This window comes from Salvelinus alpinus, chromosome 9 (assembly GCF_045679555.1).
Source record: "Salvelinus alpinus chromosome 9, SLU_Salpinus.1, whole genome shotgun sequence".
In the NCBI taxonomy this organism is placed as follows: Eukaryota; Metazoa; Chordata; class Actinopteri; order Salmoniformes; family Salmonidae; genus Salvelinus; species Salvelinus alpinus.
This window is the reverse complement of record NC_092094.1, coordinates 21,938,786-22,082,964: the sequence shown is the minus strand read 5'-3', so window position 1 is coordinate 22,082,964 and position 144,179 is coordinate 21,938,786. Positions and strand designations below refer to the sequence as shown.

The 144,179-nt window shown below is 44.4% G+C and overlaps 1 protein-coding gene across 1 annotated transcript; it reads left to right on the top strand.

The window, feature by feature from the left end:
• Positions 1-22,950: 22,950 nt before the first annotated feature.
• LOC139584495 (neural-cadherin-like) lies at positions 22,951-143,625 on the top strand. Its single transcript, XM_071416435.1, has 33 exons — positions 22,951-24,184; positions 44,622-44,819; positions 46,156-46,381; positions 46,958-47,162; positions 48,509-48,620; positions 52,652-52,901; positions 61,917-62,059; positions 64,112-64,284; positions 65,408-65,576; positions 69,866-70,036; positions 70,402-70,574; positions 70,883-71,050; positions 71,389-71,638; positions 74,076-74,203; positions 74,610-74,796; positions 82,106-82,249; positions 89,387-89,670; positions 90,249-91,857; positions 92,655-92,748; positions 93,828-94,012; positions 95,409-95,635; positions 96,399-96,676; positions 105,159-105,373; positions 106,087-106,214; positions 106,480-106,607; positions 108,672-108,795; positions 109,354-109,534; positions 111,572-111,738; positions 124,233-124,497; positions 125,923-126,112; positions 128,843-129,093; positions 134,954-135,108; positions 142,299-143,625. Exons 1-33 carry the CDS (start codon positions 23,173-23,175, stop codon positions 142,899-142,901), a joined length of 8,793 nt encoding a protein of 2,930 aa, XP_071272536.1. The 5' UTR covers positions 22,951-23,172; the 3' UTR covers positions 142,902-143,625.
• Positions 143,626-144,179: the final 554 nt, after the last annotated feature.

Genomic DNA, 144,179 nt, shown 5'->3' with positions numbered 1-144,179 from the left:
AAAACAGCATTGGCATTAATAAAACAATATTTCCCACGAATTAAGTCGCAGGTAAATGTGCGTCTTTTCTCAAAAATTCTGTTCAGCAAGTCTAAAACAGTACATATAGGCATACAACGACACATTTTAAAACATGGTTAAACAAAGACAACATTTCTGTATATTCATGACGTTGAATTAGCCATTAAGAAGAACAAAAATGAAATATAAATTATCGCGTCTATATGGTTGTTGCAAAGGCTTGTGTGGCCTACTGGTTAAATTCGTGTCTTTTCGCACGAATTAAGTAGCACAGAAATTCGTGTATTTTCAAACGAATTTAACCACCCCAAAAATGCACAAAAACGCACGAAATCTGCTGAAATACATTTTGTACATATATGCGCGAATTGAATGTGAGACTGTGTTGAACTTACATATAACGTGAAGAACGCATGAACAGGAAACAGACTACATACAAAACGAACGAACGAACGAACGATACCGAAACAGTCCCGTGTGGCGTAACATACAGACACTGACACAGGAGACAACCACCCACAACAAACAGTGTGAAACCACCTACCTTAATATGACTCTCAGAGGAAATGACAACCACCTGCCTCTAATTGAGAGCCATATCAGGTCACCCTTTAAACCAACATAGAAACAGAAAACATAGACTGCCCACCCAAACTCACGTCCTGACCAACTAACACATACAAAACTAACAGAAAACAGGTCAGGAACGTGACACACATAATGATATAAAATGTCACTTCTTTACATCAAGTTTAACAATACAACTAAGATAACTTTTGAATGCTAAAAGTATCTTATAGAAAATATATACATGTTGACTATTCCGTTTTAGGTCAATATGACATGCTTAAAAGATCAAGTGAAAATATTTCTGTCAATTTTGTGTATTTTCAACTCACTTATCAGTTTCAAATCAGAGTAGTTTTTAATTACCCCAAATTCTTTACCTTTGAAGACCTTGTTTCAATTAGACTTTGAGAAATACAGGGGGGGTTATGTCCTAGAAACATTGTTACAGTGAGTAATAGTTAGAGCCAGGGCTGAGTTATTTTTGTGTGTGCATACCATGATCATTTAACTTAATTATACAATTAGTTCCAAATAAATTCCCAACCATGTGGATTGACTTCCAATGAAAAGTTTTCAGTCGATTATTCTCATCAGCAGCCTATGCTTTAGCCTAATGCACCAAATGATGCCCCTATTTTAAGGACATTATCAACATAAATATTTAACTAATTCATGATCTGTTATCAACATTATTTGGGGTATGTGGACATTTTCATTCGCTATAGAAATACATGTAAAAACGTAAATACTGAGGATATGGCTTTTGCAAGCGCCAACATCCCTCTCGAAAAAGTTGCCAATCCCAAAACGCGTGCTTTCATTAATACACATGTAATGAACAGAGGTGCAGTCTGTCAGTAGCGTAGCTTAATCATGACGGGCCAAGGTGGGCAAAAGAATTACGCGCCCCTATCACCACCCATATTTCCCTTAAAATTAAAATAATTTGATTGGTAAGGCTGTTGCATTGTAAGAGCAGAGCAGAACCTATTCTAAGGGCACATTTGAAGCTGTTACCAGAGAAGCCGCAATATAGCCAATACTTTCAGCCCCATGGACGGCCGTCAGAAATTAACCCGTATAAATCGATCAGCACCACGGAAACCACAAAGCGGTCAAAAAACACCCTATTTTATATGCAAATAATAGGCAATAGCCTATATTATAAAACATAAATATATAGATCAATTTCTTGACAGAAACACCGAACGCAGCTAATGACCCAGTACATGCTCGCTGATGTTATGCACGCCGGCAAAACTGACATACCGGTATTTCAAATGATCTGCCTCCCGCAGAGGCCTATAGCAGAAACACCAGCAAATCAATCAAGTGGACTATTCAAACAGATTGCTTAAATGGCAGCATGCCTTTTAACAGTATATGATGCGTATGTGCTTACTATTCTTCTTATAGCCTAGTTAAATGTATAGGCTATGATGACAATGAAATGGCTCAGCGGTCGTGCACCAGAACGTGGTTTCCAAAGACAGATCGACCATAGTCGTAGATTGACAAGCAATGTCAATTAATCTTAATAAAGCTTGATTCATATAGGCTGTCTGGGTAGCCTGCCCTGTAAAAATATAAGCTTGCTTACTCAATTGATTGGCATTTGACGGGCCTTGCGCTCTGCGAAGTCCTTGACTATGGCATTCAAATTCATGGTCCTGGTCCTGGTGTTATCAATGGACAGAACGGCCAGCCCACTCAGTCTCTCCTGTCCCATGCTGCTCCCCAGGTATGATTTAATTCTCTTCAGTTTGGAAAAGGAGCGCTCCGCACTGGCTACCGTTACAGGCAAAGTGATAAAAAGGAGCATCGCTGTAATACTTCCCCAAATGTAGCAGTGACTGAATTGTAATCCACAATGAGCATATTTCCTTCTTAAAACAGGCCCTGAAAGAGAGTAATTGTCCAGGGAAGCTTGCTGATATATCGTTGCTGTAATGTTCAGCCAGCCGGCTGACGGTCTCGTAGAGCGCATCATCATCTGCGTTGGCCAGGGTAGTGGGATGGATGGAGTCAAACAGACTCGATGTTGCCCGCAGACTTTTAACTCTGTTTGACAGCTGGTGGATAACGATGTCAAGGTTTGCATTAAAGACGTTGACTCTAAAACTCCTCTCCCCATCAGACAGTCGCTGGTCCTCGCATAGCTAATCAAAATGACGCCTCGCCTTCCTTCTCCAAGTGTCTTCAAATGCGTTCTGAGCTCCCCATTTGTCGGCAAGGGTCTTTGCAGTAACTTTGGCCTTCTCAAAATCCGGTCCGAATCCGGACAGGACCTCAGTCATGTCCTTGAGTAGGCTGACTGCCCTGTGCAGGTCTGCGTCTTTGGTCTGTAGCATTTTGGAGACGACGTTCACATTTTCTAAAACTTTAGTCTGCAGAACGACTAAAAAAATGAAACTACAATTTTCCATTTTATTTTTCAGTGCTGCTGCATCCTCCCTCTCGTACTTCTTGTCACTTAAAGCACAATCTCGGTGAGGGCCTTCATTACGTCCACATATCTGTATTTCAGGGCGGCAAGGGATTCGTTTTAGAGTTACATTTTATTTTTCTGATGCAAAATCAAATATACCACTCAACATTGACCATCTCTTTATGCTATGCCCGAAGAAGGTGTATAACAGTTCAACAGTATCATAAAACTGTTTAATCTCTGGCACATTTTTGACAGGGTCGTTGAGAGCCAGCAAGCGGCTCTTTTTTACATATTCTGGCCTGCACACCCGAAAAGACCCCGCTCATGTTAGCAGCTCCATCATACCCTTGCCCACGACATTTTGAAATATCCAGCCCATTATCCTCTATGCTGCCCAGGATTATATATTGAAGCTCAGCTGCTGATGTATCAGTCTCCAGAAATCCCCAATACGACTCTGTGATGGTCAGATCTGTTGCGATATTATTTGCATCCCTTATCACTCTCACATAGCGGTAAACTTGGCTTAACTGGTCTACTTTGGATACATCCGGTGTGGTGTCCATAATAATATAAAAAAATGGGTCTTCCTGCATCTCTCCCTGAATGTCACACCTCACTCGCTCAGCTAAGATATAAATCAGATCATTCAGATCTAGCCTCTGGCTTCCTGTTAAGGCAAGGGCTGATTTCAAGGTTTTACTGCTAACCTACACAGCATTACATGGGCTTGCTCCTACCTATCTTTCCGTTTTGGTCCTGCCGTACATACCTACACGTACGCTACGTCACAAGACGCAGGCCTCCTAACTGTCCCTAGAATTTCTAAGCAAACAGCTGGAGGCAGGGCTTTCTCCTATAGAGCTCTATTTTTATGGAATGGTCTGCCTACCCATGTGAGAGACGCAGACTCGGTTTCAACCTTTAAGTCTTTATTGAAGACTCTTCTCTTCAGTGGGTCATATGATTGAGTGTAGTCTGGCCCAGGAGTGTGAAGGTGAATGGAAAGGCTCTGGAGCAACGAACCACCCTTGCTGTCTCTGCCTGGCCGGTTCCCCTCTCTCCACTGGGATTCTCTGCCTCTAACCCTATTGTCACTGGCTTACTGGTGCTCTTCCATGCCATCCCTAGGAGCGGTGCGTCACTTGAGTGGGTTGGCGCCCCCTTTGGGTTGTGCCGTGGCAGAGATCTTTGTGGGCTATACTCAGCCTTGTCTCAGGATGGTAAGTTGGTGGTTGAAGATATCCCTCTAGTGGTGTGGGGGCTGTGCTTTGGCAAAGTGGGTGGGGTTATATCCTGCCTGTTTGGCCCTGTCTGGGGGTATCGTCGGATGGGGCCACAGTGTCTCCCGACCCCTCCTGTCTCAGGCTCCAGTATTTATGCTGCAGTGGTTTATGTGTCGGGGGGCTAGGGTCGGTCTGTTATATCTGGAGTATTTCTCCTGTCTTATCCGGTGTCCTGTGTGAATTTAAGTATGCTCTCCCTAATTCTCTTTCTCTCTTTCTTTCTTTCTCTCTCTCTCTCGGAGGACCTGAGACCTAGGACTATGCCTCAGGACTACCTTGCCTGATGACTCCTTGCTGTCCCCAGTCCACCTGGCCGTGCTGCTGCTCCAGTTTCAACTGTTCTGCCTATGAAACCCTGACCTGTTCACCGGACGTGCTACCTGTCCCAGACCTGCTGTTTTCAACTCTCTAGAGTCAGCAGGATCGGTAGAGATACTCTGAATGATTGGCTATGAAAAGCCAACTGACATTTACTACTGAGGTGCTGACCTGTTGCACCCTCGACATCCACTGTGATTATTAGTATTTGACCCTGCTGGTCATCAATGAACATTTGAACATCTTGGCCATGTTCTGTTATAATCTCCAGCCGGCACAGCCAGAAGAGGACTGGCCACCCCTCATAGCCTGGTTCCTCTCTAGGTTTCTTCCTAGGTTTTGGCCTTTCTAGGGAGTTTTTCCTAGCCACTGTGCTTCTACACCTGCATTGCTTGCTGTTTGGGGTTTTAGGCTGGGTTTCTGTACAGCACTTTGAGATATCAGCTGATGTAAACAGGGCTTTATAAATAAATTGGATTTGATTTGATTTTGGATTTGTTATTTCAGAACTGGGTCGTAAAATGACAGCAGTTCATTGATACTGAGAAAATCTCCACTGTTGGCCTGACAGCTTTTCACGGTGCCCGCCAAATTACACGATCCAAGTGTGAGAGTTACATTAACTATGCGCTCCAACACCTGTCGCCAGAAATGTGCTGCGTTACGCACGCCTCTCTCAATTTCTGCGTCAATTGTGCCATTGAGCTTCCATTGCTCATATACCAAACAGGCACCCATGTGAATCTCATGACATGCTATTTTGGATGTTAGATGGTGTCAATCTCGAACCCCATTCACCCACGCATCAGAGAAGAAAGGTGCACTCCTATCTACGAACAGCCAGTGAGGCTCACAACACGTGCAATCTAGCTTGGCCGAATAACATAGCCATCCATGTACGTGGTAATTTGATTCCAGCCTTGGTTGTAGTGGTGTAATACGACTCTGAAAAACACCGCCTTTCGTCATATCTTGGGAATGGGCCAGTAGGCTTACACGAGCCTAATGCAATAGCGTGCCGTTTAACGTTCAAATGGTACCAAAAATATGCATAACCTTGCTTCAGCGCCTGAGCTACAGGCAGTTAGATTTGGGTATGTAATTTTAGACAAAAAAAAAAAAAAAGGGGCCGATCCTTAAGAGGTTTTTAAAGAAAGATTTACTCATCAAATCGTAGATGTGACGGCCCCACGTCAACAATTAATACTTGGTCATGGTGGGGCAGTATTCAAATTACATAGGGGGCCCGCTACGTACATGGACCTGGTGACGAGCCCGGAGCCACATCCCCCTATGTAATTTGAATACCGGGCCCTGTTGCGGCTGCACCGGCAGAAGCTACGCCACTGAGTCTGTTGATTGATATCCTCCACAACCTTCTACGGGAGAAGCATTTTTCTGAGACATCATTCGTTTTTTCATTCATTTCAGATGGCTTTATATCCTGTCTTTCCGTTTATAATCTAATGCTAAATTGCAGGTTTTGCAGAATATAATATTGTCTGCAAAGAGCGTCCCAGTGGGGTATTGGAGCGCTCTTTTTTCAAGCAATATTATGATTTGAATTTTGTGTCTTTTTTGTACCCAGGTAAAGACAGTTTCAGGTTGGATATTCAACGGATATTCGAGCTTTCAAACCTCAAACCTTTTCAACCACTTGAGCCACAGACTCCAAATAAGTGTCATGATGTTGGAAAATTGCGCACAACATTGCACAGGTCTTATTTTCACAATTTGGACATTAATTTGTTTTGCAAAGCTAATAAACATGTGGAAACGTGAGCAGCATTTTGTATTCCTAGTTGAATTAGTTAACTTTTTTACATTCAAATATCAATAGCTCCTTGGCTATGTGACCTACTGACCTCAAACAAGGTTCAGAATGTACACTCTGTGGGCCTTTACATTGCACACCCTTTAGTTTGTCCCTTTTCATCTCAAGCGATTTTACATTTAATCTTCACTTTCTAATTTCAATAGCTCCTTGGTAATGTGACCTACTGGACTCAAACAAGGTGCAGAATGTCCACTGACTACCCTTCTATATTGCACACCCTTTAATTTGTCCCTTTTCATCTCAAACAATTTTACATGAATTTTTCAAACTTTAAAATTTCAATATCTCCTCAGTCATGTGACCTACTGACGTCAAACAAGGTTCAGAATGTATACTCAGCGGGCCTGCACATTGCACACCCTTTAGCTTGTCAATTTTCCTCTCCCGCAATTTTACATTCATTTTTCAAACTTTCACATTTCAATAGCTCCTCAGTCATGTGACCTACTGACTTCAAACAAGGTTCAGAATGTACAATCGGTGGGCCTACACATTGCACACTCCTTTGAATTTCATCAAGTTGACATTCAGTGATCCGTGCCCAGTGGGAACCTAGGCTTCTTCTGTCCGTTTTATGGTTCCCGCAGCAAATCAATGGGCGTGGATGGTACCACCCACATCAGATGTAGGCCTCCCTCCCCAGACAAGCTGGAGATGCCTCTCCCCACTTCTTTGGGCATGAGCCAGATCCATGCAATGCCCTATCACTGCGGGGCCAATGGGTTTAGTGTCCGCCTCATGTCTGGTGAGCATAGAGGAGACCTCCCCACCTACAATGTGTGGGGCCGGCGAGCGCCATAGCTGGAACGATCCGCGAGAAGGGCCTGGCACATGTCCAGAGTTGCCGCTGCCAACTGCCGGACCCAAACCCCCACCGGTCCACCTTCGGTCCGCCAACAGACACCACCCCGACGAACCCCCGCATGCAGCCCCTTGCGAGACCACGCACGAGAGACAGCGAGATGTGCCACACAACAAACTTCCAGTAGTGGCGAGAGGAGGGCGACGGAGCGACTGCTGCCCCAGCCGCGGCTCGAGCCCAGCCCCGCTTCGCACCCCAGCCCGACCGACCCAGCCCTTAGAGCCAATCCTTATCCCGAAGTTACGGATCTTTTTTGCCAACTTCCCTTAACTACATTGTTATAACATGCCAGAGGCGGTTCACCTTGGAGACCTGCTCAAGATATGGGTACGGCCCGGTGTGAGATTTACATCCTCTCCTCCGGATTTTCAAGGGCCAGGGAAAGCTCACCGGACGCCCCCGAAACCGCATTCCAGGTCTTGGGCCCCTCTCTCGGGGCCGACCCATTCCAGGGCGCCCTGCCCCTCACAAAGAAAAGAGAACTCTCCCCGGGGCTCCCGCCAGCTTCTCCGGGATCGGTCGCGTTACCTCACTGAATGCCTCACAATGCCCGTCTCCGCCGGTCACATGACCAAGGACCTATTGAAATTAGAATAATTGAAAATGTATGTAAATTTGAGTGATATGAAAATGGACAAACTAAAGGGTGTGCAATGTGTAGGCCCACTGAGTGTACATTCTGAACCTTGTTTGAGGGCAATAGGTCACATGACCAAGGAGCTATTGAAATTAGAATGTTTGAAACATTTATGTAACAACGTGTGAGATGAAAATGGAAAAACTAAAGCGTGTGCAATGTGTAAGCACACTGAGTGTACAGTCTGAACCTTGTTTGAATTCAGTAGGTCACATGACCAAGGAGCTATTTAAATGAAACATTAAAAATAAATCATAAAAAATAGTGTAAGATGTAAATCGACAAAAAAAAGTGTGTGCAGTGTGTGTCCATGCCATCGGGTTAGCTAGAACCAGTTTTGAAAGTTTTATGAGTAATGGTTAAAGAGATATTGAAATGTGTTCCCTAACTGCTGTTGGTGGACTTAAGGAAAACTAAAGGCCATGGAATATCCAACCTGAATCTGTCTTTACCTCTGTCTTTTTTGTTTGGATTCATAGTCTATCCCTTTAACTGTCTTAATTGCCCAGTTTTTACAACCTCCAAGGATCAGGGATTGTTGGAGAGGATCAGCTTAGGAAAAAATAGTATTCCCTACCAAATAATAGGTGATGCGTAATTAACATTTATATGCTACGCCTCCCCTGGTTAAGGCGACCCCCCCAACAAAACACACACAAAACCAGACATTGAATGATTGATTGGAGACAAAGATTATGGATATACTGCAAAGATAGGGTACTTTGTAATTTTCACAAAAAAACACAAGATGTCACCATTTCTTTTCAACAGTTCCTCTGGCTGCCACTAGTCTTGATCAACGACAGATTTCCTCTGCTACATCAACATTTTTTAAGTAATTCCATCAAAACAATTTTGAGGTAAATTTAAGCACTGGCAAGCCCAGATAACTAACTAGCAACTTCACTGGCAGAAAGTCTGAGGTGAAAGAAATCCCAGCCCGCTTGTTAGCATAAGCTAACGTCTTTTGCATAGCTAGCTAGCAACCTCACTAGCAGAACGTTTGAGGTGATATACAGTGTCTTCGGAAAGTATTCAGACCCCTTGACTTTTTCCACATTTTGTTACGTTACAGCATTATTCTAAAATGTATTAAATAAAAAAAATCCTCAGCAATCTACATACAATACCCCATAAGCACATAGTGAAAACAGGCTTTTAGAAATGTTTGCAAATGTATTCAAAATATAAACAGAAATACATTATTTACATAAGTATTCAGACCCTTTGCTATGAGACTCGAAATTGAGCTCAGGTGCATCGTGTTTCCATTGATCATCATTGAGATGTTTATACAACTTGATTGGAGTCCACCTGTAGTAAATGTAATTGATTGGACATGATTTGGAAAGGCACACACCTGTCTATATAAGGTCCCTAAGTTGACAGTGCATGGCAGAGCAAGAACCAAGCCATGATGTCAAAGGAATTGTCCGTAGAGCTCCGAGACAGGATTGTGTCGAGGCACAGATCCGGGGAAGGGTACCAAAACATTTCTGCAGCATTGAAGGTCCCCAAGAACACAGTGGCCTCCATCAATCTTAAATGGAAGAAGAACCACCAAGACTCTTTCTAGAGCTGGCTGCCCGGCCAAACTGAGCAATGAGGGGAGAAGGGCCTTGGTCAGGGAGGTGACCAAGAACCAGATGGTCACTCTGACAGAGCTCTAGAGTTCCTCTGTGAAGATGGGAGAACCTTCCAGAAGGACAACCATCTCTCCAACACTCCAGCACTCCACCAATCAGGCCTTCATGGCAGAGTGGCCAGACGGAAGCCATTCCTCAGTAAAGGCACATGACAGCCTGCTTGGAGTTTGCCAAAAGGCACCTAAAGACTCTCAGACTATGAGAAACAAGATGCAGACTGGGGCGAAGGTTCACCTTCCAACAGGACAACGACCCTAATCACACAGCCAAGACAACGCAGGAGTTGCTTCGGGACAAGTCTCTGAATGTCCTTAAGTGTCCCAGCCAGAGCCCAGACTTGAACCCGATCGAACATCTCTGGAGAAACCTGAAAATATCTGTGCAGCAATGTTCCCCATCCAACCTGACAGAGCTTGAAGGGATCTGCAGAGAAGAATGGGAGAAACTCCCCAAATACAGGTGTGCCATGCTTGTAGTGTTTGATCATACCCAAGAAGAGTCGAGGCTCTAATTGCTGCCAAAGGTGCTTTAACAAAGAACTGAGTACTTGAACATGTGAATGTGATATTTTGAATGTTTATATTTTGAATAAATTAGCAACAATTTCAAAAAATCTATTTTTGCTTTGTCATTATGGGATGTTGTGTGTAGATTGATGAGGGGGGAAAACTATTTTATCAATTTTAGAATAAGGCTATACCTAACTAAATGTGGAAAAAGTCAAGCGGTTTGAATACTTTCCGAAGCCACTGTATAATGTCAAGCAAATAACTGCCTAATTGACCATTAATTAGCATAAACATGTTTAGCATCTCCTGGCTTCCACGCATAGCCTACAAGCCACTGAACATCTACATTTCAAAAAGTCTAATAAATCCATTTAATATAGCCTACCCCATCACAATACATCCATTATTTATTTTAGATAGGTCTAAAGAAACATGATATGAAGAAAATGTAGTCTATTTCAAAAGAACAGAATAGCGTATTCTGAGTTGTCCTTATGTTAGGCCCTGATATGGCTATGCCAAGCATTTCGCTACACCACAAGCATTTTGCTACGCCCACAATAACATCTGCTAAATATGTGTACAGTATGTGACCAATAACATTTGATTTGATATGACTGTGGGCTACACTAGTTAATTAAGCAGACAAGATTTGCTTAAAATTCCTTGGCATTATTTTTAAAGTATTTTATAGTATGAAGAATACAATTGAACATAGCTTAATAAAAGAGAAAGGATATTTTCTCCAAACGATTTCAAAGGAAGTGCGCACATGCGGCTATTCTGTGTTGAGCATTAACAAAGAAACAGGTCCTCCTATTTACTTAATTTAGTGTTATTTATGTAACTTCAGTTGTGATACAAATGTTGGGCTGTATGTTTAGATTTTTAATACATTATAAGGCTGCATGATGGTACTCCAATGATGATTTGAAAAAAGTTGCTGTCACGAATACCACCGAAGGTGGCTCCCCTTCCTGTTCGGGTGGCGCTCGGCGGTCGTCGTCGCCGGTCTACTAGCTGCCACCGATCCCTTTTTCCTTTTCGTTTATTTCTGTCTAATTGTTTTCACCTGTTCCTTGTTGGGGTTTTGGGATGGGTGCTATTTATGTTCGTTTTGCCCGCTGGTGTTTGTGCGGGCTTGTTGGTTGTTACGCTTGGTGATGTATCGTGTCTTGTTTTGGGTTTTCGCTGTCCAGTGTTTGTAACGAGGTTCGGGGTTTGTTTAAGCCAGTGTTTTGGGCATTCACCCATGTTTTGGACCTGTTACGTTTTGGAAGGACATTAACCTTTCAGTGATACCCATCCTGGATCCGGGATCCTCCTCATCAAAAAAGCTGACTAGCATAGCCTAGCCTAGCCTAACGGGACAGGGATATCATATAATATAATTTTCATGAAATCACAAGTCCAATACAGCAAATGAAAGATAAACATCTTGTGAATCCAGCCATCATTTCCGATTTTTAAAATGTTTTACAGCGAAAACACAATATGTATTTATATTAGCTAACCACAATAGCCAAACACACAACCGCATATTTTCACCATGTTTCCACCGCATAGGTAGCTTTCACAAAACCGACAAAATAGAGATATAATTAGTCACTAACCAAGAAACAACTTCATCAGATGACAGTCTTATAACATGTTATACAATACATTTGTTTTGTTCGAAAATGTGCATATTTGAGGTATAAATCATAGTTTTACATTGCAGCCACCATCAAAAATAGCATCAAAGCAGCCAGAATAAGTACAGAGAGCAACGTGAAAAACATAAATACTCATCATAAAACATTTATGAAAAATACATGGTGTACAGCAAATGAAAGATAAACATCTTGTGAATCCAGCCAATATTTCCGATTTTTTAAGTGTTTTACAGCGAAAACACAATATAGAATTATATTAGCTTACCACAATAGCCAAACACACAAACGCATTTATTCACCGCAAAAGGTAGCTATCGCAAAAACCAGCAAAATATATAAAATTAATCACTAACCTTGAACAAATTCATCAGATGACAGTCTTATAACATCAAGTTATACAATACATTTATGTTTTGTTCGAAAATGTGCATATTTAGAGCTGCAAATCGTGGTTATACATTGTGAATACGTAGCAACATTTTCCCAGAATGTCCGGAGATATTTTGGACACTCACCTAATCTGACCAAAGAACTCATCATAAACTTTACATAAAAATACTTGTTGTATGGCAAATGAAAGATACACTGGTTCTTAATGCAACCGCTGTGTTAGATTTTTTAAAATAACTTTACTACAACATACAAAATACATTATTGTGAGACAGCGCTCACATATTCTCCGCCCTGTTGGATTCTACATATTCCACAGAAATACGAAATAACATCATAAATGTTTTCTTACTTTTGCTGAGCTTCCATCAGAATGTTGTACAAGGAGTCCTTGGTCCAGAATAAATCGTTGTTTGGTTTTAGAATGTCCATTTCTTCTGTCGAATTCGCGCCACAATGCTAGCCAAGGTTGCTAACATTCCCATCCTCTCTTCGCGCAAAGAACGGAAAACTCCAAGAGTCCAAATAAACGTTGAATAAAGTGATAAAACTCGGTTGAAAAAACCTACTTTATGATGTTTTTCTAATATGTATCAAATAAAATCAGAGCCGGAGATATTCGCCGTGTATACCGAACGCTTTTCAGAAGACAATGTGGAGCTCCTTCGCCCGCCTTGGAAAACTGACAAAATGGCAGACCTGTCACTCCAAAAGCTCTTGTTCGACCTCAGATCAAGCTAGACACCCCATTCCACCTTCCACTGCCTGTTGACATCTAGTGGAAGGCGTATGAAGTGCATGTATATCGATAAATAAAAGCCAGTTGAATAGGCAGGCCCTGAAACAGAGCCTCGTTTTCAGATTTTTCACTTCCTATGTGGAAGTTTGGTGCCAAATGAGTTCTGTTTTACTCACAGATATAATTCAAACAGTTTTAGAAACTTGAGAGTGTTTTCTATCCAATAGTAATAATAATATGCATATTGTATGATCTAGAATAGAGTACGAGGCCGTTTAAATTGGGCACGATTTTTTCCAAAGTGAAAACAAAGATTTGATTTAACTGTCATGTGACATAAGTATAAAAAAATAAATTAAAATGATCATATCTCACACATGACAGACGGACACTCATGACAGTTGTGGTTTTCAATTGTACAGTTCTGACTCAGTGGCAGAGAGGTGTGAGTGGAACCTCAAGCCTATTGACAAGAAGTTTTTAAAGCGTTTTCCCGTTCATTTCACTCTCTGCATTTGACTCCTCGGAAATTAACGGAAATGCCAATGTCATAAGTTATTGTTATGAAATGGTTAATGTGTGTATGTGTGTGTTTAATCAATATTTAATCAGTTTTATTCCAATGAATTTGTTCAAAAAATATGTAAATATTACAAACTATTGAAAACCGTTTGCTGTTGAATTTTATTTTAAAGAAAGCTGGGATTCAAAATATTGCCTTATTGAAATGATAATTCGTTTAGTTTAACTGTACATAATGGAGTGTAAGGAAAAGGTAAATGAACGAGAATGTATGTGCAAGTGAGGTAAAAAATAGGGACACTTTGTAAGGGGTGCATACTGGCGGCAGAGAAGTCAGGCGCAGGAGAGCAGAAACTGTGTTACAACGGCACAGTTTAATAATAAAAATCACTGTAAACAGAACAATCAATACAATGGGTACAAAACCCGTCGCACACCAGAAATAACGTGCACTTACAATAAACAATTCCGGACAAGGACATGGGGGGGAACAGAGGATTAAATACACAACATGTAATGATGTTACATGAGACCGAGTCAGCCTCGGTCTGACTCTGATGCCAAGGTGCCAGAACCGGCTGGTACCCCAGTACACACTGGAAGGGAGAGAGGTTAGTGGAGGAGTGGCGAAGCGAGTTCTGTGCCATCTCGGCCCAGGGCACGAACGCCGCCCACTCCCCCGGCCGGTCCTGGCAATAAGACCGCAGAAACCTGCCCACATCCTGGTTTACTCTCTCCACCTGCCCATTACTCTCGGGGTGAAACTCCGAAGTAAGGCTGATCGAGACCCCCAGATGTTCCATGAACGCCTTCCAGACCCTAGACGTGAATTGGGGACCTCGATCAAACACTATATCCTCAGGCACCCCGTAGCGCGGGAAGACGTGCGTAAACAAGGCCTCCGCAGTCTGTAGGGCCGTAGGGAGACCGGGCAGAGGGAGGAGACGACAGGAATTAGAGAACCGATCCACAACAACCAGGATTGCGGTGTTACCCTGTGAGGGGGGAGATCGGTAAGAAAATCCACCGACAGGTGCGACCAAGGCCGTTGTGGAACGGGTAAGGGGTGTAGCTTCCCTCTGGGCAGGTGCCTAGGAGCCTTGCACTGGGCGCACACCGAGCAGGAGGAAACATAAACCCTCACGTCCTAAGCCAAGGTAGGCCACCAGTACCTCCCGCTCAAACAGCGCACTGTCCGACCGATCCCAGAATGGCCAGAGGAGGGTGACATGTGGACCCAATAGATCAACCAGTCACGAACAGCAGACGGGACGTACAGACGCCCAGCGGGACACTGGACGGGAGCGGGCTCTGCACGTAACGCCTGCTCAATGTCTGTGTCCAGCTCCCACACACCGGCGCCACAAGGCAGGAGGCGGGGATTATGGGAGTGGGATCCATGGGCCGCTCCTCTGTGTCATACAGCCGAGACAATGCCTCTGCCTTCACGTTCTGGGAGCCTGGTCTGTAGGAAAGGGTGAACACAAAACGGGTAAAAAGCATGGCCCACCTTGCCTGGTTCAGTCTCCTCGCTGCCCGGATGTACTCCAGATTGCGGTGGTCAGTCCAGATGAGAAAAGGGTGTTTAGCCCCCTCAAGCCAATGTCTCCACGCCTTCAAGGCCTTGACGACAGCCAACAGCTCATGGTCCCCCACATCATAGTTTCGCTCCGCCGGGCTGAGCTTCTTCGAGAAGAAGGCACAGGGGCGGAGCTTCGGTGGCGTACCCGAGCGCTGAGAGAGCACAGCTCCTATCCCAGCCTCGGACGCCTCCACCTCCACTATGAACGCCAAAGAGGGATCCGGATGGGCCAGCACGGGAGCCGAGGTAAACAGAGCCCTCAGGTGACCAAAAGCCCTGTCCACCTCAGCCGACCACTGCAAACGTACCGGGCCCCCCTTCAGCAGTGAGGTAATGGGAGCCGCTACCTGACCAAAACCCCGGATAAACCTCCGGTAGTAGGCAAACCCTAAGAACCGCTGCACCTCCTTTACCATGGTGGGAGTCGGCCAATTACGCACGGCTGAAATGCGGTCACTCTCCATCTCCACCCCTGAGGTGGAAATGCGGTACCCTAGGAAGGAGACCGACTGCTGGAAGAACAGGCATTTCTCAGCCTTGACGTACAGGTCATGCTCCAACAGGCGACCAAGCACCCTGCACACCAGGGACACATGTTCGGCGTGTGTAGCGGAGTATATCAGAATGCCATCAATATACACCACTACACCCTGCCCGTGCAGGTCCCTGAAAATCACGTCTACAAAGGCTTGGAAGACTGATGGCGCATTCATCAACCCGTACGGCATGACGAGGTACTCATAGTGCCCTGAGGGGGTACTGAAAGCCGTATTCCACTCGTCTCCCTCCCGGATACGCACCAGGTTGTAAGCTCTCCTGAGATCTAGTTTGGTGAAGAAGCGTACCCCGTGCATTGACTCAATCGCTGTGGCTATGAGCGGAAGCGGGTAACTATACCTCACAGTGATCTGGTTCAGACCTCGATAGTCAATACACGGGCGCAGACCTCCCTCCTTCTTCTTCACTAAAAATAAACTTGAGGAGGCGGGTGAAGTGGAGGACCGAATGTACCCCTGACGCAGGGATTCGGAGACATATGTTTCCATAGTCACCTTCTCCGCCTGTGAGAGGGGATACACGTGACTCCTGGGAAGTGCAGCGTCTACCAGGAGATCTATCGCACAATCGCCCCGTCGATGGGGTGGTAATTGAGTCGCCTTCTTTTTGGAGAAGGCGAGAGCCAAATCGGCATATTCAGGGGGAATGCGCATGGTGGAGACCTGGTCTGGACTTTCCACCGTAGTAGCACCGACGGAAACCCCTAAACACCTCCCCAAGCACTCTCGCGACCACCCCGTGAGAGCCCTCTGTTGCCAAGAAACAGTGGGGTCATGACAAGCTAACTAGGGTAGGCCTAGCACCACGGGAAATGCAGGAGAGTCAATAAGGAAGAGACTAATTCTCTTCTTGTGTCCTCCCTGCGTCACCATGCCCAGAGGAGCGGTGGCCTCCCTAATCAGCCCTGACCCGAATGGTCGACTATCTAAGGCATGAACGGGGAAAGGCACAGCCACGGGAACAATGGGGATCCCTAAACTATGGGCGAACGATCTATCTATAAAATTCCCAGCCGCGCCTGAATCGACGAGCGCCTTATGATGGGAATGCGGGGAAAACTCAAGAAATGTGACATACAAAAACATATGTGCAACAGAGGGCTCTGGGTGAGAATGGTGCCGACTCACCTGGGGGGACGCCAGAGCGCCCTGCCTGCTGCCTCGATACCCAGAGGAACCAACCCGGCACCGACCGGCAGTGTGACCTCTGCGGCCACAGATGGTGCACGAGCTGGAACCCACTCCGGTCTCTCTGCGCACCGCCCCTCCCAGCTCCATGGGTATCGGAGAGGGGGTGCGAGGGGATGGAACCAACAGACCCCGATCTGAACGTCCGCGGGAGCCAGCAGGTTATCCAGCCGGATGGACAGGTCCACCAGCTGGTCAAATGTGAGGGTGGTGTCTCTGCAGGCCAACTCCCGACGGAGTTCCTCGAGCAGACTGCAGCGATAATGGTCGATCAGGGCCCTGTCGTTCCATCCTGCACCGGCAGCCAGGGTCCGAAACTCCAGGGCGAACTCCTGGGCGCTCCTAGTCCCCTGCCTCAGATTGAAGAGGTGTTCACCCGCCGCTCTACCCTCGGGCGGGTGGTCGAAGACTGCCCAGAAACGGCGGGTGAACTCCTCAAACTGGTCCAACGCCACATCTCCCTCTCTCCACACGGCGTTGGCCCATTCCAGGGCTTTCCCGGTGAGGCATGAGACGAGGGCGGACACCCTCTCACGGCCTGAAGGAGCCGGGTGGACGGTTGCCAGGTATAAGTCTAGCTGCAACAGGAACCCCTGGCAGTTCGCAGCCGTCCCATCGTATTCCTGGGGAAGGGAGAAACGAATCCCACTGGGTCCAGGAGAAGGAGGGGCGCGTAGTGGAGACCCTGGTTGTGCTGGTGGAGGCGCTGGTAGAACTCCCTGTCTCTCCCAGCAGTCCATTGTCTGGACAACGCGGTCCATGGCTGTGCCAAGATGGTGGAGCATTGCTGCGTGCTCCCGGACGCGCTCCTCCACCCCTATACCCGGAGACCTGCTCCTGCTGACTCCATAAGTTTGGTCCGGAAATCTGTAAGGGGTGCCTACTGGGGGCAGAGAAGTCAGGCGCAGGAGAGCAAAAACTGTATTACAACTGCGCAGTTTAATAATAAAAATCACCGTAAACAGAACAATCAATACAATGGGTACAAAACCCGTCGCACACCAGAAATAACGTGCACAAGCACTTACAATAAACAATTCCGGACAAGGACATGGGGGGAACAGAGGGTTAAATACACAACATGTAATGATGGAATTGAAACCAGGTGTGTGGGAAGACAAAACAAATGAAAAGTGGATCGATGATGGCTAGAAGACAGGCGATGCCGACTGCCGAACACCGCCCGAACAAAGAGAGGAACCAACTTCGGCGGGGGTCGTGCCACACTTCTGTGAAACCATTTAGCAAAATCTTCAATGGGGGAGCATCTTACCCCGGTAGCTGGGCAAAATGCCCCTTTCCTAAAAAATGTATTTGATTCATTAACAAAAAATCTGTCAACTGTAGCAATTTATTTTCCTTTATAGTTTGTTACCATAAGCATGGCCATCATCCACCAATTTTTTTCTCTCCAAACTGCGTTTTTTGTGTCAGCAATTAAACATTGATCTTAGATTTGATGATGGATTTCACAGAAGCGTCTTACCCCCATGTTACCCTACACGTCTCTCCACCCTAACAATGGGAGTCATTGTCAGGATAAAGCTGCACTGCGGGCGGTCTAGCTCCTGCCTATCCTTTATTTGGATTGGTGGATACATATCATTATTGTAAGCCTTTTTTGAATATTCGATGAGGGCTGTTGACATTAACTGCTGAGAGAGATGCTATGCTACTAGCCTCATTTTATGAATTTGCATAGTCATCTCTAGACAACTCTGCTACAAAGTGTTTTTTCTCAAAATTGCTGGTATGTCATGTACTTATATCAGTACACTCTAACAACCGAAGCATTACGAAACTTCTATTAGATCAAATGAACCTACGTAGCAAATTATCCATAATTTTTTTTGACGCGCTCTCATTGACCTCCATACAACAACTCCTTGCTTGGTAGGCGAAACACCGCCACCTGCTGGAGGGGAGACAGATTTTCCTCCAGGTTGGGCCTCTCTCCTCCTCTTCCTCTCTGTTGGAGACAACTTGTGTCATTTCCTATGACTTTCTGCCTGCAGTAAACCCAGTGGATAATGCTGGAAATACTGGTCAAAGCAAACCCCCCACAAATAAACTACCAAAACGCATGACCCTAGTAATGGTAGCTAAGATAGGTATGTTGTTTGTAAAAAAACCATTATGAATCTACCTCAAGTAATCTTTCAAAATAAGCAAAAGCCTAAACATGTTAGTTTGTGCCCAGGTCTCCCCTACATCATTATCTCATTCCCACATATCCCTTTTTATTTTTATGGGAGAAAAGATCTTAGCCTAGAGCTGATTATCTTTTTCTTTCATTTGTTTTGACTGAATCATCTCCCAGCTTCTCTGATAGTAGGGAATTAATTTAGTGATCTTATAAGTGGGTATGATTCTGTAAATTATCCTTTAAATCAATGATTCTTTGTGAGTGTAATCACTTAGCTACCACTCAAGCTCCTCTAATCAGGAGAATCATAATAGAGTCTCTCCTCTGAGCTTCACAAAAGGCCCTGATGGCGCTAGGCCTTGGATGTCTTTGTTGGTTAGAACCACCCTATTAGGTAGACAATGCAGTTCTTATTTATAATTTCAATGACATAGCCCTATGCTATTTTCTGGGCTTTCTTCATGAGTAATTGTGTTTGAGGGGGAGGACTGTGAGGAATATTATTCACACACACACACACACACACACACACACACACACACACACACACACACACACACACACACACACACACACACACACACACACACACACACACACACACACACACACACACACACACACACACACACACAAAGCACCCCTTCAGCAATTACACATTCACTCCTCTCAATCTGTTTTCACTTTGATACTTTGTTACAGAAGATGATACTGTATATGACCCCTCCATGATAGTCGTCAAACGTAAAATACTTAACTTGATTTTGAATATGGTGCTTGTTTCATTACTAATTGGTATATTTTATTTGTATTCATTTTTCTTTACAGTTCATTAATGCACAGTGATCATTTCTATATTGTAACAGTATAGCTGAAGTAGTTCAGAAGGTGGTCCCTTGAGGGAGGCTTACAGCTCTGGGTCATTTAGAGATAGTTGAAATAATACAGCTTATATACTGCTACTGTAGCTATGGTAGTTGCCAAAGGCTTTTGTTGAGGAATAATAGCTTGAAGCACCACATGCACAGGAATACTTCTCAGTGTGGCACCACATGCCTTGCTATAGTGGTGTAATAGTGCCTCCCTGAGTGTGGCACTTCATGGGCACTGCATGCTGTTGCCTCGAGGAGGGTGTGGGACAGGGCATCTATAAATGTGCATGAACTACATGAATAGTTCTGAGGTTTAGTCATTCACTTCGGGTTTCAATCATTCCTTGGTTCGTCTGTCCGTCCTTCCATCCATCCATCCATCCAACCATTTTTTTTCTGAATACAGTTAACATTAAGCACACAATGTCAGTAACCCATGGTTACCCTCTCTCTCCTCCATTATTGTTCCAGTCTTCCAAGAAAAGTGTGGTCATTCCCAGGTTGGTGGATTCCTCCTCCACCCCTCACTCCCTCTCTCTCGCCCTCTCTCTCTCTCTCGCCCTCTCTCTCTCTCTCTCTGTCTCTCTCACCTTCTCTCTCACTCGCTCTCTCACGCCCTCTCTCTCTCTGTCTCTCGCCTTCTCTCTCACTCGCTCTCACTCGCTCTCTCACGCCGACTCTCTCTCTCTCTTTTGCCCTCTCTCTCTCTCTCTCCCTCTCTCTCTCTATCTCTCTCTCTCTCTCTCAGACACAGACAGAGCACAGACACAGGTAAATATGCAACACCAGTTTCAACAAGTGCTGCTCCTGTAACATACTTCAACATTTGCCTTTTTGAAGCTACAACCGCTTCTATTTGAGTGAAGGGAATGGATTTGGTCAATTATTCATTAAGTAAGCATAAAGCTAATGCTGGCTGTTGGTTGGGTATTTTCCCCCCTGGTACCCTAGGACTCTCTGTTATTTCTGTTGTGAGAGGGATGATGAAACGTTTTCTCAGATTTCATATTCATTGCAGGTTTGTTGTTTTTCATAGTGTGTGTGTGTGTTCAACCTGTTGGTTTTCCATCCCTGCAGGCAGAATCTCGGCCTCACCCCCCTGGGTGTGCCAGTTTGATCTTGCTCGAGCCATCTCTCACACTGACAGTCGCAGTAGTAAATTCATTATGTAATATACATTTTTATTTGAATGACATTCAGATTTTTTATTTTTTATTTTTTTATTTCACCTTTATTTAACCAGTTGAATAAAGGTGAAATAAAAAAATTCATAAAAAATTAAAAGATAATCATTATGAATATGGAATGAATGTTTGTTATGTTCTCTCTTGCAACCAGTGGGTTAATATAGGAACAATATGCACTCATAAAGTATTCATCATTAATTGATGTAACTAACACAGTGGTAACCTCATAGATCTCATTAGGATGGAGAAGGATCCTAATGAGCCCCCATGTTTCTTCACAGTCCCTAAGTCCAGAACAGACCAGGAAACACACAGTACTACATAGAGCCATGACTACATGGAACTATCTTCCACATCAGGTAACTGAAGCAAGCAGCAAAATCAGATTTAAAAAACAGATAAAACAACACCTCATGGCACAATGCGGGCTGAGAAGAGACACAAAAACACACACGCATACACACACACACTCTAACACACGCGCTTTACACACACACAGATTGTAAGGTTGTGGTATTTTGGTATTGTGGATTTTATATTGTACATTTGTAATAAGGGACTAATAATATAATAACATAATATTGTGTGATGTATTGTTTTATGATGTACGCTGTTGTTGTGTTTTGTTGTGATGTAATTGTTTTAACCTTGTTTGGACTCCAGGAAGAGTAGCTTCTGACTTGGCAGCAGCTAATGCGAATCCTAATAAATAATCCTAATAAATACTAAGTACTAGATCCTCTTTTAAAATGTACTGGTCAGGGAGGAGCCCTTGACCCCTGTTTATAAATGTGCACTTGCACACTCCCGGTCATTTAACAATGTTGGAACCTCCCTCCAGCCAATGCTTACACTAATCCAATGTTTTTAAATCTGTGACAGGAAATGTAATTTACAAAGGAAGTGTGGAGAATCGAGACTCACCTCAATAGACAGCGTCCACAACGTCTCTGTGCTGGATGACAGCAAGGCATCCACTTCCACTATACCTTTATCCTCTTATCTATTTTGTGTCACTGAAAACACATTTGTCTACATGAAACAGGCCTATGCACAGTCCATATCCACATATTTAGCTATCACCATATACTGTAAGAATCAAGAGCAATAACATTTCTGTGAGGATTTGTATGTGTGCAGATAATAATGTAGGGGTGTTCTGGATCGTGGCTGGGTACACTGGCAGGGGGTAAGGAGCAATGACAGTGTTGATTGTTAACACTCTGCTGAACACAGCACACAGACAGCACAGAGATACTGCACAGTTTGCAAATCCCTTTTCTCATTCTGATAATAGGGAACAGGGATATCTAGTCAGCTGCACAGCTGATTGCATTCAACTAAACTGTGTCTTCTGCATTTAACCCAACCCCTCTGAATTAGAGAGGAGCAGAGGGCTGCCTTAATCTACATCCATGTCATCGGCGCCTGGGGAGTTGTTGTTTCAGGGTTAACTGCCTTGCTCAAGTGCAGAATGGCAGATTTCTTCCACCTAGCCGGCTTGGGATTCAAACCAGCGACCTTTCGGTTATATCTCACAATGCAGTTTTTTTTGCTTGAGGTCCCATTTACAGCAGCCTAACCTTGATTCCCCATTTGCTATTATGCTGTGTATTCATATTGTCTCTACCATTTGTCATATTCCTAGCTTTCCACATCAAATTGAATCTCTGAGTTGAAATTGACTTTGTGCCAGGAGAGAGCTGCTTCACTGCTCAACTCCCACTAAGGCTTCGGACTGAAGAGTGGAGATCAATAACTGAGAGTGCTCAATGGTTCATGGTTGTACTTGTGGTTTGTTTATTGTCGCAGACGTCTTGACCGCATTGGAACGGACTTGATCCCAGGATCCAAGCAACCTCCAGGCGGTCACATGGGGTGCGAGGATTCTGTCCCCGTGCGCCACGCCCCCGCGCTTGGCGCTGTCCAGCACGCCAGGGCTGAAAGCTGCTGGTAGCGAGCAGCCAGTAACTGCCTGCAGCGGTGGACTGCACGTAGTGCTGAATTGAACCAGCGACAGACAGTCGACAGATCTCACCGGATACTAAGGTGAAAGTTCAGCAGACAAAGGTCAATTCATGGAGGAGACATCGTACAAATATGTGACAGCTTTTAGATTTTACCAGACGGGGACATTTTATTTTTGCCTTTCAATGATTTGCTGTCACAATTGAAACTCCTGAACCACTTGGTGGTAGGCTAAAACTTGTTACCACCATGATTTGGGTTATTTTACTGTCTTATTGCCTGACGTTTGTTTTTGGATATAAATCGGATGATCGACTGCCTTTCTTTCATGGGCATGCATTTGAGAACTCGCCGACGGCATCAAAAGTGAACGGACTAAGCATTCCTGTTAAACGCATCAACGCGCAAAAATGGTGTCCAGAATCGGGAATGCACTTTAAACTGTATGGGAATGGCAGCGAGGATTTCCACGTCTTTGCCCACCACAAACGGGGAAATATATTACTTAAAACTTCCAAGGTTTTGGACAGGGAAGAGCGTTCCGAATACCTACTGAGTATATGTTTATGTTGCCAAACATGCGTGTCAGCGGACCATGTTGTCTTTGAGGTAGCGTCGGTGAAAGTGGACGTTTTGGACACCAACGACCACGAACCCACTTTTCGCAGTGCAGACTTGAAATTAACTTTGAATGACGCGACTCCACTCCGGTCTGTGGTTCACACGGTAAATGCACTTGATGAAGACAGTGGAAAGAACGCAGAGTTGACATACTTCTCCGTTCCCAAAAACGGCAGTTTCTACGTGGTACCACGAACGGGTGAAATTTTACTGGTGGACTCCATACTGGGGCTTCCATCTACAGTCAAGTTCTATGTTTTTGCAAAAGACCACGGTTGGCCCAGCAGAATCAGTAAGGGGGTTGAGGTCACGGTTACCCCACGACAGTGGTGCCCACTGCGCCCAGGCCAGACAGGGGAGTTAGGCCGCCTGGGCAGGGCAGGGCGGATGCAGAGGGCATTGTTGGACTCTGGTAGCACGGTCTTCCTCAATGTATCCGAAGATGCAAGTATCGGTTCAGTCGTTATGAACCTGAGCCCAGCCAGGTTTCAGGCAGCCTCATTTGAGCTGGTTTACCCGGAGACAGATATCACCCCAATCAACGTGGGCAAGGAGAGTGGACATATCGTGGTAGCCAGGCGCCTGGACAGGGAGACTGAACCGTTCGTGGAATTCACTGTCAAAATACAAGATCAACGAGGTGTGTACTAAATCTGCACTTTACTGGGTGCTTGTCTTCAGTGCGATATGTGCGGAGTGGTAATGCCCTTATTTAATTGGCAAACGTCTATTACGCATGCATGATGTCACTTTAATAGCGCAGTATTTTACGACCATCTGGATGGCTGAAATAAAAGTCCCCCTGCAGTCACTATCCCTCAGTAATGCCCCAAAAGAGCATAATGTACATTGGGATATATAGCCAGGTCAGAAAAAGCTAGTAGTGCAGGCTAGCTACAATACACCCAACAGGTACACAAGGTATCACTTTACCTGCTTCAGTGTAAAAAAATAAAAATAACATTATTTGTAATTATGACATGCTCATACAATAATATGATGTATCTCATGTTTATGTATAACTCTAACAGCTATTACTTTTTAAAATTAGGGCCAAATAATCATGGTTATTTTAATTAGGGCCAAATGTTATTATTCTTAAATAGACTCCAGTCAATTTATGGCTACCATAGACTCTACTGTAGACTCGGCTGTGAAGTTGTTTCCAACATGAACCATTTTGGAGTGGAGATCCAGTGTGACCCCGATGCTGTCGGCTTCTTTGAGAGCTGGTCTTTTTCATTTTTTTTCATCCTTGAAAAAGCAGACTACCCATCACACATCATCCTTTTTGTGTTTAAACACATATTCTGCTGGATTTTTATTTTGAGTCTGTTTTGCACCAACAATCTTTCACTTATTAGTATACTATACTGCATGTGGTTTGCTTGGGTTCCATTTTTCCCGTTGGCTGTGTGGTGAAGCAGGTAGCTATAGCATGGAGATCTATAAGGATATTAGTGTGACTTGTGTCACTAAAGCTGTGTGTGTGTGGCCCAGTGGCCATTTGTCTACACCCCCAGGCTGTCCCCACTGGGGAACTATTTGAAGAACCCTTTTTGATTCCAGGTAGAACTATTTTGGTTCCAGGTAGAACCCTTTTTGGTTCCATGTAGAACCATTTCCACAGAGGGTTCTCCTGTTGGGACATCCGAAGAACACTTTTTGAACCCTTTTTTTCTAAGAGTGTGTGTGTAGTCTCTCTCTGTCACCTCAACACCAGCAGCTGGGGAATCAGCATGGGGAGACAGAAAGAGAAGCCAGTGAATTAGGTCATCATGATAGACACTAGTAAGGTGTCATGTTGGAGAGAGGTAGAGAGAACTCTTCATTAGTCCTGTGTAAAGATTCAGTTTCCACAAAGGCCATCAGCTTAATAGCTTAGTTTTATTGGAACAGAATGTAAAGTATAAGCTGTGTCTCTTCGACTGTGACTTTTTCCTACCCCTGTGCTTGAATCAGTTAATGGTATTGGAAGGGGCAGGAGACTGGAGAGGTATTGAGCAAACGGGATAGTCCTTGGTGAGGTGGAAGAGAGGGGATGAGATTGGACTGGAGTGATTCCCCTGTGGGCAGGGTGGTGGTTTGGAGTGGAACCGTGTCTCAGCTTGTGGTAATCACCAAGGGTCGTATATACAGTATTATATCTTCTCACTGTAGAAGTGCTGAATTAAGATCAGTTTTTCCTTCAAGATCAAAATGAATAAGATTACCTGACGAAGATCCGTTTTGGATGGAAACGTTGTCAATAAAGCAGTGAATTGGGAGCTTTAACAGTGTGCGGGCGTTCTTGTTCTTAACTGGAATCTGATTCTATATCAGCTCTCCATTATCCAACCGGCACCTAAGCTCAGCCTGCTTTGTCAGAGAACTTCAGATCTCTAATTCTAGTCAGCCTCTTGTCTAGTTGCAAATACATTTGCATGTTCATAATGTGATATGAAATTAATTGGAATGAGACCTGATCTTAATTACTGTGTAATGTGTGACTCTGGGGCTGTATATTAAATACAGAAAACTATTTCACAATGCCATGCCATCTGCATTTATTACATTTGTAAAGAAACTCAAGCTGTGGCTGGAGTGTGTGTGTGTGTGCGTCCATGCATGCGTGTTTGCGGATTTGTGTGTATGCGCACCCCCGTGTGTGTGTGTGTGTGTGTGTGTGTGTGTGTGTGTGTGTGTGTGTGTGTGTGTGTGTTTGTGTGTATGTTTACCTCCCTGTGGTGGGACATAGCTCCTTTCTGCTTGAAGTACATTGTCAATACATTTACAAGCAGTTGCATGTTAGTTTCCACCCAATCTATTTCTGCTCTATGTTCTGCTTGGATATTGTCTTTGCCCCAAGTGGCACTCTATTCCTTACATAGAGCTCTATTGGCCTTGGTCCAAAGTAGTGCACAGTATAGGGAATAGGGTGCCATTTGGGGCGCACATTTGTCTGCAAGGCTGTGTCAGAGGAACATGCTTCCATGCAATGCTGTCTCCTCCAATGTACAGCACCACAGCTGCTCCACTGCTCATCTGATGGCCAGGAGAAAGGAGAGGTGTAGCCTAGTTCCATGAGGATGGGTCCAGGGCAGAGGGTTTATTAGACCAAGAGGTTGCATTATTTATGTCCATTATTACAGAAATTGTCAGGCCCAAGACATGGCAGCCAGGGAGGAAGAGAATAGTGACAGTCAGGGGCAAACGCCTCTCTCCTCCTCCTCCTCCTCCTCCTCCTTGGAGGAGTATTCTAAAGGCACAGATTCCCTGCTACATGTCCATGCACCATGCTGAGTGATAAATGACTACAGTGGTCCTTACAGTAGCACCAGTCACCACCAGTCACCACCGATGGTGCAGCAGTACAGATCCAGAAGGGCAGGTGGGGGTGTCTGTGCGGGGAGATCCTGTCTCTTGTTTTATTTGTCTAACATTCTAGCTGGCCTTCTGTTCTTTTGGAATGCAGTTGACACCTCAACATAGAGGTTAAGTTAAGGTAGACTCAACGTTATAATGTTGCCACGAGCAGCTCTGTAGATATGTGCTCTAACACAGTCACACAGAGTGTCTGGGCATGTGCACGCGTTTGCTTCACCCTGCTACAACGTGGTAGCTACGGAACCATAAAGCAGAAAAGTTTAGCCTCGCGCTTCAACGCGCTTAGTTGTTGCGTAAATCTCGCCGGCTGGGTCTATACCTTGAACTATTCTGGATAAAGATTTTGAAGGGCCACAACCCCTGTCTGTCAATCCAGAAATGTCTTTGTTTACTGAGTTTTGTTTTGCCTCAGCTCCACATCCTCGCAGTTGGCATTTCCCCTCTGGGCAAGAATCGATTTGCCGCTATTGATTAAGCAAGCAGACTTCTGTTACGTTCCAGTCACAAAACATTGCTTTAAACACAATTTATGTGTCAGAGAAGGCCTGCGATAGACTGCTACTGATAGTTTGCAAACTGGTAAAGAGTTAGGACTGTGATTGAGCGGACCACAGATGTAACTTTCTGGGACCATTTAATGAATCAGAGCCAGGCGTTTCAGACCAGACAAGCCAAGACCAGACTGAGCATAGAAAATTGGTGTTGGCACTCAGTGTCACGACTCCCGCCGAAGTTGGCTCCCCCGCCTGTTCGGGTGGTGCTCGGCGGTGGCCTACTAGCCGCCACCGATCCCTTTTTCTTTTCGGTTAGTTTTGTCTCATTAGTTACACCTGTTCCTATTTTGTGTGTGCTTGATTTGCTTCCCTATTTAGCGTGTGGAACCCGCCCCTTTGTTGTGCGGGATTATTTTCATGTTCACGTTTGTGTCGTTGGTGTTGTTTGTGCTCTGGACCGTGTTACCCGTTGTGTTGGGTTGGTCAGTGTTTTGCGCCCTGCGTGTTTGGGCATTTACTTTTGGTGCCGCATTAAAGTGCATCTTTCCCCTGGACCTCTCTGCTCTCTGCGCCTGATTCCTATCTACACACCTAGTCAGCCGTGACGCTCAGACCTACCAAAGGAATTGTCTGGTCTGTGTTTATTTATCTATATTGTGTTGAGTTTCTTTACCTTTTTCCCCCTGAGGTCCAATTAACTGAGTAAAACAATGGTTGCGGCTCAACTTTCAGCCCACGAGAAGAGCTGTTAAAACCAAAATACAGGCTATATAGACAGCTCTGAAATTTTTTGTTTTGTGGACAAAGATTTTGCTGCAGAAAAAGTACATGGCTGGCAGAGTTGCTTGGTACAGTATTTTGATAGGAATTTCTGTAAGAGAAAATACATGTATTTTCCGTAATGGCGTAATGTGTTGTAAGGGACTTCTGTCGAAAGATCAAATGGCAGTTTGATTGAAGATTGAAGGAAGAAATTTGAAGCTGGCTCGTGATCAAAACAAAGCAAGGCTGACATGAGTCATCAGTATGCACAGTATTGGCGAGCTTGTTGGTGTGTGTGTGTTTGTGAGTGTGTGTGTGTGCACAGAGAGAAAGAGAGAGAGAGAGAAGGGGAGAGCCCATGGTGATGTAGCCTACCCACAACCCAGGCAGATGTGTGAAGAACTCTGTGTCTACTGCTGACTGCTTAGCATAACATTTGTTGTATTCTCATTACAGTTGGAACATATATCCTATGCTTTTTTTATGGCTTCCGCATCTGTGGTTGGGCTACCCCCTGTGTGTGCTTTAATCCAAGTTTGACAGTATGTCTGTGCATTGTTCTCGTCGTGTGGTTCGACATGTTGTTCTCTATGGAACAAATGAATGGGGTTCTCCTCTCCATATCGTCAGTGTGGGGGTCCGGCTTCATGCTGTGGACTAATAAGAACATATGGTCTCCACAGTCTTATGATGGTCTGAGGAGGAGGATGGGACAGTAGTGATGGTGGTGGAGTCATTAGTAGTGCTTCCAGTGGACACGAACACACAGACACACACACACACACCAAGCATAATGATCCAGATCTGGGTGTAACTCCCATCTTATGCTTCTGCAATACAGTATTGTACTTAAAGGTCCTGGTCTTAAGCACAACACATAATACACTACAGAGAAGCTCAGGATAGAAACCATGAGAAATAATTTAAATATACTTTTTTTCTGTGTCAACGCTTTCGAGAGGTTCAAATTGTTTCACATCGTGACTATTGCACAAGATGTGTGGCATCTAATTACTTGTGCTCTTTGTGCCCCAGGAGGCCAGAGTGATAGCATTTTAATCATGCAATTTTAATAATTAATTGCATGAATGTGTGTTAAGTTGCTTATGATGGATCTCTTGGGTGCATAACATTGACTGCATCTGTCAAATCCTTAATTTAGTCCCTAAAAATTGTATGGTACTTAATAAAATAATCATACATTTGTCATAATTAAGTCATACTTTTATCACGTTGACATTAAACATTTAATACCAGAAAGTCATGCATTTAAATTGTAAAAAATTAAACACCCCTGAAAATGCATTAATATTGTACTATGACATATAGGATAATCAAAGATTTGGGGAATTAAGTCCCATTAATAGTCCTATTTACTATGTAAATAAGAGATCATCATAGATTTCTGTTTTTAATATGTCACTTCTGTCACATTAATATAATCATACAAGTTAGTGATCAGGGGTGTTAAACGTTGGGTGTTGATACCTCCTCCTCTACTCTCCCACTGTGTGATGAGCATTGATCTGGTTTAATCACGCTGGCTTCCTACTAATGCAGATTAGGATGTGTGAGGGGAGATGATGGTATACAGCACAGGCTGTTCACTGGATTACATTCAGAAAATGAGGGGTTTATCCATTAACAATGCTTCTAAACACGCTGCTGTCTTAATGTGTGTGTGTGTGTGTATGTGTGTGTGTGTGTGTGTGTGTGTGTGTGTGTGTGTGTGTGTGTGTGTGTGTGTGTGTGTGTGTGTGTGTGTGTGTGTGTGTGTGTGTGTGTGTGTGTGTGTGTGTGTGTGTGTGTGTGTGTGTGTGTGTGTGTGTAGGGGAGAGGTGTAGAGAGTGTTTGTGTCAAATCAAATCAAAATGTATTTGCCACATGCTTTGTAAACAACAGGTGTAGACTAACAGTGAAATGCTTACTTACGGGCCCTTCCCAACAATGCAGAGAGAAAAATATAAATATAATAGAAAGATAATAACACCAGGAATAAATACACAATGAGTAACGATAACTTGGCTATATACACGGGGTACCAGTACCGAGTCGATGTGCAGGGGTACGAGGTAATTGAGGTAGATATGTTCATATAGGTAGGGGTAAAGTGCCTAGGAAACAGGATAGATTATAAATAGTAGCAGCAGCATATGTGATGAGTCACAATAGAGGCAGTATGCTAGCTTAACACCTGTTGTCTTGGTTTGGTAGAGGCAGTATGCTAGCTAACCTGTTGTCTTGGTTTGGTAGAGGCAGTTTGCTAGCTAACACCTGTTGTCTTGGTTTGGTAGAGGCAGTATGCTAGCTAACCTGTTGTCTTGGTTTGGTAGAGGCAGTTTGCTAGCTAACACCTGTTGTCTTGGTTTGGTAGAGGCAGTATGCTAGCTAACACCTGTTGTCTTGGTTTGGTAGATGCAGTATGCTAGCTAACACCTGTTGCCTTGGTTTGGTAGAGGCAGCATGCTAGCTAACACCTGTTGTCTTGGTTTGGTAGAGGCAGCATGCTAGCTAACAAATCAAATCAAATGTTATTTGTCACATACACATGGTTAGCAGATGTTAATGCGAGTGTCGCGAAATGCTTGTGCTTCTAGTTCCGACAAGGCAGTAATAACCAACGAGTAATCTAACCTAACAATTTCACAACATCTACCTTATACACACAAGTGTAAAGGGATGAAGAATAAGTACATAAAGATATATGAATGAGTGATGGTACAGAACGGCATTGGCAAGATGCAGTAGATGGTGTCGAGTACAGTATATACATATGAGATGAGTAATTTAGGGTATGTAAACATATAAAAGTGGCATTGTTTAAATTGGCTAGTGATACATGTATTACATAAAAATGGCAAGATGCAGTAGATGGTATAGAGTACAGTATATACATATGAGATGAGTAATGTAGGGTATGTAAACATTATATTAAGTGGCATTGTTTAAAGTGGCTAGTGATACATTTTTTACATACATTTTCCATTATTAAAGTGGCTGGAGTTGAGTCGGTATGTTGGCAGCAGCCACTCAATGTTAGTGGTGGCTGTTTAACAGTCTGATGGCCTTGAGATAGAAGCTGTTTTGTCAGTCTCTCGGTCCCTGCTTTGATGCACCTGTACTGACCTCGCCTTCTGGATGATAGCGGGGTGAACAGGCAGTGGCTCGGGTGTTTGTTGTCCTTGAAGATCTTTATGGCCTTCCTGTGACATTGGGTGGTGTAGGTGTCCTGGAGGGCAGGTAGTTTGCCCCCGGTGATGCGTTGTGTAGACCTCACTACCCTCTGGAGAGCCTTACGGTTGTGGGCGGAGCAGTTGCCGTACCAGGCGGTGATACAGCCCGACAGGATGCTCTCGATTGTGCATCTGTAGAAGTTTGTGAGTGCTTTTGGTGACAAGCCGAATTTCTTCAGCCTCCTGAGGTTGAAGAGGCGCTGCTGCGCCTTCTTCACCTCGCTGTCTGTGTGGGTGGACCAATTCAGTTTGTGCGTGATGTGTACGCCGAGGAACTTAAAACTTACTACCCTCTCCACTACTGTCCCGTCGATGTGGATAGGGGGGTGCTCCCTCTGCTGTTTCCTGAAGTCTACGATCATCTCCTTTGTTTTGTTGACGCTGAGTGTGAGGTTATTTTCCTGACACCTGTTGTCTTGGTTTGGTAGAAGCAGCATGCTAGTTAACACCTGTTGTCTTGGTTTGGTAGAGGCAGTATGCTATCTAACACCTGTTGTCTTGGTTTGGTAGAGGCAGTATGCTAGCTAACGCCGGTTGTCTTGGTTTGGTAGAGGCAGTATGCTAGCTAACACCTGTTGTCTTGGTTTGGTAGAGGTAGCATGCTAGCTAACACCTGTTGTCTTGGTTTGGTAGAGGCAGTATGCTAGCTAACACCTGTTGTCTTGGTTTGGTAGAGGCAGTATGCAAACTAACATTTGTTGTCTTGGTTTGGTAGAGGCAGCATGCTAGCTAACACATGTTGTCTTGGTTTGTTAGAGGAAGTATGCTATCTAACACCTGTTGTCTTGGTTTGGTAGAGGCGGTATGCTAGCTAACACCTGTTGTCTTGGTTTGGTAGAGGCAGTTTGCTAGCTAACACCTGTTGTCTTGGTTTGGTAGAGGCAGTATGCTATCTAACAGCTGTTGTCTTGGTTTGGTAGAGGCAGTATGCTAGCTTAACACCAGTTGTCTTGGTTTGGTAGAGGCAGCATGCTGGCTAACACCTGTTGTCTTGGTTTGGTAGAGGCAGCATGCTATCTAACGACCCATTATGCTCGTTAGGTAGAGGCAGTATGCTAGCTAACACCTGTTGTCTTGGTTTGGTAGAGGCAGTATGCTAGCTAACACCTGTTGTCTAGGTTTGGTAGAGGCAGTATGCTAGCTAACACATGTTGTCTAGGTTTGGTAGAGGCAGTATGCTAGCTAACACCTGTTGTCTTGGTTTGGTAGAGGCAGCATGCTAGCTAACACCTGTTGTCTTGGTTTGGTAGAGGCAGTATGCTAGCTAACACCTGTTGTCTAGGTTTGGTAGAGGCAGTATGCTAGCTAACACCTGTTTTCTTGATTTAGTAGAGGTAGCATGCTAGCTAACACCTGTTGTCTTGGTTTGGTAAATGCAGTATGCTAGCTAACACCTGTTGTCTTGGTTTGGTAGAGGCAGTATGCTAGCTAACACCTATTGTCTTGGTTTGGTAGAGGCAGCATGCTAGCTAACACCTGTTTTCTTGGTTTGGTAGAGGCAGCATACTAGCTAACACCTGTTGTCTTGGTTTGGTAGGGGCAGCATGCTATCTAATGACCCATTATGTTCGTTAGGTAGAGGAAGTATGCTAGCTAACGCCGGTTGTCTTGGTTTGGTAGAGGCAGCAGGCAAGCTAAAACCCGTTGTGTTGTGTTTTGTCGATTTGGTAGAGGCCTCTAAGTGACTTAGTGTTGGAGTCGGTCGGGTGGTGAGAGAGTTCCAGAGAGGCCACGTCCGCTTTTAGAGCAGCCCCATTATTCTCCATTACGATCCCATTCTAGGCCTGAGAACACCACTGAGAGTGGATCCTCCAAATGGGCCCCATACTTATCATTACGCTCCTATAGCTTCCATCACCATCATAACACAAACATGACCCCTCCCTCCACCACAGCAGCACAGCATAGAGCGTGAGCTTTCTGAAGCCTCTAACATAAACAGATAGCCACAGTTAGAGATGAATGGCCAAAATAATTCTGCTTTATGAACAACACCCCCGGTTCTGGTTACAGAGGGGGATAGATATCTGGAAATATGAAGAGAGAGTGAGAGAGAGAGCGAGAGAGGGAGAGAGAGAGAGGATGGGGCGAGGCACAGAGCAAGGGACAGAGCAAGGGACAGAGGGGGATGCTCCCGACCTGGGAATGTCCACACTTTTCCTGGAAGACTGGAACAATAACGGAAGTAGAGAGAGAGGGTAACCATGAGAGAGAGAGAGAGAGAGAGAGAGAGAGAGAGAGAGAGAGAGAGAGAGAGAGAGAGAGAGAGAGAGAGAGAGAGAGAGAGAGAGAGAGAGAGAGAGAGAGAGAGAGAGAGAGAGAGAGAGAGAGAGAGAGAGAGAGAGAGAGAGAGAGAGAGAGAGAGAGAGAGAGAGAGAGAGAGAGAGAGAGAGAGAGAGAGAGAGAGAGAGAGAGAGAGAGAGAGAGAGAGCGAGCGAGCGAGCGAGAGAGAGAGAGAGAGAGAGAGAGAGAGAGAGAGAGAGAGAGAGAGAGAGAGAGATGACTCTCCTTATAGCCACAACCCTCTTCTGGCTCTCTGTTGTGAAGTGGCTTTTACATAGTCTTTTCTTAGAGTTGTATAGTGTTTCTATGAACTCCCCACTGTTCCCAATCCACTTCAGGCCCAGTGTGGTGATAACAGCTGGAGGGACGAGAGAGCCTGAAGTGTACAACTGTCTCCTTACTGCTAGTGTCCTTTCTCCTCGCAACACACAACAGAAGACAATAAGGAGAGCACCACAAGGAAAGCAGGATAAGGCTTAAGAATATTTGACTTTACATTAGATTCTGTTATAGAGGATATTGTAGATATATATTCCATATGTGTGAAGCCATTTAGATTAACTTCTGTGCCACCTAGTCAGCAATGCATTGCATTTAAATGGTGTGTTAGTTTGTGTGTGTGCATGTGTGCACACGATTACAGTTAGTGAGTGTGCCTGTGTCTGTGGAGCTCTGTGGAGCTCTGTGTGTGTCCGAACCTCGGAAGCCTTGAGCCACTACAGTACAGAGTGCAGAGGACGGATCTTAATAGATTTCAGTCCTCTGAGCTTTCAGTGTGTTGATCCTATGCTGACTGGTCCAGACTCACAGTGCTTTAGGCTCACAGTGGGGGGATTTACAATAGGGCACCTTTAACACGGCAAATGTTTGGTTAATATGTCTTAATTCTTCCCTGCTGTGCTGAAATTCACTTTATACCCACGGACTGCTAAAAAGCACGCCTAAAAGGTCTCTGATGCACCATCGGGTATTTATGTTTGCAGATGCAATTTCTATTAATTTGGTCCCCAATTGATATATTTGTTGCATGTTTCATTTTCCTGCAACGGGTTCGAAGAAGAAGCAGTAGGCAAATCAGCGTGGGGTCCATATTATGTGAAGCCTTTGAAATTACAGTAATTAGATGGTATATCTCAATACAATTCTCTCCTGTGCTGTTTTCGTGTGCTGTCCTGTATTGTGTACTATACACAGATCATGTTCACTTGTGTGTGAAGGCTTTGTCATGTAGTGTTTTGTTTAGCTGTTCGGGTAGTGTCATAGACTACTCAGGCTGTTCAGTTTCCTTTGTACTGTCCTCTTATACTACTCTGTTCTCTTAGGCTTCTCTGCCGTGCTTTGCACTCCACATATGAACACACACACACACACACACACACGCACACGCACACGCACACGCACACGCACACGCACACGCACACGCACATATCCCTCCTTGTACCGTGGGCAGTCTATGAGAAGAGCACTTGAGAAAACTTTTTTATACCAGCAAGCCACTTAGCAGCTTTATATAGCTACTGCCCAAGGAGAGGATTACCAGCAGGCAGCAACAACACAACATCCCTGCAGGGAGACAGTGGAGGGAACAGCACACTGTGACACTCCCAATGTGCTATACCTGCTATCCAATTTATCACATTACATTTCATTACAGCCATTTAGCAGATGCTATTTTTCGTTAGATACTGAACAATAGACCTTATTCATCCAATTGACCTACAGTTAATACTTTGTATGGGCTTTGTAAATTCAGAGGAGACTTAAATCTGATTCGTCTTACATTCATTTGATTATAGCACTTGGTCTCAGTCAGGTGAGATGCTGTGAGGCGAGTTTCAGCCTGAGTGTTTTTATCACTGCTCTTTTTGTGGCTCCATAGATCATAGGAGCCTCACGCACACACACACGCACACACGCACACACACACACACACACACACACGTCGGCTTTGACACACTCTTCATTATCATTCTAGTCTGGATGGTCTGTAATTATGTGGCTTGGCTCTGATTAGACGCTCCATAACAAGCTTATTAAGCCAGCCTTGTAAATTCATCACCACCATTAGCTATAAGAGACATGGCTGGGGAAGGCAGAAACTTGCAAAAGCACTGCACTTTCTCCCCCCGCTTGTCACAACATAACAATATTTAACCAAATGTAAAGTGATTTGTCCTTGATAGAGTGCCTCTTAGACCTTCCAGATCTGAAAAAAATACATATCTGTGATCATTGCTCAGCATAAATGGATTCTGGATTTCTTTTTTTACAGCTCTTTAGCTGGCGTAAACTGCCTCTGTCGACATTTCCACAGATACTATCTGAACATTGATGAGTTTCTCTGCCCCCATGACACTGTTCTATTTATCCAAATGAGCTATCGCCTGATCCGCAATAACTTTTCTCCACAAACAGACTTCAAAGCACCGGTAGCAAAACTAGATTAATTATCTCCTCTAGCCTCTGCCTTTTAGTTATTATCCCTCTAACAGGGATTTTTCTACCATTGAAATCCTTGGGTGGGCCGTCTGAGTGTTTTTCTGGGTCGCCTAAGTCCAAACAGTGAAAATAAAAGAACGTAGAAAAGATAATGGACCTCTATATATTTTTTTATAATATTATAAAAATAATATAATACTAGCCATCACCAAAATAAAAGCTAGAGAGTCCGGAAGAATTGAAATTTCCCAAAACAATGAATTTGGCAGTGTAGATAGAACATAGCATTAGCTATAGCAAAATGCATAGAATTGCAAGAAATTAGCTATAAAATTGCAAAATGTCCTCGTCACGAACGGGTGTAGGATTGACGGACCAAAACGCAGCAGTAGGAAAATAAGCCATCTCCTTTATTTGATGAAGAAGGCAAAACGAAACAAACACACTTACGAACTAATCAAAACAATAAACGATCGTGAAGCTAAATAAACGATGTGCACACACAGGCTACAAACGTTTAACATAGACAATTACCCACAACACATGAAAGCCTATGGCTACCCTAAATAAGGCTCCCAATCAGAGACAACCGAAATCAGCTGTCTCTAATTGGGAACTCATTCAGGTAACCATAGACTCTCCTAGACAACTAAACATACATAGACAACGCTAGACACATGTACTCAACACAAACCCATATACTACACCCAACAACCCCTTTACCATAGAAACACCCAAAAACCAACAAAACACAAACATTCCCCATGTCACACCCTGACCTAACTAAAATAATAAAGAAAACAACGAATACTAAGGCCAGGGCGTGACATAACCCCCCCCTTAAGGTGCGAACTCCGGGCGCACCATTAACCAGTCTAGGGGAGGGTCTGGGTGGGCTTCCATCCACGGTGGCGGCTCCGGCTCTGGTCGTGGTCCCCACGTCACCACAGTCCCTAACCGCCTCCTTAGCTTCCTCCAAAAGACCCCCCTCCACATTAACCACACTGCATTAAGGGGCAGTTCCGGACTAAGGGGCAGCTCCGGACTAAGGGGCAGTACCAGGGTAAGGGGCAGTACCAGGGTCAGGGGCAGCTCCGAACTAAGGGGCAGTACCAGGGTAAGGGACAGCACCAGGATAAGGGGCAGCACCAGGCTGAGGGACTGCAGCTCCGGACTGAGGGACTGCAGCTCCGGACTGAGGGACGGCCCATGGCTGGCTGACGGATCTGGCTGCTCATGGCTAGCTGACGGATCTGGCTGCTCATGGCTAGCTGACGGATCTGGCTGCTCATGGCTAGCTGACGGATCTGGCTGCTCATGGCTGGCTGACGGATCTGGCTGCTCATGGCTGGCTGACGGATCTGGCTGCTCATGGCTGGCTGACGGATCTGGCTGCTCATGGCTGGCTGACGGATCTGGCTGCTCATGGCTGGCTGACGGATCTGGCTGCTCATGGCTAGCTGACGGATCTGGCTGCTCATGGCTAGCTGACGGATCTGGCTGCTCATGGCTAGCTGACGGATCTGGCTGCTCATGGCTAGCTGACGGATCTGGCTGCTCATGGCTAGCTGACGGATCTGGCTGCTCATGGCTAACTGACGGATCTGGCTGCTCATGGCTGGCTGACGGATCTGGCTGCTCATGGCTGGCTGACGGATCTGGCTGCTCATGGCTAGCTGACGGCTCTGGCAGATCCTGTCTGGTTGGCGGCTCTGGCAGATCCTGTCTGGTTGGCGGCTCTGGCAGATCCTGTCTGGTTGGCGGCTCTGGCAGATCCTGTCTGGTTGGCGGCTCTGGCAGATCCTGTCTGGTTGGCGGCTCTGGCAGATCCTGTCTGGCGGGCGGCTCTGGCAGATCCTGTCTGGCGGGCGGCTCTAGCGGCTCCTGTCTGGCGGGCGACTCTAGCGGCTCCTGTCTGGCGGACGGCTCTGTAGGCTCATGGCAGACGGGCGGCTTTGCAGGCTCATGGCAGACGGGCGGCTTTGCAGGCTCATGGCAGACGGATGGCTCAGACGGCGCTGGGGAGACGGATGGCTCAGATGGCGCTGGGGAGACGGATGGCTCAGATGGCGCTGGGGAGACGGATGGCTCAGATGGCGCTGGGGAGACGGATGGCTCAGATGGCGCTTGGCAGACGGGCAGTTCAGGCATCGCTGTGCAGACGGCAGACTCCTGCCGGCTGAGGCGCACTGTAGGCCTGGTGCGTGGTGCCGGGACTGGTGGCACCGGGCTGGGGACACGCATCTCAGGGCTAGTCCAGGGAGCAGCAACAGGACGCACAGGACTCTGGGGACACACAGGAGGCTTGGTGCGTGGTTTAGGCACTGGTGGTAAAGGGCTGGAGACACGCACCATATAGCTAGTGCGTGGAGGAGGCACTGGTGGTACTGAGTTGGGGCGGGGAGGTGGCGCCGGAAATACCGGACCGTGCAGGCGTACTGGCTCCCTTGAGCGCCGAGCCTGCCCAACCTTACCTGGTTGTATGCTCCCCGTCGCCTGACCAGTGCGGGGAGGTGGAATAACCCGCACCGGCCTATGTAGGCGAACCGGGGACACCATGCGTAAGGCTGGTGCCATGTACGCCGGCCCGAGGAGACGCACTGGTGACCAGATGCGTTGGGCCGGCTTCATGACATACGGCTCAACGCTCAGTCTAGCCCGGCCGATACGTGGAGCTGAAATGTACCGAACCGGGCTATGCACGTGTACAGGAGACACCGTGCGCTCTACTGCGTAACACGGTGTCTGCCCGTACTCTCGCTCTCCACGGTAAGTACAGGGAGTAGGCGCAGGTTTCCTACCTGACTTCGCCACACTCCCTTTAAGGCCCCCCCCAAGAAATTTTTGGGTTGTACTCACGGGCTTCCAGCCTTGTCTCCGTGCTGCCTCCTCATATCGCCTCCTCTCGGCTTTAGCTGCCTCCAGCTCTTCACGAGGAAGGCGATATTCTCCCGGTTGTGCCCACGGCCCCTTACCATCCAGTTCGTCCTCCCATCTCCAGAAATCCTGTGTAGGTGGGTCCTGTTGCCGCTTTACATGCCGCTTGGTCCTGCATTGGTGGGTAATTCTGTCACGAACGGGTGTAGGATTGACGGACCAAAACGCAGCAGTAGGAAAATAAGCCATCTCCTTTATTTGATGAAGAAGGCAAAACGAAACAAACACACTTACGAACTAATCAAAACAATAAACGATCGTGAAGCTAAATAAACGATGTGCACACACAGGCTACAAACGTTTAACATAGACAATTACCCACAACACATGAAAGCCTATGGCTACCCTAAATAAGGCTCCCAATCAGAGACAACCGAAATCAGCTGTCTCTAATTGGGAACTCATTCAGGTAACCATAGACTCTCCTAGACAACTAAACATACATAGACAACGCTAGACACATGTACTCAACACAAACCCATATACTACACCCAACAACCCCTTTACCATAGAAACACCCAAAAACCAACAAAACACAAACATTCCCCATGTCACACCCTGACCTAACTAAAATAATAAAGAAAACAACGAATACTAAGGCCAGGGCGTGACACCTCTCAGCTCCATGGCAGAGGATGTACTGTAGAATCGCAGGAAATGTTCTTTAAAACGGCAACATTTTCTCTCAGCTGCATGGCAAAATTTGTAGAATTGTAGTAAATTAGCTTTAAAACTCCTAAAATGTCTCTCAGCTTCATGGAGAAATTTTTACAATTGCAGGAAATTTGATTAAAAATGCTAACATTTCTTTACACTGGCAAGACATGAGCCGTCCGCGCCATATTTTTATTTTACCTTCATTTAACTAGGCAAGTCAGTTAAGAACAAATTCTTATTTACACTAACGGCCTACCCCGGCCAAACCTGGACGATGCTGGGCCAATTGTGCGCCGCCCTATGGGACTCACGGCCGGATGTGATACAGCCTGGATTCGAACCAGGAACTGTAGTGACGCCTCTGCGCCACTCGGGAGCCAGCATTGTTTAAACTCTGCATCGTTGGGAAGGGCGCGTGAGCAAGCATTTCACAGTAAAGTCTACACCAGTCGTATTGGCACATGTGACAAATAAAATTTGATTTGACTTGCCACGCCCCCTTCCACCCCCCGCCACGCCCACCAACTAAGCCCCTTTTTTATCCAGATTTTTGTAGTGCTCTAACAATCATTTTAAGAGCTGTAACACACTTCAAATCAAATTCAAATCAAATCAAATCAAATTGTATTTGTCACATACACATGGTTAGCAGATGTTAATGCAAGTGTAGCGAAATGCTTGTGCTTCTAGTTCCGACAATGCAGTAATAACCAACGAGTAATCTAACCTAACAATTCCACAACTACTACCTTATACACACAAGTGTAAAGGGATAAAGAATATGTACATAAAGATATATGAATGAGTGATGGTACAGAACAGCATAGGCAAGATGCAGTAGATGGTATAGAATACAGTATATACATATGAGATGAGTAATGTAGGGTATATAAACATAAAGTGGCATAGTTTAAAGTGGCTAGTGATACATGTATTACATAAAGATGGCAAGATGCAGTAGATGATATAGAGTACAGTATATACATATACATATGAGATGAGTAATGTAGGGTATGTAAACATTATATTAAGTGGCATTGTTTAAAGTGGCTAGTAATACATGTTTACATAAATTTCCATCAATTCCCATTATTAAAGTGGCTGGAGTTGAGTCAGTATGTTGGCAGCAGCCACTAAATGTTAGTGGTGGCTGTTTAACAGTCTGATGGCCTTGAGATAGAAGCTGTTTTTCAGTCTCTCGGTCCCTGCTTTGATGCACCTGTACTGACCTCGCCTTCTGGATGATAGCGGGGTGAACAGGCAGTGGCTCGGGTGTTTGTTGTCCTTGATGATCTTTATGGCCTTCCTGTGACATCGGGTGGTGTAGGTGTCCTGGAGGGCAGGTAGTTTGCCCCCGGTGATGCGTTGTGCAGACCTCACTACCCTCTGGAGAGCCTTACGGTTGTGGGCGGAGCAGTTGCCGTACCAGGCGGTGATACAGCCCGACAGGATGCTCTCGATTGTGCATCTGTAGAAGTTTGTGAGTGCTTTTGGTGACAAGCCGAATTTCTTCAGCCTCCTGAGGTTGAAGAGGCGCTGCTGCGCCTTCTTCACCTCGCTGTCTGTGTGGGTGGACCAATTCAGTTTGTGCGTGATGTGTACGCCGAGGAACTTAAAACGTACTACCCTCTCCACTACTGTCCCGTCGATGTGGATAGGGGGGTGCTCCCTCTGCTGTTTCCTGAAGTCTACGATCATCTCCTTTGTTTTCTTGACGTTGAGTGTGAGGTTATTTTCCTGACACCACACTCCGAGGGCCCTCACCTCCTCCCTGTAGGCCGTCTCGTCGTTGTTGGTAATCAAGTCTACCACTGTAGTGTCGTCCGCAAACTTGATGATTGAGTTGGAGGCGTGCATGGCCACGCAGTCGTGGGTGAACAGGGAGTACAGGAGAGGGCTCAGAACGCACCCTTGTGGGGCCCCAGTGTTGAGGATCAGCGGGGTGGAGATGTTGTTACCTACCCTCACCACCTGGGGGCAGCCCGTCAGGAAGTCCAGGACCCAGTTGCACAGGGCGGGGTCGAGACCCAGGGTCTCGAGCTTGATGATGAGTTTGTAGGGTACTATGGTGTTAAATGCTGAGCTGTAGTCGATGAACAGCATTCTCACATAGGTATTCCTCTTGTCCAGAAGGGTTAGGGCAGTGTGCAGTGTGGTTGCGTCGTCTGCGGACCTATTGGGTCGGTAAGCAAATTGGAGTGGGTCTAGGGTGTCAGGTAGGGTGGAGGTGATATGGTCCTTGACTAGTCTCTCAAAGCACTTCATGATGACGGGAGTGAGTGCTACGGGGCGGTAGTCGTTTAGCTCAGTTACCTTAGCTTTCTTGGGAACAAGAACAATGGTGGCCCTCTTGAAGCATGTGGGAACAGCAGACTGGGATAAGGATTGATTGAATATGTCCGTAAACACACCAGCCAGCTGGTCTGCGCATGTTCTGAGGACGCGGCTGGGAATGCCGTCTGGGCCTGCAGCCTTGCGAGGGTTAACACGTTTAAATGTTTTACTCACCTCGGCTGCAGTGAAGGAGAGCCCGCAGGTTTTGGTAGAGGGCCGTGTCAGTGGCACTGTATTGTCCTCAAAGCGAGCAAAAAAGTTATTTAGTCTGTCTGGGAGCAAGACATCCTGGTCCGCGACGGGGCTGGTTTTCTTTTTGTAATCCGTGATTGACTGTAGACCCTGCCACATACCTCGTGTCTGAGCTGTTGAATTGCGACTCTACTTTGTCTCTATACTGGCACTTAGCTTGTTTGATTGCCTTGCGGAGGGAATAGCTACACTGTTTGTATTCGGTCATGTTTCCGGTCACCTTGCCCTGGTTAAAAGCAGTGGTTCGCGCTTTCAGTTTCGCGCGAATGCTGCCATCAATCCACGGTTTCTGGTTTGGGAATGTTTTAATCGTTGCTGTGGGTATTATGTCGCCGATGCACTTTCTAATGAACTCGCTCACCGAATCAGCGTATTCGTCAATGTTGTTGTTGGACGCAATGCGGAACATATCCCAATCCACGTGATCAAAGCAGTCTTGAAGCGTGGAATCAGATTGGTCGGACCAGCGTTGAACAGACCTGAGCGCGGGAACTTCTTGTTTTAGTTTCTGTTTGTAGGCTGGAAGCAACAAAATGGAGCTATTGTGTTTCAGTGGAGAACACGCCTCAGCTAGCTACTCGGGGTGCAGAGTATTCTGCATTTCACAAAACACGAGCCAGCTAAACTTATAGGTATAGCCCTGTAAAGAAATGGGAAAACATTTTCAGCATGTATTTGGTGTGTGCAACCCATCAGAGAAAATGTTATTGACCCTCATATGGCAACGTCTATTACACTATGAGAAATATTGGTTATTTTTGGTGCACTGGAATTTGACATCATAGAATATAAATTGTAGCCTCGTGAGCCAGCTTGATCTCGCAAGCTTACATGAATGGTTTGCTACGAAAGATGCAAACCATTCATGTAAGCTCGCATAAATTGATAACACATTAAAAAAGACAAGTTGATATGTCATTATAGTGACATAACTAGTTTAGGAGAAGTATAACTACAATGGTTAAATGTCACTATTTTGACATATTCTAATGAGAACATAAATTAAATGACAGATCATACAAACTCATAAAGTATACAGTATACTACAGTGCAGCACATCATAGACCAGGTAATAGACTATGAGTGACGGAGGGTCAGAGTCGGGTCAGAGCAGACATACAGCTCTTTCTCCTTGGTAAAGAACAGCTGTCATGGAAAACAGTAAAGGTGAAAGTCAGTAGCTACTTCCTGCAACAGTTGTTTAGATGGTTGAAGATCAGGAGACACGTTTATAGCCTGTAGTCAGACAGAGAAGGTTTAAGACAAATCCTCTGTTACCTTTGACCCCGGGATAACGTGCGTGGGAATCTAGCTACCTAACCTTGCTAAGGTGAAACAAAGAACAACTGAGGAGAGTGTGATCGTCCCATAGAGGTGGATTTAATTGATGCCAATTGATGAGTCAATATGTTTATGTCCTAGTCTTAATCTCTCAATATCTGTAAAACGTGCTTAGCATTCAAACTGTTTAATTTCCTGACAGTGCCATAACATTCTTGATTATATATTTAGCATACCCATTGTTTGAATGTGCTTTTCTGTCTAGTCCTTCAGTTGCAGCTCTGAACAATACAGTATCCTCTTCAGCCCTTTTCAGCTCACTTCAGAAGTCAACTGAGCTCTGTGGACCATATCCACATCTCAGACCTTGCATTCTCTCTCTCTCTCTCTCTCTCTCTCTCTCTCTCTCTCTCTCTCTCTCTCTCTCTCTCTCTCTCTCTCTCTCTCTCTCTCTCTCTCTCTCTCTCTCTCTCTCTCTCTCTCTCTCTCTCTTCTTATTCATTCCAGCGTGGAAGGAGCATGGCAGTAGCAGTGTACAGGTGACAAAGAGTCTGTGGTCGTAAGGCATTATCGCCAAGCTCCTGGGGGATCACATAGGCTTTGCTGGGTCAGGGCAGATCAGCTCGTGGCTGGGCCAATCTCCCAGGGGAGGCAGGGTTTCAAGAAGTCTGCTGGGCTGGCAGCTGTCCTGAAGTGGAGAACCATCTCCTCACCCTTGTGACATTGTGACATCCATCCTGCACTCCCAGAAAGGCATTTAGTCACGTAGAGCAAGAATCAATCAGAGAACTATATCGGGATACTGTTGTTATGTAGCCCTAGACTGCACTCATTTTGATGAGCAGTTTACTGTGTGTAGCTCATAGAACCAGAATGATTAGAATGGAAATCCCCATCAATTTTCTTTGATGGCTTGGGTATTGAGCTTGGGTATTGAGTGTACCCATAAAAAAGCAGTAAAGCAGGAAGTACAGGATTCTATTTCTATGGTCTAGTCTCTTCAGTTGACTCAATATCTCTCGCCTTTCCTGTCCTCAAGGGCCTGACTGGTACCTGACCAAGGTGAAGCTGATGGTGACAGATGTCAACGACAATGTCCCCGAGTGGGCTATGGAGCCATACCCCTACCTGGCTGTGGTGTCCTCCGAGGCCCCCCATGGGGTGCTGGTTTACCTGCTCCATGCCCGCGACGGGGATGAGGGCAGCAATGGCGAGGTGGAGTACTTTCTGGCCGATGGTACGGAAAGCACACATAGACACACACACGGTGGGCCAAGCCCAGGGGTATAGTGCAGCCGGTTAAATTTAGATTAAAGTTGAATCAATATGTCTCACAAGATCACTTAATGATGCATTAGTATTGTACATAACAAACCGAATATAATAGCATAGTATAACGATAGGCTCTACTGTTAGAACAAAACACCACGTAATTAGGCTATTTGTTACATTCTTTTCCTCATGAGGCCAGAACTCAACAGCCACGCAACTAGGCTAAATATGCTTTGATTGAAACAAAATATGCAACTTACATCATTCAAGAAGAATAAAATCAAAATGCATAATCCCATGAAAGTGATTGGGATCAAATGGTTGGCATGCAGATGGCTCATGGATGTTTCACCCGTAAAACGTGAACATTTTTCTTTCATGATTGACAGTGATGAAAGCCTAATTTATAATAAGGCCTTATATAACATGTTATTTGAGCCACTATGTGTATAGGCAGTCATTACATTTGCATTATGCATTGTAGTATATGTATATTCTAAAATTATATCATACAGTAGACTAATAAAAAAATAACATGTGCTCTGGTGCCTAATAAAATAGCACTACACCACTGGGGCCAGTCAAGAGATCTGCATCTGTGGAGCCCCTGCGGGCTGCGGAGGGGGTTCTGGAGTGGGGGGTGGGTTTTTCCGTCTGCCACTCTTCTCTGACCTGCATTAACTCAGTGCACTACTACTGATGCAGATAAAACCCTCGCCAAATGACCAGTCAAACCCACCAGTACCACTTTTTGAGTGGATTGACCCCCTTCTCTTTCCTCATTCTACTCAAACAGATGTTGTAGATGAATTGTAACTAAGCGCTGACATCAGATGAGCCCCAAGTGGTACAATCTAAATGGAAACCAGCAACCACCCGCTTAGAATTTTTAAATCAGATTTAACAATGATTTATATGACTTAATCCTCCAAACATTCCGTAGGTTTAATTCTTCATCTAAAGAGGATGACAGCCCTGCTCTTGCGCAGCAGCAAGGTCTACTGGCTTACATTTGACCTCGTTCTATACAGTGTGATTGTTGCTAGCCTTACTGTATGTTACTCCAATGTACTATACGTGCATGGATTTACAGCAAGACTAGGATTAGGATGTTGCTACTGTATATGAATACATTAATATAGAAATATTACCCTCAGTCTATTCATCTAGTCAAGTCAAATCAGGTCAAGTCAGGTCAAATATGCCTTTCACATCAATGCCACAACACACAAGGACTTTACAAATAAATCTGATTGATTGATTAATTAATATATATATTGCCTGATTGATGTACCTAACAGGTGGTGATGGCTGCTTTGCAGTGGACAAGAAGAGTGGTCACGTCCTGACCACGGGTCTCCCCCTGCAGAGAGACAGGGAGTATCTGCTGAGTGTGGTGGCCTTTGACAGGCTGGGAAGCCGCAGTGCTCCGGCCATGGTGTCGGTCATAGCAGGACCCAGAGCACCACAGTTCACCAACACGTCCTACGGTATCTCCATACCAGAGAACACCCCAGAGGGACAGCCGTGAGTACTGGGAGTGTATAGGTTTATACACATATGACATAGATATACACTAGCCTGAGTGCCAGTCTGTTTGTGCTTTCACACAAACATGGCTTGACAATGACAGCAATGGAGTTGGCAAGAGCACAAACAGATCTGAGGCCAGGCTAGATGCATACACACTCAACATGTTAACGCAGGTGCACACACGCGCATGCACACACACACACACGCACGCACGCACGCACGCACGCACGCACGCACGCACGCACGCACGCACGCACGCACACACACACACACACACACACACACACACACACACACACACACACACACACACACACACGCACACACACACACACACACCACACACATGCACACACACGCACACACGCACACACGCACACACATTGCAATTCAACTCTGTATGGGGATTAGGGATTTAATTAGAATATCACACATTGCGACATCAGAGAAAACAGCAACATTGGGAACATCCTTGGTCCCACAACTGGCACAACTTCACTTATTTTGGTCCAGAACTGTAGCACTATACTATTAGTATACTGTTAATGACATATTTCTGTCTCCTCTAAGCTTCCTGGTGGTGTTGGCCATCTCCTTCCAGAAGCAGCCAATCAGCTACAGCCTGCTGATCAACCCCAGCAGCTTGTTCAGCATGCAGCAGGAGACGGGGGAGATCAGCCTGACCCGCACGCTAGACTATGAGAATGACCAGAGACGATACCTCCTCATGGTCAGGGCCAGCGAGGGTCCAGGGGGCCTCAGCAGCGCCATAGAAGTTAGTGATGGAGTGTGTGTGCAAGGGGTGTGTGTGGGGTTAAAGAAGGGATGTATGTGTATGTGTGTGTGTGCGTTTAGCCTCGATTTCCAGACTTCCTCACATTCGATCCAGTGAAGAACGGGACTTGAAAGGAAGGCATTGTGAAACTAGGGATGGTCTGGACACCTAAATCTTAAATTTGTCACACTACTTTCTTATCTATGTCTCAGTGTAAGTGTTGTATGTACAGTAAAGACTGTCACGAGGTGTCGAGCAAAGCTATAGCAACCATGAAGTTGACTCAACCAGACAGCCATCTCCCTATAGAATTCAGGCTGGAAGTCAGTTTGCTTACCAGAATTTATTTAAACCTTCTCAATTATTTAGTAAATGATTTTGTCATCCAATTATCATGTCAGACATTTATTTCACACTACCCATTTCAGATAGAAAACAGAACTTTATATCTGACTTGGTCTGTTGGACGTAGTGTTGGCTTGTAGGAAACCTTTCCAGCTATTTTCAGTGCTATTACTCAGCTGTCACTTCACGCTTTACACTCTGACGGTGACAGAGAGAGAGAGAGAGAGAGAGAGAGAGAGAGAGAGAGAGAGAGAGAGAGAGAGAGAGAGAGAGAGAGAGAGAGAGAGAGAGAGAGAGAGAGAGAGAGAGAGAGAGAGAGAGAGAGTGCGGGTGCAGCGCTAATGGCCTAGTTCTGCCAAAAAGACAGGTCGGGAACAGTTAGGTTTCCATTTTAGAAGCAGAGTTCATGAGCTGGAAGATAAAGGAAATGTTGAGGTGGCAACTTTCAGAAACTAAAGTGCAATTTACTTTTTCTCCTCCCAGTATGATATTTCAGTAACAATTGACTTATTGTTTACTGAAATGTCATACTGGGAGGAGAAAAATTTACTGATGCAGTCATAATGCATTATAAGACGTCATGAACATCAATAACTCCGTTATAATGACTTATTATCATCTCATAATGATCTTGACGAAATACCAGTTATTTTGAGTCAGTTGAGATGTTGATACATAAAAACATAACCTATTTTAAGCTTTGTTATAAGACATTATAAAGGCTTATACGCGCTTATAACAAGTTGTAAAGCATTATACCCGCAGGATATTATATAGAGTCTTAACAAAATGTCCCACTTCTGTGTCCTAGATGTAGAACTATGGGTTGCGAAAGACTTGCTAATTTTCCATTTATTTCCCTCTCTTCTCTGTCACCTGTCCCCCTCTTGTCTCTCTCTCATTTCCCCATCTCCTCTCCCTCTTGTCGCCCTCCCTTCCAACTTTCCCCATATTCTTTTCCTCCTCATCCCCCTCTTCTCTCTCTCCTTTCCCCTGAGCAGGTCCAGGTGGTGATAACGGATGAAAACGACTGTGTCCCAGAATTTCTCCAGTCCATTTACAGTGTTGATGGAGTCTCTGAGACAGTCACCACAGCAACCTCTCTCCTGCAAGGTAAGATGAGAATGCAGCTCTGTCTTCCTAGTGTGTGTTGTGTGCTGTGTGTGTGTGTGTTTTACTATACCAGAAGTCCTCACAAGAATAGTTAAAGAATAGTAAAGGAGAATTCAGACAAGTGAGGACATTTGGCCGGTCATAAAAAAGGAAAAAGGACATTTTGGGCTTAGTGGTTCGTTTAGGGTTAGGGTTACAATTAGGGTTAGGGTTAGTAGTTTGGAGTTAGGGTAAGGGTTAGAGTTAGGTTTAAGGTTTAAGGTTAGGGAAAATAGGATTTTGAATAGGAATCAATTGTTGCTCCCCAAAAGGTCCTCAAAAGTATACAATGGCGCCAGAAGGGATGGCTGCCGTTTTACGGGCTCCTAACCAATCATGCTATTGTGTGTGTTTTTTCAAGTTATTTGTAACTTATTTTGTACATAATGTTTCTGCCACCGCCTCTTATGACCGAAAAGAGCTTCTGGATATCAGAACAGCGATTACCCCCCCTTCTTACTGGACAAAGATTTTTTCTTTAACGAGTTTAATTTACAGTGGAGGTCTGTGTCTATTTGTCAGTAATAGCTGGTGCACGAAATCTACTATTTATGAAGTCTCCAATTTTTGCTCGCCTGACGTAGAGTATCTCATGATAAGCTGTAGACCACACTATTTACAGAGAGAGTTTTCATCTATATTTTTCGTAGCTGTCTATTTACCACCACAAACTGATGCTGGCACTAAGACCGTACTCAACGAGCTGTATAAGACCTTAAGCAAACAAGAAAATGCTCATCCAGAGGCGGCGCTCCTAGTGGCCGGGGACTTTAATGCAAGGAAACTTAAATCTGTTTACCTAATTTCTACCAGCATGTTACATGTGCAACAGAGGAAAAAAAACTCTAGACCACCTTTACTTCACACACAGAGACGCGTACAAAGCTCACCCTCCATTTTGCAAATCTGACCATAATTCTATCCTCCTGATTCCTGCTTACAAGCAAAAACGAAAGCAGGAAGTACCAGTGACTCACTCAATACGGAAGTGGTCAGATGACGCGGATGCTACACTACAGGACTGTTTTGCTAGCACAGACTGGAATATGTTCCGGGATTCTTCCGATGGCATTGAGGAGTACACCACATCATTCACTGGCTTCATCAGTAAGTGCATCGATGACATTGTCCCCACAGTGACTGTACATACATGCCCAAACCAGAAGCCATGGATTACAGGCAACATCCACACTGATCAAAAGGCTAGAGCTGCTTCTTTCAAGGAGCGGGACTCTAACCCGGACACTTATAAGAAATCCCGCTATGCCTTCCGACGAACCATCAAACAGGCAAAGCATCAATACAGGACTAAGATTGAATTGTACTACTCGTCGGATGTGGCAGGATTTGCAAACTATTACGGACTACAAAGGGAAGCACAGCCGTGAGCTGCCCAGTGACACAAGCCTACCAGACGAGCTAAATGACTTCTATGCTCGCTTCGAGGCAAGCAACACTGAAGCGTGCATGAGAGCACCAGCTGGTCTGGACAACTGTGTGATCACGCTTTTCGTAGCCGATGTGAGTAAGACCTTTAAACAGGTCAACATTCACAAGGCCGTGGGGCCAGATGGATTACCAGGATGTGTACTCCGAACATGCGCTGACCAACTGGCAAGTGTTTTCACTGACATTTTCAACTTGTCCCTGACCGAGTCTGTAATACCAACATGTTTCAAGCAGAACACCATAGCCCCTGTGCCCAAGAACACCAAGGTATCCTGCCTAAATTACTACCGACCCGTAGCACTCACGTCTGTAGTCAGGAAGTGCTTTGAAAGTCTGGTTATGTCTCACATCAACACCATTATCTCCAATTTGCATACCGCCCCAACAGATCCACAGCTGACGCAATCTCTGTTGCCCTTTCCCACCTGGACAAAAGGAACACCTATTGTATGTGAGAATGCTATCCATTGACTACAGCTCAACACCATAGTGCCCACAAAGCTAATCACTAAGCTTAGGACCCTGGGAGAAACACCTCCCTCTGCAACTGGATCCTGGACCTCCTGACGGACTTCTCCCAGGTGGTAAGGGTAGGTAAGATCACATCTGCAATATTGATCCTCAACAAGAGGGGCCCCTCAGGGGTGCGTGCTCAGTCACCTCCTGTACTCCCTGTTCACCCATGACTGCATGGCCAAGCACGACTCCAACACCACCATCAAGTTTGCCGATGACACAACAGTGGTAGGCCTGATCACCGACAACGATGAGACAGCCTATAGAGAGGAGGTCGGAGACCTGGCAGTGTGGTGCCAGGATAACAACCTCTCCCTCAACGTGATCAAGACAAAGGAGCTGATCGTGGACTACAGGAAAAGGAGGGCCAAGCACGCCCCCACTCTCATCGACGGGGCTGTAGTGGAGCAGGTTGAGAGCTTCAAGTTCCTTGGTGTCCACATCACCGACAAACTGTCATGGTCCAAACACACCAAGACAGTTGTGATGAGGGCACCACTATGCCTATTCCCCCTCAGGAGACTGAAAAGATTTGTCATGGGTCCTCAGATCCTCAAAAAGTTCTACAGCTGCACAATCGAGAGCATCCTGACTGGTTGCATCACCGCATGGTATGGCAACTGCTCGGCCTCCGACCGCAAGGCACTACAGAGGGTAGTGCGTACGGCCCAGTACATCACTGGGGCCAAGCTTCCTGCCATCCAGGACCTCTATACCAGGCGGTGTCAGAGGAAGGCCCTAAAAATTGCCAAAGACTCCAGCCACCCAAGTCATAGACTGTTCACTCTGCTACTGCACGACAAGCGGTACTGGAGCGCCAAGTCTAGGTCCAAAAGGCTTCTTAACAGCTTCAACCCCCAAGCCATAAGACTCCTGAACAGCTAACCAAATGGCTACCCAGACTATTTTTACGCTGCTGCTACTCTCTGGTTATTATCTATGCATAGTCACTTTACCTTTACCTACATGTACATATTACCTCGACTAACCGGTGCCTCCGCATATTGAATCTGTACCAGTACCCCCTGTATATGGCCTTGCTACTGTTATTTTATTGTTGCTCTTTAATTATTAGTAATTTTTCCGATTTTTTTTTTTTCCTTCTTTTTTTCTTCTTTTTTAAATTTGTATTTATTTATTGTTTACTTCAGTTTAATTAGTAAATACTTTCTTATCACTTATTTTTTCTTAAACCTGCATTGTTGGTTAAGGGCTTGTAAGTAAGCATTTCTATAACGTGGGACTCGGGAAGCAAGTTCAGGGAGTGAGTGTTTTAATAAATAAATGCAACATAAAACAAAACAAGAAACACGAACAATGCACAGACATGACACTGGAACAGAAACAATAATGCCTGGGGAAGGAAACAAAGGGAGTGACATATATAGCGAAGGTAATCAGGGAGGTGATGGAGTCCAGGTGAGTGTCATTATGCGCAGATGCGCGTAAGGATGGTGACAGGTGTACGCCATAACGAGCAACCTGGTGACCTAGACGCCGGAGAGGGAGCACATGTGACAACTTCATTGTAAGGTCTACCTACACCTGTTGTATTCTGAGTATGTGAAAAATAAAAATGTGTTTTGATTTGATCAAATTTGATTTGATTGGAACAATATAGAACATTCTGTGAACTCTTTACTTTGATTTATATTGGTTATACAGGCTCACAATGAGTCACAATGTATCACCCTGTACATCTAACGTATGTATTTATCGGTTTCTATTTATCACATTTTAAATACATTTTCTGCTGTTATTCCTTATTCTGTTGTTACAGTAATAAATAGATGCTAGCGTGCAGCTCTGCCGACACATGCCAACAGATTAATCAGATTTCTGTTCCAGACTGTGACCTTAGAGACCAGGGTTGTGTTCATTTGGGCACACCATAGAAAAACATATTGCAACGGAAACCAAAATTTGTGTTTCTTATTGGAAATGTTCAGCTAGTCCCCTCTTGTTTTCAGTACCTTTTCTTCGATTTGGTGCCTAATAAATACAACCCTTCTGTACCTCTCCCGCAGTGTTAGCCAGTGACTGTGACTCTGGGTTGAATGCGGAGCTCACCTACTACACTCTAAGCCCAGACTTCAGCATTTCTCCCCACGGAACCATCTTCCCTGCGGGCCGTCTGGACTACGAGAGGCCCAACCACCTGTATGAGTTTGTGGTGATGGCTGTGGATAACGGGGAGGAGCCTCACTCGGGCACCGCCACCATCCGCATCCGCATGGCCAACATCAACGACCAGACCCCAGAGTTCTCCCAGACTGTGTGAGGGAATATGCAGGTCTACTGTACACTACAAACCCCATAACCTCTTCCCCCAACATCAGTAGACCATACTGAACTTTAATATTTCATTAGGATCCCCATTAGCTGTTGCAAAAGCATTAGCTACCCTCCCTAAAGCATAACAAAATACAGAACAATAACAATTGAACTACAACCCCCTCCTCCTCCATCAGTATTGAACTACAACCCCCTCCTCCTCCATCAGTATTGAACTACAACCCCCTCCTCCTCCATCAGTATTGAACTACAGCCCCCTCCTCCTCCATCAGTATTTAACTACAACCCCCTCCTCCTCCATCAGTATTGAACTACAACCCCCTCCTCCTCCATCAGTATTGAACTACAACCCCCTCCTCCTCCATCAGTATTGAACTACAACCCCCTCCTCCTCCATCAGTATTGAACTACAACCCCCTCCTCCTCCATCAGTATAGAACTACAACCCCCTCCTCATCCATCAGTATTGAACTACAACCCCCTCCTCCTCCATCAGTATTGAACTACAACCCCCTCCTCCTCCATCAGTATTGAACTACAACCCCCTCCTCCTCCATCAGTATTTAACTACAACCCCCTCCTCCTCCATCAGTATTGAACTACAACCCCCTCTTCCTCCATCAGTATTGAACTACAACCCCCTCCTCCTCCATCAGTATTGAACTACAACCCCCTCCTCCTCCATCAGTATTGAACTACAACCCCCTCCTCCTCCATCAGTATTGAACTACAACCCCCTCCTCCTCCATCAGTATTGAACTACAACCCCCTCCTCCTCCATCAGTATTGAACTACAACCCCCTCCTCCTCCATCAGTATTTAACTACAACCCCCTCCTCCTCCATCAGTATTGAACTACAACCCCCTCCTCCTCCATCAGTATTGAACTGAAAACCCCTCCATCAGTAGTCCAGTTTAGCAGGATAATCCCTCTCCCGTCCTCCCATTTTAGCTGTATGGTGAAGTGTTCTTCTATAATATAGTAGTAGTGACAGATTTAAAAGATCAATTGATAGACTTGTTACTAATATTTTATGTTTAACCTTTATTTAACTAGGCAAGTCGGTTAAGAACAGATTCTAATTTACAATGACAGCCTACCAGGGAACAGTGGGTTAACTGCCTTGTTCAGGGGCTGAATGACAGATTTTTACCTTGTCAGCTTGGGGATTCGATCCAGCAACTTTTCAGTTACTGGCCCAAATGCTCTAACCACTAGGCTACCTGCCACCCCAATATACTGAACATAATTATACCTAACAAACATCACACAGATTACACCCTACCCAATTGAGAGGTAATACCATACAGGTATCTTAGAATCAAAATGAGCAAACCATGTGTAAAGTGGGTGAAGGTGTTTTTGGAAAGCTGACTGGGAGGAGGGTGACAGTTTTGACGATTTTCACATTTGCTGGCTGCATTAACTCTTCTGAGTGACTCAGGTCTTGTACTGTCAGTCATGTGCCAGAGACCTTCGCTAGAGCGCCAGCACATCTAAGATGCCCTCTCATGTCTAAGTGTTAGGTATCAGACTGAACTGACAGACAGGGTAAGTTTTGTGTGGTATCGTCTCCTTAGATCAGCGAGAAAGAGGAAGAGATACATTGAGGATAGGAGGAGTGATACTCAGCGGAGAGATGCCTGAGCAGTCCCGTCTGGAGGCGCGTGAAGTGCCCTTTGAGCCGGGTGACAGATTACAGGTCACTCATGTTGCCACGGCGACTGTCACAGCTGGCGGAGATTAATCACCCATCAGCGTTCTTCTGAAAACCATCAATCACATCGGAGACACACAAACAAACACACACACAGGTTTGCATTCTGCTGACGAGTCAACTTAAACTCACTCTCTCAAACTCTGCCCCTCCTCTTACATTATACTCCTGTCTATTATTTCTCTCTCTCTCTCTCTCTCTCTCTCTCTCTCTCTCTCTCTCTCTGTACCTCTCTCTCTTCCACATATCACTGCCCGTGTCATTTCACTTTTAAGCTTTTTCTCCTCCCCCTTAAGCATGGCTTTCCCACCAACCCCCTCTCCACCCTCTCTCCATCTTTCAATCCTCTACCAAAAAAGTGAACAAGCCTCTCTACCCCATCATCCCACTTCACCAGTCTATTAGTCTCTTGTTCCTGGCTTGGCTATCCCAGTTCCCAACACCACACAGCAAGCAAATCACTGTTGACATTTTAAAAGGCACTGATCAAATGTCACAGAGTGGGCTGGCTCTGTGAAAGGCCCATTTGTTCAATGAGTTCAACATCCCAGCAAACATGATCATTTGTCTTTGGCCGGTTCAGAGTAGGGGTTAAATCAAAGAGGCAGGCGAAGCCAGGCTCTAATCAGTCTGCTGATTCTTTGACTATGTGCTTGATACAGTCTGTACAGTACACGGTCTGTGTGTGTGTGTGTGTGTGTGTGTGTGTGTGTGTGTGTGTGTGTGTGTGTGTGTGTGTGTGTGTGTGTGTGTGTGTGTGTGTGTGTGTGTGTGTGTGTGTGTGTGTGTGTGTGTGTGTGTGTGTGTGTGTGTGTGTGTGTGTGTGTGTGTGTGTGTGTGTGTGTGTGTGTGCATGCGTGCGTGCATCTCCACACACAGACAGACATTTTTGAAGATTATCCTACCAACGGGACATTTCAAACGGTAATATCTTATGTTTCACTGAGTTGTGGCTGAATGACGACACGGATAATATAGAGCTGGCAGGCTTTCCCGTGCATCAGCAGGATAGAACAGCTACGTCTGGTGTGTCTATTTGTCAATAACAGCTGATGCGCGATGTCTAATATTAAAGAAGTCTCGAGGTATTGCTCGCCTGAGGTAGACTATCTCATGATAAGCTGTAGACCATGCTATCTACCAAGAGAGTTTTCATCTATATTATTCGTAGCCGTCTATTTACCACCACAGACCGATCCCTGGCACTAAGACCGCACTCAACGAGATGTATAAGGCCATAAGCAAACAAGAAAATGCTCACCCAGAAGCGGTGCTCCTAGTGGCCGGGGACTTTAATACAGGGAAACTTAAATCCGTTTTACCTAATTTCTACGAGCATGTCACATGTGCTACCAGAGGGAAAAAAACTCTCGATCATCTTTACTCCACACACAGAGACGCATACAATGCTCTCCCTCGCCCTCCATTTGGCAAACCTGACCATAATTCTATCCTCCTGATTCCTACTTACAAGCAAAAACTAAAGCAGGAAGTACTCGTGACTCACTCAATACGGAAGTGGTCAGATGACGTGGATGCTATGCTACAGGACTGTTTTGCTAGCACAGACTGGAATATGTTATGTGATTCATCCAATGGCATTGAGGTGTATACCACCTCAGTCACTGGCATCATCAATAAGTTAATCGACGACTTCGTCCCCATAGTGACCGTGCCTACATATCCCAACCAGAAGTCATGGATTACTGGCAACATCCACACTGAGCTAAAGGGGAGAGGAGTGGGACACTAATCCGGACGCTTATAAGAAATCCCACCATGCCCTCAACGGCTCTGACACTTGTCGGATGTGGCAGGGCTCGCAAACTATTACGGACTACAAAGGGAAACCCAGCTGCGAGCTGCTCAGTGACGTGAGCCTAGTGTACCAGACGAGCTAAATGCCTTTTATGCTCACTTCGAGGCAAGCAACACTGAAGCATGCATGAGAGCACCAGCTGTTCTGGACAACTGTGTGATCACGCTCTCCGTAGCCGATGTGAGTAAGACCTTTAAACAGGTCAACATTCACAAGACCGCGGCGCCAGACGGATTATTAGGACATATACTCAGAACATGCGTGGACCAACTGGCAAGTGTCTCCACTGACATTTTCAACCTCTCCCTGACCGAGTCTGTAATACCTACATGTTTCAAGCAGACCACCATTATCCCTGTGCCCAAGAGAGCGAAGGTAACCTGCCTAAATGACTACCGCCGCGTAGCACTCACGTCGGTAGCCATGAAGTGCTTTGAAAGTCTGGTCATGACTCATATCAACCACATCATCACAGAAACCCTAGACCCACTCCAATTTGCATACCGCCCCAACAGATTGACAGTTGACTCAATCTCAATCGCAGTCCACACGGCCCTTTCCCACCTGGACAAAAGGAACACCTATGTGAGAATGCTGTTCATTGACTACAGCTCAGCGTTCAACACCATAGTGCCCACAAAGCTCATCACTAAGCTAAGGACCCTGGGACTAAAGACCTCAGTCTGTAACTGGATCCTGGACTTCCTGACGGGGCGCCCCCAGATGGTAAGGGTAGGCAACAACACATCTGCCACGCAGATCCTCAACACAGGGGCCCCTCAAGGGTGCATTCTTTGTCCCCTCCTGTACTCCCTGTTCACACACGGCTGCGTGGCCAAGCATGACTCCAACACCATCATTAAGTTTGCTGATGACACAACAGTGGTAGGCAACGATGAGACAGCCTATAGGGAGGAGGTCAGAGACCTGGCAGTGTGGGGCCAGAACAACAACCTCTCCCTCAATGTGAATACGACAAAGGAGCTGATCATGGACAACAAGAAAAGGAGGGCCGAACAGGTTGCCATTAACATCTACAGGGCTGGATTGAGGCGGGTCGAGAGTTTCAAGTTCCTTGGTGTCCACATCACCAACAAACTATCATGGTCCAAACACACCAAGACAGTCGTGATGAGGGCACGACAACACCTTTTCCCCCTCAGGAGACTGAAAAGATTTGGCATGGGTCCCCAGATCCTCAAAAAGTTCTACAGCTGCACCATGGAGAAAATCCTGACCGGTTGCATCACCGCCTGGTATGGCAACTGCTCGGCATCTGACCGTAAGGCGCTACAGATGGTAGTGCGTACGGCCCAGTACTTCACTGGGGCCAAGCTTCCTGACATCCAGGACCTACAGTATATACTAGGCAGTGTCAGAGGCCCAAGAAATTGTCAAAGACTCCAGTCACCCAAGTCATAGACTGTTCTCTCTGCTACCGCACGGGAAGCGGTACTGGAGCACCAAGTCTAGGTCCAAAAGGCTCCTTAACAGCTTCTACCCCCAAGCCATAAGACTGCTGAACAATTAATCACATGGCCAACTGGACTATTTACATTGACCCCCCCCCCCCCCCCGCTCTTTGTTTTTACACTGCTGCTACTCGTGGTTTATTATCTACGTATAGTCACTTTACCCCTTTTTATTTTTTTATTTTTTTTATTTCACCTTTATTTAACCAGGTAGGCTAGTTGAGAACAAGTTCTCATTTGCAACTGCGACCTGGCCAAGATAAAGCATAGCAGTGTGAACAGACAACAACACAGAGTTACACATGGAGCAAAACAATAAACAAGTCAATAACATGGTAGAAAAAAAGAGAATCTATATACAATGTGTGCAAAAGGCATGAGGAGGTAGGCAATAAATCGAATAATTACAATTTAGCAGATTAACACTGGAGTGATAAATCATCAGATGATCATGTGCAAGTAGAGATACTGGTGTGCAAAAGAGCAGAAAAGTAAATAAATAAAAGCAGTGTGGGGGGTGAGGTAGTTAAATTGGGTGAGCTATATACCGATGGACTATGTACAGCTGCAGCGATCGGTTAGCTGCTCGGATAGCAGATGTTTAAAGTTGTTGAGGGAGATAAAAGTCTCCAACTTCAGAGATTTTTTGCAATTCGTTCCAGTCGCAGGCTGCAGAGAACTGGAAGGAAAGGCGTCCAAATGAGGTTTTGGCTTTAGGGATGATCAGTGAGATACACCTGCTGGGGCGCGTGCTACGGGTGGGTGTAGCCATCGTGACCAGTGAACTGAGATAAGGCGGCACTTTACCTAGCATAGCCTTGTAGATGACCTGGAGCCAGTGGGTCTGACGACGAACATGTAGCGAGGGCCAGCCGACTAGGGCATACAGGTCGCAGTGGTGGGTCGTATAAGGTGCTTTAGTAACAAAACGGATGGCACTGTGATAAACTGCATCCAGTTTGCTGAGTAGAGTATTGGAAGCTATTTTGTAGATGACATCGCCGAAGTCGAGGATCGGTAGGATAGTCAGTTTTACTAGGGTAAGTTTGGCGGCGTGAGTGAAGGAGGCTTTGTTGCGAAATAGAAAGCCGACTCTAGATTTGATTTTGGATTGGAGATGTTTGATATGAGTCTGGAAGGAGAGTTTGCAGTCTAGCCAGACACCTAGGTACTTATAGATGTCCACATATTCTAGGTCGGAACCGTCCAGGGTGGTGATGCTAGTCGGGCGTGCGGGTGCAGGCAGCGAACGGTTGAAAAGCATGCATTTGGTTTTACTAGCGTTTAAGAGCAGTTGGAGGCCACGGAAGGAGTGGTGTATGGCATTGAAGCTCGTTTGGAGGTTAGATAGCACAATGTCCAAGGAAGGGCCAGAAGTATACAGAATGGCGTCGTCTGCGTAGAGGTGGATCAGGGAATCGCCCGCAGCAAGAGCAACATCATTGATATATACAGAGAAAAGAGTCGGCCCGAGAATTGAACCCTGAGGTACCGCCATAGAGACTGCCAGAGGACCGGACAGCATGCCCTCCGATTTGACACACTGAGCTCTGTCTGCAAAGTAGTTGGTGAACCAGGCAAGGCAGTCATTAGAAAAACCGAGGCTACTGAGTCTGCCGATAAGAATATGGTGACTGACAGAGTCGAAAGCCTTGGCCAGGTCGATGAAGACGGCTGCACAGTACTGTCTTTTATCGATGGCGGTTATGATATCGTTTAGTACCTTGAGCGTGGCTGAGGTGCACCCGTGACCGGCTCGGAAACCGGATTGCACAGCGGAGAAAGTACGGTGGGATTCGAGATGGTCAGTGATCTGTTTGTTGACTTGGCTTTCGAAGACCTTAGATAGGCAGGGCAGGATGGATATAGGTCTGTAACAGTTTGGGTCCAGGGTGTCTCCCCCTTTGAAGAGGGGGATGACCGCGGGCGGGGGGGGGGGGGGGGGGGCTGTTGGCCAAGGTTGGAGTCGCCAGGAGGAAGGCATGGCCAGCCGTTGAGAAATGCTTGTTGAAGTTTTCGATTATCACGGATTTATCGGTGGTGACCGTGTTACCTAGCCTCAGTGCAGTGGGCAGCTGGGAGGAGGTGCTCTTGTTCTCCATGGACTTTACAGTATCCCAGAACTTTTTGGAGTTAGAGCTACAGGCTATTGCAGTTCGCCACAGGATGTTTTTGTGCTGGTCGAGGGCAGTCAGGTCTGGAGTGAACCAAGGGCTATATCTGTTCTTAGTTCTGCATTTTTTGAACGGAGCATGCTTGTCTAATATGGTGAGGAAGTAACTTTTAAAGAATGACCAGCCATCCTCAACTGACGGGATGAGGTCAATATCCTTCCAGGGTACCCGGGCCAGGTCGATTAGAAAGGCCTGCTCGCAGAAGTGTTTTAGGGAGCGTTTGACAGTGATGAGGGGTGGTCGTTTGACCGCGGACCCGTAGCGGATACAGGCAATGAGGCAGTGATCGCTGAGATCTTGATTGAAGACAGCAGAGGTGTATTTGGAGGGCAAGTTGGTCAGGATAATGTCTATTAGGGTGCCCATGTTTACGGATTTAGGGTTGTACCTGGTGGGTTCCTTGATGATTTGTGTGAGATTGAGGGCATCTAGCTTAGATTGTAGGACTGCCGGGGTGTTAAGCATATCCCAGTTTAGGTCACCTAACAGAACAAACTCTGAAGCTAGATGGGGAGCGATCAATTCACAGATGGTGTCCAGGGCACAGCTGGGAGCTGAGGGGGGTCGGTAGCAGGCGGCAACAGTGAGAGACTTATTTCTGGAGAGATTAATTTTTAAAATTAGAAGTTTGAACTGTTTGGGCATAGACCTGGAAAGTATGACAGAACTTTGCAGGCTATCTCTGCAGTAGATTGCAACTCCTCCCCCTTTGGCAGTTCTATCTTGATGGAAAGTGTTATAGTTGGGTATGGAAATCTCAGAATTTTTGGTGGCCTTCCTAAGCCAGGATTCAGACACGGCAAGGACATCAGGGTTGGCAGAGTGTGCTAAATCGGTGAGTAAGACAAACTTAGGGAGGAGGCTTCTGATGTTGACATGCATGAGGCCAAGGCTTTTTCGATCACAGAAGTCAACAAATGAGGGTGCCTGGGGACATGCAGGGCCTGGGTTTACCTCCACATCACCCGAGGAACAGAGGAGTAGTAGGATGAGGGTGCGGCTAAAGGCTATCAAAACTGGTCGCCTAGAGCGTTGGGGACAAGGAATAAAAGGAGCAGATTTATGGGCGTGGTAGAATAGATTCTGGGCATAATGTGCAGACAGGGGTATGGTGGGGCACGGGTACAGCGGAGGCAAGCCCAGGCACTGGGTGATGATAAGAGAGGTTGTATCTCTGGACATGCTGGTCTCAATGGGTGAGGTCACCGCATGTGTGGGAGGTGGGACAAAGGAGGTATCAGAGGTACGGAGAGTGGAACTACGGGGTCCATTGCAAACCAAAACAATGATAACTAGCCTGAACAACAGTATACAAGGCATATTGATATTTGAGAGAGACATACAGTAAGGCATAAAGTGATTGCAGGTCTTGATTGGGAGAGCTAGCTAAAACAACAGGTGAGATAACAGCAGCTAGTCAGCTAACACAGCAACAGCTGTGTTAGCTGTTGCTGTGTTACCTACACCTACACCTACACCTACATGTACAAATTACCTCAACTAACCTGTACCCCCGCACAATGACTCGGTACCCCCTGTATATAGCCTCATTATTGTTATTTTATTGTGTTACTTTTTATCTATTTTTTTACTTTAGTTTATTTTGTAAATATTTTCTCAACTCTATTTCATGAACTGCATTGTTGACTAAGGGCATGTAAGTTAGCATTTCACGGTATGGTCTACACCTGTTGTATTTGGTGCATGTGACAAACTATATTTGATTTGATCTGATGTGTTTGTGCAATCAGGCCTGTGTGCTATTGTCTGTATTGTTTTTGTACACATAATGATTTTCTCCTATCCCTCAGCAGCTATCGGACCTTTGTCTCCGAGGATGCAGGCCCCAACACACTCGTTGCCACGGTACTGGCTAAGGACCCGGATGGTGATGGAATAGTGTACTCAATTACAGCTGGCAACGAGGAGGGCAACTTTGTCATCGACAGCCAGAAAGGTGACACTTACTTTGTTATTTTATGATTTACATTTTACATTTTCTCCTTGGGCTTTCATAGCACTCCTAATATACAGGTATAATTCTTGCCCATACGTGTCCTTGCTTATTAACAGAATGAGCCCTATGTTGTGTGTGGAATGATTTGTACTTATTTTATGCTGTGTCAATACTTTTGACACTAAAGGTTGATGAAAATGCAGCAATTTCAATAGAAGCGCAGTCTGTCATTAAGTCATAAATATAAAGAACTACATTACTGTATTTCCAGGGATTTTCATTTGTTCCCCCAACATATACTGAACATAAATATAAACACAACATGTAAAGTGCTGGTCCCATGTTTTATGAGCTAAAATAAAAGAACACACACATTTTCCATATGCACAAAAAGCTAATTTCTTTCAAATGTTGTGCACAAATTTGTTAACATCCCTGTTAGTGAGCATTTCTCCTTTGCCAAGATAATCCATCATACTGACAGGTGTGGTATATCAAGAAGCTGATTAAACAGCATCATCATTACACAGGTGCACCTTGTGCTGGGGAAAATAAAAGGCCACTAAAATGTGCCGTTTTGTCACACAACACAATGAGCTGTTGCCAGAGAATTTAATGTTAATTTCTCTACCATAAGCCTCCTCCAATGTCATTTTAGAGAATTTGGCAGTACGTCCAACCAGTTATATTCGGCGCATGTGACAATACAATGTATTTGATTTGATGTTGCGTTAATATTTTTGTTCAGGGTAGTTTATTCTCTCATATAGAAAATAGTTCTCTGCTGAGTACTCTGTATTTTGTGGCTGTGCAATCTGTCATTCTTTATTCACCCTCTGATCCGTAACCAGCAGGACATTTGTCAGACTTGGTGACATTTGTCAACCAACCCTTTCAATTCAATTTCACATGAGTTGCTCAATCATAGCTCACAATCTACAGCTTCTACACTGCCAGCCCCCATCTTGGAGTTTACTCCTCTTTACTCCTCTCCTCTGTCCTCCCTTTCTCATTGATCTTAAAGATTATGCCAAAGGCAGGCAGCTGTAGGTTAATATGAGAACAGATAGCCAGGGAGCCATCACAGTTGTGTCTTATTGAAATTATGCATTCTGTTATTTCAAGCGAGCGCTTTAAATAGGGTAGACCAGAACATCAATGTGTCTTTTTTTGTCTTCTTTTTTTATTTTCTTTGTTGTTGAATTTATAACAGCTTTTTGGTGGAAACATACAGTATGGAAAAAAACAACATGAGACCGGAGAAATATATTATATCATTAATAGTTTTGTGTCTAGACATTTTCGATTAACATGCATTGTCTGTATAAGCAGAGACCTCTTTCTCCACAGACAATGAGAGAGAATTAAGTAGTCTACAGTCGGAACGAGTGGAGTGAAAGAACACCTGCCCCATTTGGGTGCATGCTTGTTGTCTTTAATCAGGAGGAACAGTGAGAGATGAGTTATACCACAACAAGAGCAAAAAGTCCTGTGCTCTCTCTCTCTCTCTCTCTCTCTCTCTCTCTCTCTCTCTCTCTCTCTCTCTCTCTCTCTCTCTCTCTCTCTCTCTCTCTCTCTCTCTCTCTCTCTTGATGTTGGTGTTGACAGAGAGAACAGTTGACTCAGATGCTGTTCTCCTCTCATCTGTTATTTCATCCTTCCTGTTATGCAAAAGCAAGACAAGGGGAGAATAATCAAACGTGCATGCGTGCAGCCTGGTTTCTAGCCTTGGGAATGAGAACCTTTTCCCAGCTGAGCAGGGTGACAGTACAGTTGGGGGCATTCAAAAGTTGATCTGTTCTGAAATGCAATAGAAAAACATGTGATTAAAAATGGATGTAACTGCACCATCAGGGGTATATTTAAGAGATGTATTTCAATACATGAGTTATGGTTAGAGGGTGTTGTTTGGCATCACCCTGTGAGATAGTAAGTCACATTTACAATGTACCTGGCTGCAGCAAAACTGAAAAGTAACTTTTTAATACCCCCAACAGTAGGTGGGGTCCTTTGCTAAGGTTGTAATGGTACTCTGGTCTCTCATCTTTTTAGGGTTGATCCGTCTGCGCTTCACCCCCGCTCCCAAACTCCAGGGCCTGGAGTACGTCCTCAATGTAACAGCTACAGACGACAACGCCTCCGGGGGGCCACACCCACTCTCTGCCACCGCCTGGGTCATAGTGGGCGTTGATGATGTCAACAACAACAAACCCATCTTTGAGAAGGTGAGAAAAAAGCCTTGTGGATGAATCCTTTATATACACAGTAGCACAACAGTAGTAGTAAAAACATTGTCTTCTAGGTAGCCTTCAATGTCTTAGTCTGTCTGTCTGTCTGACCGTCCGTCTTTCTCTCTCACTCTCTCTCACTTCCCCTGTCTCCCTACAGTATCCCCTTATGTTTCCCCCAGAGCTCTGATTAGTGTGTCCAGCCGTCCACCCATGCTATCTTTAGGTATTCCACAGGGATTTGAATTAATTGATGAAAAAAGTACTGTATCATCATGATATACTATACGTGTCAAATTAACTTCCTCCTTAATTAGGTCTGAGAAGTGTTCATAAAGTCCATGAAGCTATGCGGTCCAGCGGATGGCTGGAAGGTGTCGAGTTGATATTTCTAAATATATATTTATGCCTGAATAACCAGAGCCCGGGCCTGATGTTGAAAATGACCTTGCTTTTTATGATTCATATTTTAATACTTTGACATTGATATTGCTAATATGTATAGTTTACTGTGGGGCATATTGGCTCTTCTCCCTCACTCCCGCTCCCTCTCTCTCTCTCTCTCTCTCTCTCTCTTTCTCTCTCTCTGTGGGGCGTCAGGGGGTGCTTTATATTAGGCAATGTAACTATTGGTCCAATAACGGTACTCTGAGAGAGTATTTGACTTGTATGTGTGTTAATTAAACAGAGGTCTCTCTGGGGCAGACTCATTGAGGGATAAAGTAAACAGGATACCAGGGAAAGACAGGGTGGGCGTTGCAATGTTTAGCTGAGGTTTGATGCGGTGGTGGACCTTCAAATAAAGGAATATCATTGCTCTATTCTCCGTCCTATCATGTGTACTGTACAAAAGTAGACATAGACTATTGAGTAGTTTATAACTATCAGTTTCAACTTATTCTTCCCCCTTTCTCTCTCTCTCTCTCTCTCTCTCTCTCTCTCTCTCTCTCTCTCTCTCTCTCTCTCTCTCTCTCTCTCATTCACACACACACACACACACACACACACACACACACACACACACACACACACACACACACACACACACACACACACACACACACACACACACACACACACATACACACACACACACACACACACACACACACTCCCTCAGTGTCAGCAGTACAGGGAGCAGGCGTCCGTGTTGGAGAACCAGCCCACAGGGACCTTCGTATTACAAGTGCACGCGGTGGATGCAGACGAGGGGGCCAATGGGAAGGTCAAGTACGGCCTGATGCACAGAGACAGCGCCATACCTGCCTTCAGAGTCCACCCTGACACAGGTAGGTACAGTCGGCAAGGATCCCACAGTCCAGTTAGCCGTGGTGGTACTTGTTGAGATAGCCAAAGACCCATAGTCACAGCCCCATAGACCTATAGTCACAGCCCCATAGACCCATAGTCACAGCCCCATAGACCCATAGTCACAGCCCCATAGACCCATAGTCACAGCCCCATAGACCCATAGTCACAGCCCCATAGACCTATAGTCACAGCCCCATAGACCTATAGTCACAGCCCCATAGACCCATAGTCACAGCCCCATAGACCTATAGTCACAGCCCCATAGACCCATAGTCACAGCCCCATAGACCTATAGTCACAGCCCCATAGACCCATAGTCACAGCCCCATAGACCTATAGTCACAGCCCCATAGACCCATAGTCACAGCCCCATAGACCTATAGTCACAGCCCCATAGACCCATAGTCACAGCCCCATAGACCCATAGTCACAGCCCCATAGACCCATAGTCACAGCCCCATAGACCCATAGTCACAGCCCCATAGACCCATAGTCACAGCCCCATAGACCTATAGTCACAGCCCCATAGACCCATAGTCACAGCCCCATAGACCTATAGTCACAGCCCCATAGACCCATAGTCACAGCCCCATAGACCTATAGTCACAGCCCCATAGACCCATAGTCACAGCCCCATAGACCCATAGTCACAGCCCCATAGACCTATAGTCACAGCCCCATAGACCCATAGTCACAGCCCCATAGACCCATAGTCACAGCCCCATAGACCCATAGTCACAGCCCCATAGACCCATAGTCACAGCCCCATAGACCCATAGTCACAGCCCCATAGACCCATAGTCACAGCCCCATAGACCCATAGTCACAGCCCCATAGACCTATAGTCACAGCCCCATAGACCTATAGTCACAGCCCCATAGACCCATAGTCACAGCCCCATAGACCTATAGTCACAGCCCCATAGACCCATAGTCACAGCCCCATAGACCTATAGTCACAGCCCCATAGACCCATAGTCACAGCCCCATAGACCTATAGTCACAGCCCCATAGACCCATAGTCACAGCCCCATAGACCCATAGTCACAGCCCCATAGACCTATAGTCACAGCCCCATAGACCCATAGTCACAGCCCCATAGACCCATAGTCACAGCCCCATAGACCCATAGTCACAGCCCCATAGACCCATAGTCACAGCCCCATAGACCCATAGTCACAGCCCCATAGACCCATAGTCACAGCCCCATAGACCCATAGTCACAGCCCCATAGACCCATAGTCACAGCCCCATAGACCCATAGTCACAGCCCCATAGACCCATAGTCACAGCCCCATAGACCCATAGTCACAGCCCCATAGACCCATAGTCACAGCCCCATAGACCCATAGTCACAGCCCCATAGACCTATAGTCACAGCCCCATAGACCTATAGTCACAGCCCCATAGACCCATAGTCACAGCCCCATAGACCCATAGTCACAGCCCCATAGACCCATAGTCACAGCCCCATAGACCCATAGTCACAGCCCCATAGACCTATAGTCACAGCCCCATAGACCCATAGTCACAGCCCCATAGACCCATAGTCACAGCCCCATAGACCTATAGTCACAGCCCCATAGACCTATAGTCACAGCCCCATAGACCCATAGTCACAGCCCCATAGACCCATAGTCACAGCCCCATAGACCTATAGTCACAGCCCCATAGACCCATAGTCACAGCCCCATAGACCCATAGTCACAGCCCCATAGACCTATAGTCACAGCCCCATAGACCCATAGTCACAGCCCCATAGACCCATAGTCACAGCCCCATAGACCTATAGTCACAGCCCCATAGACCCATAGTCACAGCCCCATAGACCTATAGTCACAGCCCCATAGACCCATAGTCACAGCCCCATAGACATAGCCGTAGCCATAGCCAAGCAGGATGTGAGCATATTGGGATTACAACATGGCAGCTGAAACTGACCTGAAAAAGAACTGGTAAAAATGTAGCAGAATCTACAATTCCCATGCAGTCTTCACACTCTTCATAAAAAAAAGAATAATGCTTGTGCCCGATAAATGACCTCTTATACCTGTACAATAATCCAAAGAGCCCCATTGAAATGAAGTGTTACACCTCATACTTAACCTTTATTTATGTCCTGTAACCATGTTTTGTAGTATAACAATATACTGTATTAATTATAAATGGTTTCAGGATAAGTAGAACAATATGTTAATCAATAATGTCATGACAAATAGAGCTATTATATTAACAAGCCACTCTAACCCTGAGTCGTGACTACGACCTTGAGTTTTTCCTGACCACATGAGCTGACCGTGAAAAATAAAAACTTAACCTTTCAGTGATACCCATCCCGGAGCCGGGATCCTCCTCATCAAAAAAGCTGACTAGCATAGCCTAGCCTAGCCTAACGGGACAGGGATATCATATAATATAATTTTCATGAAATCACAAGTCCAATACAGCAAATGAAAGATAAACATCTTGTGAATCCAGCCATCATTTCCGATTTTTTAAATGTTTTACAGCGAAAACACAATATGTATTTATATTAGCTAACCACAATAGCCAAAGACTCAACCGCATATTTTCACCATGTTTCTACCGCATAGGTAGCTATCACAAAACCGACCAAATAGAGATAAAATTAGTCACTAACCAAGAAACAACTTCATCAGATCACAGTCTTATAACATGTTATACAATACATTTATGTTTTGTTCGAAAATGTGCATATTTGAGGTATAAATCATAGTTTTACATTGCAGCTACCATCAAAAATATCACCAAAGCAGCCAGAATAATTACAGAGATCAACGTGAAATACCTAAATACTCATCATAAAACATTTATGAAAAATACATGGTGTACAGCAAATGAAAGATAAACATCTTGTGAATCCAGCCAATATTTCCGATTTTTTAAGTGTTTTACAGCGAAAACACAATATAGAATTATATTAGCTTACCACAATAGCCAAACACACAAACGCATTTATTCACCGCAAAAGGTAGCTATCGCAAAAACCAGCAAAAGATATAAAATTAATCACTAACCTTGAACAAATTCATCAGATGACAGTCTTATAACATCATGTTATACAATACAATTATGTTTTGTTCGAAAATGTGCATATTTAGAGCTACAAATCCTGATTATACATTGTGAATACGTAGCATCGATTCACCAGAATCTCCAGAGATATTTTGGACACTCACCTAATCTGACCAAAGAACTCATCATAAACTTTACATAAAAATACTTGTTGTGTGGCAAATGAAAGATACACTGGTTCTTAATGCAACCGCTGTGTTAGATTTTTAAAAATAACTTTACCATAACATACAGCTTGCGTTATTGTGAGACAGCACTCACCAAAACGGCGGAGAATAGGACTCAACAATTTACACAGAAATACGAAATAACATCATAAATGTTTTCTTACTTTTGTTGAGCTTCCATCAGAATGTTGTACAAGGAGTCCTTGGTCCAGAATAAATCATTGTTTGGTTTTAGAATGTCCATTTCTTCTGTCGAATTCGCACCACAATGCTAGCCAATGTTACTAACATTCCCACCCTCTCTTGGCGCAAAGAACGGAAAACTCCAAAAGTCCCAATAAACGTTGAATAAACTGATGAAACTCGGGTGAAAGAACCTACTTTATGATGTTTTTCTAATATGTATCAAATAAAATCAGAGCCGGAGATATTCGCCGTGTAAACCGAACGCTTTTCAGAAGGCAATGTCGAGGTACTTCTCGCGCCTTGGAAAACTGACAAAATGGCTGACCTGCCACTCCAAAAGCTCTTGTTCGACCTCAGATCAAGCTAGACACCCCATTCCACCTTCCACTGCCTGTTGACATCTAGTGGAAGGCGTATGAAGTGCATGTATATCGATAAATATAAGCCAGTTGAATAGGCAGGCACTGACACAGAGCCCCATTTTCAGATTTTTCACTTCCTTTCTGGAAGTTTGCTGCCAAATGAGTTCCGTTTTACTCACAGATATAATTCAAACAGTTTTAGAAACTTGAGAGTGTTTTCTATCCAATAGTAATAATAATATGCATATTGTATGATCTAGAATAGAGTACGAGGCCGTTTAAATTGGGCACGATTTTTTCCAAAGTGAAAACAGCGCCCCCCTATTGACAAGAAGTTTTAAGGACTGAAATTTGAGGCTAAAACTAGTGCCCAGAGTTTTTCCTCAATTTAATGGCCACATAGTTACCACAGGAAAACTCAAGGGGTCTAGTCATGACCTTTGACCTCTGTCCTCAGGTGTGATTGTGACAGCGCGGCGGTTCGACCGGGAGCGTCAGAGAGAGTACTCTATCACGGTGACGGCTACAGACTGGGCTGAGGAGCCCCTTATAGGGATCTGTCAGCTCCATGTCCTCATCCTGGACCAGAATGACAACAGCCCCAAGTTTGAGAACCTGCGCTACGAGTGTGAGTGTCGTAGTATACATATGATAATACATAATATGATTGTAATATTAATAATACGTATGGTTGATGGCAGACTAATCATTCATTTTAATGATATAGACTATTAACCAAAGCTTTCGAAAAGGGTTTATGTACGTTATGCATAGTTCCTTTTTACTTTATTCTCTGGTGCAAGTTTTCATCATAATCCATCATGTTGCCATTATGTCTTTAACTGTATTGCCATACATAAAGATGTAAACATACATAAACACACTTAAGTATGTAAACAATTGATTTGTGGTCTACTGATTCAGCCTGTGACCGACCGTGACCTTGCTCCAGAGTGTTGAGCATATTATTTTGTCTGTTATTGTCTCTCACAGATTTTCTGAGAGAGGACACAATGATCGGCACCAGTTTCCTGCGTGTGGCAGCACATGACGACGACTTTGGTACCAACGCTGCCGTCACCTACTCCATATCCCAGGAGCAGCCTGAGTACCTGAGGGTCAACCCTGTTACCGGCTGGGTGTACGTCAACCAGCCCATATCACAGGTCAGTCAACCAGACGTCAACCACTCAGTCAACCAGCCCATATCACAGGTCAGTCTACCATCAGTCAACAAGCCCTTATCACATATCAGTCAACCAGCCCATTTCACAGGTCAGTCATCCAGCCGGTCAACCAGTCAGTCAACCAGCATCTTGCTCAAGCACGGTAGAATTGATCAGTGCAGGTGATACAGCTATATAGCAGTATAAAATACAGTGCCATAAACTTACTGGACCATATCAGGCTTAATGAACTAAATGAACCGTATTTCAGACAGAATCATATTTTCTTGCTATTGTTTTGACTTCAGAGGTCCTACATCACCCGGGAGATTATGGCCACGGACGGGGGGAACCGCAGCACATCTGTAGAGATGTCTGTGACCATTACCAATGTGAAGAACCAGCCCCCGCAGTGGGAGAAGGACAGCTACAGCGTGGTCATCCCAGAGAACACTGCCAGGGATACCCCCATTGTGGTGCGTGGAACAGTCCGGGTACCAGCCTGGGTGGCATGGGAAGCCAATCTCATTATGGCATATGGGGGTACCTTTTTTTAGCTATTTGGTTTGCTGGCTGCATACATGTTAGTACATTTTTTGCAGAAATGTTCATTACTTTTTTTTGTTGATTACATTTTCGGTTGCACGCTCTGATTTAATCAGTAAGCACTAATTGACTGGACAATGAGCGCTAATTGTTGCTCCACAAACAAATGACCTCAATATTATACCGGAGTGTATAAGATTGTATAACATTGAATGTTTTTGTCGTATTTACCTCCACCAAAAGATTATTTGCGTTCTGTTTTTGTCAGATGATCAAAGCAACCTCGTTGCTAGGCGACCCCAGGGTGACCTATAACCTGGAGGAGGGTGTGGTCCCGGAGACTAACATGCCCGTGCGCTTCTACCTGTCGCCCAATCGCGAGGATGGCTCAGCCTCCATCCTGGTTTCGGAGCCTCTGGACTACGAGACCACGCCCAGTTTCTCCCTGAGGGTGCGGGCTCAGAACTTAGCAGCGGTACCTCTGGCTGCATTCACCACCGTCTATGTCAACGTAACAGGTAGGTCTCAACTCAGACACCCTGCAAATGCCCCATCACTAGGGGGCAAATCCTAACTTCCACTTAACGTCAATTTTTTTTACTGAGTCATGAATTGATGTCACTGGGAGACTAAGTGAAAATGTCACTTCAGAGGAAGTTAAAGCAGCCCCTGGGTGAATTGTAAGCATTCATTATTGTCTTCTGTTGACATTGATCCATGACTCATACGTAATTTTTTCTCAGCTATAATTATATAATATTATTCTTTGAAATCTGTAATTGTATACATCCATTAGCACAAAGTCAGTGAAAAGCTTAAATACTGAACAGAGTTTAATGGCTGTGATAGGAGAAAACTGAGGATGGATTACTCCACAATACTAACCTAATTGACAGCATAAAAAGGTGTCTGGTTAGACTGTAAACTCTCCTTCCAGACTCACATTAAGCATCTCCTATCCAAAATGAAATATAGAATTGGCTTCCTACATTGCAACAAAGCATCCTTCACTCATGATGCCAAACATACCCTCGTAAAACTGACCATCCTACCGCTCCTCGACTTCGGTGATGTCATCTATAAAATAGCCTCCAACACTCTACTCAACAAACTGGATGCGGTCTATCACAGTGCCATCCGTTTTGTCACCAAAGCCCCATACACTACCCACCATTGCGACCTGTACCCTCTCGTTGGTTGGCCCTCGCTTCATACTCGTCGCCAAACCCACTGGCTACAGGTTATCTACAAGTCTCTGCTAGGTAAAGCCCCGCCTTATCTCAGCTCACTGGTCACCATAGCAACACCCACCCGTAGCACGCGCTCCAGCAGGTATATTTCACTGGTCACCCCCAAAGCCAATTCCTCCTTTGGTCGTCTTTCCTTCCAGTTCTCTGCTGCCAATGACTGGGACGAACTGCAAAAATCTCTGAAGCTGGAAACACTTATCTCCCTCACTAGCTTTAAGCACCAGCTGTCAGAGCAGCTCACAGATTACTGCACCTGTACATAGGCCTATCTATAATTTAGCCCAAACAACTACCTCTTCCCCTACTGTATTTATTTATTTATTTTGCTCCTTTGCACCCCATTATTTCTATTTCTACTTTGCACATTCTTCCACTGCAAATCTACCATTTCAGTGTTTTACTTGCTATATTGTATTTACCTCGCCACCATGGCCTTTTTTTTTTACTTTACCTCCCTTATCTCACCTCATTTGCTCACATTGTATATAGACATATTTTGCTACTGTATTATTGACTGTATGTTTTGTTTATTCCATGTGTAACTCTGTGTTGTTGTATGTGTCGAATTGCTATGCTTTATCCTGGCCAGATCGCAGTAGCAAATGAGAACTTGTTCTCAACTAGCCTACCTGGTTAAATAAAGGTGAAATAAAAAAATTAAAAAATACATTGAGTGTAACCTGTCCCAGGAGTGTGAAGGTGAACGGAAAGGCACTGGAGCAACGAACCGCCCTTGCTGTCTCTGCCTGGCCGGTTCCCCTCTCTCCACTGGGATTTACATACATTAAGTCATATTGAAATGTAATGTTCAGTCAATTTAGTTATATTTGTAGGCTACACTGTCTGTAATTGTTGCCTCAATATATTTCATGATGTGTAACAACATGTGCGCAATGATGTGCCAAATGAGTCTGTGATTAAGTGCATTATTATTGGGTAAGCATTTGAATAAGCCACCTCAATATTTGCAGCCTCTCTATGAGCTGATCCGTCATCAGTGTTGTGAAATAATTATAATGTTCAGGTAAGATTTGAATGGAGAAAGCTGATCAGAGATCAGCGCTGCCTTTCTTTCGAACCTATCAGTATTGGCACATGTTTTGGGAAATGCATGTTACACCTTCAGCCTTTATAGGAAATTTGCATTGTTAAAACACTCCAAAGCCTAAATTCCATTGCTATCAGGAAACTGGGCCCTGGTAACTTTACCAGTATATCCAAACATTTGGGGGCACAGAAAGAAAAAGGGATAGCTTCTTCTTCAGGAGATCAATGAATGAATGACAGATATCTTGCATATAGTCAAAACCAACCTGACATCAATGTAATGCGTCTCAGTAGGAAAATAGTGCTTTTACACAATGTAGAAACCTGATATTCCACAAATGACTTTTTAAGTTCAATGACAGGTATTCGTACAGTATCAACATTTTAGCTATTATAATAATTTAATGTATTTACAGAGTTACATATTAGGTTCTAGGGCACAACATGTGATTAGCTAGAATTCATATAGGGCCAATATAGGCTGTATCTCTATCAATTTAAAATATCTTATTTTCTGGGGCTCCTAAATTCCGTGGTGCTCCTAACTTTTTTAAGTTGGGAGCACCAGTGCTACCAATGAAAATGTTTAATTTTGAGTCCTGGGTTTAGGTGCTGAAATGAATCTTCAAATAATTATGTTTTCAATCTTGTCTCTTAGATGTGAACGACAATGTTCCATTCTTCACCTCCTCCATCTATGAGGCTTCAGTGACGGAGGGAGCCAAGGTGGGGACCATGGTCCTCCAGGTGTCTGCTCAAGACAAGGACCTGGCTTTCAATGGACAGGTGTGGCACATTGCAACATCTAACACAGCACAACACAACATCCATTGACCCATCCATAACTTAATATCACATAGCTGTGGTGGTCAAGTGGTTGGGACTGTGTGTTATTCTGCCTGTGTGGCTTTGACCATACGACTGTGAAGGAGAACTTATATAAGGATTATGTTGCAGTGACTCTAGTTTCTATGAACAGTCGTGTGACTCATGCGTAGAACAATTACTCTCCCGCACTCACGATTACTACAGCATCGTTTATCGTTGGCGTTTCCATCGGTTGCAGTGACCACAAGGATGTGATAGAATGATGCTATAAGGCATCCATATCAGGAACTCATCAGATTTCTGTAATGTGTTCACTTCTTAATTTGGGAACCGTCATTAATTGTACTCTGTCGTGGTCCTATAGATCACCTACTCCCTCTTGAGTGACAGTAGTGGGGACCACCGTCTGTTTCGTGTAGATCCAGAGCTGGGCTCCATTTATACAGAGGCTGTGTTTGACCGCGAGGCGCAGGGATCCTACCTACTGGAGGTTCAGTCTGAAGACGGCATGGAGTCAGCACGACCTGGGAGGAACAAACAGCCCAACTCTGGTGAGGGCTGGGTTGTATTTATTAGGGCACAACGTAGCAAAAAGGTTTGCAATGGGTAACAAAAACGAGTTTCTAAGTTCACTTATCCCTCCCTGTTTCAGTCTGTTTTTTCCCAGTTTGGTATATGTGACCGACCTGCTCCGTTTGGTCTTATTTAGCAAAATATGAAATTGTGTTTTTTATGTTGGATAAAAGTAGAGACTCAGAGCTAGAAAATGGTATATCATACAGTACACTTGCAGAACAATGGAAAAGTAATTATTCTTTGAAAGTTGATAAACTTGTAACCCCACTTTTGAGAAAATGTCCCTTGAATGTTTTGGTATACTTACTAGAGAGCTCTTTTTTTGTCTACACCCATTCAGCATCATTCCCACCATCTTAAGCCTTAACCCCACCCATCTTTTTAAGGATTCACATGTGAGGCCATGTGCTAAACAGAGTGAGTACTGTAGTGTACAAAACAACAAAAGATTTCAAGACTAAAGGCTGGTTTATACTACGTCTATCGACATGTCTGTATAAAGTTGTCGCAGTGACATTATGAACATTTTATTGTCGTCCAACATCAAATTTGTCATTGTCGTTATGAAAAAGTATAAACACAAAAATGACAGGCTGCATGACATCAGTAGCCTGGTGGTCCAAAATAGCATAACTGGTGTATTTTAACACCAATATACCCATCCATTTAAAAATGAATTTAGTATACTCTATGTCAATCTCGCAAACCAGGCAACTAAAATAAACTTTCTAAACAATGTTTTGTTTCGTTTCTAGCTTGTTAGCTAGCTAGTTAATGTGAAGTTCAAATAATGGCCATATCATATAGCTGACAAAATCTTAACTTCAGCTAATTTTATTCATTATTACAGGGAAATAAACTCACAACAAGATCAATATTTACAAGTTAATGGCGAACTAATTACAGAAAATAGCTTACGGTTGTGAGTGTGATGAAATGAAAGCAGGGAATTATGTATTATATTATATATATATATATATAATATGTACTTGTCCTATTGCTCAGTTGTGCACCGGGGCCTCCCACTCCTCTTTCTATTCTGGTTAGGGCCAGTTTGCTCTGCTCTGTGAAGGGAGTAGTATCAAAACAAATCAAATCAAATTTATTTACAAAGCCCTTCTTACATCAGCTGATATCTCAAAGTGCTGTACAGAAACCCAGCCTAAAACCCCAAACAGCAAGCAATGCAGGTGTAGAAGCACAGTGGCTAGGAAAAACTCCCTAGAAAGGCCAAAACCTAGGAAGAAACCTAGAGAGGGACCAGACTATGAGGGGTGGCCAGTCCTCTTCTGGCTGTGCCGGGTGGAGATTATAACAGAACATGGCCAAGATGTTCAAATGTTCATAGATGACCAGCAGGGTCAAATAATAATAATCACAGTGGTTGTCGAGGGTGCAACAGGTCAGCACCTCAGGAGTAAATGTCAGTTGGCTTTTCATAGCCAATCATTCAGAGTATCTCTACTGCTCCTGCTGTCTCTAGAGAGTTGAAAACAGCAGGTCTGGGACAGGTAGCACGTCCGGTGAACATGTCAGGGTTCCATAGCCGCAGGCAGAACAGTTGAAACTGGAGCAGCAGCACAGCCATGTGGACTGGGGACAGCAAGGAGTCATCAGGCCAGGTAGTCCTGAGGCATGGCCCTAGGGCTCAGGTCCTCTGAGAGAGAGAGAGAGAGAGAAAGAAAGAAAGAAAGAAAGAGAGAAAGAGAGAGAGAATTAGAGAGAGCATACTTAAATTCACACAGGACACCAGAAGACAGGAGATATACTCCAAATATAACAGACTGACCCTAGCCCCCGACACATAAACTACTGCAGCATAAATACTGTAGGCTGAGACAGGAGGGGTCGGGAGACACTGTGGCCCCATCCGACGATACCCCCAGACAGGTCCAAACAGGCAGGATATAACCCCACCCACTTTGCCAAAGCACAGCCCCCACACCACTAGAGGGATATCTTCAACCACCAACTTACCATCCTGAGACAAGGCCGAGTATAGCCCACAAAGATCTCCGCCATTGCACAACCCAAGGGGGGGTGCCAACCCAGACCGGAAGATCACGTCAGTGACTCAACCCACTCAAGTGACGCACCCCTCCTAGGGACGGCATGGAAGAGCACCAGTAAGCAAGTGACTCAGCCCCTGTAATAGGGTTAGAGGCAGAGAATCCCAGTGGAGAGAGGGGAACCGGCCAGGCAGAGACAGCAAGGGCGGTTCGTTGCTCCAGTGCCTTTCCGTTCACCTTCACACTCCTGGGACAGGTTACACTCAATCATAGGACCTACTGAAGAGATGAGTCTTCAATAAAGACTTGAAGGTTGAGACCGAGTCTGTGTCTCTCACATGGGTAGGCAGACCATTCCATAAAAATGGAGCTCTATAGGAGAAAGCCCTGCCTCCAGCTGTTTGCTTAGAAATTCTAGGGACAGTTAGGAGGCCTGCGTTTTGTGACCGTAGCGTACGTGTAGGTATGTACGGCAGGACCAAATCGGAAAGATAGGTAGGAGCAAGCCCATGTAATGCTTTGTAGGTTAGCAGTAAAACCTTGAAATCAGCCCTTGCCTTTACAGGAAGCCAGTGTAGAGAGGCTAGAACTGGAGTAATATGATCAAATTCTTAGGTTCTAGTCAAGATTCTAGAAGCCGTGTTTAGCACTAACTGAAGTTTATTTAGTGCTTTATCCGGATAGCCGGAAAGTAGAGCATTGCAGTAGTCTAACCTAGAAGTGACAAGAGCATTGATTAAGTTTTCTGCATCATTTTTGGACACAAAGTTTCTGATTTTTGCAATGTTACGTAGATTGAAAAAAGCTGTTCTTGAAACAGTCTTGATATGTTTGTCAAAAGAGAGATCAGGGTCCAGAGTAACGCCGAGGTCCTTCACAGTTTTATTTGAGACGACTGTACAACCATCAAGATTAATTGTCAGATTCAACAGAAGATATCTTTGTTTCTTGGGACCTAGAACAAGTATCTCTGTTTTTTCCAGAGTTTAAAAGTAGAACATTTGCAGCCATCCACTTCCTTATGTCTGAAACACAGGCTTCCAGCAAGGGCAATTTTGGGGCTTCACCATGTTTCATCGAAATGTACAGCTGTGTGTCATCCACATATCAGGGAAAGTTAACATTATGTTTCAGAATGACATCACCAAGAGGGAAAATATATAGTGAAAACAATAGTGGTCCTAAAACGAAACCTTGAAGAACACTGAAATTTACAGTAATTTGTCAGAGGACAAACCATCCACAGAGACAAACTGATATCTTTCCGACAGATAAGATCTAAACCAGGCCAGAACTTGTCCGTGTAGACCAATTTGGGTTTCCAATCTCTCCAAAAGAATGTGGTGATCGATGGCATCAAAAGCAGCACTAAGGTCTAGGAGCACGAGGACAGATGCAGAGCCTCGGTCTGACGCCATTAAAAGGTCATTTACCACCGTCACAAGTTCAGTCTCACTGCTATGATGGGGTCTAAAACCAGACTGAAGCGTTTCGTATACATTGTTTGTCTTCAGGGAGGCAGTGAGTTGCAGTGCAACAGCTTTTTTTTAAATCAGAGGAATGGGAGATTCGATATAGGCTGATAGTTTTTTATATTTTCTGGGTCAAGGTTTGGCTTTTTCAAGAGAGGCTTTATTACTGCCACTTTTAGTGAGTTTGGTACACATCCGGTGGATAGAGAGCCGTTTATTATGTTCAACATAGGAGGGCCAAGCACAGGAAGCAGCTCTTTCAGTAGTTTAGTTGGAATAGGGTCCAGTATGCAGCTTGAAGGTTTGGAGGCCATGATTATTTTCATCATTGTGTCAAGAGTACTAAAACACTTGAGTGTCTCCCTTGATCCAAGGTCCTGGCAGAGTTGTGCCGACTCAGGACAACTGAGCTTTGGAGGAATATGCAAATTTAAAGAGGAGTCCGTAATTTGCATTCTAATGATCATGATCTTTTCCTCAAAGAAGTTCATGAATTTATCGCTGCTGAAGTGAAAGCCATCCTCTCTTGGGGAATGCTGCTTTTTAGTTAGCTTTGCGACAGTATCAAAAATACATTTTGGATTGTTCATTTTTTCCTCAATTAAGTAGGAAAAATAGGACGATCGAGCAGCAGTGAGGGCTCTTCGATACTGCACGGTCTTTCCAAGCCAGTCGGAAGACTTCTAGTTTGGTGTGGTGCCATTTCCGTTCCAATTTTCTGGAAGCTTGCTTCAGTACACAGCTTTGTATGAGATCTTCAGTTTCTTGGCAATTTTTCACATAGAATAGTCTTCATTTCTCAGAACAAGAATAGACTGACGAGTTTCAGAAGAAAGTTATTTGTTTCTGGCCATTTTGAGCCTGTAATTGAACCCACTAATGCTGATGCTCCAGATACTCAACTAGTCTAAAGAAGGCCAGTTTTATTGCTTCATTAATCAGAACAACAGTTTTCATCTGTGCTAACATAATTGCAAAAGGGTTTTCTAATGATCAATTAGCCTTTTAAAAGGATAAACTTGGATTAACTAACACAACGTGCCATTGGAACACAGGAGTGATGGTTGCTGATAATGGGCCTCTGTACGCCTACGTAGATATTCCATAAAAGATCTGCCGTTTCCAGCTACAATAGTCATTTACAACATTAACAATGTCTACACTGTCTTTCTGATCAATTTGATGTTATTTTAATGGACAAAAAATTAGCTTTTCTTTCAAAAACAGGGACATTTCTAAATGATCCCAAACTTTTGAACGGTAGTGTATATTATTTTATTTTGTACTTTTTCCCCTTTTTCTCGGAAATTTCATGATATCCAATTCGTAGTGACAGTTTTGTCCTATCGCTGTAACTCCCATATGGACTCGGGAGAGGTGAAGGTTGAGAGCCATGCGTCCTCTGAAACACGACCCTGTCAAGCCGCACTGCTTCTTGACACACTGCTCGCTTAACCCGGAACCCAGCCGCACCAATGTGTTGGAGGAAACACTGTATAACTGGTGACCGGAGTCAGCTTGTAGGCGCCCGGACCACCACAAGGAGTCGCTAGAGCGCGATGGGTCAAGGACATCCCTTCCAGCCAAACCCTTGCCTATCCTGGATGACGCCGGCCCAATTGTGCACCGCCTCATGGGTCTCCCAGTCACGGCCGGCTATGATACAAAAGCAGGGCGTTCTACCTGAGAATTTTAGACCTTGGACACTGTCTCATTGGCCTAACGTTATATCCTAATTTGACATCTGTGCAGGTCATGTTCTTCTTCACATTACCATCTCTGATAAACACAAACTATATCAAATAAAATCTACATTTATTTGTTACATGCACAGGATACAGAAGGTGTAAATGGTACAGTGAAATGCTTACTTGCATAGTGGAGTCTTTTGTTTAGACATGTAACTAGCTAGCTATCTAAACAATGAACCAATCCCAATAACATTACTCCCCTGCATGAATGTACACATAGCTAAAGCTAACCAACTACTAGGTTCAATGTTAGCTAGCTAGCTAACATTAGGCTATAACTAGCAATGCAAATGGCTCTGAGATACGAATAATATTACTACACAGATCATACACGTAACGTTAGCTAGCGAGCCAGACAGCTAAGGTTAGCTAGCTACCTAACAGTACGCTTTAACTTGCAATGAAATTGATTTTCTGACAAAATTAGAAATGTATAATATAATATCTAGCTAGACTCTGTTACCGTATACACGGATGAATGCTTTTCCCTCCCTGTCACGGATGCCATGGTTGCCCTTAGTTTAATGTTGTAATCCGTAGACAGGTGTTTAGTTCAACACAGCCTTCTGTGTTCTCTTTTCGACTCCATACGCATTTGCAATCAAACGCCTGAATTTTCTCCATCTCCTTAGCTATCATACTTTGCTTCCACTGGGTAATCCACTGATTTCAAAACTTGATCCTCCAGAAGGTGGAGAGCCTTAGCAACACATTTGCTGTTGTTAGTGATATCTTTCAAAAATGCAACGTTAGAAAGGATTACCTACACATACTGAGCAGCTCATGTTAGCTATAGACAGAAGTGTGCTACATGGCAGACCAATCTGAACAAGATGGAGGGAAAGTTGGAGCATAACTAATGAAATTACAGTTAACTAAAATGTACACTTAATCCAGAATAAACGAATATATAGAATTTATTATACAAGAGACAAAATCCACAAATTATGCAGCACAACGGCAGAGCCATGTCTTATGTGTAAAATGAATATATGACTTAATAATCTATGCTTTCTGGGAATGCTATAAGGTTCAGAAGTTTTGGGCAGAGCCAGAAAGTTGGCTGTCAGAAGTATTACAAAACGCTGTGAGGGTTGTGGTACATCGTTTAACTAAATGTTTTTGAATTTCTCAATTGACTGTTCAGAAATCAGAATTTCTGTTTGGCTTGGTCCTACATGATGACAGAATGCATTCTGTTTTAGTATCGCAGGTAATGTTATAGGAAGGTTTGCGTTACGGATGAGGGGTTTTTAACAAATGTTTGCGGGAAAGGTATTAGGGGTAAGGGTCATCAGCAAAGCCTTCTCTCTAGGGGATGTGAGGGGGCTGCTTAGCATTTCCAAATGAACCTTAGCGCTGTGTTAGCGCTGTCTTCTGCCACATATCTGCACCAGCAGAAGGGCTCATCTCCTTAGTAAATACTACCTGTCTGTTGGGTTTACCCCCGGGAGGAGGGAGGGAGAGAGAGAGTGCAGGAGAATGCAGACAGAAAAATAGCAGTACATGGCCATGTTTCTACCTTCTGAGCCTACCACATCTGCCAAACACGTCACAAAATGTATTTAGCTAAATATATCTATGTACGAGTTAAAAAGAAGGAATGGTGTGAAAAAGGAACCAGACAGACAGAGATGTAAACACTTGTCATCCCAGAGGAGAAGTGGAGAGGTTCTTCAACCTTTTTTTATTTGAGAAAAGTCTGTTCCCGAGGAAGTCTAGCTACTCACAATTTGCTGCCAAAATGTTACCTGGCTAAAACAGTGAACCATCTACCCTGGTTGAATAATTTCTGTAATTCCGAACACTTTGTTGACAATAACATTATTTCTGATTTGCATGTCAAGTGAGGCACATTACATTAGGTTAAGTGCTTCTCTCCCCACAAGAGTGTCATTGGCTCACACTGACTGCCAACATCCTCTGATGAAAAGAGGGATTGGAAGAGATGGAAAGAGAAGTGTAAGGATGAGATGAGAGAGATGAGGATGTCAGAGCGAGTTGTAGCTGTATGGTGTTTAATCTCTCTCTTGCTTGTCATTCTTCTTGCAGACACAGCATATGTGCGGGTTTTCATCAGCGACGTGAACGATAACAAGCCCGTCTTTGCTCAGCGCCTCTATGAAGTTGGGGTTGACGAGGATGCAGATGTCGGCCTGGCTGTTGTCACCGTCAGTGCTAATGACGAAGATGAAGGTATGGAAGGAAGGATGAGGAAGAAAGAGAGAGCAGCGAAGCCCAAAGAATTTCCACCAGTGATGGCACATTTGCACTAATGGCAGTGAAATTTGTGAATGTGTAACGTTGATTTTTTCTCAGGAGTGTATGTTAAGGCAGTGAGGCAGGTAACCTGGCACAGGTATAACATTTCATGAGAAACCTGAGGGAAAAGTAAATTTTTCACATTCTGTGCAGGGCCAAAACTCTCCTTGGTATGACATTAGACTTTGGGCAGAGGTAACTGTCAATCAAAGAATTACATTTTTCCCAACCCTAGACTCGTCTAGTTTTAGAGACAATGAGGGCAGTGAAGGGTTAAAATGTTCCAAAATGACTCACCACAAGTGCCATCTCCCCATCTGGATTTAGCTCTGCTGCAATCATGCTGAGACGAGATAAGCTGAGCACCATGCTACATTAAGACGCAGCCATTTGATAGTCAAGTAATGCAACACCACATATGTTCTAAAAAGACAGACACACTTCTCCTACACAGTACAGTAGGTGGGTGGGATTTGGTGTGATAAACCAGTTTATCCCCTGTACAGCGGCAACACTCTGTGTAATATCGGCTATGTTTTGGGTTGTTAATCAAGTATTTATCGCAAGCGGGGGTTGGTGCGGCTTAGTTTATAGGGTAGCCTATGTAACGCTAGCTGCAACCAAGCCAAGATGAACAACCAGACAGCACCAGCCCCCAGCATTTAAAGGAGCCTAAACCCAATCTGTCTTTTTTTTATCCACACATGGGCTCAACTGCAGTAGAAGCTTATAGGAAAGCACTGAGGGAGCACTTTGTCTGCTGATTTATGTTAATAGCAGAGATTAGACTAGTATTTACATTGGGCTTGTAGCTCCTTTAACACAACAGACTGGTTGAAAGGGGAGTCATGAAATATCCATGGGACTATTTTATCTGGCTAAATTAGCCCACTGGACGGTCTCCATGGACACACACTAGAGATCTACTTCCTCATTGATTTCTCAACCCTCATAGTGACATACAGATGTAGGTTCTTAATTTGACCTATATTGTTCCAGCAAAATAATCTGTCAGCAACAGGATTTGAACGTTTAGTCCATAATGTTGCTTGATCGGTGGTTAGCTGGCCAAAAGTAGGCTACATGAAAAGTGCAATACTGTAGTACTCAACCTGTCTCGAGTCTGGTCTCAAGACCACATTTTGAGTGTCTCGGTCTTGTCTCAGTGTCAGATACATTTGTACTTGGTCTTGACTCGGTCTCGGACAGTGAGGACTCATCAGTTCTTCACAAGACCAGCAGAGTAAAAAACATGTAATTATCAACTTCCATTCAGTAAGCGCATAAAACCGCTTTGCCAGGCCAAATATATACAATCCTTTCTTGAAACATTAATACCTGCAGTCTTTATATCTAGTATAGACATGTTTGTGCAGTGACAAACCTATTGGACCTAGGCCTTCAGTGTGTGACAGCTGAAAGGACAGCAACTGTAATACCAGCGCACTCATTTCGGAAAGTGCAGTTTTTATAAAACACAAAGTGCTAGTGGCATAGTGGAGGCTATACGCAGGTATAAACCCTATACCCTATTTTTTTATGGGCATTGCTTGTAGTCACTTAATCCCCACTAATGGTTATCAAAGTAGTGTAGTGGAGGTATATGACTTATCAATTATGTAGTACAACATAGAAATCATGCACAAAGCAGCCTACACAATCGCAAACCATGTGAAAGATATTCACATATCATCTGCAGACAGCAAGAGCACACAGCTCTCAACTGGTTTTGACATGGAGCAGCTTACAGAAGAATGACATCGGTAGCCTGTAGGGTAGGTAGGAAAGATGTTTCAACTCATGATATCTACCAGTAAATGCTAACTAAGGCAACAATGGGTATGTAAACCAGGTATTGAAAATGTTTGGTCTTAAGTCTTGGTTGGTGCTGTAGGCTTTTTGTGATGCGCAATTCAGTTATCATGCCCTGTTTGCATCAGGGGCGTAGGCATAGCTGGGCCTGGGTGGACACAGACCCACCCACTGGGCAGCCAGGTCCAACAAATCTGATTGAGAAAAAACAAAAAATAATACATTATTATTACAAAAATACTCAATTTTCCCAGACCTCCAAAATGGTTCCATGACGTGGTTTAAGCATTGTTGTGGACTTAGAACATCAAATTATACTTTATTTTATTTTATTATTATTAATTTTTTTAGAAAGTGTGATTTTGAGAGTGCAAATCTGAAAAATATTTAAGAAAACTAATAAAAAAACAGGAATTTTTCACAAAGGGTGATGCAGGCTGTTTGGGCAGGCTGTTTGGGAATTTTTGTCATATGCTGCATTTGCTATAGGATAATTGTTTACCTTTTGTTTGTGACACTTTGATATCTTGATAATATGCAGCTGTTTAAAGGGCAAATCTACAGATGTAACAATAACAAAACGGGCACCCCGCCTCTGTTTTTGTAAAAATCTGATTCTCAGATTAGTAGACAGAGCTACAGTATGGATGCAAGGATTGACCATCCATGATATGAAAATTATTGTTTTAACCATGTTATGAAGCTATAAAGTGTTTGTTTACATTTACAATGATTACAAACATTGGAGTAAAACAAGCTTATATTTTGGGTTCCCATGGTTTGTGACAGTTGAACTAAGCTCATGAGGCATTTATAAGTTATATTCTTCAAGAATCAATGGATATACAGCACCAGTAAAAAGTTTAGACACACCTACCCATTCCAGGGTTTTTCTTTATTTTTTAAAATATTTTCTACATTGTAGAATAACAGTGAAGACATTAACACTACGAAATAACACATAACCAAAAAAGAGTTAAACAAATAAAAATAAAAATTATATTTAAGATTATTCAAAGTAGCTACCCTTTGCCATGATGACAACTTTCCACACTCTTGGCATTCTCTCAACAAACTTCATGAGGTAGTCACCTGGAATGCATATCAATTAAAAGGTGTACCTTGTTAAAACTTCTTATGGCTGCAATCCTGTTAACGGGATGATATGACAACAGCCAGTGAAAGTGCAGGGCGCCAAATTCAAACAACAGAAATCTCATAATTAAAATTCCTCAAACATACATGTATCTTATACCATTTTAAAGGTAATCTTGTTGTTAATCCCACCAAAGTGTCCGATTTCAAATAGGCTTTTCAGCGAAAGCACCACAAACGATTATGTTAGATCACCGCAAAATCACAGAAAAACACAGCTATTTTTCCAGCCAAAGACAGGAGTCACAAAAAGCAGACATAGAGATAAAATTAATCACTAACCTTTGATGATCTTCATCAGATGACACTCATAGGACTTCATGTTACACAATACATATATGTTTTGTTCGAGTAAGTTCATATTTATATCCAAAGACCTCAGTTTACATTGGCGCCATGTTCAGAAATGCCTCCAAAATATCCGGAGAAATTGCAGAGATCCACGTCAAATAACATAAATACTCATCATAAACTTTGATGAAAGATACATGTTTTACATAGAATTAAAGATACACTTGTTCTTAATGCAACCGCTGTGTCAGATTTCAAAAATCTTTACGGCAAAAGCACAATATTCAATAATCTGAGAACAGCGTTCAGCCACAAAAGTAAGCCATACAGTTACCCGCCAAATTGTGCAGTCAACAAAACTCATAAAAAGCAATATAAATCTTCACTTACCTTTGCTGATCTTTGTCGGAACGCACTCCCAGGACTCCCACTTCCACAAAAAATGTTCGTTTTGTTCGGTAATGTCCATCATTTATGTCCAAGTAGCTACTTTTGTTAGCGAGTTTAGTACATATATCCAAATGCTCGTGAAGGTCCAGGCGAACGTCGGACGAAAACTTCAAAAAGTTATATTAAAGGTCGAATAAGTTTATTCAAACTAAGTATAGAATCAATCTTTAAGAGGTTGTTATCATAAATATTCAATAATGTTCCAACCGGAGAATTCCTTTGTGTCTATAGAAGTAATGGAACGCAAGTCGATATCATGTGGATTGCGCGTGACCAGGAACTGGCTCTCTGCCAGACCACTGTCTCAAACAGCTCCCATCCGGCTCAACATCACAGTAGAAGCTTCATTCAACGTTCTACAGACTGCTGACATCTAGTGGAAGCTGTAGGAAGTGCAAACAGATCCATATCCTACAGTGTTTTCAATAGGCGACGAGTTGAAAATCGACCAACCTCAGATTTCTCACTTCCTGGTTGGATTTCTTCTCAGGTTTTTGCCTGCCATATGAGTTCTGTTATACTCACAGACATAATTCAAACAGTTTTAGAAACTTCAGAGTGTTTTCTATCCAATACTAATAATAATATGCATATATTAGCAACTATGACTGAGGAGCAGGCCGTTTACTCTGGGCAACTCTGTGCACCTTTCATCCAAGCTACTCAATACTGCCCCTGCAGCCATAAGAAGTTAAAAGTACATTTGTGAAATTTCTTTCCATCTTAATGTGTTTGAGCCAATCAGTTGTGTTGTGACAAGGTAGGGGTGGTATACAGATAGCCCTATGAAGATAGCCCTATTTGTCCATATTTTGGCAAGAACAGCTCAAATAAGCAAAGAGAAATGACAGTCCATCATTACCTTAAGATATGAAGGTCAGTCAATCTGGAAAAATTCAAGAACTTAGAAAGTTTCTTCAAGTGCAGTTGCAAAAACCGTCAAGCGCTATGATGAAACTGGCTCTCATTAGGACCATCACAGGAAAGGAAGACCCAGAGTTATCTCTGCTGCAGAGGATAACTTCATTACCAGCCTCAGAAATCAGCCCAAATAAATGCTTCACTGAGTTCAAGTAACAGACACATCTCAACATCAACTGTTCAGAGGATGCGTGAATCAGGCCTTCATGATCGAATTGCTGCAAAGAAACCACTACTAAAGGACACTAATAAGAAGAAGAGTCTTGCTTGGGCTAAGCAACATGAGCAATGGACATTAGACTGGTGGAAATCTGTCCTTTGGTCTGATGAGTCCAATTTTGAGATTTTTGGTTCCAACCGCTGTGTTTTTGTGAGACACAGAGTAGGTGAATGGATGATCTCCGCATGTGTGGTTTCCACCGTGAAGCATGGAGGAGGAGGAGGTGAGATGGTGTGGGGGTGCTTTGCTGGTGACACCTGTCAGTGATTTATTTAGAATTCAAGGCACACTTAACCAGCATGGCTACCACAGCATTCTGCAGTGATACACCATTCCATCTGGTTTGCTCTTAGTAGGACTATCATTTGTTTTTCAACAGGACATGGACCCAACACCTCTAAACTGTGTAATGGCTATTTGACCAAGAAGGAGAGTGATGGAGAGCTGCATCAGATGACCTGGCCTCCAAAATCACCTAACCTCAACTCAATTCAGATGGTTTGGGATGAGTTGGACAGCAGAGTGAAGGAAAATCACCAAACAAGTGCTCAGCATATGTGGGAACTCCTTCAAGAATGTTGGAAAAGCATTCTAGGTGAAGCTGGTTGAGAGAATGCCGAGAGTGCGCAAGGCTGTCATCAAGGCAAATGGTGGCTGCTTTAAACAATTTTTTATTGTTTAACACTTTTTTGGTTACTACATGATTCCATATGTGTTATGTCATAGTGTTGATGTCTTCACTATTATTCTACAATGTAAAAAAATTAAGAAAATTCCTTGAGTAGGTGTGTCCAAACCTTTGACTGGTACTGTATATACAGTTAAAGTCGGAAGTTTACATACATTTAAACTCAGTTTTTCACAATTCCTGACATTTAATCCCCTGTCTTTGGTCAGTTAGGATCACCACTTTATTTTAAGACTGTGAAATGTCAGAATAATAGTAGAGAGATGTCACGGCTGTTGAATGAAGTGGACCAAGGTGCAGCGGTGTGAGCGTACATTTTCTTTTTATTAGAAACGACGCCTACAAAACAAACCGTGAAGCTTAAGGCAATGTGCCACAAACAAAGTCAACCTCCCACAAAGACAGGTGGGAAAAAGGACTACCTAAGTATGGTTCTCAATCAGAGACAACGATAGACAGCTGTCCCTGATTGAGAACCCTACCCGGCCAAAACATAGAAACAAAGAACATAGAGTTTCCCACCCGAGTCACACCCTGACCAGCCAAACATAGAGAATAAAAAAATCTCTACGGTCAGGGCGTGACACAGTGGCTTCTTCCTTGCTGAGCGGTCTTTCAGGTTATGTCGATATAGGACTCGTTTTACTGTGGATATTGATACTTTTGAACCTGTTTCCTCCAACATCTTCACAAGGTCCTTTGCTGTTGATCTGGGATTGATTGGCACTTTTTGCACCAAAGTACGTTCATCTCTAGGACACAGAACGGTATGACGGTTGCGTGGTCCCATGGTGTTTATACTTGCGTACTATTGTTTGTACAGATTAACGTGGTACCTTCAGGCATTTGGAAATTGCTCCCAAGGATGAACCAGACTTGTGGAGGTCTACAATGTTTTTTCTGAGGTCTTGGCTCATTTCTTTTGATTTTCCCATGATGTCAAGCAAAGACAAAATGGACTTTGCTTGTTTTGTTGGAAGGTAGGCCTTGAAATACATCCTCAGGTACACCTCCAATTGACTCAAATGATGTCAGTTAGCCTATCAGAATCTTCTGAAACCATGACATAATTTTCTGGAATTTTCCAAGCTGTTTAAAGGCACAGTCAACTTAGTGTATGTAAACTTCTGACCCACTGGATTTGTGATACAGTGAAATATAAGTGAAATATTATGTCTGTAAACAATTGTTGGGAAAATTACTTGTGTCATGCACAAAGTAGATGTCCTAACCGACTTGCCAAAACTATAGTTTGTTAACAAGAAATCTGTGGAGTGGTTGAAAAACGAGTTTTAATGACTCCAACCTAAGTGTATGTAAACTTCTGACTTCAACTGTATGTTCCGAGGCTGCATATGAAATAGCACCATGTTCCTTGTATGAAGCACTGCTTTTGGACAGAGCACTATGAGGCAAACAAGTATTGGACTAAGTAAGGAATAGGGTGCCATTTCAGACTTGTCCAAATTCTAAGTACAGCATCTAGAACTCCATCCCCCAGAATTACCACTTAAATTCCCTGGTCCCTCCCTAGGTGCCAATGCCAAGTTGCGCTACCAGATAACTTCAGGCAACACAGGGGGGGTGTTTGACATAGAGCCTGAGGTGGGAACCATCTTCGTCGCCCAGCCTCTGGACTACGAGCAGCAGAAGAGGTACAAGCTGCTGGTGCTGGCATCGGACGGGAAGTGGGAGGACTACGCCGCCGTGGTGGTCAACGTGGTCAACAAGAACGACGAGGCGCCCGTCTTCTCCATGAATGAGTACTATGGCTCAGTGACAGAGGAGCTAGATGGCTCACCGGTCTTTGTGCTCCAGGTGTGTGTTCTTTCTCTAACCTGGGTGCCAGTCTGTTTCTGTTTGAGCGGTCAGGTACCGAGGCTCAATCATTCATGTCAAATGCATGCTTCTGTATACTAACTATATATGCTAGCTATAGCTAATAACTACATGTCACTACAATTAATTTCTGTCTCTAGCCTGGGTGTCTTTCTGTTTCTGCTTGAATCAACACACTGTTTTGTTAATTGACAAGGCAGGGATTCATTTTGAATGCACAAACAGTCAGCTAGCCAGGATAATCTTTATCAAGCATAAATATCAAATGCTTGCTTCTGTATGTCATGCATGTACATGACAAGTCTGCTATCCATTACATAAACAATGGATGTAAAGATAGATTGATGGGATGCTTGCTTAGAAAGACAGGCACACACACACACACACACACACACACACACACACACACACACACACACACACACACACACACACACACACACACACACACACACACACACACACACACACACACACACACACACACACACACACACACACACACACACACACACACTCTTAGATGTTGATTGTTGATGATTTGGGTGTCTCACCAGGTGACGGCCACGGACCCAGACAAGGATGCAGACCAGGATGCCGTCCGCTACTCTCTCCATGGTCAGGGGGCGGACTCTCAGTTTGTGATTAATGAGATCACGGGGGAGATGTACGCCCAGGAGACGCTGGACCGCGAGGAGCGGGCTGTGTGGCGCTTCGTGGTCCTGGCCACGGACGAGAAAGGGGAGGGGCTCACCGGCTTCACTGACGTCATCATCAACGTGTGGGACATCAATGACAACGAGCCCGCTTTCACCTGCGCACCCGATGGCTGCCACGGCAACGTAGCCGAGAACTCACCCCCAGGAACTTTTGTCATGGAGATGACGGCGGTAGACCTTGACGACACGGCAGTGGGTCAGAACGCCATCCTCACCTATCGTATCATCGAGAACGCCCGTGACGCGGATTCTGAGGAACTTTTTACAATCGACGCTAGTACGGGCACCATCTCCGTGGTGACCGGCGGGCTGGACAGGGAGGTGGCAGAGCGGCACCAGCTGGTGGTCGAAGCCAGGGATGGAGGGGACATGGTGGGTACAGCTACCTCCACTATCATCATCATGGACCTGAACGACCATACCCCCCGGTTCAAAGATGAGTGGTGTGGGGCTCGTGTGTCTGAGAGCAGCCCTCCAGACTCAACCGTGCTGGAGCTGGAAGCTGTGGACCCAGACTCTGGCCCTCACGGCCTGCTGGGCTTCAGTGTGGTGGCGGGGGACCAGTGGGAGAGGTTCTACATGGTGAGCCACAGAGCAGAGCAGTCTGGGAGTCTGAAGCTGAGGAAGGGGCTGGACTATGAGAGGCCCGGGGAGCAGCGCTTCAACCTCACCATCCAGGTGGAGGACTCTGACTTCTCCAGCCTCATCCACTGCATCATCCAGGTGGTGGACGAGAACGACCACATACCTGTGTTCACCACCACCTTCTACCCCCTCGCCCCTCTAGTGGAGGATGTTGCCGTGGGAACCAGCATCACCCAGGTGATGGCCAATGACTCAGACTCTGACCTGAATGGGGAAATAGTCTACAGCATCTCCCCGGAGTCAGACCCGTACGGTAATTTTATAGTGGACCGAGACGGCATTGTGACCGTGACCCGCCCGCTGGACAGAGAGACAATGCCCGAGTACCAGCTGGTTGTCATGGCAACAGACCGCGGGAGTCCGGCGTTGACGGGGAGCGCCACGGTCCAGCTGAGCCTGCTTGATGTTAATGACAATGGGCCAGAGTTGGAGGTGGCCTACATCCCTGTCCTCTGGGAGAACAGCCCTGCTCCACAGCTGGTGTGGCTCAACCAGACTTCCTCGCTGCTCCACGTTATCGACAGGGACTCCCCAGAGAATGGGCCTCCCTTCTCCCTCGCCCTTCCCCGTCTCTACGCCCCCGACTTCCACCTGCAGGACCATGGCAATGGCACGGCAACGCTCACCGCGCTGCGCCGCTTCGACCGTGAGCGCCAGAGGGAGTTCCTCCTGCCCGTGGTCATGACGGACAGCGGCCGTCCGCCAATGACGGTCACCAACACGCTCACCATCACCGTGGGCGACCAGAATGACAACGCCCACCAGGAGGGAGAGAAGGAGATTTACGTTCACAGTCGGAGGGGTGAGTCCCAACTTTCCATCAACTTTTAGACATTTGTATTCACGAAGCCTCTAAGAGTAGGTGTGCTGATCTAGGATCAAGTCCCCCCTTTTATTCTCCATGATTTAAAAGGCAACTCTAAGATTCTTTGTGAATATGGATCCAGGCTTTTACCCAAGTTAGCACAGCATGGAGGTGCTCTTTCTGTCTTTCTGTGTACCTATTCTGTATTGTCGGAATTAGTAATTGATACACCCGGGGCAATATTAGCATTTTGTTGCAGCATTTTATGATTCTTGATTGCAAATCATTCCTTCGGGCTTAAGAACATTCAACCCCCACACACTCTCTCCACTCTGCTAATTGTATCTGGCCCTGATGTTAACTTTACCATTATAAGATCTGTGGTGTTCCTCAGGGGTGATTGTTAGGCCCGTTAAAGTTCTGATCATAGACCTGGATTATTTAGTTTTCGGTAATTGTGTGAAACACTGCAGCAGCTTGACTCATACAGGCCCCGGTTGTTTACCCAGCTGCAGTACGCTGGCACTGGGGCTCGATAATAACATAATCCATAGTGAGATAGCCCTGACTTCCTTAAGCTGTCAGCGCTCCTCGCATCTCAAGTACTGGAAGCCTATTCAACCCAGACAGTGGGACTTCACACTCATGAACAGAATAGGAAGAACAGAAACAGCAGAATCACAGAACAGCAGATAAGAAAACGGCTGAAGATAAGCGGCCTGGGGCCTCTATCACTTTCGGTTTGGAAACCGTTGTTTTCAGACAAAATCAAAGTCTTTGTGTGCGCTGGACAGGAAGGATGCAGACTACTTCGCTGGGCAAGGTCTATGCCCCTGATCAAGATGATTGGGACAACAAGACCTACACCTTAGACGCAGGAGGAATGAGGTAGGTGTTATGTTTGTCTGTAACCAGCGTGAGTCATAACAGGACAGTTAATCAGTTAATCAGTTAAACAGTTAACATATGACAGATGCAAATATGTATCCCTATAAATATGACCTTCAGCTATTTTCACTCAAAGTCTCAGAGTCAAATAAAATGAAATGTGATTTGTCAGATGCTTGGTAAACAACAGGTGTAGACTAACAGTGAAATGCTTACTTATGAGCCCTTCCCAATGATGCAGAGAGAAAAATAAAGAAATAATAGAAATATTGAAAGATAATAACATGAGGAATAAATACACAATGAGTAACGATATCTTGGCTATATACACAGGGTACCAGTACCGAGTTGATGTGCAGGGGTAAGAGGTAATTTAGGTAGATATATACATATAAATAGGGATAAAGTGACTAGGCAACAGGAGAGACAATGAACAGTAACAGTCAAAGAAAGTCAAAGAAATGGAAAGGATGGAGGATATTACCACATTTCCTACTTGGCCAACAAGTGCCTCTTGTTCAACATGCACTTAACCCTAATTGCTCCTGTAAGTCGCTCTGGATAAGAGCATTTTCTAAATGACAAAAATGTCAAATGTTAATGTAATCAGAGCAATCAGAGGATGCATTTGTATCATATCAACTGGTGGACTCGCTGGGGAACAAGGATCAAGAATATTTACACCAAGATTGTTTGCAATTTTGCATCTAACACAGTCAGAGAACAGAAGAAAATCTCAATTGCATATTTTACACATTCCTGTTTTATTCATATGCCAATCCTGACCCGTTTCTATGACAACTACCGAGCTCCTTTGGTGGAGATGTAAACAAAATAGCATTTACCTCCCAGCAGAAACAAAACAGTTGTTATTTCTGTTAATTTCCTTTGGTTGTCCAGGGTTGTAGGCACAAAACGGAATAAAACATGGAATAAACACTTAAACTGCTTGGCCTTGTTCAATAAGAAACATTTATTTCCATTTTCCGTTGTATTTTAAAATGTTTTCCATTGCATGCCCTTAATGAATACTACCCAGTCATTTAAGCTTTCCACCACATTTATGTCCTCCCCTACAGGTATTTCACTCTAGACAAGAGTTCAGGCCACCTGGCCATCAGACAGAACACCCTAGCGGGAAGCTACTATCTCAGAGTGGGAGTGTCGGACGGGGTGTGGCCAGACGTGGTGTCTGGGGTCACAGTTCACGTCCGGGAGCTAGAGGACATGGCCATCCACTCGTCAGCCTCCCTGCGTCTGACCGGTAAGCTACTGCAGCATGACAACATCGTACTTATTTATTCTACAGTTTATGTCATGATTCGTGACTACACTCTTAGAAAAAAAGGTGCTGTCTAGAACCTAAAAGGGTTCTTCGCTGTCCCAATAGGGTTCCAGGTAAAACCCCTTTTGGTTCCAGGTGGAACCCTTTTGGGTTCAATGTAGAACCCTTTCAACAGAGGGACCCACCCATCGTTCAGCAACTAGAGTCGTGCTACTTCAGCTGCTGTTACTCCACAGCAGGGATGCTCTATATGAGATGATGAGTCTGAACCTGTCAACATGAATAACTTTTTCCATTTGTTTTCCTTTCTCTTGCACTCTATCGCTCATCTTGCCGCCCACACCAAACGTCAGGCTTTTTATTTTACTTCGTTCTGTTGTTGGAGAGATAGACAATGTAGCTTTCGAGACATATGTTTGGTTTGAGAAAGACAATAATAGACAAGGTTTTGTCATTAGGATTCAATCAGATTGTGATATTAATTCATGGGGAATCAGCTGCTGCTCTCTGGATTAAAATAGAAGAAAGAAGAATGAGTAAATTATAAAAATGAATTAATTTAAAAACGTACAGAAACCTGTAGACTTATACACCTTAAAATAGAGAGTATCTCTGGATCTAGAACTGGTACTTTTACATCTGAGGCTACGCTGTGAGTCAGCAAATTCAATGGATTGGATTTATGTTAAGCTTTTACAAAAGATCCAAGCGATTTACGTCGAATTGGGGGAGCTCACCTTTTCACCTTTACAAGCTGTGAGGTATGTACTTTATAACAAATCTATTAGGATAACCTATAGTCCCTATCACTTCAAGCAGCAGTGTGTATCACACCTCAGGTGCCGTTTTCACAAACATATTAAGTTTAATGTCTTGGTCTTTTGGCTCTCTCTGGGCAAATCCCAAATGTAAAGGTCAATTTCAAAACTGCCAGGTTAGTCCTTGACATTTGAAAATCCATTTTATGAATAGACTGCAAGGCTATTAGGCATGCCAGGGCATCAATTTCACTTTGTAGAGATTAAAGAGGACTTTTTCCATCCTCTCCGATATTATTAGAAGAGACGCATTGCATTGCTAATGCTTCGACCTCTAAATCTATTTGACAGTGAGGCCGTCAATGTTTTATACTGGAGCCAAGAATCGGTCTCAGTGGAAATAATTAAAGAACGGTAAGTTAAATAGTTTCACTACATGGGTGAGTGAATCAATGTGAGGCCAGTATAGATCAATTCTATTTGCTAATTGAACCAAGACTGAGTTCACTTTGATCAACTTCCCCTGTCAGTAAATAGTGAATGTTCTTGAGGTTCTAATGCCTGAGGTGTGTTTCTATCTGTGTGTGTGCCTGTGTGTGTATTTCCTCCTTCTGCAGGCATCACTGCCAGAGAGTTTATTGAGTCCCGGGTGGACGAGAGGAGTCGACAGGATATGTTCAGGGGCTTCCTGTCTGAACACCTGTCCATCAGATCAGGCACAATCAACGTCTTCAGCCTGACAGACATTAGACCGAAGACGCTGGACGTGCGCTTTTCTGTGCACAGCGATGGCTACCTGCGCCCAGAGAAACTACACGGATACCTGGCGGCGCATACAAAGAAGGTACACGCCTCAATGTTTTCCCGTATTGAAGATAGGGATCTTAGCTCATACATCTCTGGGTGCAGAGTTTGGTGTTGTCGATATCGTTTCTTTATCAGCCAAGAGGTGCAATGTGCATTCATATCTTTTTCATTAATGTTGTTCGCATCAACTCTCCCCCTTCTGTGTTCATAACTGCTTCCTTACTCATTCTCTCTCTCCCTCACCTCATTCCCTCTATCTCGCCATCCCTCTTTCACTCTCTCGCCAACCCTCCTTCCTCTGTCTATCTCAGGACTCATTCATTTATTGAAAATAAATCTGGCATTTTGGAGATCTACTCGTTTCTTTTTAAGTAAATATTTGTATGTGTGAGGAGTATCAGCCAGGCTCATCATTCTCTGTCCTCCCTTACCCTATCTATCTATCTATCTATCTATCTATCTATCTATCTATCTATCTATCTATCTATCTATCTATCTATCTATCTATCTATCTATCTATCTATCTATCTATCTATCTATCTATCTATCTATCTATCTATCTATCTATCTATCTACTCATCCCCTCTCTCTCCCTATTTCACTCTCCCGCTCTCTCTCTCTTTCCATCTCTCTCTCCCTCTCCCCCCTCTCCCCCCTCTCTCTCGCTCTCTCCAACTCTCTCCCCCTCTCTCTTTCTCTCCCCCTCTCTCTCCTTCCCTCTCTCTTTCTCTCCATCTCTCCATCTCTCTCTATCCCCCTCTTTCTCTTCCCCCAACCCCTCTCTCTGTCCGTCTCCTCAGCTGCAGTCTCTGCTGCGGGTGAACGTGTCCCAGGTAGAGGTGGATGAGTGTGTGTACACAGACTGCAGGCCGGGTGGCGGCTGCTCCACACAGCTCAGCGTCAGTGACACACCCACTCTGGTCGATGCCGGGAACATAGCACTGGTGTCTGTGACGATGATGTCCTCTGCCCGGTGTGGCTGCTCTGCCAGGGACCGGGTCCATCAGGCTTGTTCCTCCTACCTCACAAACCCCTGCTTCAATGGAGGCACCTGCATGGATACCCTCAGTGGGTACAGGTGAGCAGAGAGTAGGGACCAAAGCAATACCATCACCTGAGGACTATGTGAACTGGGTTTTGTTCATTAGGGCACATCGCAGCAGAAAACACAAATAAGAGTGTCTTATTGAACATGTGCAGATAGTTCCTCATTTTTTCACTTTATTTCGGAGCTTTTTCTTCCGCTTTAACTCTACCGAACACGATCGTATCCTGTCTTTATGGTAATTTATTTATTACACAAGATAAAGATCCTTCCATCGGAGACAATTGAGAGATAATTAAGAGAAGGTGATAGAAATAGTCAGGAGGAAATCTAGACACAGATGTTGATGTGGAGAAAATTATACCATAATCAGAAATGACACCAATCTGAATAAATTAGAGAAGAAGAATGACAATAAATTCAGGGTAAAAAAATCTATAGCTTGATGATAAATTGCCTCATAATGATATATTAGAGCCTTGAACGCTAACCATATAAAGCAGTCAGAAATCCATTTTAAAAAGTACAAGGCCCCATGTGGGTGTATCACAGAGGAAATAGCATGGAGCTAATTTGATGATGAGAATTGGTAGGATTTAAGAAATGTGGGCCAGTGAGATTACAACAAGCACTACACACCCCTCTCCCAAGTGCTGACAACTTTTCAGAATCCCACTTAATACCATTTACATGTAAAGTTAAGTAAGGCAAACAGACGTCTGCCTTAAGGCCTTAGAACAGTGGTTCTTAACCTTGTTGGAGGTACTGAACCCCACCAGTCTCATATGCGCATTCACCGAACCCTTCTTAATTGGAAAAATAAAATACGATTTTTTCAAATTCAAAACATAGGTATATATTTTACTGGTGCACAAAATGAACCGTGCATCAACATCAACACCGTGTGTTCAAAGAACAAAATCATCAAAACATGATTTTCACACAAAAACAAAAACATAATAATGAATATTTACTGCAAATCAGTGTGACTTCTGCTGTTGCCTTTCAGAGACCAGTTCAGAAATGCGCGGCTTCACCTTGGCAAGTGCCACTCTCATGTCATTTTCACAACAAAGTCTGTTCCTTTTCTTCGTTTTTATGTCCAGCATCCTCAAAGGATTGCTCGCAAAGATATGTTGTAACAAACGGTATGAAAATCTCCAGAGCTTTCTTAGCAATAACAGGGTACGTTACCATTTGTTGACACCAAAACGTTGAAAGCGTTGTTGTTCTGAAGAGTTGCTGTTGAACCTGGCTCTGCTGAATTTCAATGATTTCATTGAGGTATTCATCATTGACATCTGTTGTCTCAACACTAAACGTGAACGACTGTCTCACCCATGCTGGATATGACTCTCTTGTAGGGAAGTATCCGTCGAGAGACTTTGCAAGCTCATCTAAGTGCGTGGCAATTGCTTGCTTCAGTTCCGCGGGTACAGAAATGTCTCCGATTCCAGATACATCTTCGATCTTACTTACACAGTCGTCCAGCAGGGGAAAGTTTGCGAAGTTATCGTTCTCTGTTCGTCGTTTCCATAACGGTAGCTTTTTTTGAAAAGCCTTCAGGTTTTCCTCCGCTTCGATGATGTTGACTCCACCGCCCTGCATCTTTTGATTGAGATGATTGAGAGCTGCGAAGATATCAGCCATGTACGCTAAAATGAGAATGAACTCAGAATTTTTGAAGCAATCTGCATGACAATGTTGGTGCTCTTGCAAAAACAGGGCTAATTCCACACGCACGGCAAAAACACGATTCAGCACCTGTCCCCGGGATAACCACAGAACGTTAGAATGGTACAGAAGTACCTCGAATTCAGAGCCCATTTCTTTACACAGCTCACTGAAGATGCGGTGCCTCAGAGCACTAGTTCGCACATAGTTCACGCATTCCACTACAATTTTTAATACTTCTGCCAGTTTTGAAGGCAAGGTTTTTGATGCCAACGCATGCCTGTGCAGAATACAATGCGTAACAATGATGTGTGGTGCATCGGCTTTCACTAGCGCACCAAAACCAGACTTTCTTCCCAGCATGACTGGAGCTCCGTCATGATCTCAGATCTGCAACTACTTGAGCCAAGATGTCTTTGCTCATGTCCTCTATTCTGTCGCTGATGGTGTCATTTGAAAGAGGAATTTGGGATAACTTAACTTCAGCCTCTTTTCCCAGCATGATATTCACCATCTTCAACACAGCTGGCTTTATGAGTGTTTCACCAATGGTGTGTGGTTTGCCCTGCTTTGCGATCAGGTAAGCAACTTCGTACGATGCTGTGAGGATCGGTTTGTTGATGGGTACAAAGCCGAGAACAGGCAGAGTAGCCTTTTCATCGAATCTGGCTCTCTTCACCTTGAATTCAGCGAGCGTTGTGTTCTTGTATTTTCCATCTCCATGCAGCTTAAGGAAGTGTTCTCTTAGTTTTGCCGGTGCTAGACTAGAATTGCTCAACTTGGCATTGCAAATCATGCAGTTAGGACGCTGACTCCCATCACGTTCCGTTATACATGTGAATCCATATTGTACATATTCGTTCGACCACTTTCTTTTTTTGCTCGACATAGTAAGTATGAAGGGATTAAAATATTAAGAAAGAAATCACAAGACGTACCATCACGACAGTCACAAGTCGACTACTGAGCGCACCAAATTCCCTGCAGCACAGATAGGCCAAGCGATGTAGCGTGATCACCTGCAGCCAATGATGGCCAAGCGGGGCGTGTCATCACGAATCATATGAGTCGGATGTGTGTCTTGACCTCCGCCGAACCCCTGAGACTGACTCACCGAACCCCTGGGGTTCGATCGAACCCAGGTTAAGAACCACTGCCTTAGAACATGAAGATCACACTCATGGGGTGTGTCCCAGAGCCCTATGGGCACTAGTAAAAAGCATGCTGCAGTCTGCAGTCTTGTGAGAGAGCCCTTGTCAGAATATAGATGCTGCTATATAACCCAATGTGTATTCAGAATGTGTGTGAAAAATCAAATTTTGGGCAAATCCCATGTCGAGAGAGCTTAATAGCCAGTCTGAGACATTGGCCTTATCAGACCGTGTCAGTCAGAGGAAGAAACATGACCTGTGCTCTGGAGTCTGGATTGGCATTGCTCTCTGGAGTCACATGGAGAATGCCTGGGAAGGTGTGTTATGTGTGTGTGTATATGTATATGTATGTGTATGTGTGTGTACGTGTGTACGTGTGTGTATGTTCAGGCACAAACGTGTGTGCATGCTTTCTCCATGTATGTATGTGTGTGTACACACACCACAGAATCATCCCCTGTCTCTCTCTGTATGGATCAGTATTCCTGACATGTCTTGGCCCTTGCAGAATAAACAGAGTTGGAGATTTTGACAGAAAGAGAAAACAGCCCCTAACTGTACAAAGCAGAGCCATCCACTCAGATACGACGCCACATGAAAATAGATGGCTCTGACATTATCTACCAAGGCAAGTTAGTCTCACATCACGTTTCACCAGGGGTCTGAGAATATTCTGTCCTGTTTAGGATTCAAAGTGATATTTTTCTCTCTGCGTGTATTTCACTTTATATCAAGGCATTTATTTGATTACTGTTTACGGCTAGTAGGCATGCAGATTCACTAGAGGAGGCATACAATAAAGAAGTGGCAGAATAGCGTGAAGAAGTGGAGGAATAGCATGAAGAAGTGGAGGAATAGCATGAAGAAGTGGAGGAATAGCATGAAGAAGTGGAGGAATAGCATGAAGAGGTGGAGGTATAGCATGAAGAAGTGGAGGAATAGCATGAAGAAGTGGAGGAATAGCATGAAGAGGTGGAGGAATAGCATGAAGAAATGGAGGAATAGCATGAAGAAGTGGAGGAATAGCATGAAGAAGTGGAGGAATAGCATGAAGAAGTGGAGGAATAGCATGAAGAAGTGGAGGTATAGCATGAAGAAGTGGAGGAATAGCATGAAGAAGTGGAGCAATAGCATGAAGAGGTGGAGGTATAGCATGAAGAAGTGGAGGATTAGCATGAAGAAGTGGAGGATTAGCATGAAGAAGTGGAGGAATAGCATGAAGAGGTGGAGGTATAGCATGAAGAAGTGAAGGAATAGCATGAAGAAGTGGAGGAATAGCATGAAGAAGTGGAGGTATAGCATGAAGAAGTGGAGGAATAGCATGAAGAAGTGGAGGAATAGCATGAAGAAGTGGAGGTATAGCATGAAGAAGTGAAGGAATAGCATGAAGAAGTGGAGGAATAGCATGAATAAGTGGAGGAATAGCATGAAGAAGTGGAGGTATAGCATGAAGAAGTGGAGGAATAGCATGAAGAAGTGGAGAAATAGCATGAAGAAGTGGAGGAATAGCATGAAGAAGTGGAGGTATAGCATGAAGAAGTGGAGGTATAGCATGAACAAGTGGAGGTATAGCATGAAGAAGTGGAGGAATAGCATGAAGAAGTGGAGGAATAGCATGAAGAAGTGGAGGAATCGCATGAAGAAGTGGAGGTATAGCATGAAGAAGTGGAGGTATAGCATGAAGAAGTGGAGGTATAGCATGAAGAAGTGGAGGAATAGCATGAAGAAGTGGAGGTATAGCATGAAGAAGTGGAGGAATAGCATGAAGGAGTAGAGGTATAGCATGAAGAAGTGGAGGAATAGCATGAAGAAGTGGAGGTATAGCATGAAGAAGTGGAGGTATAGCATGAAGAAGTGGAGGAATAGCATGAAGAAGTGGAGGAATAGCATGAAGAAGTGGAGGAATAGCATGAAGAAGTGGAGGAATAGCATGAAGAAGTGGAGGAATAGCATGAAGAAGTGGAGGCATAGCATGAAGAAGTGGAGGAATAGCATGAAGAAGTGGAGGAATAGCATGAAGAAGTGGAGGAATAGCATGAAGAAGTGGAGGAATAGCATGAAGAAGTGGAGGTATAGCATGAAGAAGTGGAGAAATAGCATGAAGAAGTGAAGGAATAGCATGAAGAAGTGGAGGAATAGCATGAAGAAGTGGAGGTATAGCATGAAGAAGTGGAGGAATAGCATGAAGAAGTGAAGGAATAGCATGAAGAAGTGGAGGAATAGCATGAAGAAGTGGAGGTATAGCATGAAGAAGTGGAGAAATAGCATGAAGAAGTGGAGGAATAGCATGAAGAAGTGGAGGAATAGCATGAAGAAGTGGAGGTATAGCATGAAGAAGTGGAGGAATAGCATGAAGAAGTGGAGGTATAGCATGAAGAAGTGGAGGAATAGCATGAAGAAGTGGAGGAATAGCATGAAGAAGTGGAGGAATAGCATGAAGAAGTGGAGGAATAGCATGAAGAAGTGGAGGTATAGCATGAAGAAGTGGAGGTATAGCATGAAGAAGTGGAGGAATAGCATGAAGAAGTGGAGGTATAGCATGAAGAAGTGGAGGAATAGCATGAAGAAGTGGAGGAATAGCATGAAGAAGTGGAGGAATAGCATGAAGAAGTGGAGGAACAGCATGAAGAAGTGGAGGAATAGCATGAAGAAGTGGAGGTATAGCATGAAGAAGTGGAGGTATAGCATGAAGAAGTGGAGAAATAGCATGAAGAAGTGGAGGAATAGCATGAAGAAGTGGAGGAATAGCATGAAGAAGTGGAGGAATAGCATGAAGAAGTGGAGGTAGAGCATGAAGAAGTGGAGAAATAGCATGAAGAAGTGGAGGCTTCAGCCATTTCACCCGTGATACAAGTCAGTATTCGACGTCCATCCAGAGACTGAAAAACAGCTTCTATCTCAAGGCCATCAGACTGTTAAATAGTCATCACTAGCCGGCCTCCACCCAGTTCCCTGTCCTGAACTTAGTCACTGTCACTAGCCGGCTACCACCCTGCTGCCCTGTGTACATAGACTTGGAATCACTGGTAACTTTAATAATGGAACACTGGTCACTTTAATAATGTTTACATATTGTTTTACTCATTTCATATGTATTCTAGTCAATGCTATCCTATTCAACTATTGCTGTATATATACTATTCTATCCTGTGTCTTCTACAGATACACTAAATATTCTATCCACATACTGTCCATAATGTCTATACATCCCATCACATACTGTCCATAATGTCTATACATCCCATCACATACTGTACATAATGTCTATACATCCCATCACATACTGTCCATAAAGTCTATACATCCCATCACATACTGTCCATAATGTCTATATATCCCATAACATATATACCAGTCAAAAGTTTGGACATACCTACTCATTCAAGGGTTTTTCTTTATTTTTACTATTTTCTACACGGTAGAATAATACTGAAGACATCAAAACTATGAAATAACACACATGGAATCATGTAATAACCCAAAAAGTGTTAAACAAATCTAAATATATTTTATATTTGAGATTCTTCAAAGTAGCCCCCCTTTGCCTTGATGACAGCTTTGCTCACTCTTGGCATTCTCTCAACCAGCTTCACCTGGAATGCTTTTCCAACAGTCTTGAAGGAGTTCCAACATATACTGAGCTATTGTTGGCTGCTTTTCCTTCACTCGGCGGTATCAGAACTCAGGATAAGACCCAGATGCATACAGCATACAGATGTTTATTGGCAAAAGACAGGTCAACGGCAGTGGTCTGTAATCCAGGGCAGAGTCAATAAGGTACAGAACAGCAGGCAGGATCAGGGTCAGGACAGGCAGAGTTCCGGAAGCGGGTCAGAGTCAGGCAGGTACAGAACGGCAGGCAGGCTCAGGGTCAGGGCAGGCAGAATGGTCAGAACTGGGGAAACTAGGAAACAGAACTTGAGAAAGCAGGGAGACGGGAAAACACGCTGGTAAGACCTGACAAGACAAGAACTGGCAGCAGACAAACACAGGTATAAATACACTGGGGATAATGAGGAAGATTGGCGACACCTGGAGGGGTGTGGAGATAAGCACAAAGACAGGTGAAACAGATCTGGGTGTGACAGGCGGTCCAACTCATCCCAAATCATCTCAATTCGGTTGAGGTCGGGTGATTGTGGAGGCCAGGTCATCTGATGCAGCACTCCATCACTCTCCTTCTTGGTTAAATAGCCTTTACACAGCCTGGAGGTGTGTTGGGTCATTGACCTGTTGAAAAACAAATGATAGTCCTACTAAGCACAAACCAGATGGGATGGCGTATTGCTGCAGAATGCTGTGGTAGCCATGCTGGTTTCATAGTTTTGATATCTTCACTATTATTCTACAATGTGGTAAATAGTCAAAATAAAGAAAAACCCTTGAATGAGTAGGTGTGTCCAAACTTTTGACTGATACTGTACATGTTATTCAATCATTGCACCAACACTGTTCGCACGCGTCAATGAGTGTTTGCATAGCCAGGCGCTAAAATAGAATTTGGTTGCAAGTCCCGCCTCTCCTATCTCCTCATTGGTTTTTAGGAGCATATACCCACTTGCCATCTCCCTATTGGTTTTTAGGAGCACATACCCACATTGGTGATTTAATGAGGAACTTAGGTCCACACTCCAGTCCAGTTGGTAGTGGTAATGCACCTTAAAGTTGGTTGTCAACCACCATATAAAGTCCAAAGTAGAAGAAGAAGCCTGAAGGAGGGGAGATTACTAGAAACGAACTTGGTGCACCCTTTTATCCGTGGATTAATTGTCGGAGTAGAGGACCTTGTACCTTTCAGGTAAAATAAGAACCCAATGTTTATATACCAAGACAAATTAGCTAGCAACAGCTAGCTAGCTAGGAAAATTACCATAAATGTTTAATGCTTTTCGACCTGTCCCCAAATTAATATAGTTGGTTCAGAGTTCGTTTTGATATTTCAACCTGCGTGTCCTGATCGCGTCTGGTTTGGTTGGACAAAATCAACATGCGTGTGATACTGGTCTGGTCAGCATGTACCTTAAAAATTAAAGTTTGCAAAAACGTCGAAATTTGATGTTTGAGAATTTTTTTATGAACGTCTAATTCTAGAGCTAGTTGGGAGGAATACCATGAAGAAGCACTCTAGCTGATGTATCGGCGACTACTTCTCCTTTCCCTTCCTTTGCCTTGATTACAGACTCGAGCTCTTCTATGGACCACTGCTAGCTTAACACACACATGCACTTCACCATGCCAGGGAATCTGCACAGCAGAGTAATGGGTCGGAAACAAGGAGATATTGAGAATCAGTGATACTGTAGGGTACCTAGAAAAGTATGAATCATGTTCGAACAAAGGGATCTGATGTGCTGCCGAGCGGTTGTAAGGGATTTTTCAGCAACAAAACCTGTGTTGAGGCTCACAGGCTGAACAATGTGATAAGGCTATCTAATGTATTAAATGCAGTATTCTCATATGTACTTGATGTGTTTCATGCCTAATGCACTAGCAGCTACTGTATGTGGCGTGTTTTATTAGTCCTATTCTCCTGTCTGTCTACTGTATGTTGTCATTTATAAACATAGTCACATCCCACAGCACTTTACACAGAGATATATGAAAGTAGAGCCAGCCCCATCATAATGTTTCAATAGGGAAGAAATAACTGTTAATGTTCTCTGGGCTGCTTTTGTTTCATGCCACCACAGGTGCCAGTGCCCACCGCAGCATGAGGGTCCTGAATGCCAGCAGACGAGGCGAAGTTTCCTTGGCAACGGCTATGCTTGGTTTCCTCCCATAAGGCCGTGCTTTGATAGCCATCTTTCCCTGGAGTTCATCACAGAGGCTGAGGACGGCCTGCTACTCTACAGCGGGCCCCTGGCCACCCTGCAGCCTGGAGACCCAGAGGACTACATGGCTATAGGTAGGGTAATATGTTACCCACCCAGGATTTGAACCCGGGTAATGGAGATCACAAAAGCCATCTGAGCTAAAGTCTAGGCATTAACTGGACGCTACTGTAACTCTGGATTTTAGGTCTCAGGCAAGGTTACTCATCATCTTGGGATTTGAACTTGGGTCGTCTGCGTGCCTCAGTAAGACACGTTAGCCCGCTGAGCTAAGCGATGGGCATTAGCTGGGAGCTAACTTGTTTTTTGGGGGGGGTGATACAAGCAAGGTTATTCATCAGGCTAGTATGGTTTAACAAACCACCTCTGTTACACAATGGCAAATGTAGACTGTCGCTGCCTCCCAGTCCAACCAAGGTGCATGAATTGAATAACTAACTGGATGTGTGGGAGATATTCAGCATGATTTGGATTTATTGGGTTGCTTAGTCATACAGCCCATACAGAGTCAAGCCACTCAAACTAAAACAATGTAGCCTTGTTTATTGATTGACTTTTTCATCATTGTAGACCAAAATAATGATCCATACCTTTGGAATGAACTCTATATATACAGTTTCATGTAATGTATGTACATTTGTATGAATTTACTATTTGACACTGAACAACATCCCTCTAAGAGTATCAGAAGAGCATCCTACACCACTGTAGAACTTTGACCCTTTAAGTCTGTAGGTGGAATGGCATGGTGATGATGCTGACATTGATGACCTCTCTTTCCCTTCAGAGCTGATTGGTGGAACACCCAGTCTGAAGATCAACCACGGGTCTGGGACCCTGGTCCTGCAGTTGCAGGTCAACATGGTTGTGTCTGACAGACGTTGGCACCGACTGGAAGTTAGAAGCAACAGTAAAGTAAATGGACTATTAGATGACTGTATTCAACACATTCTTTCATGTTCTTACGTGTGTGTGTGTGTGTGTGTGTGTGCGCGCACGCGCACGCGCACACACACACACACACACACACACACACACACACACACACACACACACACACACACACACACACACACACACACACACACACACACACACACACACACACACACACACACACACACACAAACACACAGAAACACACACAGACACATGTTTTTAACCTCGCTCCTGTTTTCAGGATGTGCATTTCACCCTGGACCGCTGCTCCAGTGCTATCGTTATGGAAACTGAGGGCGTGGACAGCTGGGCCATGACTGAGGACCGCTCCTCCTGTGAGGTCAGAGGAGTCACGCCTAATAGGGACAGGTAATGTCCTCCTCAGAACCCCGCCCCTTGGAACGTCGCACCAATCACACCTTCTAGCCAGCCAAGATATTGTGGATGGACAAAATGGTTCCTCTGAAAAGCATAACAAAAATGAATAACCTCTATCCATCCACGATTCATTCATGATTATCTGTGATCATGGTAGCATCCACATTCATGTAGAAGTGTTCAGAAACATATTATATTCTTATTTACAGTAAAAGTGATTTCAAAATGACACATTACAACATCTACAATTAATTTCTATTGGGCACAACATAATCTGAAACAAACCAAAATAAACTGCAAATGCATCCAACAAGTGTGTAGTCACCAGCTTGATGTAATCATTGTGGAATCATTCTCTCAACCAGCTTCACCTGAAATGCTTTTCCAACGGTCTTGAAGGAGTTTCCACATATGCTGAGCACTTGTTGGCTGCTTTTCTTTCACTCTGCTGTCCAACTCATCCCAAACGATCTCAATTGGGTTGAGGATGGGTGATTGTGGAGGCCAGGTCATCTGATGCAGCACTCCATCACTCTCCTTCTTGGTCAATTAGCCCTTACACAGCCTGGAGGTGTGTTGGGTCATTGCCTGTTAAAAAACAAATGATAGTCCTACTAAGCGCAAACCAGATGGGATGGCGTATCACTGCAGAATGCAGCGGTTTCCATGCTGGTTAAATGTGCCTTGAATTCAAAATAAATCACAGACAGTGTCACCAGCATAGCACCCCCACACCATCACACCACCTCCTCCATGCTTCACAGTGGGAACCACACATTCAGAGATCATCCATTCACCTGCTCTGCGTCTCACCACGACACAGCGGTTGGAACCAAAAATCTCAAATTTTGACTCATCAGACCAAATGACAGTTTTCCACCAGTCTAATGTTCATTGCTCGTGTTTCTTATCCCAAGCAAGTCTCTTCTTATTATTGGTGTCCTTTAGTAGTGGTTTCTTTGCAGCAATTCTACCAGGCCTGATTCACGCAGTCTCCTCTGAACAGTTGATGTTGAGATGTTTCTGTTACTTGAATTCTGTGAAGCATTTATTTGGGTTGCAATCTGAGATGCAGTTAACTCTAATGAATTTATCCTCTGCAGCAGAGGCAACTCTTGGTCTTCCTTTCCTGTGGCGGTCCCCATGAGAACCAGTTTCATCATGGCGCTTGATGGTTTTTGCGACTGCACTTGAAGAAAGTTTCAAAGTTATTGACATTTTCCGGATTGACTGACCTTCATGTCTTAAAGTAATGATGGACTGTCGTTTCTCTTTGCTTATTTGAGCTGTTCTTGCCATAATATGGACTTGGTATTTTACCAAATAGGGCTATCTTCTGTATACCACCCCTACCTTGTCACAACACAACTGCTTGGCTCAAACGCATTAAGAAGGAAAGAAATTCCACAAATGAACTTTTAACAAGGCACACCTGTTAATTGAAATGCATTCCAGGTGACTACCTCATGAAGATGGTTGAGAGAATGGCAAGAGTGTGCAAAGCTGTCATCAAGGCAAAGGGTGGCTACTTTGAAGAATCTCAAATATAAAATACATTTTGATTTGTTTAACACTTTTTGGGTTATTACATGATTCCATGTGTGTTATTTCATAGTTTTGATGTCTTCGGTATTATTCTGCAATGTAGAACATAGTCAAAATAAAGGAAAAACTGTGGAATGAGTAGGTGTGTCCAAACATTTGACTGGTACTGTAAGTTAATTTGTCCGAATACTTATGGCACTTTCAAATGGGGGGACTAGAACATAAAGTGCTTTCATTTCTAAACGGTAAAACAAATATGTATGAAAATACCCTCAAACAAAAGGTGACATTCTGTACTGTCGCCTCATATGAAACATTTGATCTCAAATCCAAAAGGCTGGAGTATAGAGCCCAATTTTTTTTTTAGCATCACTGTCCAAATAAATACGTAGGTGAGTGTATATCATATGTATATTGCGAATAATCAAACTTGATGGATAGATAGATGGATGGATGGATGGACGGACGGAATGGTCAGACATTGACAGTGAAGTGTGACCTCCTCCACAGGTACCTGAATGGGAGTCAGGTGTTGCAGCTAGGGGGGGTCAACGAGAACATGTCCTATGAGTATCCCCAGCTACAGCAAAAGCACTTCAATGGTTGTCTGCGCAACCTGGTTGTGGACAGTAAGGTAAGACACAAAAGTCTACAGCTCTGGCCTAACACCCTAACAAGAAAATAGTCTACCTCTCTCACTCCATCTTGGCTCTAGACATTGCAATTTTATTTATTTTCTCACACCTTGGTCTGTTTGGTTGACTCGCTGGAAGGTGTTTTTAAAAACGGGAGTTCAAGAGGAATGTAAATGTGAGCTCAAGGCTAAGCTGGGAACATCTTCTGAATGCTGATGTCTCTGTCATCACATTCCACTTTAGTCAGACTATATCAGTGCTATCAGACAGGTTACATGTATGGGTGCAATGTATTCTCCTTCAAGTTCTTTCTCTCATTTATGCCCATGATCTTTGCGCCTCTCTACTTTAGGCATCAGAAAAGGATGTATTGTGCATTATTGAAGATACACCTAAAATATCATGCCATCTCTCTCTCTCCCTTATTCTTTTCTCTCTCTCGCCCTCAATTTGTATTTTTTTTCTCTTCCTCTCTCTTTCTCTCTGTCCCTCCACATATCTCTCTCTCCTTCCCTCATTCCCCCCCCCCCCCTCTCTCTCTATTCCCTCTGCTCCAGCTCTATGACCTTGGCTCTCCCTCGGCATCCTCCAGCACTGCCCCAGGCTGCTCTCTGACTGATGGGAACTGTATGAACATGGGTGTACCAGTCTGTGGCGCCAGGGGGCACTGTAACGGGCAGTGGGACTCCTTCAGCTGCCAGTGTGGGCCCGGGTACACAGGGATCCACTGTGAAGACGGTATATCCTTAGAGAATTAACAGTCAGATTATAACAGGTGTTGTCTCTGGGTATCATAAGGTGGAGTGGACTGCATTGCATAGCAGAGTCCTAATATGATCTAAACGACATACAGTTGAAGTCGGATGTTTACATACACTTAGGTTGGAGTCATTAAAACTCGTTTTTCAACCACTCCACAAATTTCTTGTTAACAAATTATAGTTTTCGCAAGTCTGCACTGTGTGCATGACACAAGTAATTTTTCTAACAATTGTTTACAGACAGATTATTTCACTTATAATTCACTGTATCCCAATTCCAGTGGGTCAGAAGTTTACATACACTAAGTTGACTGTGCCTTTAAACAGCTTTGAAAATTCCAGAAAATGATGTCATGGCTTTAGAAGCTTCTGATAGGCTAATTGACATTGTTTGAGTCAATTGGAGGTGTACCTGTGGATGTATTTCAAGGCCTACCTTCAAACTCAGTGCCTCTTTGCTTGACATCATGGGAAAATTTTAAAAATCAGCCAAGACCTCAGAAAACAAATTGTAGACCTCCACAAGTCTGGTTCATACTTGGGAGCGATTTCCAAATGCCTGAAAGTTACCACGTTCATCTGTACAAACAATAGTACGCAAGTATAAACACCATGGGACCACGCTGCCATCATACCGCTCAGGAAGGAGATGCATCCGTCTCCTAGAGATGAATGTACTTTGGTGCGAAAAGTGCAAATCAATCCCAGAACAACAGCAAAGCATCTTGTAAAGATGCTGGAGGAAGCGGGTACAAAAGTATTTATATCCACAGTAAAACGAGTCCTATATCGACATAACCTGAAAGGCAACTCAGCAAGGACTCAGGCCAAGGACTCAGGCCACTCAGCACTGCTCCAAAACCGCCATAAAAAAGCCAGAATACAGTTTGCAACTGCACATGGGGACAAATATTGTACTTTTGGGAGAAATGTCCTCTGGTCTGATGAAACAAAAATAGAACTGTTTGGCCATAATGACCATTGTTATCTTTGGAGGAAAAAGGGGGAGGCTTGCAAGCCGAAGTACACCATCCCAACCGTGAAGCACGGGGGTGGCAGCATCATGTTGTGGAGGTGCTTTGCTGCAGGAGGGACTGATGCACTTCACAAAATAGATGGCATCATGAGGTAGGAAAATTATGTGGATATATTGAAGCAACATCTCAAGACATCAGTCAGGAAGTTAAAGCTTGGTCGCAAATGGATCTTCCAAATGGACAATGATCCCAAGCATACTTCCAAATTTGTGGAAAAAAATGGCTTAGGGACAACAAAGTCAAGGTATTGGAGTGGCCATCACAAAGCCCTGACCTCAATCCTATAGAAAATGTGTGTGCAGAACTGAAAAAGCGTGTGCGAGCAAGGAGGCCTACAAACCTGACTCAGTTACACCAGCTCTATGAGGAGGAACGGGCCAAAATTCACCCAACTTATTGTGGGAAGCTCGTGGAAGGCTACCCGGAACGTTTGACCCAAGTTAAACAATTTAAAGGCAATGCTACCAAATGCTGATTGAGTGTATGTACACTTCTGACCCACTGGGAATGTGATGAAAGAAATAAAAGCTGAAATAAATCATTCTCTTTAGTATTATTCTACCATTTCACATTCTTAAAATAAAGTGGCGATCCTAACTGACCGAAGGGAATTTTTACTAGGATTAAATGTCAGGAATTGTGAATAACTGAGTTTAAATGTATTTGACTAAGGTGTATGTGAAACTTCCGACTTCAACTGTAGCTCTGAAGGTTTAGAGCTCTTGTTAGCTTCAAGATTTAACTTTTTTTTTCAAATTATCCTATCTTTTGGAATGTAACATTGTCTGAAGGCTTTACATGCATGGCTCACACGTAAGATGACTGTGTTTGGCTCCTCTCACATATGTGAATTGTCTCGAGTTGTCTACTGAGTGCATACAGTAGTGGGTACAGTATAATTAATTAATAATATGTTGTATTTGAATCGCTCATTGTATCTGTATTCAACTCTATGTTTTTCTCTCTTCAACTGACAGAAGTTCCAGAGTTCTCCTTCAATGGGAGGAGCCATGTCCAGTACCAGGTGGGCTGGTCACTCCCCGCTCGTCACTCCAGCTTTCAGCTCCAGGTGCGAACCCACGCCCCCAGCGGTGTCCTCCTCAGCCTCCTCTCGCAGGAGCAGAATGAATACTTACGTCTGGAGGTGAGTCTTGTATTTGTGTTTATATTTATTATGGATCCACATTAGCTGCTGCCAAGGGTCCAGCAACATAAGACAGTTTCATACAGTTTAAAATACTACTTCTTACAAAAATAAGTAATGATGAAGTCAACTTTCTCCACTTTGAGCCATGAGAGATTTACATGCATATTATTAACGTTAGCTCTCCATGTACATTTAAGGGCCAGCCATGCTGCCCTGTTCTGAGCCAATTGTAATTTTCCAAGGTCCCTCTTTGTGGCACATGACTGAACAGTAGTCCTGGTGCAACAAAACTAGAGCCTGTAGGACTTGCCTTGTTGATAGTGTTGTTAAAAAGGCAGATCAATGCTTTATTATCGACAGACTTCTCCCCATCTTAGCTACTGTTGTATCAACATGTCTTGACCATGATAGTTTATAATCCAGGGTTACTCCAAGCAGTTTAGTCACCTCAACTTGCTCAATTTCCACATTATTTATTGCAAGATTTAGTTGAGGTTTATGGTTTAGTGAATGTTTTATCCCAAATACAAAGCTTTTAGTTTTTTATATATTTATACTAACTTATTCCTTGCCACCCATTCTGAAACTAACTGCAGCTCTTTGTTAAGTGTTGCAGTGATTTCACTCGCTATAGTAGCTCACATGTATAGTGTTGAGTCATCCGCATACACAGCCACATTAGCTTTACTCAAGGCCAGTGGCATGTCATTAGTAAAGATTTTCAAAAGTAAAGGGCCTAGACAGCTGCCCTGGGGAATTCCTAATTCTACCTGGATTATGTTTGAGAGGCTTCCATTAAAGAACACCCTCTGTGATCGGTTAGACAGGCAACTCTTTATCCACAATATAGCAGGGGGTGTAAAGCTATAACACATACGTTTTTCCAAGAGCAGACTATGATCGATAATGTCAAAAGCCGCACTGAAGTCAAACGAAACAGCTCCCACAATCGTTTTATCATCAAATTCTCTCAGCCAGTCATCAATAATTTGTGTAAGTGCTGTGCTTGTTGAATGTCCTTCAACAAGCATTAGTTAGATTGCACACAGGTGGACTTTATTTAAGTGTTTAAGTGTCACATGATCTTTCACATGATCTCAGTATATACACACCTGTTCTGAAAGGCCCCAGAGTCTGCAACACCACTAAGCAAAGGGTACCACCAAGCAACCGGCACCATGAAGACCAAGGAGCTCTCCAAACAGGTCAGGGACAGAGTTGTGGAGAAGTACAGCTCAGGGTTATAAAAAAATATCCAAAACTTTGAACATCCCACAGAGCACCATTAAATCCATTATTAGAAAATGGAAAGAATATGGCACCACAACAAACCTGCCAAGAGAGGGCCGCCCACCAAAACTCACGGACCAGGCAAGGAGGGCATTAATCAGAGATGCAACAAAGAGAGCAAAGATAACCCTGAAGGAGCTGCAAATGTCCACAGCGGAGATTGGAGTATCTGTCCATGGGACCACTTTTCTGTAAAGCCTTAGCTCTGTAAGCCGTACACTCCACAGAGCTGGGCTTTACAGAAGTGTGGCCAGAAAAAAAGCCATTGCTTAAAGAAAGTAATAAGCAAACACATTTGGTTTTCGCCAAAAGGCATGTGGGAGACTCCCTAAACATGTGGAAGACGGTACTCTGGTCAGATGAGACTAAAATGTTGCTTTTTGGCCATCAAGGAAAACGCTATGTATGGCACAAACCCAACACCATCCCCACAGTGAATTATGGTGGTGGCAACATCATGCTGTGGGGATGTTTTTCATCGGCAGGGACTGGGAAACTGGTCAGAATTGAAGAAATGATGGATGGCGCTAAATACAGGTACATTCTTGAGGGAAACCTGTTTCAGTCTTCCAGAGATTTGAAACTGGGATGGAGGTTCACCTTCCAGCAGGACAATGACCCTAAGCATACTGCTAAAGCAACACTCGAGTGGTTTAAGGGGAAACATTTAAATGTCTTGGAATGGCCTAGTCAAAGCTCAGACCTCAATCCAATTGAGAATCTGTGCTATGACTTAAAGATTGCTGTACACCAGCAGAACCCATCCAACTTGAAGGAGCTGGAGCAGTTTTGCCTTGAAGAATGGGCAAAAATCCCAGTGGCTAGATGTGCAAAGCTTACAGAGACATACCCCAAGAGACGCGCAGCTGTAATTGCTGCAAAAGGTGGCTCTACAAAGTATTGACTTTGGGGGGGGTGAATAGTTATGCACACTCAAGTTTTATATTTTTTTGTCTTATTTCTTGTTTGTTTAACAATTAAAAAATATTTTGACTCTTCAAAGTGGTAGGCATGTTGTGTAAATCAAATGATACAAACCCCGCCAAAAATCTATTATCATTCCAGGTTTTAAGACAACAAAATAAGAAAATGCCAAGGGGGGTGAATACTTTCGCAAGCCACTGTATCTGGTCAAACACAAAAAAAAAAAATTCAATAGTTTCCTAAGGGTTGGTAACAACCTGATTGGTCGGCTATTTGAGCCAGTAAAGGGGGCTTTACTATTCTTGGGTAGCAGAATTAATTTAGTTTCTCTCCAGGCCTGAGGGCACACACTCTCTAGTAGGCTTAAATTGAAGATGTGGCAAATAGGAGTGGCAATATCGTCGGCTATTACCCTCAGTCATTTTCCATCCAAATTGTCAGACCCTGGTGGCTGACAGACGACAATATTTTTTTCACTTCTTCCACACTCACTTTACAGAATTGAAAAATTACAGTTCTTGTCTTTCATAATTTGATCAGTTATACTTGGATGTGTAATGTCAGCGTTTGTTGCTGGCATGTCATGCCTATGTTAGCTAATCTTGCCAATGAGAAAATAATTAATGTAGTTTAGTGATGAATGAGCCATCTGATTCAATGAATGATGGAGCTGAGTTTGCCTTTTTGCCCAAAATTTCATTTAAGGTGCTCCAAAGCTTTTTTCTGTCATTCTTTATGTCATTTATCTTTGTTTCATAGTGTAGTTTCTTCTTATTTTTATTCAGTTTAGTCACATGATTTCTCAATTTGTAATACGTTAGGCAATCGGTTGTGCAGCCAGACTTATTTGCCATTCCTTTTGCCTCATCCCTGTCAACCATACAATTTTTAAATTTCTCATCAATCCACAGGGATTTAACAGTTTTTACAGTCATTTTCTTAATGGGTGCATGCTTATTAGTAACTGGGATAAGCAATTTCATAAATGTGTCAAGTGCAGCGTCTGTCTGGTTGCTCCTCATTACACACCACAGACCAACAAATATTCTTTACATAATTTATTTATTTATTTAACCTTTATTTAACTAGGCAAGTTAGTTAATTAAGAACAAATTATTATTTACAATCATGGCCTACACCAGCCAAACCTGGACGACGCTGGGCCAATTGTGCGCCACCCTATGGGACTCCCAATCACGGCCGGTTGTGATACAGCCTGGATTCTAACCAGGGTGTCTATAGTGACGCCTCTAGCACTGAGATGCAGTGCCTTAGACCGCTGCGCCACTCGGGAGCGGTCTAACATAGGAATCACTACAAAACGTATTGTATGACCGCTTATACACTATATTAAGCCAGCCTTTGGAACTTTGGTTTTCTTAGATATGGCTACTATATTGGGATCACTACAACCAATGGATTTGGATACTGCTTTAAAACACATTTCTGCAGCATTAGTAAAGATGTTGATCAGTACATGTTAATGGTTTCATTCTAGTGCTGTCTGTAACTACCCTGATAGGCTGACTGATAACCTGAACCAGGTTGCAAGCAGTAGTTACAGTTTGAAGCTTTCTCTTGAGTGGGCAGCCTGATGAAAGCCAGTCAATATTGAAATCACCCAGAAAATATACTGTACCTCTTTGTTGATATCACATACTGTACATTATCAAGCATTTCACACATGATATCCAGATACTGACTGTTTGCACTTTGTTGGTCTATAGCAGCTGAACCTGTAGCCATATTACATCAACAGTATTTAACATGAGATCCTCTCTAAGCTTTACAGGAATGCGGTTCTGAATATGAACGGCAACACCTCCACCTTTGGCATTTCTGTATTTTCTGTAGATGTTATAACCATATATTGCTACCACTGTATCATCAAAGGTATAATCTAAGTGCGTTTCAGAGATTGTCCGAATATGAATGTCATCTGTTACTAGCAAGTTATTGATTTCATTAACCTTCTTTCTTAAGCTACACATGTTAACATGGGCTATGTTTAGCACTTTGCTGGGATGCTTAATTGTTTTCATTGCTTTACTGGGAAGCATAGTTGGAGTGATTGTCACTCTGCTGGCAGAGAGGCAATTTCATTGGGTCCGGATGTGGCCTGCTCTTCAACATTGTTATTATGTTGCATGAATGACTGTTATGATGTTTTTTAAATATTTTTTTTATTTCACCTTTATTTAACCAGGTAGGCCAGTTGAGAACAAGTTCTCATTTACAACTGCGACCTGGCCTAGATAAAGCAAAGCAGTGCGACACAAACAACAACGCAGAGTTACACATGGAATAAACATACAGTCAATAACACAATAGGAAAGTCTATATACAGTGTGTGCAAATGAGGTAAGATTAGGGAGGTAAGGCAATAAATAGGCCGTAGTGGCGAAGTAATTACAATTTAGCAATTAAACGCTGGAGTAATAGATGTGCAGAAGATGAATGTGCAAGTAGAGATACTGGGGTGCAAAGGAGAAAAATAATAATAACAACAACATGGGGATGGGGTAGTTGGATGGGCTATTTACAGATGGGCTATGTACAGGTGCAATGATCTGTATGCTGCTCTGACTGCTGATGCTTAAAGTAAGTGAGGGAGATATGAGTTTCTAGCTTCAGTGATTTTTGCAATTTGTTCCAGTCATTGGCAGCAGAGAATTGTAAGGAAAGGCTTCCAAAGGAGGAATTGGCTTTGTGGTGACCAGTGAAATATATCTGCTGGACATGTGCTACGGGTGGGTGCTGCTATGGTAACCAGTGAGCTGAGAAAGGCGGGGCTTTCCCTAGCAAAGACTTATAGATGACCTGGAGCCATTGGGTTTGGCGACGAATATGAAGCGAGGGCCAGCCAACGAGAGCATACAGGTCTCAGTGGTGGGTAGTATATGGGGTGTTCGTGACAAAACGGATGGCACTGTGATAGACTCCATCCAATTTGCTGAGTAGAGGCTATTTTGTAAATTACATCGCCGAAGTCAAGGATCGGTAGGATAGTCAGTTTTACGAGGGTATGTTTGGCAGCATGAGTGAAGGATGCTTTATAGGAAGTAGGAAGCCGATTCTAGATTTAATTTTTGATTGGAGATGCTTAATGTGAGTCTGGAAGGAGAGTTTACAGTCTAACCAGACACCTAGGTATTTGTAGTTGTCCACATATCCTAAGTCAGAACCATTCCAGAGTAGTGATGCTGGACGGGCGGGCAGGTGCGGGCGGCGATCGGTTGAAGAGCATGCATTTAGTTTTAGAGAATCACCAGCAGCAAGAGCGACATCATTGATGTATACAGAGAAAAGACTCTGAGAATTGAACCCTGTGGCACCCCCATAGAGACTGCCAGAGGTCCGGACAACAGGCCCTCTGATTTGACACACTGAACTCTGTCTGAGAAGTAGTTGGTGAACCAGGTGTAGCAGTCATTTGAGAGACCAAGGCTGTTGAGTCTGCCGATAAGAATGTGGTGATTGATAGAGTCGAAAGCCTTGGTCGATGAATACGGGTGCACAGTATTGTCTTTTATTGATGGCGGTTATGATATCGTTTAGGACCTTGAGTGTGGTTGAGGTGCACCCATGACCAGCTCGGAAACCAGATTGCATAGCGGAGAAGGTACGGTTGGATTCGAAATGGTCGGTGATCTATTTGTTAACTTGACTCAAATCCTGCAGTGCCAGACGTGTCCCCCTGCTTAAGCCAGTACATGTCCAGGCCCGTCTGAAGTTTGCTAGAGAGCATTTGGATGATCCAGAAGAAGATTGGGAGAATGGTCAGATGAAACCAAAATATAACTTTTTGGTAAAAACTCAACTCGTCGTGTTTGGAGGACAAAGAATGCTGAGTTGCATCCAAAGAACACCATACCTACTGTGAAGCATGGGGGTGGAAACATCATGCTTTGGGGATGTTTTTCTGCAAAGGGACCAGGACGACTGATCCGTGTAAAGGACAGAATGAATGGGGCCATGTATCGTGAGATTTTGAGTGAAAACCTCCTTCCATCAGCAAGGGCATTGAAGATGAAACGTGGCTGGGTCTTTCAGCATGACAATGATCCCAAACACACCGCCCGGGCAACGAAGGAGTGGCTTTGTAAGAAGCATTTTAAGGTCCTGGAGTGGCCTAGCCAGTCTCCAGATCTCAACCCCATAGAAAATCTTTGGAGGGAGTTGAAAGTCCGTGTTGCCCAGCAACAGCCCCAAAACATCACTGCTCTAGAGGAGATCTGCATGGAGGAATGGGCCAAAATACCAGCAACAGTGTGTGAAAACCTTGTGAAGACTTACAGAAAACGTTTGACCTCTGTCATTGCCAACAAAGGGTATATAACAAAGTATTGAGATAAACTTTTGTTATTGACCAAATACTTATTTTCCACCATAATTTGCAAATAAATTCATTAAAAATCCTACAATGTGATTTTCTGGATTTCTTTTCTCATTTTGTCTGTCATTGTTGAAGTGTACCTATGATTAAAATTACAGGCCTCTCTCATCTTTTTAAGTGGGAGAACTTGCACAATTGGTGGCTGACTAAATACTTTTTTGCCCCACTGTAGGTCTGTAACAGTTTGGGTCTAGAGTATCTCCCTCTTTGAAGAGGGGGATGACTGCGGCAGCTTTCCAATCTTTGGGGATCTCAGACGATACGAAAGAGAGGTTGAACAGGCTAGTAATAGGGGTTGCAACAATTGCGGCGGATAACTTTAGAAAGAGAGGGTCCAGATTGTCTAGCCCAGCTGATTTGTAGGGGTCCAGATTTTGCAGCTCTTTCAGAACATCAGCTGTCTGTATTTGGGTGAAGGAGAAATGGGGGAGGCTTGGGCAAGTTGCTGTGGGGGGTGCAGAGCTGTTGACCGGGGTAGGGGTAGCCAGGTGGAAAGCATGGCCAGCCGTAGAAAAATGCTTATTGAAATTCTCAATTATAGTGGATTTATCGTGGTGACAGTGTTTCCTAGCCTCAGTGCAGTGGGCAGCTGAGAGGAGCTTGACTAGGGTTGCACATTTTGGGGAATATTCAGAGGTGGAAACTTTCCATGGGAATTAAGGGGAATATATGGGAATTAACGGGAATATATATGGGAATTAACTGAAATATATGCAAATGAATATTAATACCATTCAAATGTAGATGTTTTTTGCATTGGATATATTTACCATATCATATGGAGACAGAAACAAAAACCTTTTACCTTATCATAAGTAGACATAATTGCAAATGATTAAATCCTTCCAATAGAAATTTTTAAAACTATTTAGTTACGATTTTAACTTTAATTAAATTAGTTGACTCTTCACATGGGATGATTTCATTGAACAATAAAATAAAGGGAATATTGAATGATTCCCAATGATCCATCGCATCTCCCAAAAACGTTTTCAACATACATCTGTAAAATTATAACCAAAGCTTTAGTTTCTAGACTATCTTCCTCTCAGACTTCCATGTCTTCTCCCTGGACCTCCTTAATGCCCACCTCTTGAACATCAGACTCTGAGGCCTCATCTTCACTGTCACTTTCCAACCTTGTTGAGGATAGCTTGTTGTCAGGCTCAAAAAGCCTCAGATTTGCACGGATGGCCAACAATTTTTCAACCCTTGTATTGGTCAGCAGGTTAAATGCTTTGGTGTATGTGTTCCCAAACAAGGACCAGTTGCGCTCTGAGGCGGCAGATGTTGGTGGGATTTAGAGGATGATGGAGGCAACAGGGGAAACAGCCTCAGATCCACAAAGTCCCTTCCACCAGGTGGCTGATGAGATATGTTGGCACGACTGCCATATTGCATCTCCATCCCAAAGCCCTTGCTTGGAAGTGTACTTCACCAGATTGCCAAGTACCTTGCCCTCATCCAGGCCAAGGTGACGAGATACGGTAGTGATGACACCATAGTCCTTGTTGATCTCTGCACCAGACAGGATGCTCTTGCCAGCATACTTGGGGTCCAACATGGGCTTCAGGCAGAAGTCTTCATGCTTTTTGATGTATTTCAGAACTGCAGTTTCCTCTGCTTGGAGCAACTGTGAAGTGAGCAGGGAAATACGGATTTCTTCTCTTACATCTGCAAGCAGAGTCTGAACATCAGACAGAATGGAATTGTCCCCCTCAATCCGTGCAATGGCTAATGCTATAGGTTTCAGGAGTTTCAGGCTGCTTTACCACTCTCTCCCAAAATACATCAGGTTTTACTGCTAACCTACAAAGCATTACATGGGCTTGCTCCTACCTATCTTTCCGATTTGGTCCTGCCGTACACACTTACACGTACGCTACGGTCACAAGACGCAGGCCTCCTAATTGTCCCTAGAATTTCTAAGCAAACAGCTGGAGGCAGGGCTTTCTCCTATAGAGCTCCATTTTTATGGAATGGTCTGCCTACCCATGTGAGAGACGCAGACTCGGTCTCAACTTTTAAGTCTTTACTGAAGACTCATCTCTTCAGTGGGTCATATGATTGAGTGTAGTCTGGCCCAGGAGTGTGAAGGTGAACGGAAAGGCTCTGGAGCAACGAACCGCCCTTGCTGTCTCTGCCTGGCCGGTTCCCCTCTCTCCACTGGGATTCTCTGCCTCTAACCCTATTACAGGGGCTGAGTCACTGGCTTACTGGTGCTCTTTCATGCCGTCCCTAGGAGGGGTGCGTCACTTGAGTGGGTTGAGTCACTGACGTGATCTTCCTGTCTGAGTTTGCGCCCCCCCTTGGGTTGTGCCGTGGCGGAGATCTTTGTGGGCGGATGGTAAGTTGGTGGTTGAAGATATCCCTTTAGTGGTGTGGGGGCTGTGCTTTGGCAAAGTAGGTGGGGTTATATCCTTCCTGTTTGGCCCTGTCCAGGGGTATCATCGGATGGGGCCACAGTGTCTCCTGACCCCTCCTGTCTCAGCCGCCAGTATTTATGCTGCAGTAGTTTATGTGTCGGGGGGCTAGGGTCAGTTTGTTATATCTGGAGTACTTCTCCTGTCTTATCCGGTGTCCTGTGTGAATTTAAGTATGCTCTCTCTAATTCTCTCTTTCTTTCTTTCTCTCTCTCGGAGGACCTGAGCCCTAGGATCATGCCTCAGGACTACCTGGCATGATGACTCCTTGCTGTCCCCAGTCCACCTGGTCGTGCTGCTGCTCCAGTTTCAACTGTTCTGCCTGCGGCTATGGAACCCTGACCTGTTCACCGGACGTGCTACCTGTCCCAGACCTGCTGTTTTCAACTCTCTAGAGACTGCAGGAGCGGTAGAGATACTCTTAATGATCGGCTATGAAAAGCCAACTGACATTTACTCCTGAGGTGCTGACTTGCTGCACCCTCGACAACTACTGTGATTATTATTATTTGACCATGCTGGTCATTTATGAACATTTGAACATCTTGGCCATGTTCTGTTATAATCTCCACCCGGCACAGCCAGAAGAGGACTGGCCACCCCTCATAGCCTGGTTCCTCTCTAGGTTTCTTCCTAAGTTTTGGCCTTTCTAGGGAGTTTTTCCTAGCCACCGTGCTTCTACACCTGCATTGCTTGCTGTTTGGGGTTTTAGGCTGGGTTTCTGTACAGCACTTTGAGATATCAGCTGATGTAAGAAGGGCTATATAAATAAATTTGATCATCCAGGAGGATCTTCTTGATGGGGCTGTCCATATCAGCAGACTGTGATATGGCCATTTCTTGGAGAGACTCTCCCCTCCAGGAGACTGTCAAACATGATGACACACCACCCCAACGGGTGTTGCTGGGCAGTTTCAATGTGTTGCTTTTATTCTTCTCACTTTGCTTGGTGAGGTAGATTGCTGTTATAACTTGATGACCCTTCACATACCTAACCATTTTCTTGTAGTGTATCCATTGTTTTCAGTACCATGATTTACATTTTTTAAAATTTCGATTCTGTTTTTTCTCCTTCAAGCTATTACTGAGGGCTATTTCAGTGGATTGCACAATTTGTGTACCCTGTTTGAACTGGAAAACATGGAGAGGCATTTTCAATCAATGTAGCTTACCGTTAGTGTCTGTTACTTCATAAGGCTCTTCTCTGTCTGGCTTTGCCAGGAAAATAGAACACATTTTCTGAGTGTGAATGCCATTTCTGTGGAGATAGGATGTTGGGGTTCAAGGGTTGTAGGAGCTTTTGGCCTCTTTGAGTGACAGTGTGTCCACAGCACCTGGCAGGAGCCTGCTCGGCTAGCGTCTGTCACGCAAGAACACCTACCCAAACAGGTCAGCTGTTTCCACTGCTCTATCCTACTATTGCTTCCTCGTGACAAACATATCTCTCCAACTGGTGTCAGAGAGAGTGTAACGGATGTGAAATGGCTAGCTAGTTAGCGGGTACGCGCTAATAGCATTTCAATCGGTTACGTCACTTGCTCTGAGACCTGAAGTAGGGTTTCCCCTTGCTCTGCAAGGGCCGTGGCCTTTGTGGAGCGATGGGTAACGATGCTTCGTGGGCAACCGTTGTTGATGTGTGCAGAAGGTCGCTGGTTCGCGCCCGTGTCGGGGCGAGGGGACGGTTTAAAGTTATACTGTTAAATTGATGCTGTTGACCCGGATCACTGGTTGCTGCGGAAAAGGAGGAGGTTGAAAGGGGGGTGAGTGTAACGGATGTGAAATGGCTAGCTAGTTAGCGGGTACGCGCTAATAGCATTTCAATCGGTTACGTCACTTGCTCTGAGACCTGAAGTAGGGTTTCCCCTTGCTCTGCAAGGGCCGTGGCCTTTGTGGAGCGATGGGTAACGATGCTTCGTGGGCGACCGTTGTTGATGTGTGCAGAGGGTCCCTGGTTCGCGCCCGTGTCGGGGCGAGGGGACGGTTTAAAGTTATACTGTTACAAGAGCACCAACATGCAGTCTCACTGCTATAGCACTGCTATTGCTCTTCTTGGAATATCTGAGTCAGTGTAGCAGCAACCCCCCTCTACCCTTCTCTGCCTACCAGCCCCATATATCAAAACCTTGGGACAATAAGGTTCTGTCTGCAAAATAATGATTCTGAGATAATTGGCTTTAAAGTTCCGAACCCTAATTGGTTTGAATGGAGTCAGCAATTTTTGTCTTGTATTCTTTTGAACTTAACAACATAAATTTGGGTATTTAGAGTACTATATAGGTAGAGATCATTGAACAGAAGAAGGCTATATCTATAATAACATTTTGACAAAAATGTATTTATCTTTGAGTCGGCGTTGAGTCGGCGAGCTGTTTAAAAACGCTAGTTTTCTGGCGAAAGCAGCATACTCTGTCTGAAGCATTTGTTTAGGAAAGAATCAGAGCTCTCCGATAGACACTTGAGTGTGGATCCTGACAACAAGGCCAATTTACATGGCTGTCTCTCAGAACCTCAGCCATGGCGGTTTCTCAGAACCTCAGCCTGCTTGCTCTGATGGGTAAGAATGGGTGGAAATGGAGGATGATGCTCATGCTGAATGAATAACTAGATATTAACAAGGTTACCGGGAACTGTCGAGTTTAAGGTCTCTGAAACATTTTCTACTTCCTGTTGATGTGTCTTTATCTCTACATAATGGCATCCTTCAACGTGTTTTTAAAACCCATAGGGTTGCTTTATTTTGTTGAGTGTTAGTGTAAAGGTGTAAATCAATGCTTATAACCCTCATCGCTTATTAAGATGCTTTTTATTTATTTACCTAGCTGGTGTTTTAAAAGTCAAATAGAAAGGTTTAGTCAATAAAATATTGTCAGTTTTTCCTTTGTAGTGAAATGTTTGTATGGTCGGATTCTGTTCAAAGTTGGGATCGGTTGAGTTCATTGTCTTTTGTTTGCTTAGGCTGCTCGGGGGGGGGGGGGGGGGGGGGGGGGGGGGTCCATAGGGGGGCCGGGGAGGAATAGAATGTTGGCATTATGATCTGATGACAATGCTGAGGGAGCAATAGTTAAAACAAGCTGTGCTATATTGCTGCATATATTAAAACACAGTATTGAATTATCTCTGCTCCACAGTTTCCAATTAGGGGATGGACATGTACAAACTGCGGTTATAGCAGCCAGCAGCCCCCCTCAGCCCTATTTCCAGCTCAGTGTGTTTGCTCAGCCTTAGCTGCTGTGGATAATTGTTGTCTGTGATATTCTCCCTGGACTAAATTAATTGATGTCCGTGGCAGTTTTGTAAAGCATGATTAAATACAATGGGTTTAATTGAATTGAAAATAGAAAATTGCCTTCTTAATTGTACATTGCCATTTTTGAACTGCAAGTTTTAAAGGTGAACTCTGTGATTTTTATAGCCATTTTGGATTATTTTAATTGATCGATATATTCTGCATATTTCAGATGTTTCAGGGGCTACTGGCTGTCTTTTACAACCTGGGTGACAGACCCTACAACCTCACGCTGCCCTTCCATCGCCTTGACAATGGAGAATGGCACGAAGTGGAGCTTGAGCGTCATGGCAAAGAGTTCACCCTTCAATTGGACGGTGGCGGCGGAAGGCGGGAGGTCACGGCCGCTCCTGGGCGGAGTCAGGAGATAGTCATCGACCAATCAGTGGTGATGCTGGGAAACTCCTTCCCCTCAGGACACAACCGCAGCTTCCTAGGTATGGTACTGGTACTGCCATCTGGTACTGACCATTAGCACTGTCCCCTGGTACAGCCCACTAATACTGTACTATCCACCTAACTTCCAATGGCGTAGCACACACCCATCCAACCCCCACAAGGCTGGGGGCCCACAAGCTTTGGGGGCTCAGGGGCCCTCCTTTTATTTCATGTCATAAACCATGAAATAAAAAATTATAATTACACAAAATTAGCTTTAAAACTGCAAAATTCTCTCTCAGCCTCATGGGAAAAAATGTGTAGAATAGAAGGAAATTAGCTCAGAGATTCTTGAAACTCAGGACAATCCTTGTCCAGAAGGGAAACTTTATTTGTATAGTTTTATTGTATTGTGTTGCATTATTTGAGCTTAAAATGTACATTTAGTGGAATATTATAAATGTTTATATCGGCTCTATGCGTGTAAATGCACTTTCCACGCATAGAGCAAAGGATCACATTTTCAAACTCTTCAAAAACATTGATATTAACTGAAAAATAAATCTTATGTAATTTCTTGCAATGGCCCTCTGTTGCTTTAAAGAATATTTCTATCAAAACTGTGATTCCTAAAAGATGTGTCCGAGATTTGCCAAGAGTGTGCAAAGCTGTCATCAAGGCAAAGGGTGGCTACTTTGAAGAATCTGAAATGTAAAATATATTTAGATTTGTTCAACACTTTTTTAGTTACTACATGATTCCATGTGTTATTTCATAGTTTTCATGTAGTTACTATTATTATACAATGTAGAAAATAATAAAAAGAAAAACTTTGGAATGACTAGGTGTATCCAAACTTTTGACTGATACTGTATATATTACACATTTTGTTAAAATGAAGTTAAATATTTGAAAAGTTGAGATTGTCCCATCTTTCAAGAATCCCTGACCTCTAAAACAGCATGAGATTAGCTATAATACTGCACATTTTTGTCCCTGCCCCATGTAAGGAGAAACCCCCACCCCCTCTGTATAAATGATGTGTTTCGCCTCTCCCTCCCAGAGGATGGCCAGACAAACTAACAGAGTAAATATCCTTCAAAACAGAGGGCTTGCACTGACAGCTAAGCCCTGGGCTATCTCTGTGCTCCGTGTGTGTGTGTGTGTGTGTGTGTGTGTGTGTGTGTGTGTGTGTGTGTGTGTGTGTGTGTGTGTGTGTGTGTGTGTGTGTGTGTGTGTGTGTGTGTGTGTGTGTGTGTGTGTGTGTGTGTGTGTGTGTGTGTGTGTGTGTGTGTGTGTGTGTGTGTGCCTGTGTGCCTGTGTGCCTGTGCGCGTATACCTGTGTTCTTCTATTCCTGTGTGGGCATGTGTCTCTGTCCCTTCATGAAACTTACTTAAATGCTTTTTGCCTTAGGCCTGGTGTGTATGAATGTCACTTATATTGCTGTCTTATCTCTCTTTCCCTCTCTGTGTTTTTCCTCCAGGGTGTCTGCGAGACCTAAGGCTGAATGGGCGGCCCATGCCCATTGCCAAGCAGCCCTCCGTGGGGTCTGAGGGGCTCCAGGTGGTCACTTCTCAGGGGGTCTCCCCAGGCTGCCCCTCAGATGCCTGCAGGAAACACCAGTGCTCTCCCCCCTTCATCTGCATGGACCTCTGGAGGAAGCATGAGTGCAGGTACATAAATGGCAGCAGGAAATCATGTAAGGAAAAACTCCGGGCTATAACTGAGGGCCAGCAATTTTCCAGGTGAGGTCACATGCTCAGGAAAAACTCTGGGGCCTGGTCATTGGTTATAGGCCACAACTCCTTGATCTATGCCACACTGGCCACTCACTGTCCCAGTATAACAAAGAGACACTAACAAAGACGGGTCAGTTGTACCTGGACTAGATATGTAGCAGCTGAACAACTGGACAAGGCTTAGTAGTCTATAGCATGGCCTGTTTTGACCTGTCCTGACCGTTACAACCTTGACCAGCTCAGACAGGGACACTCTTCTTTTGTCTTTCTCTCTTCTCTTTCTCTCTCATTCTCTCTAGCTCTTTTGAGAATCCTAGCCGTGTGTCAACCTGAGCTGAATAAAGCCCTGTTCTATCATAGTGACAGGGAGTGTTTCGGCAGCAGTGTCTTTAAACACCCCAGGACTCCAGTGTTTCCTGTCGTACTGACTGGAATCAGAGCGTGTGAAACTACTCAAAAGCCTTTCATCACTATGGGATGTCCACACAGGGTACTAAGCTTGGAGAGACCATCTTCAGGAGCGGCAGAAATATACTGACAGAAATGAGGACATGGAACAACAAGGCTACTGTTACTGAGAGTGCTTTGCTTAAAGTAGATTTCAAATAATTTCCCAAAAAGAATGAAGAATGATAAAATGACAGGTTATTTTCCTATAATTGTATATCTTGTCCTAATTTATTACAATAATACATACAGTTGAAGTCGGAAGTTTACATACACCTTAGCCAAATACATTTAAACTTGGTTTTCCACAATTTCTGACATTTAATCCTAGTAAACATTCCCTGTCTTAGGTCAGTTAGGATCGCCACTTTATTTTAAGCATGTGAAATGTCAGAATAATAGTAGAGGGAATTATTTATTTCAGCTTTTATTTCTTTCATCACATTCCCAGTGGGTCAGAAGTTAACATACACTGAATTAGTATTTGGTAGCATTGCCTTTAAATTATTTAACTTTGGTCAAACGTTTCAGGTAGCCTTCCACAAGCTTCCCACAATAAGTTGGGTGAATTTTGGCCCATTCCTTCTCATAGAGCTGGTGTAACTGAGTCAGGTTTGTAGGCCTCCTTGCTCGCACACACTTTTTCACTTCAGCCCACAAATTTTCTATAGGATTGAGGTCAGGGCTTTGTGATGGCCACTCCAATACCTTGACTTTGTTGTCCTTAAGTCATTTTGCCACAAATTTGGAAGCTTTAACTTCCTGACTAATATCTTGAGATGTTGCTTCAATATATCCACATAATTTTCCGTCCTCATGATGCCATCTATTTTGTTTAGTGCACCAGTTCCTCCTGCAGCAAAGCACCCTCACAACATGATTTTGCCACCCCCGTGCTTCACAGTTGGGATGGTGTTCTTTGGCTTGCAAGCCTCCCCCTTTTTCCTCCAAACATAAAGATGGTCATTATGGCCAAACAGTTATATTTCTGTTTCATTAGACCAGGAGGACATTTCTCCAAAAAGTACGATCTTTGTCCCCATGTGCAGTTGCAAGCCGTAGTCTGGCTTTTTTATGGCGGTTTTGGAGCAGTGGCTTCTTTCTTGCTGAGATGCCTTTCAGGTTATGTCGACATAGGACTCGTTTTACTGTGGGTATAGATACTTTTGTACCTGTTTTCTCCAGCATCTTCACAAGGTCCTTTGCTGTTGTTCTGGGATTGAGTTGCCCTTTTCGCACCAAAGTACGTGCATCTCTAGGAGACAGAACGCATCTCCTTCCTGAGCGGTATGATGGCTGCGTGGTCCCATGGGGTTTATACTTGCGTACTATTGTTTGTACAGATGAACGTGATAACTTACTTCATGCTTTGGAAATTGCTCTGAAGGATGAACCAGACTTGTGGAGGTCTACAATTTTTTTTCTGAGGTCTTGGCTGATTTCTTTTGATTTTCCCATGATGTCAAGCAAAGAGGCACTGAGTTTGAAGGTAGGCATCCACAGGTACACCTCCAATTGACTCAAATGTTGTCAATTAGCCTATCAGAAGCTTTTAAAGCCATGACGTAATTTTCTGGAATTTTCCAAGCTGTTTAAAGGCACAGTCAACTCAGTGTATGTAAACCTCTGACCCACTGGAATTGTGATACAGTGAATTATAAGTGAAATAATCTGTCTGTAAACAATTGTTGGAAAATGTACTGGTGTCATGCACAAAGTGGATGTCCTAACTGACTTTCCAAAACTATAGTTTTCAACAAGAAATTTGTGGAGTGGTTGAAAAACGAGTTTTAATGACCTAAGTGTATGTAAACTTCCGACTTCAACTGTATTTCTGAAACGACAACATTGTATCAGATATAGCTATCGGAAACAATACACTCTTAGAAAAAAGGGTTATTTAGCTGTCCCCATAGGAGAGCCCTTTTTGGTTCCAAGTAGAACCCTCTGTGGAAAGGATTCTACATAGAACCCTAAATGGTTCTAACTGGAACCAAAAAGTGTTCTTCAAATGTTTATCCTATGGGAACAGCTGAAGAATCATAGAATCCTTTTAGGTTCTACATAGCACATTTTTTTCTAAGGGTGTACCTATAGATTTTCACAGTGCCAGGTTGGCTATTCCCTTTATAATTCAAAGTTTTTTCAATCCAATTAATCCCATGTGCGGTAGCCTAATCACTCACCACAACCTCTTCATCATTTGCATCTCCACAGGTGCCCCCCTGGTCACATGATGAAGAAGAATGCCTCGGGGAAGGTCTGCGTCTACACGCTGTGCGCCAGCAGGCCCTGTCGCCATGGCATCTGTGTGGCCCACTCTCCCTCCAAGTACTCGTGTCACTGCTCGGAGGGCTATCGCGGGCGCCACTGTGAGGTCTCTCTGGCACTGTACCACAACGACGACGACAACACGCTGAGCCTCAGCTCTGCGTTTGCCATCAGTATCTGTGTCCTGGCCTTCCTAGGTAGCTATATGGACTATGTCATCTACTACCTGTGGTGACCATACCATCTTTCATCCGCACTCTCTCATCTGGTTTCACGTAGTTCAATCTGATTTAATCTGGTTTTGGTTGTTCCCAAGGCTGGAATTCAACAGAACACACCATATTAACGTTTATGCAGTGTCTTTATTTATAAACTGGGTACACAGATTTCTAGATCTGAGAACTGAATGCTTCAACCTGTGAGACGTGTCAACCTGGTAATAGGTTCTTGCAGTACCCAAATCATCTGTGATTTTATTTGGCCATGGGAAAAAGAGATACTGCACTGGAATGTGGGTTCGATGGTATTGAGCCCCAAGTGTTTTGTTAGTTTAGGCCTCAAGGTCTGTGAGTGGGCTCAGTCAGTGTGGCTGCAAAGGTCCTGGCTAGAAACATTGATTTTGTCGACTCTGTGAGCCACAAGAAAAAACTCTGAAAGCTTTCACTGGGTCCCAGTTCAAAAGGTTTGGGGGCCTTCAGTCATCCCCTCCTCACATCTATTTGGTCTTTCCTGATGTTTGTGAAGTAAATTCAGACTTTTATTTGTCATCCTCCTTTGTCTTACCTTTTTATCTGACTTGTTTTATCTCGTCTGTTTGTCATTCCAGTTCTGTTATGTCTGTTTTTATCTCTCCCTCCGTATTTCTTTGTCAATTACTTTCTTCTCCATTCTTCCTTTAACCTAAATGTGTCCATGTCTGGCTCATTCCACCAATTCAGTGCCTTTTGTGTAACTTGGTCAAACAAAAACTCAACAACAACATTCTGCTACAAAGAGACATGTTCTTTCTTCATAAAAAAAAAACACGTTTTCCCAATCTGAAGAGCGCCAAATAAAGAAACAGTGTTGACGATGTCTTTGTAAATCAATCATAAATCCCCTTGTGACAGGCGGAATGGAAACTTGTGTGCAACAGGGAGTGGCAATTGAATGCAAGCTTCACAAAAAAATGACATTGTTATTAAAACATTTATAGCCTGTTTTTCTATGGGTAACAGGGTTGAGGTGTTATGCCTGACCAGCTCAGTTTTCCACCACAAAACACCAGAAAATGGCCAAAAAGAGTAGAACCAGTTCACCTGCTTGTACAATATGATTTGACTATTAGATGTTCAATGTTTCTTTTGAAATAAATATGTAAAAAGGAATAGTTTTACCATATAAATAAAAAAAAGAATTCAGTTCACATAACATGGCCGACCCAAAAATGAGGGACAGACGTAAATGAATCACTAATCACATTAAATAAATAATAATCTCCATAAATTACTTTGTCAAAGCAACAAAATAACTAGGCTTTACAATGATGGTGAAACAGGGTTGATGAAGGGAACTTTAGCAAGCCTTTACTCATATAAAAAATCTGATTAAATTATTTATGTAGTCTATATTAAAGTGCATTTCATTTAATATAACAGGCTTTAAAATTCAATATTTGTGCACAATTTCTGTTTAATATATAAAAGGGACGCAAAAGACACTCATTTCATGGAACAACCCGTTTGTTTCTGACACGTAGTAAGCTGTGTTGTTGTGTCCAGTGCAGAGGGCTATCTCTCCATGGAGTTACTACTATACAGTTTATGAGGCTCTCTGTCACCAACAGGGTTATAAAATGGTCTGACGATTCAATACACTGTCTCTACTAGCTCTATAACTGACTCAACAACCCAACACCTTCCTGGGGCACTTGGCTGGTGAATTGCAACATCAGTTATTTTGACACTCTGGCTCCCTGAGAGAAACCGATAAAACGATACTTCAGTATTTGATATAATGAATACAAAGATAACAAACGGAGGCCTTGGCATCATTTATAAACATTCATGTGTTGAATGTGTAAATTAAACTGCCTGGTGCCGTCATGTAAGGTACCTAGTTGCTACAGTTACTTTAGTTCCTGGCATTTATAAGCTGCACTCAAACTTTTGACCTCCAGATTAATTAGTCTATTTCCTCAATATATATCAAATGAGAGGTCGCCAAGAGTTTATATGAACTTTTCTCCAACCTTCTCTGTAACAGGAAATACAGTACAGGAGCTAGCAACACTTGTCTGTCTCTTACAAGACTCAGGCTACAGTTCTTAGACTAGGGCAGACTGGGTCTTTAACAGGATAATACGGTTGAAGGTCCTTTCATGAACTGTTAAAGTTGTTGTCATGGCGACCACCTCATCTTCCTCCCTTTACGTCATAACTGAGAGAATGAGTCAGCATCAGACAAGGCTTGGTGGAGATGACAGAGTTGTGTCTGTGTGCATGCATGCGCGTGTGTTTGTGTGCGCATGTGTTCGTGTGCCTGCAAGTGACAAACAGGCCTCATAGGCCCAGACAGACTGCGACACCGGGACAAGACGCACACACATTACACACAACACACACTAAGGCGGGGTGAAGTCACGCTGCTAAATTAAACTGGAACTCTCTGTCTCTGCTCCTCTGCCTCAAACTCCATTAAAAGTGATCATCCATAATTCAGATTGACATAACCCATCAGACTGGCTGATTGCCGAGTTCAACTTTTGCTACAGACAGAACCAGAGACGGGCACATTTGGGCAATATAAGTATGCTTCATTAAGCCTGTTAAATGGGTTTGAAATTCAAAATTTAAAAGCTTTATTGTCCATCACATTTACATTTTTACTGTTGTGTTGTTTGATTTTATATTCAATGAAGAAGAAAATATTCAATTGCCTTTCCATATAGAATGGGAATGGATGTAAATAGTCGTAAAAGTGCCTGTATTTTTGTATTAGAACATACTTTAACTAATAAAGCCTTCTCACACCATTTCTCTTCTCTCATCTGTCTCCAATTTATGTCCTTCTTTTCTCCTTGCAATGTATATTTTCTCTCCATTTTCTATGTTGTATATCATAGAGTTTCTGACACATGCATTAACATGCATAAATGTTTCATGTGTACATCATACTGATTTATCCGTGTCATACCATTCATGTTACTGTAAACATTCAACCGAACATCCCAAGACCACCATGGTTGGTGGATAACCTCAAAGCAGCAGCATGTGGATTGATGGATAGGAGCTGTGTAAGGTCTCCAGCCTGAGTTATATTGATATATTTGAAGATATCACAACACGACCACTGCACATCTCTGTGTGTGTCTGTGTGTGTTTTCATCTGAGTCTGTATATGTGCGTAAGCACGTGTGTTCTTCATTGTCAATGGCTTGGTGCGTGTGTGTGCGTCCATTTCTCTGTGTGTGGTAAAGCCCCACTGATGGGTGTGTTGACTGATTGGCACATAGATGTGTGGAGCTGGTAATACTGTGGTTGAGGGGAGGTCTGAGTACTGCTGGTAATACTGTGGTTGAGGGGGAGGTCTGAGTACTGCTGGTAATACTGTGGTTGAGGGGGAGGTCTGAGTACTACTGGTAATACTGTGGTTGAGGGGGAGGTCTGAGTACTGCTGGTAATACTGTGGCTGAGGGGAGGTCTGAGTACTGCTGGTAATACTGTGGTTGAGGGGGAGGTCTGAGTACTGCTGGTAATACTGTGGTTGAGGGGGAGGTCTGAGTACTGCTGGTAATACTGTGGTTGAGGGGGAGGTCTGAGTACTGCTGGTAATACTGTGGTTGAGGGGAGGTCTGAGTACTGCTGGTAATACTGTGGTTGAGGAGGAGGTCTGAGTACTGCTGGTAATACTGTGGTTGAGGGGGAGGTCTGAGTACTGCTGGTAATACTGTGGTTGAGGAGGAGGTCTGAGTACTGCTGGTAATACTGTGTTTGAGGGTAGGTCTGAGTACTGCTGGTAATACTGTGGTTGAGGGGAGGTCTGAGTACTGCTGGTAATACTGTAGTTGAGGGGAGGTCTGAGTACTGCTGGTAATACTGTGGTTGAGGGGGAGGTCTGAGTACTGCTGGTAATACTGTGGTTGAGGGGGAGGTCTGAGTACTGCTGGTAATACTGTGGTTGAGGGGAGGTCTGAGTACTGCTGGAAATACTGTGGTTGAGGGGGAGGTCTGAGTACTGCTGGTAATACTGTGTTTGAGGGGAGGTCTGAGTACTGCTGGTAATACTGTGGTTGAGGGGTAGGTCTGAGTACTGCTGGTAATACTGTGGCTGAGGGGGAGGTCTGAGTACTGCTGGTAATACTGTGGTTGAGGGGGAGGTCTGAGTACTGCTGGTAATACTGTGGCTGAGGGGGAGGTCTGAGTACTGCTGGTAATACTGTGGTTGAGGGGGAGGTCTGAGTACTGCTGGTAATACTGTGGTTGAGGGGGAGGTCTGAGTACTGCTGGTAATACTGTGGTTGAGGGGTAGGTCTGAGTACTGCTGGTAATACTGTGGTTGAGAGGGAGGTCGGACTACTGCTGTTAATACTGTGGTTGAGGGGGAGGTCTGAGTACTGCTGGTAATACTGTGGTTGGGGGGAGGTCTGAGTACTGCTGGTAATACTGTGGTTGAGGGGGAGGTCTGAGTACTGCTGGTAATACTGTGTTTGAGGGGAGGTCTGAGTACTGCTGGTAATACTGTGGTTGAGGGGTAGGTCTGAGTACTGCTGGTAATACTGTGGCTAAGGGGGAGGTCTGAGTACTGCTGGTAATACTGTGGTTGAGGGGGAGGTCTGAGTACTGCTGGTAATACTGTGGCTGAGGGGGAGGTCTGAGTACTGCTGGTAATACTGTGGTTGAGGGGGAGGTCTGAGTACTGCTGCGATCGTAGCTCATCTGGATTCCTCAGCGTGTTTCTCTGGATCTGTACAGCACAGTGGAGGGGATGGAGCAAGGTTAGCTGATCAATAGAACTCTACAGTACATATACCTCCAGCACACACTGAGCAGGCCTGGGGAAGCTTAGCTGGAGATTTACCTTTTTACAGTGAGCCTTTTTCTAATCAACATTTTCTATTTATTTTTTATGGTGGATTTGAAAACATATTCAGTTGAGTGACCTTGATGAGTGTGATATGGGTTCAGTAAACCATTACTTCAGTCTAATGTGATTACCGCAATGCACTTTATCAAAGAATCCTCAATTATTAAATTGATGAATGGATGCTTCCAAACCTACTGCACAAGCAAAGCACAATAGAAAAGATCCCAGTTCTGGTGCATCACCTTTTAGTGTGAGAGATTAAAGTCGTACGGAGTCAAAAGAGACAAGGAGAGCGGAAAGAAACACAGAGAGTCAAACAAGAATGAGCGAGAGAATGAGAGAGATAAAGAAATGAGAAATGAAGCGGGAGACAAAGAGGGATGGTAGACAGGAGAAGAAATATTGGTTGAGATTAATTAACTTTAAAGGTCAGTTCAGCATACTGTATATTTCAACACAAAATAGATGTGATTGATGTCAGTGCTTCAGCAGCATTCCTACAACGCTCTCACAACATTCCAGGGAGTGTAGGTTCTGTGAACAGGGTTGAGGGTTTTAAGGGGCGTCACAACAGAAGAATACATCTCTAGTACTTTGTTTTACAGGATTGGATAAGTGCAGATTAGCAATGTGATGGAAAGACAACAAACCCTGTCCATTCTCAATGACTGCTTTTTTACAAAGAAAGGCTGGTATTGAGAGTTAGTGTGTATCTCATATCTGGGTGTAAAGTGTCAATTTTGTGTTGTTGGCTCATCTATCTGACATGTTGTACCATAAGAACTGAGGCACAAAATGTGCTTATCGGGTACCACACCCCTCTCCCCCATTCATCTTCACAGTCCATTTTAACTTCTTTATTACAAATCGTTGCTGACTGTCTGGGACACTGATTTATTTCTAGTGTTTTTAATTGATAGGACATTGTGTGAAGACGTCTACCCTTGTCCCTGTCCTAACTTGCTCTATGGCGACCCCCCCCCCCCCCCCCAGTGCTGATGTTTGGCCTGTTCCTGTACTCCTGCTGGAGGAGACACAAGGGCCTGAAGGAGAGCGTCTACCACGTATCAGCACACCACGGAGAATGGGAGGACATCCGAGAGAACGTGCTTAACTATGATGAGGAGGGCGGAGGGGAGCAGGACCAGGTACAGATAGAGACACTGAATCCCAAATCTAGCCAGAGTCCCTGGTTGCCCCCATAGGCACTTGTGTAGAACAAAAAGGATGGGATCGGTTTAAACAGTTTGATAATTGCTTCCCCATACCTTCTGATAGGCTGGGTGAAGTTTACACCTATCCAGATATACAGGAGTGCCTATAGTGTGTAGGAGCTAGTAGATGATTGGGAATTCAAGGAGACACTGGTATTCAGACAGAGGTAGTAAAGCAGGACCAGGTACAATACAGCTACTGCTATTTAGACAGGACACGGACAGTAGAGGAAAAGTCTATCCTTCAACACAGCACAACTACCAATATCTTATAGATCAATGTAGTGGTCATATGAGCCAACAGTATGGCTCATAAGACCACTACAATACAGTAGAGTAGAATCCAATTTTATTGATTCCCTTAGGGCAATTAGTATCAAAGCTACAGCTATGCATCCGACACACACCTGTACAACAACTCACACAGGAGAAACGATACAAATCATAGATAAACACAAACAATATTAACCAAGGAAGCATGGGAAGATATTCACAGTTTACATAGTGAGTGTTAGTTTGGTAGCACAGCTAGGGGAGGACTGGTGTTGGAAGACGCTTGGAAATGAACACCAAACTAATGATCCTAGGAGAGTCAATTAGGAGAAATGATGTGAGTAGATACTTTAGAGAATGATAGCAGCCAAAAGACTGTATTAGCATGTGCAGCGCGTTTGAGGGCTCCTACTATTTTAATCTAGTCAACTGGGTCGGACTTCCAACTTCACTGGCTGATCCCTCCTGGTGACGCTGTTGGAGTCATGTCCAACCGGTTCATCAGAAGGGATCAGCCAATCGTGAAGAATAAAATGGGACTACTTCAAAATGAAGATAGCCTCAATGCCACTTCCCATGCTGTCACAGATGCTGTAAATAGCACCGATACAAAGATGAGTTCCCGTATTTATCTCTACGGTAGATGCCATTAGTCCTTAATGCCTGTATTTGTTTAATTGCGCTGGTAATAGCACTTTTACCCACTGCAATCTGACAATTAATTACAAGTTTGGCCAATTAATGGGGCTGTTGCTGCCAACGTTGACACTTGGGCCGCATGTCTTTTTCTTAGGTAGAAATAAAAATCATCGCAGCATTTTTCATAGACAAATATGATTATAAATGCATGTCCTGCTGTTGAGTGTTTTCTATTAGTCTATTGGTCTTTATTGTGAGCGGACCAACTAATTGGGCGTCACTCTAAAGTGGGAAGGTGGAACAAACGAGTCAGGAGTAGGTTTCTTGATTGAACACAATTCTATATTGAGGGCATTTGGTCAACACAAACACTCCAACATAATCAATGAAAATCTTCTTCTCCAGATTAAACAGGAACACAATATGATTGTCTTTTAAACTATAACAAAAGTCACCGGATTGTCACCGTCTTAATGGTTCTTCATAGATAGCTCCTCTCTCTCGGTGACCATCTTCCAGAGTTAGTTCTTCCCCCCCTCCTGTTGGTTCCATACTCTCTCTTATAGGGGAAGGAGAATATCTCATTAGCAGTGTCAGCTGTGCTCAATTGCCTCTGGTTACCTTGTCTCCCATGCCTTGTTGGGCTACCATCCGTGAGCCCAGCCTGCCCTCTGGTGGTCCTTCCACATACCTTCCCCCTCAGGACCGAACCGGAGGGTCGGGCGCCAGACGCACCGTCTTGGTCGCGTCGGGACAGCGCGTCTGCATTCCCGTTCCTCGATCCGGCCCTGTGGATGACATGGAAAGAGAACGGTTGTAAAGACAAAAACCATCTGGCTATTCTGTTGTTACTGTTTCTCTTACCAGCCATCCACGTGAGGGGCGCATGGTCCGTAACTAATGCAAACCTCCGACCCAGTAGGTAGTACCGGAGATAATCGAGGGCCCACTTAATGGCTAAGGCCTCTTTCTCTACGGTAGCATACCTCTGTTCCCGATCGCTGAGCTTCCTACTTATGAAGAGAATCGGCTTCTCTGCTTCGCCTTTACCCTGAGCTAGTACGGCCCCGAGCCCCGTATCCGAGGCGTCGACCTGCACAATGAACTCTTGTGAGAAGTCCGGAGCCTGTAGGACGGGATCAGAACACAGGCCATCTTTTAGCAATTGAAAGGCCTCTTCCGTCTCGTCTTTCCACTCTACCTGGTTTGGCAAGTTTTTCTTGATGAGGTTTGTGAGGGGATTGGCAATGGTTGCATATCCCGGGATAAAACGGCGATAATATCCCGTTATCCCTAAGAAGGCCCGAACGTCCCGCTTGGTCCGGGGTCGCGGCCAGTCCCGAATTGCCCTGGTCTTCTCTGCCTGTGGGCGTATTTTCCCATTCCCCACGGTGTACCCCAGGTATTCCGCTTCGGACAGGCCCAGGCAGCATTTATTTGGATTGGCCGTCAACCCTGTGGCTTCCAAACTCACGAGCACCGCCCGTAATCGCAGGAGGTGACTATCCCAGTCCTCGCTGTGGATAACCACATCGTCTATGTACGCCGCTGCATACTCTTGATGGGGCCGTAGAATGGCATCCATGAGGCGTTGGAAAGTTGCAGCGGCACCATGCAGTCCGAAGGGCATCCTCACATACTGGAAAAGCCCCTCTGGTGTGGCGAAGGCAGTCTTTGGGCGATCCTCCGGAGCCACCGGCACTTGCCAATATCCCTTCGTCAAATCCAGGGTGGTGATGAACTTGGCCTTTCCTAAGCGCTCCAAGAGTTCATCCACGCGGGGCATGGGATACGCATCGAATGTAGAGATGGCATTCACGGCCCTAAAGTCGTTGCAGAGTCTCATACTACCATCGGATTTGGGGACCAGGACTATGGGACTGGACCACTCACTCATCGATGGCTCGATCACACCCATCCTCAACATCTCCCTTACCTCGTTCTTAGCGATGACTCGGCGAGCCTCAGGAATCCTGTAAGGGTGGATATGCACCTTCTTGCCGGGTTCAGTGTGGATATGGTGAAACAGGACATCTGTTTGTCCTGGGAATGGAGAGAATATTCGACCGAAGTTCATAATCAGCTTGTCTAGCTGTCTTGACTGCTCCGGCAGGAGAGTTTGACCACGGCGCACCTGTGGTAGAGCCTCCTCTTTTCCTTTTCCCTCCAGGGCCATCAAAGCCACCTCCTCCTCTCTTCCATGGTACGTCTTCAACAGGTTTATGTGATAGAGTTGGACCTTCTTCCTTCTATCAGGTTGCTTGATGAGGTAATTGACCGGTGAGACCCTTTTCATTACCTCGTATGGCCCCCTCCACTGTGCCAGCAAGCGATGTTCGGCCGTGGGCACGAGCACCATCACTTTCTCTCCCACGGTGAACTCACGGGGGGTCGCGGACTTATCATAGGCCCGGCCTTGGGTCCTTTGTGCCTTCTCCATATGCTCCTTGACTATGGGCCACACTGCTGACAGGCGGTCTCTCATCAGGGTAATATGTTCTATTGTGGATCGAAAGGGGCATGGTTGGGTCTCCCAGGTCTCCTTGGCTAAGTCGAGGATCCCTCGACAGGGTCTGCCATAGAGCAATTCAAACGGAGAGAATCCAGTGGATGCTTGGGGTACTTCTCGCAGGGCAAACATTAAGTGTGGGAGAAGCATGTCCCAGTTTTTCCCGTCTCGGGACACCACTCTTCTCAACATGCTTTTAATCGTTTTGTTCAAGCGTTCACACAACCCGTCTGTTTGAGGGTGGAATATGCTTGTACGTATCTGTTGAACCTGATACAACCGACACAAGTCTTTCATCAACCGGGACATGAATGGGGTTCCCTGATCAGTTAAGATCGTCTTGGGGAGGCCCACCCGAGAGAACATCATGAATAATTCCTTGGCAATTCCCTTTGACGACATGTTACGCAGGGGTATGGCCTCCGGGAACTTGGTAGCGTAATCTATGACCACTAGGATGTACTCGTGTCCTCTGGCGGATTTTGGGAGGGGTCCTACGAGGTCCATAGCTATGCGTTCAAAGGGAGTCTCTATGATGGGGAGAGGAATCAAAGGGTTACGTAGGTGTGGCCGTGGAGCTGTACGTTGACATTGATCACACGTCCTACAATACCTGGCCACATCCCGGGTGACCCGGGGCCAATAGAATCTCTGCATGATTCTGTCAATAGTCTTGTCTCGTGCCAGGTGTCCTCCTAGGACGTGGGAATGGGCTAACTGTAGAACTGTATCCCTGTATGGTCTAGGCACCATTAGTAATTCCTGGTTTTCCCCCCTTCGTCGTACGACCCAGTATAAGAGACCCCGCCTGATTGCATAGTAAGGAAGAGGGGGCTCACCTGATCCGTCGACGTTCCTCCCGTCGATCACCTTCACCTTCCTCATGGCCTCCCTTAGGTCTGGGTCTCTATGCTGCGAGGTGCCGAACTGTCCTTTTAATTCCTGTGGCAGATCAACCTCGGTAGAGGGATGTGGAGGTTGTTCCCCATCCCCCTCAGGGGTGACCGATGAGAATCCCTTCCAGGTTCCCTCCTCGGATGGAGCTTCAAATATATCCCTTAGCGCCTGGTTGCTTCTTCCTTCCTCTGTTGTGTATAACCCTTCACAGGTGTCTTCATCGGTGGTTTCCTGGAATATCTGTCGTAAACGTTGGGTCGCTATTTCTTCCTCTGCTGCAGAGGACGAGGACGCAGCTACGTCTCCTTGTAGGACTACTACCTCGGGCTTGGGTTTTCTCTTCTTTCCTGTCCCCCTTCTTCCCGTGCATAACGTCATCTGCCGAAGCTCCTTATATAGGGGACAGTCTCTCCCGATCAATAATGGTACCTTCAGCTGGGGCACTTTCCCTGCCCTGACTGTACACCTTCCTTTTGGAGTGAGAATAGGTAGATTCACAGTGGGGTAATAGTGGGTGTCTCCATGGATACAGGATACGGCTACTTTATCTGGTAGCAGTGTTGCGGAGGTCACCAGCCGCTCCTCTACTAACGTAACCATACTTCCCGAGTCGAGAATGGCTACCACATCTTGTCCTTCGACTCGAACTGGAATCTCTGGGGCTGGGGCTATTTCTGCTAACCAACAGTGTTGATCCTGCCCCCTCAAACCAAGATGTGTGGGGGTGGACCGTGATGACTCTGTGACCATGGGCTCGTCCTTGCTAGGACATTGTGGGGCATAATGGTCGGGAGACTGACATTTATAACACCGACCCTGCTGTGTGGGGGATGACTTCTCCCACCTCCGTAGGGGATTTGTACGTTTCGGTGGCGGACGCGCCGGGGTGTGTCGTGGTACGGGATTGGAAGAATCCTTCCGTTCCTCCTTGTCACTTTTTAACAACTCCCCTGTAGACCGATATGTTTCCACCGCCTGTGCTATGTCGTCGGCTGACAACGGGTTGGCTTGCCCCACAACCCTTTTTAAGTCACTGGGTAATTCCCTCAATATCTTGTCCACTACGAGAGTCTCTATCACCTGTCCTACTCCCTTCTCAGGTTCTAGCCACTGTTTCGTCAGTCGTATTAATGCAAAGATCTGGGCACGGACGGGTTGGTCAGCTGTATAGGCCCTATCTCTGGCAGTCAGCTGGTACCGGGATAGGATCTCGGTTTTTAGTCGCCCATAGTCCGCAGCTTCGCGGGCATCCAAGTCAAAATAGGCTTCCTGAGCCACCCCGGTCAAAAGAGGGGCTAATGCGCTCGCCCATTCTGTGGGCGGCCACTCTTCCAAGGTGGCCGTCCTTTCGAAGGTCATGAGGAAGGCCTCAATATCATCCTCCTTGGAGAGACGAGGTAAGATGGCGTGAGCAGCCGCTCTTGGCTTAACTCTAGGTTCTTCTCGCCGGCTCAGCTGTTGTTGCAGGAGTTCTATGGTTGTATGCTGTGCCGTGATCAATTGTTGTAGTAGGGCGTTATCCATCGTTCTTGAATGGTTCCTCCGGGTCTACTGGAAGAATCTTGAATTACTCACTTATCCTTGTGTCACTCGTCCACCTAATGCCCACATTCTCCACCAATGTGAGCGGACCAACTAATTGGGCGTCACTCTAAAGTGGGAAGGTGGAACAAACGAGTCAGGAGTAGGTTTCTTGATTGAACACAATTCTATATTGAGGGCATTTGGTCAACACAAACACTCCAACATAATCAATGAAAATCTTCTTCTCCAGATTAAACAGGAACACAATATGATTGTCTTTTAAACTATAACAAAAGTCACCGGATTGTCACCGTCTTAATGGTTCTTCATAGATAGCTCCTCTCTCTCGGTGACCATCTTCCAGAGTTAGTTCTTCCCCCCCCTCCTGTTGGTTCCATACTCTCTCTTATAGGGGAAGGAGAATATCTCATTAGCAGTGTCAGCTGTGCTCAATTGCCTCTGGTTACCTTGTCTCCCATGCCTTGTTGGGCTACCATCCGTGAGCCCAGCCTGCCCTCTGGTGGTCCTTCCACATTATTAACAGGTCATCTCTAATCAACTATCTCATCTTCTTCTTCATCTCTCTCCCTCCCTCTCTCTCTGTGTGTTTCTGTCTCCCTCCCTCTCTCTCTGTGTGTTTCTGTCTCCCTCCCCCTCTCTCTCTATCCGTCTCCCTCCCTCTCTCTCTGTGTGTTTATCTCCCTCTCTCTGTCTCTCGCTCTCTCTCTTTCTCTCTCTGTGTCTCTGTATCTCTCTCTCTCTCTCTGTGTCTCTCTCTCTCTGTGTCTCTGTATCTCTCTCTCTCTCTCTCTGTCTCTGTATCTCTCTCTCTCTCTCTGTGTCTCTGTATCTCTATCTCGCTCTCTGAGTGTCTCTGTATCTCTCTCTGTGTGTCTCTGTATCTCTCTCTCTCTCTATGTCTCTGTATCTCTCTCTCTCTGTGTGTCTCTGTATCTCTCCCTCTCTGTGTGTCTCTGTATCTCTCCCTCTCTGTGCGTCTCTGTATCTCTCTCTTTCTCTCTATGTCTCTGTATCTCTCTCTCTCTCTCTGTGTCTCTGTATCTCTCCCTCTCTGTGTGTCTCTGTATCTCTCCCTCTCTGTGTGTCTCTGTATCTCTCTCTCTGTGTGTCTCTGTATCTCTCTCTGTGTGTCTCTGTATCTCTCTCTCTTTCTATGTGTCTCTGTATCTCGCTCTCTCTGTGTGTCTCTGTGTGTCTCTCTCTGTGTGTCTCTGTGTGTGTCTCTCTCTGTGTCTCTGTATCTCTCTCTCCCTCCCTCCAGAATGTCTTCAACATGGTGGAGTTACAGAGGTCTCTGCAGCCCAGCCCAGCCCAGTCACTGAGATACAGCTACCCACAATGCATAATCTCCTACCCTCAGACGACCAAGCCACCGGACACCAAGAATGGGACCAAACCAAAAGGATCAAACGGACCCAAAAACGGCAGCACGGCGATCGCCCTGCGTCTGGCCCACCCTCCGTCCGGGTCGGCTACCCTCCCCTCTCCCCTCGCCATGCGGCGATCCCATAAGTCCCTGTCCTTCTCCAGTCAGGACCTGGCCCGCTACCTGTGTGAGGTCATAAGGGACACGGACCATCCCCTGGGGGACAACCCTGGCTACATGACCTCACCGCGTCTCCTGTCCAATAGGGGGCAGCATGGTGGTCTAGCCGTGCGCTCACTTAGCTCCCTCGGTGCTGGAGGTCAGGGGTCAGAGGTTAGGGTTCAGGGGAGTCAGGAGAGCCTGGAGCGTCAGAGAGCCCAGAGCCCACGGCTGGACAGGCTCAAAGCCCTGCGAGCTGTAGTCAGTGAGCTCAGAGTGGACGCTGCTGTAGACTCTGCTGCCACCAAGAGCACAGAGGGACAGAAGGACACAAAGTGAAGGAGAGGGAGGCCAGGGGGCCCAACTGTGAGAAGAGAGCATAAGACTGGAGTTGTGACATTTTGAAATCGATTGATCCAAAGATGGTGTTGGGGAAAAAAACAAATGAGAACAAATATTTAAGAAATGTACATTTCTGATTTGTAATCCCTTTGTAAAGTATTCTATGGGTGGATTGTGGCAAAAATGTGATGCATCTCTGATGTGACATATTTTACAACCAATCTGGAAAAGCAGCACCATTTTCTTGGCAATGCCCTGTCTATACCCCACAAAATGTTTACATACCCTACATTACTCATCTCATATGTATATACTGTACTCGATACCATCTACTGCATCTTGCCTATGCCATCACTCATTCATATATCTTTATGTACATATTCTTTATCCCTTTACACTTGTGTGTATAAGGTAGTAGTTGTGGAATTGTTAGGTTAGATTACTCGTTGGTTATTACTGCATTGTCGGAACTAGAAGCACAAGCATTTCGCTACGCTCACATTAACATCTGCTAACCATGTATATGTGTGACAAATAAAATTTGATTTGATTTGATTTGAAATATATGTAAAAGAAGGCAAAAGTAATCTCGATTTTAAATAGGGTTCCTTTTTTGTTGTTGATAATTATCGTAATATAATTTCTGTGAGAAAAAAGTAATATTTTGTTTGTTTTGTTTTGATTCAATGCCTTTTAAATAAATGAAAATCTTTGATAAAGAAATCAGAAAAACATTTAGAAATTGATGTCTATATAGCCTCGTTATTTTTATTTTATTGTTACATTTTAAATCTTTTTTTAACTTTAGTTTATTTAGTAAATATTTTCTTAAAACTGTATTGTTGGTTAAGGGCTTGTAAATAAGCATTTCACGGTAAGGTCTACTACACCTGTTGTATTCAGGGCATGTGAAAAATACAATTTGATTTGATTTGATGTTTGAACTTGAAGATGCTATTTATATTTGTCTGGCTCCAAAACTTATGGGTCTATACATGTTTCAACACAAGGCCATTATGTGTGACATCACTGTCATGGATAAGCACGTGTTACATGTCTAGACGGCACATGGATAAGCATGTGTTACATGTCTAGATGGCACACAGTAATTATATTTCTATAAAAGCAGCACTGCTTCCTTCCCCTATGAAAGCTCCAATTTCACTGCCATTTAACTGAAGTCACGCAGTGCAATTAAGTATTGAAGAGGTCAGTCTGCGGGAGCTACATATTCTTTAAGTACATGTCGGAGAACTCCAAAAGGGTCAGCAAGGT

Excerpts from the sequence above, each read along its gene's own strand:
- LOC139584495 (XM_071416435.1), top strand. The coding sequence starts at position 23,173 with ATGATTTGGGTTATTTTACTGTCTTATTGCCTGACGTTTGTTTTTGGA. Across the intron at positions 65,577-69,865 it reads CAGAGTCCACCCTGACACAG|GTGTGATTGTGACAGCGCGG; the intron begins GTAGGTACAGTC and ends CTCTGTCCTCAG. Across the intron at positions 124,498-125,922 it reads ACACAACCGCAGCTTCCTAG|GGTGTCTGCGAGACCTAAGG; the intron begins GTATGGTACTGG and ends TTTTTCCTCCAG.